The following is a 144179-nucleotide window of genomic DNA, read 5'->3' as shown; positions in this document are numbered from 1 at the left end:
AGAGGTGGGCTGGGGTGATTGCTGTGTTTTAATCCTAGATGATAAGAATCAGAGTCATACCTGCCCGTTCTTGCTCTGCGATTACAGAGACAGAGCAGTTCAAGTGGACACAAATTTTAGGAGATGTTGTTATAGTGACTACCTCAAGCACTTCTAAGATACACATTATGATAATAATGCCTGCCCTTAGTGTCACTTGTATTTACCCACACACAGTTTCTCATGCAGTAGGTGAATCCTGTTACCTCTGATCTGCCGATGGGAAAACCACAGTGACCCCAGCCCTGGCGAGCCCCAGGCAGCCCCAGCCAGGCAGGGCACACGCTGCCAGCAGCCTAGCACCGGTACCCTCCTTCCATCCTCCCCCAGCACCAGCTCGGGGACCGGACCGCTTTGGAGCAGGTAATTGCATAGGCCACAGTCAGTAGGTAGCTGGCACAGGAGCAAAGGGAACCTGAGCAAGGGTGACTTTTGTGGATAAAAAATACTTACTTAGAGTATAAAAGGGAGTATCATGGAGTATAAAAGGGAGTATAATAGAGTACTGCCTGTACACACAGGCAGTGAAACTCAGTAACTTGTTCAAGGTCATATAGGAAATCTGTAGGGGAACAGCGGGGAGAATCTGGTTCCTCCTAGTCCTTAGTTCATGCCCCAACAGCTGGATGCGGCTCTGTGACATATGGAAATATGCCTTTAGTCCCACTGCAAAATGCTTCAAATTACAAACTTCCTACTGTCCTCCCAGAGTGTTTTATTTGTGGAAACTTTAAAAAAACAGTCTCTATATAATAATCATGGAAAGTTGTTTTCTTCTAAAATTGTAAATAAAGCAGTATTTATATTATTGTTACAATCTCTCTGGTCCTCAGTGACAGGGTGACCCCCGTTGCTGTACGGAAATGGAGCAATTAATGAGTAATGGACCGTTTCCTGATATGCATATGCTGCAGCCCATCTTTTGTTCTCAGATCTTCAGGGACTATCTCTTATCACAGGTCTTTTCCCCTATGGAGAAACACTTGGAGGTTGCTTTAGGTAACACAGCAATGGGTAATTTTCAAAGCCAACTTAAATTAAAGAGTCTTTTCAGCAGTTTTGAGTATGCCATTAGTGGATGACTGCATAGCTAAATGATTTGACTCACCCTCAAAGAGTTTTAGGGTTAGAAATTCTTGGGTTTCAGACCTCTTGTCATGAAATGAAGCAATAGGCATCACCACCTCATTGTCATGAGCACCTTCAAGTCTCCTATGAAACTGCTGGGTTCTGTTCTATAACCTGCGGTCTTTGCAGGAAATATCACTTTGAGGGCTGAATTATGATTCGTTACCTATCAGAAAAGGCCAAATCCTAGGGGTTTTTTTTGGTTTTGGGGATGCTCACCTTTTATATACAAACAGATGGCACTGGAACAACAGGTCTCTGTGCATAAGGCAGGGTTTTGTAGATGTGCAGTTCTCCAGTGAGCATAAACCAAAGTAAAACCAGATTGAAAACTTTCATTACCCAGCAATGCAAGTCACAACAGCAGGGTTAAATCTGTTTCTATTTAGACAATATCTGGAACAGCGTTTTATTATACAGCCTGTAAAGCATTGCCTGTGCATGGGTGGAAAGTACATTGTCTCCTTAAATAAAGAACTGGGGCAGGATTGTTTGGCACTTTCTTTTTTCTTCTTCTTTTTTCTTTAACCATAAATACAAAGTAACCATTTCTCCATAACATTGAACTCTTTGTGGCCTTCCTAGAAACAATAAAAGTATCCAAAAATAAACATCTACTTAGAATAAATATTAACTCAGAGACCTTTAAAATATGAAGAAAATAGTCTCCGCAATATCATCTCTTCCCTGATAATGCAAAAGCCACCCCATGGGGTTTAAAACTGAGGGATTTCAAGGCTTCAGGGTGTCTTACGATGCTGGCTCTGAGCAGGCTGAATGCCAGGCTTTGTGAATGGCTCTGTCTTAAAAGACAGAGTCCTAATCGCTTTCAACTTTTCTAATTCTTCACATTCCTTCCTAGCAAAATAACTGCCTGCCTTATAATGGCAGAAACATTTGGAGACTAAAAGAAACAAACAAAAAATAATCAATTTTCAAGGTCCACTTGCAGACGGAGGAACTGTTTATGAAACATTTACTGTTCAGTTGCAGGAGAGAATCTCGCCTTAATGGCAAAAGGGGAAGCATGGAAATACTGGAGAGAGTTGGGGGGGGGGGGGTGGTGTAGGCATAGAAACTCTCCTGCTCTACAGTTCAGATGACTGATTTTTCCAGCAAGTAGATCCCACCCGTGCCTCACCCAAGGAAACGGGAATTTTCAGCTCTGTGGAGTGAGGAGTGGGTGCTGCCACCTCTCACACAAAGCAGAACATGTTTCCTGCCCTCAAAGGGGTCAGTTTAGCTTATAAAAACATCCCCAGCTTCAAACTGGCCAAACCCCGACCGCATGAGCAGAGCTCACCCGACTGTCCAAGTGCTTCTCCTGGGACAGTTTTGGTTTCTGAACCAAAAATCTCCTGCTGGGTTCTGACTCACCATATTTTACAGATTTCCCACTGACAGAGGACAAGAAACTGAAATTGCAAGCCAATCTTTCTACACAAGGCCCATTCTCAGCTTTCCCCCATGTTTTGCAGAAAACTTGGCATGGTTCTTGCAGCTGCGGCTTGTTCACATGGCCCCGCACCACTCCCGGCTCCGCGTGCCCTGTACTCCCCATCACAAAAGACTGACACAACGTGGAAACGCTTCCGATTAAAACCTCATGGATTCATCAGACTCCACTGACCATACTTCTGATCATAGCCAGTCATTTCTCTAAAATGATCTATCTCCTGCCTATGAGGTTAGAGGTTGGGTATTTTGTTAGCCTTATCACCTCTTGGATCTGGTTTTGATCTTTGTCTTCTATGGTAACATTCTAAGAATTGGAAAAAAAATTGAAAACCAGCTTTTATTGCCTTAATTTAAAAGTAAGACTTGCTTTTCAATTCCAGTTAAATAATTCATTTAAATCTTGCCAGAGATGTTGAAAAACTAATGTTTGATGAGATGCAACCTTTCTAAAAATATCCAGTCCTTCCTGTTATGTTTATAGTTTTTCCCTTACAGCATAACATTAAAATTACCAGCTCTCATGTGGTATAATTTGGTTACATCCCCTAAAGACACATGAAAGTAGTCCCAAAGGAACTATTTACTACATATAGAATAGAAGGTGCTGAGTACATCACTCGGGAACATTTTTTTTTTGGTCATTAGTGGGTGGGAATATTGGTTTATTGCCTAAATCTCCCCAGACCTCCCTTCCATACACATCAAGATGGAGCCAGGTGGGGTGGCCCAGCTCACATGCCACTCTTACACGGAGGTTTCATGTCTCTGGGTCTTAGGGTCCATCACCTTTGCACACATGGAGGAAATGAGTCGTGACAGCCAAATATAGTTGTCCCCAGACTAGTGATGCGGTGAGAGGACTTGCACAAATGTAGTAAGTACATCCATGACTGAGCAAAGACCACAGCTCAGCTTTTCTGTCTCCGACAGCCGCATCGAAACCACAATGTTCCTCTTACTATTCCCAACCCAATGAACAAAAACTTTCAAAAGCCTTCAGCAGTGGCCTAACTCTGCTGCCCTTGGGGCTAATGCCAAAACTAGTGATGTTTGCTTGAGGGCTCTGGAAAACCTGATCTGCTGCTTGAGAGCTGCTGAAGACCTGCTTTGTGCATTTTCCCTGTCCATATTCAGCTCCTTACCGTCCCTTTGTCCCTGGCTTAGGAAGAGCTGGGCTGCACTGTTGCTGTATGCTTGTGTTACCCCACTTGGTTGTGGGCAACAATTTCTGATGCACAACAACAGGAAGAGTCCAGGATAAACACATTAAGCATCTTAAATTTGCAAGTAAGTGCACAAGCTATTAGGCCCTGATATAGTACAACAGATAAGTTCAGTGCTTAACTTTAAACATACAAATAATACCACTGAATTCACTTTAACAAAATTATGTTGCATGCTTAACATTAAGCTTATGCTTAAGTGCCTGACTGATTAATTCCCTCCCTGTGTACTTTAACTCAAGTTTGTTTGGAGTCACTTGATGCCATCTTACACAGATAAGCAAGAGCACAGCTTCTCTAAAACAATACACTGGAACCAGTTTTCACACACTGGGAAGCTAAGAGGTAAGTGTCTGAGCAATTGTTTTCCCATTAAATATGACCCTCAATTTCTATCACTACACTTATGGACAGTTTATCACCTGAGAAGCTGAACCTGCAGTTCTCAAGATATCACTGTTTCTGGATGTCACCTCAGTGCTGGCAGGGTATGGGCCGCTTTACTAGCCCTTAATGGAGAGGCATATACAGTAAGTATATTTCTGACAATTTGTGTACGCTCTTGCTACAGTTGTTAAACCAAATAGTCAGAGCTAAAAGAGTCATTTTGTCTAGCTGGGTATTACACATTACACTTTCATGGTCTTCACATTTTAATGGTAAGTTTTGTCAGCTTCGTAAATTGGTCCATCATGGGTAGGCAGAAGATGTGTAGAAAGCAGAAGCTCTTTTGTATTGTCTTCAGGCTTTTGCTTTGAAATAGCTCTGCTACATCTGTATAGATTTGAAACGGGACGCGGTAGGGGAGAAGTGTGAGCAGATTGTTCTTTACAGATTCACTCTCCAATAAGGAGTCAAGGAATTAATTTTCAGTGCAATCACGTGGGTTTCAGTGGGTTGCACTGCCTTGATAGGGACAAGTTATTCCTAGTGATTCTTTCATTATTTAATCTACATCACTTTCCTAGTAATTTTGCTTTAAGGTCACTTCACATTTGTGACTGTAACAAGAACTGGTTTCTAACTAGTACCACGCTTTTCAAACCACTACCACTATGGAATTTGCACAAGTACCAGCAAGGACCAATTTTGGACTTGCATTACCCATACAAGGGAGTAAGAATCTTACCTACAGCCAGATATGAGCCCCCAGCTCCTGGCCTGGTGAACAAATGACCCACGGTCAGGGGTAAGTCCCAGCTCTGTCACCCGGCTTGCTGCTATAGATGAACTGATACAGATGAGCCGCAGATCCCTTCCCCTTGCTGAAGAGAAGAAATTGCAACCTGGACGGCGATTCTCCTCTTGTCGCGTGGAACCCCTTACCCAGAGCTCGGTATAAAGGCTCAACCTAATCCTCGTAGCTGTTTGTGAAGAGTCAGTTATAAAACCCAATAATTAGCTGAAGAAGCTAATTGCTGATATTCCATTAAATAAAAAGAAAACAAAATGCTTTAATGATCTGTGTTGCACACTGCTCTAAATGTATATTCAAAAAAAGCACGTATCTTATTGAACACATCCAATATTGGGCCTTCCAGATTCAGTATAAATAATTAGACCTGTCTCTCTTTAGACAAATTATTGGTAGGGAAAGCCTTAAAAATATTTTCTTGTGAAATACAGTGCTATTTTTTTAAATAAAGGGCTCTGGCAGTTCTGTGAGGCAGTTAGCTTAGCACCATTAATACAGAATACAGTCTATCAGCATTTAGTGAACTCTCCATGACCCTGGTGGAAAGTAACTCCTTTAGCTTATATTTATGAAAAATACTATTAAAAAATGCTGTTGAAATGTAAGCATCATTTATAGTCAGTGTTAAACCGGAGTGATATTGCCAGTTCCATCAAGCATTTCACCAAAGATGGCGACCACTCATCTTCTTTTCTCAGGGATGTAGAGGAACTCTGGGAGCTGGAAACGGGAGCTTCCCAAAACATCTCAGTTGTCTCCTGCTATGTGCACTCACGGGTTTCTCTTGTATTCGCTATGTATTTTGCCTTTCAGCAGAAATCTCTCAAAAATTGGCCTATACAGTAAGTTTTTAAAATCACCTGTTTTGCAACAGAGCAATGAATGTGTGCTATGCACATGAGTACGTCCTGATGTGCCAAGACATGGCCTTTGAAGGTCACAGCTCCTCCCTTGGAGAAGGGCATCTTGGTCAGGAAGGATCTGGGAGAGGAAGTCCAGGGCTGTGGCTGCTCTTCCTGCCTTGCGGAGGAGGAAATTTTAACACTTCTCTGCCAACAAAAGACAGTAAATGACTTCTTTTGGTCATTCAGACACACAGATCTTTGGCTTGCTGAACTAATATTGGTAGTACTATCCACAGGATTATGCCTGCATGTAGTGGTTGTCCACCAAGCAATTTGAGGTGACTTTTTGCCATGATGTGTAGCTATCTAGGTCCAGATCCATAGCACTACAAGCGCTCAACTAAGATGCCTGCGTTAGGATGTTTGTTACCTTGGGCTCCTTTTAGAGCCAATGGATGGAGAGGCACCCACAGAGGACAAATGCACTTCCCTGTGGTATCTCTGGGAGTGCCTGTCTCTCCCGACTGAATATATAAGGGAGCTTATGTGCCTAATTTAGGCTCCTGATTTAGACATTTCATTTAATCCAGGCCTTAGTCCAAGCTTTGGCAGTTGTGAACTGAACTCAAGAAGCTCTCGCGAGCTCCTTATTTGTGTAACATTCAGGAAACACATCTGGCGACAGGGGCTGAGCCCTCAGCCCACAGCATCAGTGCTTTTGTGGATTAAGCACACAAGGATTGCCTGTCTGAACCCTCTATGTCAGAAAAAGGGGTTTTCCACATTTGGAAGAGGGCCATCACTGGAAGCTGAACCTGGCCAGACCAGTTAGCAACATTTTCATGATAAACAAAGCAGTGCATTGCTTGGGCCACTAGCTGATTATAATAGCTATGAAATTACCCAATTTAGTTCACCACGTCAATAAAATTTATACGAAAATACCACCAGAATCTTGGCTAGCGTATGGATAACTGTACGAAAGTTACCCAAGCCAATGTGACAACCATTTAAAAGGACTAACCTCTGTCATACGGTTTTCATTTTATGTGCATGCTATACAAACACAACCACCACAAATATGCATTACAGGCTGCCTGGGACTCACTACTGAGGTGAATTAGCACTGTAGTCTGACCTGTTGAAAAGCTTAACCTTTAACCTGCCAGGCAATGGCGGTTGCAATTTGCAAGCCATTCTTGTGTTGAGTGGCTGAAAACATACTTATTTACTTGTGTAAAGCCATAAATGAAATGGGTTGGGTGAGCTCAGCTTACTTTCCAGTTCACAGACCATGTCGCAAAACACTACCACATGTTCAGCAAGTAATTCAGCGTGAGGGCTGAACGCTCCTGCACTGTGACCCAAATTCACTCTTCAGAGAAAGAAGAGTTTCTTCTAATCTGCAGTGAAAAGGAGAGAATTCAAAGTTACTTCCTTTTTAAGTAACTTCCCACGAAGCTTCCAAGAAAAAGAAATTCAAAGAAATTGTTTGAAAAGAAGTCATTTACCCTCATGAAAAATCTGCATAAGCTTATAGCTTGGGAAACTGAAATCCTCTGCGTAACCGCACTGATGTACTTATCATTAGAAGTATATGTTTCCTCTCGCTGCCCACTGGTGAGTCTCAGCTCTGTAGGGCGAAGCATTCATTCACTCACTTTTCCACCTCATCTGCAAAGGCTGCCAGTGGTGTTATTTAGGATTAACTGTAGAGATGGAGTTGGGAGGCGGACAGAAATGTCATTTCCTACTCACAGGTTTTGCAAGATTTATCACTTATCAGTTTTTTGAAAGATGCATCGTTTCAGGATGTGAAGCTCTCCTATGCTAGACCTGCTCTTGTCTATCAAATGAAGCCAAATCAGTAGATAACCCAGGTTTAGCAAACTGGATGTTTTGTAATGGAGATAGCTGGATAATAACTATTTCTAGATCAAAGTCAGTGACTAGGCGTTGCTCTTGGCTTGTTGGCTTTTCTGTCTGACTGTATAACCACAGGTAGGCTTGAGTTGCAAAATTCAGATCAGGATGCAAACTCCATAATTTGGGAAGTGTTTAGTTGCAGAGACCTGGTATGGTTCACAGAGAAGTGAGACAGGAATCAGGATGCTCAGAACCAGGTCTGCGTATGAATTATGGCCAGTCTTACCACATGTTGCAGTCCTGGTCCATCTTCAATCCCACTGCACAAACAGTTGCATCCCAGAGGAGTTTTCTGATCAGCCTAAAGTCACATTTTGGGGTTTTTTTTCCCCCTTTCCCTGTACTTACACCTACATGTTTGCACAGACAAAAACCATACCTATCACACAATTCTTTCATTAAAGCAGATACTTCTGATTTTTGTTTCCTGTTTTGGTCTTGTTTGATTATTCCCTTTCCTTTCAGGTCCTACAACAATAAAAGGAAAAAAAAAGCCTTACAATATATATTTACTATGCTTCAGTAAAGACATAGACAAAAAGGTTTATTTCTCCCTTACTTCAGAAGCTTTACATTATCCAGAAAAAGCTCAAAAGCTCTAGATGAGCCAGGAAGGGTTAGGGAGGGATGTGAGGGAACAGCACACTATATATATTGCTGCTCTTCACTGCGTTCATATACATACCATAGGCAGCTGCAGGCCCACAAGTTTTAAGTTAAAATGGGACACAAACCCTGGGATGTATCAAAGAATATGAAAAGATGACACAGCAAGCATCAGGCATAGAAGAGCATGGAGCAGAACATGGATGTACGGGCTTGATGTACTACAGCTGTAGGCACATTGGAGCGTCCACAGCCCATGCTGGTACTGAGAGTCTGCTTTCATTTATTTTCTGAAATTGGCATAAAATAATAATAGTAGTAACAGTAATAATAATAATGATAATAAAAATAGCACCATCATTCCGGGCTGTGTGACAACCTACTTTCTAAATATTGGTGAGAAGCGCAAGATTTGTTTTTAGAAGAAATTTTAATGAAAAACCTTAAGTCTAAAATTGCAGTTTGCAGAAAAACTAATCTTGGATGGGATCCATGTCACATTCTTCCACCACATTTAAAAGTTGGTTTCCATGGTGAATATCAGCATTTGAAACGATATTACTGTTAATGGTAGGGTCATATTTGTTGATTATGAAGAAAGAAGCAGATTTCCTTTAAAGAGAGGAACCAGTATTCCCCACTGGTTGAGAGCTTGTTATGATAGCTCTGCAGTCAGAGCCTGGCAATAATTACACCTTGGGTTTTGTGGTCATTTTGGATTGGTGTGAACATGATAAATGACACATTTTAATTTGAACTATTGCTCAGCAGGCCTGTTCAGGTAGGCAATAATTCACTCGAGCAGGCAATAAACCTGAACAGGTAAGAGCCCACACTTTGAAGTATGCCAGCAAACTCTTTAGCAACAAAATAAATATGTACATGAACTTCCGCCATAAATTGTCTTTGGTGAGGCAGACCTAGTAAGAGTTTCAGAGCTGGCTTTTCAGGTACTCATGAGGAGCAGAATGAGTCAGTGGGCAGATCCTACTACTGCATTAATTCTTTGAAGCTGGACTAACGAACTGGTCCAACATCCACCGAAGTTAGTAGGAGTCTTCTGTTCAATGAAGGCAGAGTGACTCAGCTGGTAGGGCAGTTTGGTCCTTTTACTAACGTAAGTAAATTGCCTTCCCACGAAACCACAGACTTATAAATGAGCCTATTCCTATGAAGTCGAGCAAACTGTAAAAATGCAGCATCAATGTGCAGAGCAGCTTTGCTACAGCTCAGAAGAGATACAGGAGGGTCCAAATGGCTCTGATTCTCAATGCTCAGAAAACCTGCTGGCAAAACCATGTTTGCACAGCACTTCTCTTCACAGCATTCCTTTACCTGCTTTTGGACAAGGTTGTTTGTCAGACATTACATTACTTTTATATTACAAATACAACATTTTCAACCTTTGGGCAAATGCATGCATTGTTTTAGTTACTTATGCCACTATGTTTTGTGCAAATTAATCCAGACTTGCCGGTAACACGTTTCCATCACTGTGGGATGCTGTTGTAAAGGAAAGCAGAGGTGCCTTGGTTTCCTTTTCTTTTGGCTGCCAGTTGGTCTTATTTTTATAGGTCAGGACCTATAGTGTTATCACTGATTACCCTAATGCATGCTAATTTGTGATAGGAGGGGAAAAATACTTCAGAGAGTAACATGACTCAAGCCAACTTGTTTGAGGTTGGTGTGTGTGAAACTTTTTTGCCTTCTGCTTTATAATAAACAAGGGAAAGAATTCAAAGTCAGAAGAAAAAACAGCAACAGATTGAATGGAAAGAGACAGTTTATCATCAGCTGGAGATGGCTGTGAGTCCGGATTGTTCTGCTGCCCAACCATGCTTTCACACCAGAGACCCACAGCAGAGGTATTTTGAGAGATACTTCAGTCTGTGAGACTGTGCCTAGTGCAGGATGATCCCCCACCTGTCTGCAGAAATGTCTCCATCAAATCATGCTGGAGGACAGGGCAGCGTGTGCCACCATCCTCTGGCTGCTGGGAGGAATCTTCTTGCGGCGATTCACCATGCAGGGCAGAATGTTGTTTGCCTCCTCATTGACAATCAGTTACCTTTAGAAACACACAGAAAAGGAATTTCTGTGCTGGGCTTTGAATCCAGATTTACATTCTTTCCTTGCTTGAAGTTGCCTAGCTCTGTCATTCTGGTTTGATCCATCCCAGGAACAAGATCCAGCAGCTTCCTTCAGATGTGAATGTGGACCTGAAAGCCTTCCTTCTCCCTTCCCACACCATCTGGGAGCTGGGATTTTCCATCTTTTGTTAAAACAGTTACTTACAAAAGGAAGAAAGGGTTGAGGGCAGTTCACCACGTTTATTTCACTTGGTATGTGTTTGCCTTTGCTTTAACACAGGCTGTTTTCATGCCAAATGACAGTTCTATTTGTTCCCCCACCCCCTTTTTTTGTGTAGCTTATGTAGAACATCTGGTTTTAAAAGTGTCGCAATTTCTAAACATATTCTAATGCTCTTGGGATCAGAATATCAACAACTGTCTATTGCGGTAAACCGCATGTCTGGAAAACATTCTTGCAAACTGAGTTCTTAAATAAACATAAAGCATCTATAACACATAATGCAAAGCAACATTCACTCGTAAACTCAATATTTAGACCAGATGAGGTGCAAAATATGGTTTTTCTGGACTAAGCCATCACGATTTACAATAACATTGACGGGCTTTCCGTTGTATACAAGGAGAGGGCAGAGGTGTGGCATGCAGATTGGAGCCTTTCCTTAAGTGCTCATTCTGCATTTAAATCCCATCTTGTGAGATTTTCTTGCTTCGGTTGGAGAAGGGAGACCAGGAGTACGTCCTCTGAAAAATTTCTACTGTTATTAGAAAGTGGGAATCTAAAAAGCAACTGTAAAGGAGCGACAGATTAGAAATGCCTGTATCTGATAAGCCTGACCATCTTGTGTAATATCTGTATCTATGCTAATTATCTGCATACATGTGTCTGAAATCCAGAGGCAATTCAGAGATAGCTTAAAGATTAAATAAACTGAATAAGATGGTGAAAGGAAAATTGCAGTAAATTGCTCTGAGTGGGAAGCTTTTGTTATTTCCAATCATTATTATTATTTATAGGGTGTGGAAAGTGGAACCATAAGCAACTTTATAGAGATACACAGTCACACTTTAAAAAAAATGTTTCACTTTGAAAACCCCCTCCACACTGGTTTCAGAAGCATTTGCTCTACTCTTAATGAGGAATAGTACCAAAGCGAATAATCACTTCAAATCACTTTCTAGGAGTATTGGTGGCTGATGAAGTTGGTTGACTAGAAATGGAAACGCTGAAAACTCGTTAAACTATTGCTAAATACTATAAATGTATTTTGATTATTCTTCCAGATTGCTATTTCTTAAAAATATTACCTTCTTCCCCCTAAAAAGAGCACCAAATACTTTCTTCCAATTAATTCTTGGAGAATTTCCACTCTAAACTTAATGCAAAAATGTTTTATAAGGAGAAAAGATGAATATATATGCTTAGGCTGATGTAATTACATCTGAAGGTTACTGAGAAGTCTACTGAATCCACCTCCTGCGGCATCTCAGAGTTAAGGTTTATCAAGAGAAAATTGAAAAATTAAGTCAAGCCTTATCATTTCATTCCCTAATATTAAAAAGGGCTGGATCTTTTTTTTTTTGATGATTAACATCTGGAGTTATGTAAGGTAAGATAAGGGTATTAGAACATCTCACTTCCCTGTATAAAGAAGATCATCTGAACAGTATGGAAATGAGGGCCTCCACCCTAATACCCCATTATGCAACTGAGAAGAAGTTTTGGCCCAAAATCTGCACATACGAGGATGAAAATGCCTCCCTTGCACGTTCAGCACTGGAAATACGCACCACAGGCTGGACCTAAGTGATTACTGGGGGATGGATCCTGCTTGCTTTGAAGACCGAAGGCCTCTTTTGAGGTTGGTGAAATTTTAGGTCTCACAAGGATAAAAGCCTAGGTTCTATTTTTTTTTTTCACCTCTTCCATAATAAATTCGAAGTTTTGCATTGCTAGTACGGGTTACTGGGCTGATCTGGTGTAACTGAAACTGATTCTCCTTCGAAGCTCAAACAAATGGTTTCTAGAAAGCAGAGCCATTTTCAGTTTACTGGAAGCGAGTAAAATTTTAACAAATCAACCAGAGTGAAAAAGGCTGAGCGTTCAGCCGAACATATATCAAGCTTGAAACAAGTGTGCTCTAATGCAAAGCAGATTTGTGCCAGCCTGCAGGGACTTCTCAGTCACGGCACTCCGTTGGGATTTACCAGTCTGGCACGGTTTGGGACAACCAAGCAGCTCAGCCTCTTGCTTCTGCGAGTGACGCTGGAGGAGCTGCGCTGTTAGCAATGACAATTAGCTGGCTGGTGTCATCCGTACAAAACAACTGCTTTTTGCCAAGTCTAATCACTATACTATGCACCTCACCTTCTTGAATGAGAGGTCCTCATTCAAGCATGTAGTTTATTCAAAAACACATGCTGCATTCATTATAGCTGAATATTAACAAACACCTTGAATTCTTGGAGCATTATTGGTATCAGGTCTCTTGGCTGCTGCTAGGACAGAATGCCTTATGGGAAGCTTGATGCCCAGCCAGGGCTCAGATTACAAAGCATACACATCTTTCTTTCAGTATATTGAAGAATCCACTCAACCTTACATATCATCAAAGTACTTCCTAAACATATGTGTTCTTCCAAAATGTTTATGTTGGGATTGCAATGCCTCTGGAAAACTCCAGCTTTCCTCTTCCTGGAAAACAAGGATTACTCTACTGAAGGTTTTAAAAGGCATAATTGTTTCATCATAATTTTTTTCTCAGGGTTTTAGCAGTTTTGATAAAATCCTGTACAAAAACATAAAGAATAAGCTCACACAAGGACAGTTTAGAGCTCAGGTTGTATCGTGTCCTCCCGCTCACTATGACTAGCGTATTGCCACAAACTCATAACTTAGTCGCATTTTCCAGGAATCTGATCTATCCATATGTTTGTATGACCTTCATCGCTTGAATACTTGAAAACTTTTCAAATTGTTGTGTCTCGTCATATAACATTCCTGGGGAGCACAAAAAAGTTTTTCATATTTTTAAAGGCTGTCAAACTGTCGTAAGGGGTAAATAAAGTCACAGAGGAAGTCTGTGGTTGCATGACAGCAGAAGGTGGATCACCTGAATACCAGTTCAACGTCCTGCCTCTGAGATCGCCCTTGCTCTACACATAAAATAAAACAGCTTCTTACTGAGAGACTCTTATTATATTAACATATTTCTTAAAGCTGCATCCAATATAATACCGCATTTCTTCAAATATCCTGTTTCTTCAAAGTATTATGTCTTTGGCATCTTCTGTCAAGTAAGCTGGAAATAAATGTTTCTGTTGTTATTCCTAAGGTGTAATGTTTATTATTTATTCTAAAGGGTCACGGACATAGACATCTCACATGACCTGGGGCCAGGGTTCTCCCCAGTTTCTGTTACATCCTGTTGCAATTCTTTCCCCTGACCTCAAGGACTACCTTGTAGCCTCTGCAAAGATAGCCAACTGGCCCACCAGTGATCCCTCTGGGGTAGCTGTAACCCTCTGAAATAACGATGGAGAGCACTCAAACGAGACACCCTTCGTGTGTCCCTAGAGGAAGGGCACAGCACTTCTGAAGAGTTCAGATGTTCGCCTTCGCCATCATGTAAATTCTGCAGTGGAAAGTCTCTTATCCAATTTCCCGGTGTCACTTCAGAGTTTGCATTTAAAGGGAGCCATTTCACAAACTACAACATATAAAAGCTGGCTAGCATCAACCCAGCTCTGCTATTTAACTGAAATATGCCTTGAGATATAAGTGAGCAGGGGAGGTGCTTCTTTAAAGAAACCAACCCATGGATTTTGGATAGAATTAGGCACACATATCCTTCTGCTTTTATAAATATTGACAAAAGGAAACAGGAAGATAGGTCTGTCCATAAAGAGGAGGTCTATTAACCATAACGCTGCTCTATTCGAGTGATAGTTTTATCTTTGTATTAAAACAAAAAGGGTAAGCCTAGATATTACTTTTTTTATACTGATAGTTCCAAACCTCATAAAATATTAGTATCTGTATCAGCTATAAAAATTAACAGCTCCAGATCCTTCAGTATTGTGCTCTTCAATTTTATTTTATCACCAGTTATTCAGTTGTCTGTGTGTGTACGTGTGTGTGTGCACACATGCACACATGTCCCTTCCTTCCTAAACTGTTTGGCTGTTGATGAATAGGCTTATAATTGCTCAGCAAGGCTGTATGGTAGGGTTTGCAAGTGGCACTCCTAATTCCTTTACATCAGAGGTCACTCTTGTACAGTGAGATCCTGATAGGAGATAGTGATAACATGATGCAAAAAAAATACCAGAAGAAAACTCTGGTTTTGATGGGGTGGATTGTTCTCCAGTTAAATAACTTTCTAAGCGCAAAACTAAAACTAAAAAAATTCTGTCAGGTATCTCAGTCCAAAACTGCCCTTTTAAAATGTTTGGGAGCCAATGTAAACACTAAACTTAGTATGATGTTTGTATTCACTTACCCAATCTAACTTTTATTAACAATTAATCCATCAAATTTCAATGCCTATAAAATCCTCTGAGTCACAAGCCCCTCTGGAAGCCTCTATCTTGAAAACAAAAATTGCAATTACTGGCATTATTTTTTGATGCAGAATCAAATTTAAACTGTGTTTTACAAACTGAAGAATTATCTGCATTTCTACTGTCTAAAGGCATCAGATTCCCTTAAAGCTCATATACAGTGTAAATACATAGGAACTACAGGAGGCAGCCAGTACATATGGAACAGATAAAGGCCACATAGTTTATTGAACCTTGTGGCCTGCTGATGTAACAAAATAAGCTTTGCAATGAGCAGTCAGATCTTAACATCAGGTCGCTCCTTCGCTAGAGTGTAATAGATGATAGCTCTCAGAGGGCCAGATTTGGATCCCCATATTTATCAGGAGTCTTACTTCAGGCTCTGGCCTTCAGTACACTGAATGAGGGATTTAGAAACATTCATTCGTAATATTTTCTCTTCTCTGAGCAAAGTGTGGTGAGAGGCAGCTGCAAGGTTTCATGTTCCAGCAGTCGAGGGGAAAGAGATCCTGAGACCAGCTATATGAAATCTTTCCAGTACTGATGAGTCCTCCTTTTCCAAACAGGTAAACAGCTCTTTGTCGGGGTAAAAGCAATTTGGACTGAACTGTCTCATCATTGCAATAACCCCTTGCTGAAATTTTAAACCAACTAGAGGAGCCAAAGCAAGCAATGTGTGCCATTGCCTTTACCTGCTAGCAGCAAGGAGTCCATGACTCTTAAGAGATACACAATTTTCTGTTTCTCTTTCATTTTCTTTTCTTCCCCCCCCCCCCCCCCCCCCCCCCGCCCCCTTCAACTCAGCCTTCCCAGCATTGGAAGTCTAATCACTCTGGGATCATTAGTAATGAAATCGGCCTATGAGAGTCTGGTGTAAGGATAAGGGAGAAAGTTCTCGCACACGTTAAATCTGGTGCTAATGGAAATACTCCAAATGCTGATGTAGACCACAGTGCAGCAAGGCTTTGAGGGAAAGTCTAAAGGTATCTCAAGAAGCCAAAGAGCTGTTCCTGTGTGTTTGGGGACTGTCACCTCTGCAGGTGGAGAGAATTCAGCCTCCAAGGGTACAATCCCAACGCTTGTGCCCCAAGGAAACATTCTACGTTCTCTGTGTGTCTGTACAGAGATGCTCCTGATTATAAACTGTGGCTGTGGCAGTGAGTTTTGGCTCATAAGGACTGCTTGTTTGCTGGTAGCACATCTGTTAAAACACAGGGACCTTGTTACTTGAGGAGACATTTTTTGAATGGAGACTATGGAGCTGTGAGAAGAATGGGTGAGTATTTACTCTTCTGTGTTTCCATGTTTATTCCCATTTTTCTGTTGGGAATTAACTAATACCTTCAAACCACAGTTTCTAGGAAAATTTAGGCTGGAAGGAACCTCTGGAGAAATACTACTTCATTCCAGCATCTCAGAGGCCTATCCTGTATTCTCTCCCCACAAGCCACCTACGTCCCCCCAGACACTACAAAAGAGCAGGTTAACGTCGTTGCTATATAAATGCTTTTACAAATGTACCTTCAATAAACATCCATCTTCTCTTTAGTGAAGAACAGAGCATATTCCTAACCTGTTCCTGCTCTGGAAATGCACTTCTCGTTCACCAGACCACACTCAGATGTCCATACTGCCCACTGGAACAAAGTGACCAAACCACAGGACACATTAAACGTAAGTACATTTGAATCCATTCATAATATAGCAGATATCTACGAAGAGCACCTGTTTTCAGAAATCTGCAGGGAATGAGAAGTACATTTCAAGATTATGCACAAACTGAAAGCTCTGAAAAACTTGCAAATACTAAAATTGACGTAGATGGCTCTTGTGGGTAGATAACACTGCAAGAGAAAAGACAGCTGCTCACCGGCAGTCGCCTAAGGTAAGCAGGGTTGAATGAAAAGGATTCCCAGTCCCGGCTGCCAAAGAAATACAACGAGTCAAACGAGATCTAATGCAGCTCAGGAGTCAAGCAGGTCAGTCTCAAGCCCAGATGAGAAAGAAGGGGGTCGTGGTCACCAGTGGCACAAGCAGATAAAAAGATCCAACAGCAGCATAGAGACATGCCCCCACTGAGCGAACAGAGGAAGGTCAGGCAGCTCGCAGCTCTCCTGCAGCTCGCAGGAAACCTGTCTCAGTGCCCTAGACTGGCAAAGAAACCACTGAAACCCTGTTGAAAAGATTATTGCCTGGTGGTATTCTCCAAATTATCAAAAATGTTCTCTTATCCTGATAAACTGAGAAGAAAATTTGATCTTTTGCCTACAAAGACAAAAGAGGAGGAAACATTCCCTACACAATAATGTGTTGATTCACAAATAATAGGAACTTGAGCTCATTTTCCACCTCCTTAACATTTTCTGCATTGTGTGGGTAGCAGTCAAGAGCCAAGTCTTTCTAAGGTCATTGTATCTATTTTGGTTTAGAAGATGAGACTTAAACACTTCTGGATCAACTGTTATTTTTATATGGGTTTTTTTTTCCCAATAACATATGACCTATGAAAATGTCTTCCTAGGAACTCTTGAAATACACACACAGACCGATCATAAAGCTTTCATAAGAGCTTGTGGTCTAACCACGGGGAGCATTGGTTCAGTCCTGATTACCTTTTATCTTCCAAAGGTTAATACATTTCATCCCATTTTGCTCATTATGTTGTGGACCTCTTAAAGGAAAGTCTAAAAGCAAAGGTCCTTTGTGATTCTTGCTCCTAGAATGTAATTTTCCATGGGCAGATCTCAGCATAATTCTTCACATGGGAGAAATGAAGATTTATCCTCAGGGAACAGATATCAGGTAAAAAAGACCTACAAGAGAATTCTCAACACTCAAAGACATATCATCATATGTTTGATTTTTAAAAAATCTGATCCTCCATAAAATAGTTCATACACTTTAAAACGAGGTTATATATTGGCCACAGAGCCCTGTGATGACACACTCCCTATTAAGCCTTTGTTCTACATCCTGTTCTCTATTTCCATGGCTCCCTCGGATCTGCATTTCAGTGATGCACTTTTGGGATCCTCAAGATGAAGCATACTACTGAAATGTTAAAACAGTTTCATAGTCTTTATTTAATATGTTTTTACCATTAAAGGACAGGAATTATATGAGAAGTTTGCAGCCCAACGCATAAGAAAACAATTATTTAGATAAAGGAGATCTGCATGGCTTATTTATTTCTTGTTCTTCAACCTATTACATGACATCATTTTAATATAAAAGTACTTTGTAATTATGATGCCTTTACTGATAATTCTTTGTTGTACACCACTGGATCTTCCTTATCTGAGCCCAGAGATCTTTTTAGAGAGTTTATACTCACACCTTAACAAAGACCCACAAAAAGTCTTTCAACTTTCCCAACCCCTTGCTTTGCTTTGGTGTGCTCAGGACAGCATTTTCTGTAGTTTCCACATTTTAAGCTTTAATCTTTGCCTAGAGGGCAGCAAAACAGCATCTCCTGAGGACTCCAATACCTAAATTCGCTTTCCTTATTCAGCGAAGGACCACAGCCTCTTCTTCAGTATTTCTAACGCTGTGCTGGAAGGTACAGCCAAAACGTAACCAATCTTGGCCAGCGTGGCTTGGCACGGGCATGGCGTGGTTAGCCCTGTCTGTCTCCCCAGTGACCTAACAAACCAAGCTGGGACCTGCCAGGAAAGAGCCTCCACTAGCCATCCCCGAAGGGTTTTGTCAAACCTGCTGCCAGCGACCCACCAGCTATGAGGTAGTGTCTCCGACTGCTGGGCTGGAGATTGCAGGACTAACTCAATTATTTAATGACGAGGGAGACGTTACTGCTGAGACTAGAACTTGCAGCTCTAGTTTCTGGGCCTAAATGGGGACTGTGAAGAAACGCTGGAAGCAAGACAAGCGCACAACTGTTCAGTTGCAAAACCTAAACCTCTGTAAGATTTTCTTCCAGTGAGGTATGCAGCTGAGACACTGCTTCATGGATCAAAAGTCACCTGGCTAGTGGAACGAGAACGCAGATAGGCAAGCAGCCTGGGTACTCTTTTCTTTTTAACTGAAAAAAATACATAAATTCAAAACCAAACACTCCAGAAATATCTCTCTGCATCTCTCGAAGCTCTGAGGAAAGACACGTGTCCAGTGGGACTTACCCCTCCATTACCCACCAAAGTATTTGAATTCCACAAGAAAATGCACTTGAAGCAAAAGTGAAGTATTTCCTAGATTAGAGCAGATAACACTGAAGTTAAAAATGTTGGAGTCAATGGGAACAGGAATGCCCCCAGCAAAGGAAAACATCTGAATAACTGAGCAGCAGGGCTAACAAATCTGGCTTCTCATGGCTTTGTGTGTCTTGACTGGCTCCTCTGATACCTCGTGAGGGCTCCTGCTGTAGTTTCATCCATTGGGGAACGCGTGACTGGAGTCTTTCTCCTCTACCTTGCTGTCTACTTTCATAAACCTGTATAGGCACATTTTCCCTGTGGCATCCCCTTTTTTTGTCTTCTGTTAAAAGTGACCGAAAGGATTAAAAGTTAGCCAGGGAAGATAAAGATGGACAGAAACAGGATATGATAATAGTCTCTCCCCTCTAGAAAATGAGAAAATGTGCCAGAAAAAAAGTAATTACAATTTAAGTTAGCTATTTGGAGACAAGGGCAGAACACATCCAGGAGTGTCATCCCCTCAGTATTTGGAATTACTTAATCTTGCTGGGAGACGGTAACAAAAATAATAATAATAAAGACTCACAGCTAGGGTCAGTCCCTAGCAGATATTTGAAAATGTTTTCAAGTGTCAGTGCAGAAGGGATAACCCCTGCTTGCAGCCAGAACAGAGTGACCACTTTCTATCTAGTACTGCCTCTGTCCTGTTTCTTGTGCACAGGTCTGGCTATGGTGAGCCACAAACCATCGCGATTTTCTTTGTGGATGCTTGAACCCCCTCAAAAAGCACAGAAAGCTATCGGAGACCTCAACCAAAATTTACCGGAATTTGAAATTTGCCTGAGCTGTTTTGTCTGAGTTCTCTGCTTACACCGATACTCAAAATTCACAGCACACTCATACCCACACTCACAGGTTGCTCTGAATAACAAACGCAACCTTCCCTTTTATCTCTGGCGAAAATGGAGAAGCAAAGCAAGATGGCTTGTAAAAAGCATTTTATATGCAAGACAGATTAGAACATTAGCGGTGTAATAAAGTAAATAAGATGGCAATTGACCTGAGACATGTGGGGTTTACCCCAATTTTTTGTTTATAGTTGAAGGTCATAAGCTATACAAACCTCTATTGATCAGAGTCCTCTTTGTTTAAACAGAACCTACTGTATTTATTTGTGCTGTTCCTCTAAAGTCAAACAAAAGGGGACAGTTTTAAGTAAATCTCTGCATGACACTGCTGCCATGTGGTTCATTCACTCAGTATACAGATGTTTTCAATCTGTACAGTTTGTCTTTCATATCCATATGAGATGAAGCAGGCTTGATTTAGGCTGGGAATGATGCCAAAGAGAGAAGATACATCATTAACCCTTAATAAACGACTTATGAAGCATCCCTAGTTTATTCATTAAAAGGACTCCATGAAGGATTACCATAACACCTTATGAGCGGTAAGAACCCTTTACTTGTCCGTAATATTACACGACAGGTATTTATAGGGAAAACAGAATGCTTGGTGTGGGAGATCCTCCCCTTTCATTCCCTTGCACACTAATACACACGCTAAAAATAAGCATCTACCCAAACTTAGCATTGAGATAACGAACATTGTCAAGAATTAGAAGGACAGAATTCAGTTGGGTTTCGCATTGCAACTGATGCGCTGCGAAATCAGGACCCTGTGTCCTGGGCATCACACAAGTCTTTACAGAATTGGTTCTTGCTTTACCACCTTAGTACATACTACATGCATATACTTAATACCTACTATAGGCATTTACTCAATACATACTACATATAAGAGACAAGATGGCGCCTCTTACTACAAGTCTATGGAACTGAGACAGCAGATGAAGAGACTTTCCCAAGATCACATGAGAAGGATATAGCAGAGCCAGGAACCGAACCAAGCTGCCCCAAAACACAGCCCAGGGAGCTCCTCACATGGCCAACCCTCCTATATTGTTTCCACTCTGCTTTCCTCAACACCCCTTTCTCCTAACAAACTATTACAGCTCTTGACAAACATTAGATGTGTGCTATGCACAGCATTGGGCTTGTACTGGATACAGGAATATTAGAAGCAGCTACTGGCTTGGAAGCAATTGGGGAAAAAAAGGACACAACTTTTTCTTCAGGCAGTTTACAGGGCTTTGCATGCTGAGTCTATTCTTACTGTATTATTCGGCAAACAGTCTGTTGCATCACTACAAAGAAGAAACTGCTGATCTAATGCAACTAATAGACAATTTCATTCAATCAGTTTCTTCCTTTATTAAAACACGCAAAACACAGTAGTGAGTTTAAACCCGCTGTGCCAATAGTAACATCTCTTGATTTTAGCAGGGAGCAGTGTGGCTTGGCAAATTAAAAAAAAACCCAACAGAACTGATTTGTTTTTTCCTTCTACTCCAGCTCAGTTAGAAAGCAGAAATTCACCACACCGCTTAGCTTAAAAAATTCAGAATTGAAGGCCACTACTCAGAAGCGTGGGCTGAAAAGACTGCTCCCTGCTATAAAGCCTTGTCCCTACAGATTTTATAGCCAAGTCCTATGCAGTTAGCAGGAGAAAAAGCCTGTGAAGTTGGAAGATATTCTGTCCCATTTCAGGTTGTGTTTGAAGAAGGGGCTATACATAGTCACATGTATGTTCAATTATTCATTTTCCAGGAGGTGTTTGAGTCAGGGAGAGCAGGCTCAGCACATACCATAAAAATACTTCTGCTCCTTATTCTCAAGATCTGCACTATAGGTCAAACAAGCTACACTCAGTCATGGGACATTAAGTCCCTGGATCTTGAACTCCAGCTGACTGCCTCACCCAAGCTTTTGGGCTAAACGAGCATCTCCCCAGCCTAGATGCTAAACGAAGAAGTCAGCGGGTCAGGCATCTCTTAACCCCACTGCCAAGAGAGCTCCTCTCAGGACAGCTTTTGCACAGCCCAAATCCTCCCTAGACACTGCGCAAGCGAGGAATCAGTCGACGGCAGTTTTTTTCCACCTCCTTCCCTACCATAAAAACCGAACTCCCCCCAGTGCTAATCCCAGTGCTAGAGACACAGCCCTTTTCTAGCTGACTGGGGGGAATTACTCAGCTCGGCGCAGCTGGCCCAGCCCAGCTCCCCTCACAGCGCCGGCAGCCAGTGCACGCAGCTGGGAGCCCTCAGCTCGGCCCGCTTTAACCCCCTCCCTCGCGGCAGCAGCCCACTGCCGTCGGAGGCGAGCCCCATCAGGGGGGCACGGAGAGGGAATTGGGGTGCCCGGATTGGGAAAGCACCTGCTTGGCTGCCGTCGGGCTGGTTAAACACCCCTTTGTTTAATTGCAGGTGCTAAGCATGGGGTGCGGGTGCGTGGTGCTTCTCCTAGGGCAGAGCTCGAGGTTGCCTAGCCCAGCCGTGTCCCCAGCTCTGCTCATGCTCATGGCCTCTCTGCGGCATGAGGAGTTTTGAATTTGCAGCTGGGTGGGAGCTGGGACCCCCTGCAAAGCCAAAAGCCCAAAGATCAAGATGTTCACAAGACACTGACGGATGAGAACTGGAAATACCCAAAACTGAAGGTGGATGGTTGAAAACAGGTCTCTGAGGATGGGCTCTGACCACTGGGCTGTGATATAAACCAGGACAGTCATCATCTCCATGTCATGGTCTTGAAAGTCTTGGACTCCGCTCCATTCCTTGGAGGAACAGTTTTGGGTGCCCCTGCCAGGGAGCGACCAGCATCTGCACATGAAGTGTTTTCCGCGTGAAAATGTCAGACAAAATGGGGGAATCACAAATGAAGTCAAGTGAAATACAGTGATTTGCTCCAATTCATAAACAAAGTCAAGAGCAAAACCAGCCCAGAGCCCATGTCCGCTGAGTCCCAGTCTTATTCACCAGCTTACACCGTCCCAGCTATGCAGCCTACAACCATATGGAATAGACCTTTTTGGAGATACAAACTCCTCTTAAAAAAAATAAGAAAAGCAGACTGTTTTATCCATGGTACTTTAACAGAAAGCTTCTTCAGTAAGACTATTTGAAAGTCAATTACTCATTTAAATATGGGGCAAGAATGGGGGGCTTAGGGGGAGAGAGCGAGCCACGGTTACTGGCCCCTTTTTAGGTTTTAAACCAAACCAGAGACAACAGTCAAACTTGGGACAATCCTGGGTAAACCACAAAAGATGGCAGCACTTCTCATCATCCTAAAACAACAACATTTTTCCAAGTTTTTTCAATCAAAAATGCTAGCAAGGCCACCCTGGAATTTGCTACCATTTTTCCTTACCCAAAGCTATTTTTCAACACAAGTATTGAGTTTACATATTAATATACCACTAAAAACAGGATGAAGAGATTGGAATGTTGGAGTTACTGATTTGTTTGGGATTTTCTAAGAAAAAATAAAATAATTCTGTTCCACCAGGCTTTTTTTCTTTCTTTTCCTTTTTCCCATTAAGTGACTGTTTCAAATTAATAGAAAGAGGATGCAGCATTTCTTGGGTTTTATTTTATGGATTTTCCCAGCATATGGAATCTTTTTAAACATGAGAAGCTGTGGGTAATATGTTATTATATGCATATTTTAAGTTAACTATTCTTTATATCTTTCTCAAAAGAAAAGATTTACTATGTTTATGTCTGAGAAATATGTTTATTTGGAAGATTTACTCCAACTCTACTTATTTCCTTTACAGGGATGTCAACTGGAAAACTATACTAGCATTTTTTATAATTAAAATTAGGGTGGAGCAGAAAGCAATCATTGCTTGTTGCTTTTCTAGATCATGGAAGCTTTCTGTAAATCAGACTTGACAGGTTCAAAACGTTATTTTCTGAGCTTTGTTCCTTTGCCAATAAGGCCATTTTTAGGGTGGTGACAGAAATCCTGACCTGTAATGCCAGTGAGCCCATTGGCACATCTGAGAGATCACAGGAACCCACATTTCTAAAAGTGGCTACTAAACTGAAATACAGCTATTTGGGGAGGAGGAGAAGGGGGAAAGGAACAAGGGGAAGATTTCTAAACACCAAACTGGAAGAAGGTGATGGCCATCGAAAGCTCCAGGTCTCCCAGGAGCTGCTAAGCACTGCTGGAGAGCAAGAGTCGTGGGTGAGCTGAAAAAAGTGAAAGCAGCCAAAATCAGCAGCCACAGGAAGAAAATATGAAGAAAATGTGTACGTGACCCTGCTCACCTCTCCTTAAAATAGATGTCATAACAGGAGGTATTAGTGGGCTGCCATGAGCATTAACAAACGTTTCTAAAAGCTTCATTAGTGATACTTTGCCTATATACGTTGCCAGCCATAGGTGGTACCCACAAACCTGTGGAAACATGCACTGAATCTAGCACCTCGGCTGATACCAGGCCCAGCTGAAATCTAAGTACACGGTTTACTTTTCTTGTTCCCCACTAACGTGAAGTACTAGGATAAGAAATGTGTTACCTCCCAAAATGGATTTCTCCAAATACAGCTAAAAAAATTACATTCAACTGACAGAAACTAAAAAGAAAACTAGTTTTATGTAACACTTGCCTGCTGTAGAGAAAATTTCATTTTTGGCTCAGGAAAGACATTTTAATTACAGGGGGAAAATTATATGAAGTTGTTACTAAGCGATAACTGGGGAGGCAGGTTTTTGGATTCAAATTTGCGTGACTTCGGGATTTTGTCTGGGTATGTGTTTAGTGTTTCTATGTGTCAGAACTGGCAAGTCATGCTGAACGTAACATTTATCTCCTCTCTGTGCTGTAATTCAGCATTGATCTGAAATTTCACAGGAAGGTGACACCAAGCTAACAAGGAAGGCTATGATACCTGCTCACACAGACTGCCCCTTCCCAAACTGCCCTACCCTTGGGGCAAAGACATAATTCAATTCTGAATTATTGTAGGAAACAGAGCAGTCATGTTCCCTAGGTAAAGAAGCGAACCATGGACAAAGAGTAACCACAGCCTGGAAACACTGGAAAAAAAGGGGGGAAGTTATATGAGCTCCTGGGATCAATGCAGGGTGGCAGGACCAGGAAAGCTGATGTCTATGGGGGGTGACAGGCAGAGGTGGAGCCTCCAGCATGGAGGGCTCGAAATTCAGCAACTTCTGAGCATCCAGCTGGCCTGTGGGAGCCATGTGACAAGCTGGCTGACTCCGAGTTAAACCTAGACTTGCTCCTCCAGACTTTGTTCTGGACCACTGGTCTAAGTGATAAACGCAAGTGGGTCTAACCAGCAGCCTTGGCATCACTCTCCAGTTCTGCACAGGCTCTCACACCACCTCCATTTCACAATGCCACCAACGACACCCCCCTACAGATGTCCTCAGGAGCCGGGCTCCATGGATGAGGGCTTCCACATTTTGCTGTTTCAAAGGCAAACTGAGCTCAGCAGTGGAGCAGGGGGTATCACCAAATCAGACTGCAACATCGGGCCAAGGCAACACGGACGTACCCATCCTCTGTTTGACGTGTCTGGCTTGGCCACGCAAGGAAAGGAGAGAGGAGCATGGCCCGCCTGTGTCTCTTTTTCCTGAGCAGGGTGTGCGAGGAAGCGGAAAGCACTGTGGAAGAGGCAGACCAACCCTATCAGATGGGGCTGGGACTGTCCAGATCGCCATGAGTCAAGAGCCTGTAGGAAGATCATAGACAACAGTTTCTTTTTGTGCCTCATTTTGTATCCACTTGAAGAGCCTTTGTTGTTCAACAGTTTGTACATCCATTTATTTTTTTCCCCGCAGCTGTCAAACCACATTGATTTTCAGTCATTTTAACCTGGGCAGGATCAGCAAACCTACTCCCCCAGGTGAAAAGCCAGGACTGCAAGGAAACGACTTGAGTTGGCTGAATTATCCGATTCATCTAAGACACAAAGAATTTGTTTGCTTTGCTCATGAGAGCCGAGGGAGGGATGGCACAGAAGGCTAAATCCTCACCATCCCCCTGGTACGTACTTCACGCTTTGCTATCGATGCAGGCAGAAATGTTTCCAGGGCTTGCAATGCAGCTGGCAGTATCTTTTCAGAAAAGGACCTCTACGGAACAAGCTCGTGTCTCAATTACATCTCAGCCCTAGGGAAGATGGTTTCTTCAGTTCCCCTTCAAGGTCAGTTGTGGGGTAACATATGTTATTCGTCTCTCAGTCCTGCTAACAGAAAATCTGACTGAGCGACATGTGGAAACTGGGAAATGAAAATAAACAAAATGAATAAACACATTTAAAGGGCTTGGGGGGAGACAGAATCCCGACCCATGTGCAACATCCTTACCAATGGGACAATGCTAAACAAAATTTGGGATTTGCATCTTGATGGGCACGGTAAATTTGAACTCTACATGACTCCAGTGCATCTGCTAAGCAAATAAAGCCACTCTTATTACAGATGTACAGCACAGAGTCAGTGTAAGATCTGGGAACCAGCAAGCTCATTGCATTTGTGAATAGCATGTTTGGAGGTTTTTTGTTCTTTTGCTTGGACATTTCTTTTAATAATTAGAACGGAGCAAGGTCTTGCAGAAATTAGTATGTTTAAATGGTGTTTCAGCCCTTCTTTAACGCGCTGTAGCAGGATGAACTTGTAAAGCCTCTGTGCTCCCAGCTCTGCCTCTCCTCGCCCTCCAACCACACGTTTCCAGCTGCCCTCGCCCAAAGCTGGCCAGGCATAGCTGTAAAGCCCACCCCAAGCCCCTGAGGAGGGGGGACGCAGCCCTGACAGCCCAAGGGGAGCCCTTCCGCCTGCTTGATGATTCCTCTCCAGGATAGCGTGGGCACGAGTTTCAGTGCAGTCTCAGTTATTCCTACCAGGGATCTGCACTTAGTCAGCACAGCCTGGGGACACGTCAGCAAAGCCCAGATGGTTGTCTCGGGTACCCAATACCTTAAAAGATGTTGTTCTTGTTATCTGTGTTGTGTGCTAATATCAGGGTGGTTGTAGGCAAAACAGTTTTATGTTCTAGACATTCAGGGCTGCTCTTTCCTGCATGTAGCCGCTGAAATCAGACCCCATGGTAGCATTGTAGCCCTACTCCAGTGGCTCTCAACTGTACAGTCATGTTTGCCATTCCAGCCATGGTAAAGAGTTCCCTCACTGGCTCACCAATGCTTCAGCACACCCGCTTCTTTCCTAAGATTTGGCTAAAGATCAGAGCAGCTTGGTTATAATAGCATTTGGCAGTAAAAGTCTACCAAGCAACCTGGCCTGAACAGCTGAAAGGAGAGCAGTGAAGCAAAGTATGAGAGATGATTAAAAGAGACTCAAGACTCCAGAAGGAAATTTCTGGGCATCCCTTACAACCACCACATCTTTGGATTTCTATTTTTGCCTCATTCCTCTGTGTAACGCTTTTGTTTTCACTCTTCCTTCCCTTTTTTTCTTACCATTAGCAAGGGAGAGGGATGAATCGTGAAGTCAGGTTATGAGCATCTGCCTGAGCCTGTGTGTGTGCATGCAGGCACATGGGCATGGGAGAGCAACCAGCAGCATTGCCAAAGAGAAGAGCTGGAGCCAGGCTCGTGAAAAGAAGTAAATCTGAGGATAGTGAGTTACAGGGAAGTGAGTGAGAAAAGTAGAAAAATTATCACAACAGTTTCTTTCAGCCAGCTGGCATAGCTGCTCCGCTAGTGAAAACCTAGAGGCTTTCAGTGCAGTGTATTTTGTAAGTGAGGTATTACAACTAAATTCAATTACAAAACATCACACAAAAAGGCGTTTTAACATTTTCTATGGGAGCACTGATGCTGGAACTGAAGTGATTTTGAGCTGGAAGCAAAACCCAAAGCCTTCGCTTTTGTTATTCACGTAACAGCTTGAGACAGGCTTCCCAGGAGGTGGAGGATACTAGCGTCAAATCTAGGACAAGGAACTCCTCTTCAGGAACTCCCGAGGATCAATCAACTGATACAGGCTTCTTGATGGACAAGATTTTGTTTGCAAAGATCCCATGGTTACGGATGTGCTCCCTGAAAAGCAGGTTTTGCAGTGCATCTTGCATCATAGCGGCCGAGTCCTGGACATACATCAAAGCCTTCACCTTATGAGTCGCAGTAGACATCAAAATGTGCTGCCTGCTCTGATCTGCGCAGCACCAGCTCTGCCTTCGCAGGGCAGGATACCACACCTCACACCACCCCGGTGATGTTAGTGGCATCTCAGGGAATAGCCCTTGCTCTGAGTAACAGCCTGCTCAGTGATTAGTCCAAGGTGGAAAGCAAACTAGGCAAGTTTTCTACCAAATTATTTCTGTTCTTTGTAGGACTGGTCTGCTGCAGCATATTCACATGGAGTTCATTAGCACATCCCTCCTGTTAATCCTCGCTGGGTTTAACACAACCATATACATTGATTTTTCCTGGCCTCTAGGACAGCTGTGTCAAGTCAGAAGCATGTGCTTTGGGACAGGCTGAACCCAGGAGCTTGGTCCTTGAGAGACTAGAGAAATCAGGGCTCTGAAGGTTCACTTGGAAGTTCAGGCGGAGTGAATTTATATTATGATTCAAAGGAAAAATTCTGCCTCTTGAGACCCTCCACCCATGCCCACCTCCTACTTTAAATACCAGGATCCACCACTGCTATCCCAAGGAGACTGTCAGACACATCCAATGCTCTGACCCAAACCATGAAACAATAGAGAGCAGGCTCCAAATTTAAAGACACCCTCTCATACACACACACCAAAAAGATGTCTTTAGATTTCACTGGACAGGACATCCATTCCACCATCCCACGAACCCCCAAGAACTGTGAGGTGGTTCAGCAAGCTTGCTGCTGACAGTCTCAGCAGTTGAAGGAGAAAAAGATTCTCCTCCTTCTGCCAGCTGCGAAACTGAGCCCCGTCCAAACAGCCTTGGCTCCAAGGCAGCCACCTAATGATTCCCAGGCTTAGCTGAACATCTTTATCCCTCTAAATACCATACAATTTGGGATAGATTCAGTGGCTTTTCTGGACTACCACCACAAATAAACACAAGACACTCCCTGAAGATAAAGGTGGGGGCCATCTGCTGTACACTCCGAGGAGTCCAAACCATCAGAGCAATCGCAAACACATGAACATCACTTCTTTAAAATGCTGGCATTGCAGCACCAGTCACGTGGTTCAACCGCACGAGCACTGCCAAAACACTTCATGATATCATGTCGGGAGCCACCCCGCATACGCCTGTCCTCACCCTGGATCGGCAACGCTGCTCAAACGCATAGCAAAGCCCTGCTGCCACGGAGAAACGCGTGGTGGCAATGGAGGCTACAGCCCCAGCGGGGCAGGGTAGCCTCAGAGGAGGGATATGGGAGAGGGAAAGAGATGGGGAAAGAGATGGCAATCGAACCTGGTAGAGGTTTAGGGACATGAGCAATACGAAGCAAACTTACCTCACCTTTCAGAGCTTGATCAGACTTGCACTGAGAGCAACGCAATTTATTTCTCCAACTCTTTAGGTGTTAAGTATCCAGTTGCATGCAACACTGAGTGACAGCCAAGAGCGGATGTAAAACCGTAGATGTAGAAGTGTGGATATGTGGAGCTCTTACGCTTTCTGGAAAACTTTATTAATATCACAATCTAGAACCTCAGCTGTGCCCTAGTAATTCCCACCAGCTGGGAATTTCATTCTATACTTAGAGATAAATCTCCAAGCCCATGTGCCCTGTACTGCCAGGTGCTGTCATTGACAATGGTGGAAAATTTGTCCACTTTTTATTGTCTGTATTATATCATTTATTATCCAAAACATCAGTTCAGCCATGAAATTTTCACTAGAGCTTATTTTGTAATAAATCATTTGTGTAATAAGTCACTCTTCCCAATTTGCAAATTTTCCCTACATGCCTCTCCTTTTTTGTGAATACATTCATTATTCAGAATGATCAGTTGTGTAATGTCGGGTATAATTCTTTGCCCCACCTATCTTATGGGATAGTTGGAGTAAAAATAATTTTGATGTCAAATTAAGGCACAGGTTATGTTTCTGCTCCATAATTGTATTTTCAAACTCAAGGTCTTAAAGTTGGGCATCTCAGTCTGTATTTAAGCATAAAATAAAAAAAATTTGTTTGTAAAAAGTGTTATCTATCTGCTTTTCTGTCACTTTCAGGAAAGACAAAGCATTTAGGAGAAAGATTTCTAAGAATAATATTTTAAAATTTCCATGGATTTCAGCATCTCTTCAAATAACAGATGATTATTGTTATTACTACTATTGTGAGGTTTTGGTAATCTCATCATATCCATGTCAAGTTATTTCTCATTGCCAGAATTTGCATCTTCAATCTAGGCAAAAAATCATTAAATTAATAATCAGGCGCTCAGCCTGCTAGATTCTGGTGCCTCTCCCCCTTGCAGCCCAGCTTGGCACTCTGTACGTGTGCTGGCAGATAATCCAGGTTTTAAAAGCTGACTCCCTCTTTATCATTACATGACGTTGGCCTGCAAAGTTCAAGGTAAGGCCATTGTGTCTTGAGTCTATTTTTGTTGCACAAAACACTGGATAGAACTTAATTATTTTTTCCATCTGCCAACCATTTTGACTAATTGAACCCTTTGGAGCCAGGAGTCAAGGTTTCCCAATGTAAACCAGACCCTGGAACTCGGCATTAGCAGAAATGTTGAAAAATCATGAAGGAATTTTTGGTTCTGAGGTTTGGTTCTGTTTTCCAGAGTCTGACCAGGATTCAGAAGAAACCCAAACCCTCTCCTACATATACATTTTTTTGGGTTCCTTTAGTGTCTCAAATTTTCCAAGCACTAAAACTTTCCATTACCAAAAAAGAAAAAAAAAATTTAAAATTGAAGGATATAACTTCAAGCCACAGAAGTATGGAAATTCCCAGCAAAGGCTCAGACTTCCATTATTTTGGCAAAAGCAGAGCATGCTTGGGCAGCATTAAGAACGAAGCATAACTTAATATTGGAGGGTTTCCTGATAAGTGCTCTGTACTGAAGATCGGGTTGTTGACAATTCTGCAGTACATTTTAATGTTATTTTCACCAATATTTTTTCCCCTTAAGACGGTAACTGGTGTAGCCAATAAATTCCGTATCATTTGTTTGATAACCCATAAATAAGTTTCCAACTGCAATAATATTCCATCTCTGATTTTAGCTCAGAATGTGAAAACCTTGGGATCAGTGACTCTTCCAGCAGTGGGAGGATCACCAAGGACTGACAGGCAAGAGGTATTATTTTCCAGCAGTGACTTGTGATACACCTCTGATGAGATCGGGGAACCGCACTTCAGATTCTCCTGCTTGGTAGTAAAGCCTGAATGGATGGCTTGTGCCTCTTAGCTTCAGCTTTCGGTACAATATATCTGCCTTGATTTAGTTCTCTTTAGAATCTGGTATAATTAAGGTGGCATTTCCATGCTGATGACTACTGCTTCATTCATCGCAGCCTCTTCTGCTATTGATGTTTCTTTCCCAGTAGTTCCTCAACTTGCCACCAGCATTAATGATATGCCACTAGAGATGCTTCATCCTTTGTTTTTCATGTCTTTGCTGCCTGGCCATTAGGAAGCAGAAGATTCAATGGCTTCTACCACCACGCTCGTTCCCTTTGACAGAAAACTCATTTTACAGCACGGCTGTGATATTTTGGAAACGCTTCACAGAAATCAGGGATCTGTCTGAAATTCTACACTGGAGGCAAATGAAAATTTTTAATAGATCTGGGTCTTAGTTCCGCTAATTTCAATGGTTCGTTTCACTGTTCTGGCAGTCAGGATCCATTAGTGGAACAGAAGGAGAAGCATGTATAATGCATGTACAGCAACCGCATTCTAATCTGAAATTTCTTTTTTCTTTTAAGTTCTTATTTTTTAAAATAAATATATAATGAGTTACTGACAGTACTTAATATCTTATACTAGACACTGTAATACCCCAAATAAATACTTAATTTCTGCTTTCCTGCAACTTCACTAGGATTACATCATGTCAGATTACTCTAAGTCTGCTTTAACCCAGTTTGAAAACACTAGTTATTCAAAGATCTTTACAATTCTTAATTTCATTCCTTGAAATACCTTTTCTTTTGCTTCCTTTATACAGTTTTTCAAGCCTGTGAAGGCCAGAGAGTTGTTGAAGTCAGAACAAGCCTGCAAGGGAGGAAGTTGGGAAAGCATAAATGCTGTTCAGCTGACAACAGAGCTCCCTCCCTTCCTCTCCCACTAGCCAGCAGCACCTCGTTCTGCTAGGTAGGGATATAGCTAATTTCTGCACCTAATTCAACCTTCGGACTGTTTGATGTCGTAGCAAACATACCAGTAGTTTTTGTGATGTATAAAAGTATCTACGGAGAATGACACAGCCACCATGAATTCAGTTCACATAGGGTCCTTACCACCCACGAGATAGCATGTGTTTTTGATCTATTGACCTGCTCGTAGATCAGAACCACTGACTAAGTCGGGAGGTGTGCACTACCTTTAACCACCCAGTGAAGTCATTAATATGCGCTCCCTACTATGAATTAAATTAGTTTAGATTCTACTGACGATGCAAATAAACTCATGAAGCATAGCTCTATAGGGCTGCAAACTAACCCATTTGAAAAGACTTTCACTGCTTTTGTTTATCATTCTGTATGATAAACAGCTACCTCCTCAAATTATCAGGAAAAGAAATTTTAACCATTCAGCAAATAACAAAAATTGTTTTAATGAAAAATAAAAAGTCACAAAGCTCAGCATGTTTTGCTGAGAACCATTAATGAGGGAAGATGGTGAGGCCTGTGAATTTACCTTCCCTTTCGTTAACACTCTTTTCCATCTGCAATCCATATACTTGAATAGAACATAGATTCCTTATAAAAAATTAGAAAAAAAACCCCTAGATTTTGGTGCTCATTGTCTTTCAAATGCTGCCTAATCTTGTGCTGAAGTCTTCTGAAAAGCTGAAGCAACTGAGCTCCTCATCCCACTATGTTTCTTTGAAAATCTGGACCATAATGATGACATTAATTATTGTTGCCTTTGACTTTCCTTCCTTCGTAAATATCAGCTTAAAAACCAACTGTTAAAATAGCCTTCCTGTGGTAGGAAGCACCTTATCTTGTACTTTCGTGTCCCTGTAACATCTGCATATGGTGCTCTGAACTTTGCTGCTGCCCTCAATTAAAAGCAAAACAAAAAAAACCCCTTGATAACACTTCATTGGACAAGCACCTAAACAATATCCTGCTTATTGCAGGAAACCAACACCGTGTGTTCCTTTAGTGTAGAAAATAGGATGCAGAGTCTTGGGACACAATAAAGCCCACAAAGTGCCCTTCCCTTACCTCTGCCTTCTGATCCCCATCCCTGTGCTCCACGGGCTTTCCAAAGCTCACAGCACTTGTTTCCTGCTCAGTTATCTAAATGGGAGATACTGCTATCTCCTCAATTTCCAAAAATTTCTGGCAATCCTGTCATGTCTATTTTGAAATGCGTATTTGGAAATACTCTTTCATCCTTTTTCACTCTTAAGATGTATTTTAATGACTTAGTTACAAGGATCTTTAGTGTCTTCTATACAAAAGCTTTAAAATTGACTATTTAACTTGGTTACATCTGTCAATGAGATTTTAGATGATTTGGGAATTGCCTCCTCTTGGCTACGTGTTTCAGGTCCCTACAGCAGACCTGTCCAAATCGCTTTGAATTCAGCCAACAAAGTTAACTGAATAAACACGTTTATATGACCCTGTCCCAGTACCAAAACCCAAACCATTCAGAGAATGGGACTTACGTGAGCTAGTATCCAAACTACAGCTAGTCTAAAAATACACATGTGAGAGAAAAACATAAGAAAATAGTGATTCCTTTGGGCTTGAATTTAGCCAAAATTACATCATTTGTGTATGCAGAGTCCATTTTGTCTGAAGCAGCAGTGCACATACCAACTGCGGGCTCCCTCTTATCCCTCCCACATCAATCTGAGAAGACGTGAGCTCCATTAGACTCCTGCTGCCTGCAGATGGGACACTCTAAACCCCAAACTGCCAGACGATATAAAATGAAGACCAGACCGATACCAGGACAAACAAGGCAAGATACCACCATAAAGTCTCTAGAAACAAGACAACAAGCAGGGAGAAACCTCTTTCACTTGCATTCTTATGTTGAAATGTAGCCAGTTGGCTGTTCATAGCATTTTATGCGGGCAAAAATGCAATAAAAAGAGAGCACGAGCACAGGCAGGGTGGGTACTGCAGATTTAGGAACCACAGAACAAGTCACAGGATCTCCACTGGCCTCAGACACGCAGCAGTGGGTGTTTTCCCAGAGAAATGTCTGCTGCAGAAGAGACTAAGGAGTTAGATGGTGGGATGAACGTTTTTCATCTGAAAATGGGTGTTGGCTCCTGTCAAAAGCTGTCTCAATCTCTCCCCAAGAAAGCTATTGCCAATACTTCTATGCGACTTGGAATGATCATCTGACTCTTTTCCAGAGAAAACTGTTACCCTGTCTCCACCCCTTTATGTGATAGTGGAGGCTTAGCAACCGCATGTAGACCTCAGTGACAGATGTGAGGTGAAGAGCTCTGTTCAGTATCTAGACAGGGAAAATATAAAGGTCTTTTGTCAAGGCACTGCAAACACAGGGCATTAAATGCCATAAATGCACTATTTATTAAAAAAAAAAAAAAAGAATACAGACAGCATCTCTGAGATATTTAGATTTTAAATCCTTGTAAATAACGAATGGTCCATTTTAACATGATTTACAAAAAACTTAAATATCTGAAAACTTGTGGGGTCAATCACTTCTTGAAATCATGGGTTCAGATGTCCAGTATTCCACGGGAAAATGATCAGACCCTAGTGAAGGGCAATCAGGAATCCCATTCAGAAAGGATTATCAAGAACAGAGTCATTTCTGTCTGAATTTCAGACTTCTTGACACTGACCTTGGGAAAAATCCTGGCAAGTGTTTTTACAATTACTATATTCACTAGAATCTTCAAAAGGATTTTTTTCAAATTCCTCAATTCTTTGCAAATAGATGACATTTAGCTGCATATCACTGAAGTTCATAATCCTCTTAAAAACATGTGGTCTTGATTTGGCACAATTTGTTTCCATATGATGCTACTCTCTGACTCTGTATCAGATAATTGCATAATTTATTTGCCTTGCATATTGAACTGCGGTCTGAATGCTGCTCTCCCAGCCCAATTACTCCAGACTAATGAACAGTGAGCCAAAATACAGTGCCTGAAAACCAAAATCAAGGAGAACAATAATCAATGGGCACTTCTATATATTTTTTCAAAAACATACAATGGTCAGTGCAGAACGGAAATTTTATTTGCTTATAAAAGTGTCGCGTTTGTAGCTCCCCATTTGGAGTTAACTTTAGAAAGCGTTTCATCCAAGTACTGAGTGGTACCTTCATCACTTAGTATATCTTTCATTTTACACCCACAATTAATATTACTCACAAATGAAAAGCCTTGGTTGCCTGTCTGCATCATTTGTCCACTTGATTGATAGCTGATGCAACTATTTTGGAGTGCAAAAGAGTGTCTGCATATTTGGAGGCTACTTTAGCTGTCTAATTAGGTTTTAAACTCTGTGTGACGCAGAAATCATGTTCCACCATGCTCCAACCCTGAATTCTTTCATCATATATGGTGATCAGGTTTTGGACCACCTAAATAAGTGGGAAGTTACCAGTTTTATGTCCTGCTAGAAAGGAATACTCAAAATAAGTTTTATGAAATGAGAAGGAAACTGGATGGTGAGCTCACTGACACATTAAATGTATACGTGCCTTAATATCAAAATTAGGACAGATACCAAAAAGTGTCAACATTTCGGAGTTACCATGTTAAGACTTCTTTTTAAAACATCCAAGAGAACTGCATCTATCAGGTGAAATGAAGTGGATTCCTTCAGATAATTCTATAGGCACTCCTATCTCCACCTGGAAAAATGCTTCTTGACTCCTTCCTCCAGAAGCAGCAAGGTATATTGAGGTTCAAGATATGGAGAAAATATATCTCAACATACACATGCGTTCACCTCAGAAATCAACTGGACTTAAACACATGCTTTAAATTACAGATGAGCCTCTGCACTTTCCTGAATAAGGAGGGGTTTAGGCAGGTATTTACACCCTTTCTGAATGGGGGCAAGAGGAAATTCAGAAGGGCTTGGTACCACTTATACTCCACTTGTATAAGCTGGAATTAGGCAGCACAGCATTACTGGAAAGCCTCCCTGCTCAGAGGAGCGAACGTGCTTCTGGACAGGCTTTCGCGATGGTTTGTGCAAGGAACGCTCGGTCCACGTAAACAGGAAACCGGGTTTGCTTTGTCACGAGGCAAAATTCTCCTGTGCCAGTGATTCATTTCATGACCAAACAATATTTCTTTTATGCAAAAGCTGAAATAGCCTAGCGGTATCAGTTGCCGTGGATTGACTTGAAAATCAGGAAACTTCTTTCCACTAGATTATTATCATCAGGAGGTAGACTGATAAATGATGGTTAAGTCAGTAAGTATATTCTTCCCACAGAAGATCATCTTGGGGGAGAGACGCAGGAAAGGAAAGTAAGTATACTATAGTAGTATAACCTAGGATAATTTCTGCCTTTACTCTGGGGAGGTTTCCCACAATACTTTATCCCGAGGGCTTACTTTTCCTTATTTATAGTATATGTCTACAGTAGAAATTCAAAGGAGTAAAACCTTTACAGTAGATTTGGGGGCTTCTAAAATGCCAATCATGATCATAAAAATCAAGAGCATCTTAGTTTTTAAATAACACCAGTGTTTTCTGCAAAATTATGATTGGTTACATTTTGATTTTCTAGGTTTGTTGCAAATGGAAGTGAATCGGACAACATTCGCCATCATAATTGCTTTCTGCGTGAAGAGGTCTTTTTCAGGCTGGGCTGGCTGCTGCTGCTTTAATCAGAAGGTTGTCTATTTGTATGTTAATAGTTTCATCCTGGTTTATTAGGCTTGTTGATGAAAAAGCAAAAATCAGATGCTTTACTATTTTCAAGCTTCACTATTAATCTGTGATTTTTTTTGGTGCCAACACAGAACCATTTCAGCATCCTCTGCCTTAAATCCTCTTAATGAAAGCATGAAGAATGACAAAATACTTCCTTTCATAAAGCAGAAGGCTGTGCCAATTCACTTTCAACATGCTCATTCAGTGGAACTGAGGTAAATATGTTGCTCCACAGGTGCTTCTCCTTGCAATAACATACTCCCTAGTAATCCATTAAATTCATCTCATGCTCTGTTTAGTGCCTGCTCTGTGGACTGCCTAGCTGGTTAAGGTCATTGTGATAATAGCACCAGGTTAAACAGCATGGGTATGTTGAACTCTGACATTCATCCACTGTGGCCACAGCATAGATAAGAAACGATGGGCAGCATTAGATGTGTAATATCTACTCAGACTGACATGATCTTTTCGCCTCTGCAGCTCCTTACAAGCAAAAAACCTTGGGATTAAGCAAACATCTTCAGACTTGAATCTCAGGACTCCTTAAAATAATTTAGTACCTTTAGAAATAACAGATCAGCAACTGGAAGCTTGTCTGTTTTCTTGCACGTATTGAACTAGCCCAAATGACTGAGCAGGAGGAGGCCGAGTGTCCCGCGGGGCCGGGCAGAGGGTGGGTCGGTGGGTACCTGGGCTCGTGCGATCCAAAACAGCACCGCTGCTCTCCTCGTGCTGCCCCTGCCTGGGGAGGAACTTGAAAGCCATCGCTGCTTTGTTCATAGCATAGTATCTTCCCATCGCAGGGTTTAAAAACAAACTCCGTATAACTCCTGGATGATAACCTCTTTCATTATGGAGTTCCTGTTAAAGGCAGACAAATAATTGCCAGTTAGTAAGTCGCTATAAAATTCAGCCCAAATTCAGCCCCAGCAATCCTTTCCAAAAGCCTGATGGGTTTTATTTTATTATTTCCTTTGCAGGGTGTTGGGAAGTGTAATCACTGGTAACTAATCAAACTTCTTTCAAATACCCACAAATATATAAAGAGAATGAAATGATTAATTATTGGGCTAAGCCATTTCAAATGAGACCTCATCTAAATGAGCAGATTTATTTCCAGAGCAAGCTGGGTGTAAATTTAGCTGGTTTTCAAAGCTCTGAATCTAAAGCATGCCTGGATTTGAGGATGGAGTGGGTTATGGGTGGCTGTATCACCTCTCCCAGACATCCAGCAAAGCACAGCAATAAAAAACAGACTGCAATTTTACAAAATATTTTTTTAAATGAAGTGTTACTGGGGTTAATAAGTGCTACCATTGGGTACTGTTAATTATAGGCAGGAGTAGGTTGGGGCATTAAACGGAGAGGATTTTTTACTTTTCAGTATTTAAATGAACATTCTTTTCCCCCACATAACTGTTTCATTCAAGGAGAAGAATTAAAAATGTTTTGTCAAATTTCCTTCCCTGTCTTTATTTTGTTCCCGTGGTTTCTGATCAGCTCCTCACCTGCCTGCTTTGTTCCTTTCATTTCTTCCAACATTGCTACCTATTTTAGTTCAGGGTGGAGCTTTAAGGAGTAAAGAAAACTGAAACATCTTTGGTTTCCCTCTTGCTATCCTCAAAAATCCCTGGAATTTGCAAAAATCTTGCCACAGGCACTTTAACTCAGCACCATTATCCCAGTCTACTGCAGTCATGATAATCACAGATAATCTCTAGCAGTCTCTTTTCTTAGTAATGTCACAGGCTTATCTCTAGATATTTATTTAAAAAGCAATATCGTAGGAATAAAATAATTTTATCCATCCAAACCTAAGCTCACAGAACCACAATACCTGTCTCCAGAGATATGCAGCATTGCCCATATTAAGAAATACCTAATTAGAAATGAGCTAGCATTAATGCATATGCTGAATATTCTTGTTCTCAGGCACAAAATTAATTTGTGCAATTCAGTTTTATGCAGAATGATGTACATGTTTCTTAAATACCGAATATATTTGACAAAACAAGTATCAGTTCCACCAAAGCCCTACTTGAAGAAATAACCCAAAACTTAGCTGGTAAAAGAGGCCTCAGTGCACAACATGGGTTGCACACATCGTGTACATGCGGGTATTGCATCTGCGCTTTGCAAGCGCTCCTGGATTGAAACTGTCAGCACCAGAATCTTTGCAGAAATCTGCTTTTAAAGGCAAACAAACACTTATGGAAAGCATCTCCCTGATTTGTGAATATCTAATCACAACTAATTAGAGTTGTCCCCACAGTGGAAAAACTCTGTAAGGAGGCTGAGGTGTGCTGATGCGTGTCCAGCCCTGCAAACACCGACCTAAGAAAGTTCTTCATGCAGCATTCGCGCTTTGCAGTTTTATTTTTTGTGGCACGCATTTAACAGCCCAGTATTTTATACTCGTCCCCAAGGTAATTGACAAAACACACTTCTAATGTTATTTAACAATTTTAATGACAGCGGCTGAAAGATACATTAAAAAAAAAAACATTCTAAGCCAAATATTTTTTGTCAAATGACACAGTTCCCAAATTTGCTGTTCCATGGTGCTCTATTTCTGTAAAAACTCTCATTCAGGCTGTAGGTCACAAAAGAAGAATGAAGCCTTGGAAAGAGATACAATGACTACTTAATATTGTGTGGGATTATATGCAGTGGCCTGTGGCAATTCCTTATGTCTCTCTGGGTAGTGATGCTTTTCCAGCATCATTTTTTTTTTGTCATCGCACAATTCCATTGTGAAATATTCTTTTCATGAAGGAGGAAGAAAGAGCTGGTTACACCCTGCAGTGTTTTGGGGAAGACTAAGAAGCGTGGTTTGCAGGGAGTATGTGTGAAATATGACATTTCATTATGTGTAATTATATTTTAACCGGTAATGTCCATGTTGAAATGAGTTTCTTATTTTTGGAATGCATGGGGAGTGGTTGGGGAGGGGAGTCATGTTTTTTCCCTGTTAATAAACTCAAGTCATTCTTATGCTAAAGTAATTTCTCAACAAAACAAATTTCTCTCCATCTGGGTAATGGCACACCCAAATGTGATTACATTACAAGGGATTTTAAATTAAGTTTCAAGGTAGGAGCATTATTAATCCAATGTGTTTGTCTTTATTATCATTGGATCTAAAACAATAGAAGACTTGAACTCACTTTTAAATGGCAGTTCTGTGCTTGCTTCTTATAGCAACGTGGGTTTGATCTGAAATCCTCAGAAATCTATGTGTTTTGGGTCAGGCCCCAAAACTCTCTCAAAAGGTGGAGCAGGAATGGCTATATCCATCCCAGAAAGACAGGGGAGTTACAGAAGAGGTTCACTTGGTTTGGATTCTTTCTGAACTTAAATGAGTAATATCAGATGCTGCTCCAAGAGGTTTTTTAAGTCACAGTGCTGACAGGGCTATGAAGAAGTGGGACGTACAGAACTGGCACAGTCAGAAACACACATTTTCCAGACTTATAGCAAATCGAGTCATCATCTTGAAAAATCAGAGTCCGTATTTTTAACAAACTGCTAAATGTTGCCCACCCTGATATTTCAAAAAGAAGTGTTTACGTGCACATGCAAAGGAATTGGATGCCCAAATGACTTGTGTTCATCTGCCTTCTTGTGTTCACAGGCATTCAGATTACATTTTGGATGCAAAACCAATTTTGTTTAAGCCCATAGCCAACAAAATGCAGTAAATAAATACAGAATGTATGAACCGCTCTTGAGTACTGTTTTTCAATCCATCACATATGAAACTTCAACTATCTCTGCTTATAAAATGAATGTGATCAGAATTTGTCATCACAGCATTATTTGTCCATTTTTACCTGTGGAACCTGACAGCTATCAGCTGATTACATTTGATCCGGCAACGGAACATGGATTGCACCAACTCTTCATCGCAACAGCAAAAAAAAAAAAACAACCCACCACCGAGTAGCATGCTAAGTAACATTATTACAAAATGTTACTGTATGATTTTCTACAAAGCCGTAACTTTACAAAATGTGCTGACTTCTCACATTTCAGCCCTTGGAGAACTAGCAGGTCTGAGGTTCAGTGCATTCCAACCCCTGCTGGTTTTGGGTGTTGGACTTCAGAAAGCACCAAGGCAGTGGGTGGAAGTAAGCGGGCAGCCCAGCACCAGGAGGGCACAATGCCCTCCGACAGAGCCAGCCCAGGAGAGCTGCGAGGGCTTACATCTTCCTGAGAGCCAACCCCGGGGCAGAGGCAATGTCAGGCACACTGGTGGGTGAGGGTTTGGTAGGAAATCAGAGCGGTGTCTTTTATGTTATTCTTCATGGGGGCTTTCCCTTTGCCACACAGATTGGGGGACTGGGCTGTTCAACGCAACATTTCTGGGATTAGTTTCGGTTACGTTGGAAATATGCTACCCTAGTGCAACTGTGTGCATGTAAACACACACTTGTGACAGTGGATGCCCACACAAATGCATGGTTTTTCAGCTAACACCTGTGTCCCATTTAACAATATACTCTTTCTGAGAGCCCTGCTGCAACGCAGAAGCGGGCATTGCGTTTCAGCGTGGGTATCCATTGCCACGCAGAAACAACTTAATCTTCACAGCATATTCCCTCAGTAACTGCCTGTGCATGAGATTTCCAAATGCTCAGACATAATTCTCTCACTGGAGAGTACAGGCTGATTATGACAAACTCCGTCAATTTTATTAGCCACACAGATGTTACAGATATATGTGAAAATCAACCATAATTCTTCCCGTGATGTGCATAGTGGCACTGCTGCAGACTGTGCTTTTCCCCTCCACAACCCCAGAGCTTACAGGCTTCCTGCCATTCAGCCTCCATGTGGCCCCCAAGCTAAGATGATCTTAAAAAGAGAAATATTAAAAGGATTAAAAATGACACTACTGAGCCAGTGGGTGACTGCAACCACGGAGTCCCGACTGCTGCTGAAAACCGAAGCAAAATGCAGGGATGAGATTGCTGCCCTGCGATCTTGCTGTGCGCGGATTTCTCCTCCGAGGTGTACCCAGCTAACCTGCCGGCAGGCTTGCGCGTATCATAGCAGTCGTCTCTCAGCAAACATCTCTGATGCTGAATACCATGCGGCCAAGCCTGGCTGCATCTCTGAAGCTGACAGAGGGCACAGCTGAGCTGCACGACCGCTGAGGTCCTCCCATACTCCTTCTTTACACTTGCCATGGGGTCACGATGCTCACTATTGTCTGTCCATGCAAGGCTGGATGCAAAATGCGCTCTTGAAGAGCTATGAGAAATATTTGCGTCAAGATCATTCAGCCAAAGCCTTCACTGGCTCCCAGCACTGGGTCTCAAAGGCTCAGCATGCAGAAGGAAAGCAATGGGTACAATTTCAAGAGAAAGATGAAGCCTACAGGGGGTTGTTGGTTTAAGTCCCTATTGCAATGTGCCTCTAGGAAGCCAGGGAAAGAAGCTGAAATGCAGGTTTATTGTGGAGAGGCAGGTCCAGGAGTGAGGAGACCCATAAAGACTCAGCCCTTAAACCCGCTGCACCTCAGTCTTCCCATCTGTAAGAAGCTCTCAGGTTTAATAACCTATAGAGTGCAATGGGCCATGCGTGCGGGGTGAAAGTAATTAGTAACTGCGAAGTACAGAGAAACTGTTGGCGAAAAGAATCACATAAATGCAAAGTTATTACGGGCACCCAGTTACCATAGTGATTGGTGTCTCAGAAATGCTAATAATAGTAAAATAAATAATACAGGCCAGGCAGGAAGAGCCCCTAGAGATGAATGTGAGCTGCTCCCCTCCTGAGGGACTGCGTGTACTGCTTTCTCAGCGCTCCTCGCCCCGTGCTGGCTCTGGCTCAGCTCCCTCCCGGGGTAACACACTGTGCTGCTGCAAGCGCGCTAGGTCAGCCAAGTGAAAGCGGAACTTTTAAGTGCTTTATTATTTTCAGGAGTCGTCAGAGAAAACGAAACCCCCACAACTGCAAATAATTGAATACGTCAATAATATTTTGACTTGTTCATGCCTTGCAAGGTTTACTATAGCCCTGTTAAGTACTTTATTGCGATCCCTCCAGCGATGTTAATTAAGTTCGCCATAGGCTCACAAGTCCTTTTTTTCCCCTCTCTTTCTTCCCCACTTTTTTTTTTTTTAAAACAAGCAAGCAGTTTTCCCAAGTATAATGCCTAGCAATGGGAGCTGTAATACAGTGGAAGGCACCCAGACAACAGCAGATTAGAAGGAATAAAGATGAGGCAGCCTTCAGTATGATGGTCAACATTTCTCCACAAATAGGTTTTCCAGCAATATTAGCTGAGGGATTGTGAAAGTCCAAAGAAAGCGTTAAAGAGCCATGCCAAATACATAAAGAGCATCAATCCTCAGCCTTGGGCCACTGTCACGTTAAAATTTGTTTTACCCATGTACAAAGGGATGTTCAGAGCCAAACATCTTAAGTAGGTGTTTCACTGCTTTCCCATGCAATTTTATATTTATGTCACACTTTCCGTTTATAATGTTTTTATCAATAGGGGAATCAAATGAGGACAAGCTTAGTAAAGAGAACAGAGTGAACAGTAGGCCAGGAGAAAGATATACACCTACTCTCTCCTCTCTATATGTCTCCAGTCATCAAAGACAGCACCATAATGTTTATCCCGCTCCCTCTCTCCCAACAAATCCTCTGCATCACCTGCAGACCAGTCTCCTTCCACGCTCCAGTCACACTCTCAGTGCATATCCCATGCTCTGCTGTCTCAGTAACCAAGATCAATGGGCCTCGGGCCTCTCATTAGAGCTGGGAAGCGCGTAGGAGTCAGCAGGACCCAGCGGAGATTTAAATAGCGGTGGGGTGGATTCTGCTTTCTATTATGCCTGTGCAAATCCAACCACGACTTTGTACAGGAGCATTTAGGCTAGTACTTTCCCCATCAGCCAGAGCGGCTGTTGTGATTTCAAGTGTCTTGCACTGAGTTGTCTACCTTGAATAAATCAGAAAAGAAAATGCCACTTTGCAGTAAACAGTAATGCAAAATCTGACAGGATGTGTTGTCCAGCCCGTCTTAGCCAAGTAAACTTACTGTTTTACAAAGTTTTTGTAATACAACCAATCCTCTGTTTTTGACTGAGAGGATTCATTGCTCTTACTGTACTTATTTCCACGAAGTTGGAAGTGTATTTTTTATGCTTTTTAAACTAGGAGAGTAGGAGTGTTGGTTAGTGCCAATGAGAATTAGAATAAAATTCTGTAGCAAGTTTTGGCCAAGAACACAGCCTTTTTGTTCAGGTTTTGCTCACTGAAGGCCGCTCACTGTTCACATCTCTTCCTTCATTTCACACTCCAGCCATATATGCAGCTGATAAGTTAGGCTAATATATTACCTTAAAATACCCAGAAACACTAACTCCACTGCTGAGAACTGTACCCATGGAACCACCACTGATACTAGGCAACCTTGAGCCCACCCCTGCTCTTCCTGATGTCTTTGCCTGCAGTCTGCGCAAGGATGCTCAGAGGGAACAACTTCTCTATCTGGCTGGACTACAAGGACACACTCATTCTGGGTCACTGTGCGCCAAACCAGCGAAGGGAAGAAAAATAATTTGGTGCCTTTCCTTCCACTCAAACAATACTCTGGCACAATCTGCCCTTGTGCAGTGTCCTTCCTGGCCCCCGGGCAAATCAGTCAAACCACCTCAATTAATCTCTTCCCAGTTTAACACTAGCTAGATACACTATCTGATGGACAAAGATGCTGAAGAAGGATTGTTTTAGTTCTTGGAACAGTCCAACCTAATGGAAAGTATCAGTGAACCCTCTATCTACCAACTTAATCCTGAGTCAACATAAATGTTTCAACAGGACTCCTGGCCACTTGTGTGATGAAGCAACATAAAGAAGAGAGATGAGTCAAGTATGACACTCACATGGCAGGACTGGGAGACAGGACAGAAAGTGGAGGTGGTTGGTTGGGGAGATGAGGCATTCAATTTTTGCCATGACTCATGCATACAAATCAATCAGCGATAAGATGCAGAGACATCATGAGAAAAGATGGGGGAGAAAAAAAATGAAAAGGTTTCCACCCTTTCTAAGCATGGAAGTGGTAGAAGCAGAAGCGAGTAAAAAGCCTGACGGTACATAAGGAATAGGAGGGGAAAGGCAAAGACTACGTAATACCTCCAGTTTCTACAAGTGTTGAGCTTGCAGTTAAATTAGTTTCTCAGATACTCCGGCAACAGAGATGGCTGTTTTGAGATGTAAATCAATCAGTAGATTGTAGGAAAGCCAGCATAAGAAAGATGATGTTGCAGACAGAAAGCTTGCAAATTAGTATAACAAGCAAAGCACTGAATAAGCAGGAAGGAATTGAGCTTTATTTGAGCAACAGTTTGCTCATACCTAGATGAGTTTTGAAGATGTTGACACGTGATCAGTGATAGCCATCTCCCAACCTCTGAAGGCTTCTCTGTACATATGATTGTACAAACCAGCAGATCTACTGCTTGTCTGCGTGGCCTTGTTCTGAGGAACGGGGGACTGCCAGCACCAGAGGAATGGACTGAAAAACATGATGTTGGAGGATGAAATGGAGTAGCGGGAAAAAGTCCGCTACTGACCAAAAGAGACTCAAATTTGGGCAATCATCCGAAATATTTTTAGGTATCAATGGCTTCCTCCCTTAGACTGCCCACACAACAACCCCAGCTCATGACGGTATTAGATAAACCATTTTTCCCTATACATTCGACTGAAGAAGAAAGAGTCAGGAGGTTGAGCGTTTCTTCTGAGACAAACACCCAGGACCTTTTCGAGAAGACCAGATGCATTTTGTGCTCTGCTCCTCCACCTCTCCAACATGTATGCCATGTAAACCAAGCAATGATGTTGCTTCTGCCTCCCACAGTAATCCTCCATACACAGGATTTGGGATTTTTCCAGTAGAATCAAACAGTTTGGCCTATTGCCATATCCAATTATGTCACACAGAATTATCCCCTTTCTGTCCCTTCTATTTGTGGCCTGGTTGTTTTAGGAATATAAAACCTATCCTATGATTACATAACATTACAGCAGTATTTTCCTACAGGAGCAAGTGAGGAATAGAGAAACAGGCTGTAATTTTCATTAGCAGCTACATCTGCTCTTGCTATGTAAACGGTTTCTCCTTCCCAGGCCATTGCATCCTGTTGCAAGCAAAACATAATCCTATCCTTGAGACTACAAAATCAGGTTCCATGGGAATCTGTGTGATGTCAGAAATCTGCTCTTCTTACTCCATAGTAGGATTTCAAAGGCACAGCTCCTTATGGGCGCAAGTCACATAAGAACAAATCCTGGTTTGAACACTGCTCATGCAGACTCTAGGAAGACACAAAGACGTTTACTTAAAACACTAGTCCACCTACTTGCACTGTATCTCTGAAGAGATTGTTACTCGTTCCCTTAATGACTAGTTAACTGATAAACATACAGATGTTAACTAACAAATTTGAAAAGGCTGATGTAAAGTCATCCAAAACTTCCTTAACAATCTCAGAGTGCAATTTCTCTAGTTATCTGTTTATGGTCCATAGATTTTGTCCGTTTCAAGAATTGCTTTAAGTTCCATAGTATGGTGAACTAAGTTCCAGTGTGCCGTGCCTGCTGCACTTCCAGCACTGTGAAAGAACTGTATTATTAACTAATGTGAAATAATACTTGGAAACAAAATTGCCACCAAAGCTATTGTTTTCGTTTAGGAAAAACATAATTAAACAGCCCACACTGAGAAGCTAGTAGGATTCTTACCAATGAATGGAAGTCCTGGTTATGTATATATACTATTTCAAATTCACAAAAACAGGATGGATGGTACCAAGAAAGATGATGATTCCTTCCTTCTGCTAAAGAGAATGTTGTTTCATGCTCATTTCTATTATTTTAAGACTGCCTGTTGAACAGGTATACTTTACTGTTTAACATGACACAGCAAAATTTCCAGTGACAAGTTATTTATGCAGTTCAGCGCAGGTTTTTTTGTCCAGCAATGTTAGCAATACAAAGTGTTTTAAAGAGGTGATTTGGTAGCACTTGTTCCCTTCCCATCCATAGGAGAAAACTGTAATCATTATTTGTAATAGTTCACAGTAAGGTGGACCCTGGTTTCATTTAAAGTAATGCTATTCCCATCTAGAAGTGCTGGGATTTAAGCATGTGACTCCCATTAACATTAATGGGAGTTATATGTTTAAAACCTCTGCGCATTGTGATGGGAATATGTTGCATGGAATTCAATTAATCTGAAGAACATTGCATACATTTGGGAACATTCATGTTGTACAATTTCACCGGCATATGGATTTGTCCTCAATAAAGCTTGCTAGTATCTGGTAACAAAGACATTAACAATCTACTGTACATTTAAATAAAGGAGGACTAGACTATATGTTTTCCCAGCTCAGTGTAGGCAGCTACAAAGAAGCTTTTGAGCGTAAACAAATAAAGAATTGAGAAAATAAGGAAGAAGATGGTATTTTAAGAATGTGAATATTTGGAGAATGCTGGGGAATGAACACAGAGGAGGCTGTTCGTTTATAGGTTAGATGCATTTTCAACAGGAACCGAGCAAGTACAAAAAAAGAAAAGAAAAAATATGGAGGGAGGATAAAAAGAATATTCAGACTCTGGCTGTTTCCCACACGCCGAAGATAATAATGTGAATGGAAATGATTTTGTTTTAGGGGTCAGAGCAGAGGTTGATATTGCAACCTTTCCAGATCCTGAAAAACATCATTTGATTAAAATAACTGGCCCCATTGTTCTTGTGAGCCTAAGGAGGCTATTTTACATGATGAAGACAACAGCAAAGCAGCGAACAGTAAGTTTTAGTGCTTGAGAGACAAAGCACTAGAGACACACTGCTGCTAGGAAAGTGTAACAGAACATTAAAGCACATGATAAGTAAGCAGGAATCAGCAAAAAGTTAATAGGAAACCACAATGACAATATGTTCGTGCAGTTCAGTACAATATTTCTCTCCTTTTTTTTCTCCCCTCTTCTAACAGGATGAGGAATTTAACAGGACACAGGAAAGCAATATCTTAGTAAAGAAAGGAACAACCAGAGATAAGGAAATAATGGTTCTTGCCACTAAACAGGCTATTCAATTTTAAGAACATTTGTTCATAAAAGTTTGACAAGACCTCACTTGCCCAGACCTTGATGATCCTCAGACCTTCTTCAGAAAGGTTTCCTTTCTCTAAATGAAGAAATATGTGACCAGAATTGCCAGAAATGAATCATTATTTTTGAAGCCTCAATTTGAAACATGTTTTAAGGCCTGGTACTCACAGAAGGATGTTAGATCTTTCGGAGGAAGCAAGAACCTTGAAACTATCTCAAATCAGAGATCTGCCTGAGAACGTGCATGGGCCAGCTACGTGCAATGGGTCCAACCCCACCTCCCTGTGTAGCACCCTGTACAGCTGTATATTTGTTATGTCAGCTTCTACAGATGAGTTCAGAGTGTTTCATTCCTATAAAGGCTGCGAAGTTTTGTGTTTCCCTTTGCAATCCATTACATAACCAACACACAGACCAAGAATGAGGAGGTTAAAATACCCAAGGCTCCGCAGCTCTGTGTTTGGGAGAATCAGAGAAAATAGTTGCATTACAGGGAGTGGCTGAACTGACAGACTGAAAAATTGCCTGAAAGCTTCTAAATACAAAAAAAAAAAAAAGAAATCAGCAAGCTGAAGAATTACATTAGAGCACTTTTTAAAAACCCTCTTGCTGAACTAGAAGGGGGTATTTGTATTATTTTCTGGCAATCTAAAGCTCCCACTGCTAAGTCTGATAGTTGAGGAAGTCCCAGAACTTGCACACATACCAACGTGCACGGGCCTACTTGGATGCAAGGTTTAATATGGCCTGTTGTGATCAGAAAAGGAGAAAAATACTTTCTCAAGCTTCTTTTGATAGTGAGATATGGTACTGAGAAGGAGGTATTACTAAGAAGAGGACAAACTGCAGGTGACAAAAGTTCAAGAAAAGTTCAGATTGTTTCATGTCCCTGAAACTGAGACAACATGAATGTTTTCCTCCTCCTTCTAAGAAGCAAGCTGGCATTGTGCAACTGTTTTGTCTTCCCAGCCATTTTGCACTAAGGCACAGATAGAGGAGGCACCATCACAACACTTCCCAGAGATGTACGACATCAGTCTACCTTCTGCTAGCTGTCTAAAAGGGCATAATTTAATGATCTGGGAGACAGCTATCACTTTGTATATCAGGGAAGTGTCTAGAAGTCATCTTCCAAAATATCTTCGTGGCCCAGAACAACAGAACAAGTGCTCCATGCCCGAGGAACAAGGCAGGGCTGTCGGGCAGTGGAGGACAGTGATCCCAGCTGAGCTCCAGGGCACCGTGTCTCCTCCACCACCACTGACTCTCCCCATTCAACACCCCAGCAGCAGCAGAGCTTTGCCATTGCTCATGGGATGTAGCCCCAGCCTTGGAAAAGCCCTTCAGCTGCTCAGAGATGGCCCAGGAGGAGCCTGAGCATCATTTCACGCAGAGAAAGCACACTAACACAGGAAACATGCAGCCAGAAGTTGTGTGACAATGTGCACAGCGTTTCGCTGTCACGTGCAGAGCATTCATGAACCAAAGCCCTTTCCTCCACAATAAGTAACAGCTTGTCTGAGATGTAGTCGTCTTTATTTCAGATTGCTGCCACCTCTACGCATCTTTTTTTGGTTGTCCCTTAATCATGCAGCTTTTTTCGCCTAGCAGAGCCATGACCACAAAGTGTTAAAGCCAACAAAGACCATTTGCAATTCATCTTTTCACTTGGTATTAAATACTCATTTTGTAGAAAACAAATACATCTTTCTTAACAAAAAAAGAAAAAAGACAGAAAGAACAGGACCTACACTGTTTTTACAGACCATAATTTAAACCTGATCTTGAAAAGTAATGTTAAAATGATAAACATGTTGTTTGTGATGTGTTAATGTTTAATGATGATGTTATTGAACACAGAGATTAGATCCCTATCAGATGTGGTTTTGAAGAAGATACCTGGACTATGGAAAGATTTTCAAAGTCATTTTTCTTGCTAAGAAATAGCCAGCTCCTGGTATATGTCTCCTTCTAAGTATCTTAAAAACACATCAAGTTTTTCACCCTCCAGTTCAGATTTCAGAACTGCTGTTTATCTATTTTAAAGATCTCTGCAATGAAAAAAGAACTATAATTAATGAGGGGTTTAGGCCTTACTGTATACACACGCGAGTTTATCTATCTATCCATAGACATAGACACATTTTAACTTTAAGATGTGGTTTAAACTTAAAGGACTGATTGCAAAATATTGGCAAGGACCATTTTATTTAACAAAATATCCAGTGGTTTGCCTAACATCTAATTCCGCAATGACCTCACTGACGTTATCATTTTCCAAAAGGCTAACGGAGAGAGGTTTTTTAGGGTAAAAAAGAAGAGCTAAGCCTCAGACTATGGATGATCCAATGCTTGTGCAAAAGAAAGTCACTCCAGGCAACGCATAACCTTACCTGACCTATGAATAGATACTACCTCTCCTCCCCAGTTTCCACTTATCAAATCCAAATTTCCCCCAAGCACATACGATGACCGTTCCTATTCCATGGTACCCAAAACAACATGTCAAGGTTCTCGTTAGGGCTGGGCGCCAGCCTGCAGCACCATGCACTGATTACCTGATCCGGTCCCCTCCTGCCCTGGCTGACCCAGCAGAAAACACTGCTCTTGCAGAAGAACAGCACAAACATGCAAATACACTATGGGGAAGATGTACGTGTTAAGAGGGACTACAAAAACGCAGCAACTTTAGAAGCAAAACTTTTAAAATTTAATCAAAACCCGAACAAACAGTCCCACATTTACCTTTGGAATTCATTGAATAGCAAAAGAGAAGACAATAATATATGAATAGTGCTAACACCCCATTTATTAGGGTTCTAAGCTGTGTACACTCTCTGTACATTTTACATGTCTATCTATACATGTGCCTAAAGGACTTTAAGAAGAAATCAGACAACAATTTCAGTATGTATTTTCTTTTGAAGAGGAAGATCAAATTCCTGTGTTAAGTCTATATGCCAGTCCCTGGCACAACAGGTCTGCAAGCAGAATTGTACATGTGTTTAAAACTAAGCACATTTTATATATAGGCCTAGTTGTGACCAGAATAGTTAATATCTTACAAGACCAAAGAATATATGGTGGAGACTCAGACGGACTTTACCCCATGGAGAGGTTAATTAATAATATTCTAATTCAAGTTTCTACCTCCTTCAAGGTATTTGATATTGAAGAAACATACTAATGGTCTGGTGCAGAACAGAAAGACTTGTATCATTCTTCCAAAATATGCTATTGCCTATTCAAGCCAAGAGAGAACAAAAAAATCCCTACTTTTTTAAGGATGATAACTTTCTAATAAATCCAATGCAGAATGCTACAGACAGCACTTCAGAGCACACTGACATAGGACTATCTACAGAATTATGGACAACCCTAGGACCCTGCCAGGTTGAATCTTAATACCAGAAATAGAATAAATTGATTCAAGAAGTCATCTTGAACACCACTGTTCAGCCTGAGTGCAGTTCAGTCTCTAATGATTAAATGTTACTTCTTTGTAAGCTTCATTCTGGCCAAAACTATCTTACATTAATATTTTCACAAACTACGTCCCAAAATAAACACTTTATATATGATACAAATACCAAAGTCACTTCAGTTCACTTATTGTGGTCATGACCACTTTGGCAAGATTTTGGGGAGGGAGGAGAAATTCAATAAATCAGATATTTTCATGATTTAGTGTTTGCAAAGGTCAGAAACCAGCACACAATATCTCCCTACTCTGGATTACACATCAGTTAATAGAAAGAGCAAAATTTTCCAAGAATCCAGCCAAAACCTGGCATCTGACAGAGGAACTTCATCAGTGTGTCCTATACTTTGGGCTCCTCCCTCCCACCATTATGTCCTGAAGAAATACAGTGCAATAATGGACACAAGGACTAGTTCTTAAATTAAGAAACCAACAGCAAGGGAAGGACAAATGGCAAGAAACTTTTTGTCCTTTAATTGCATTGTGCTTTCATTAGCTAACGTTGTAGCATTTGCACTACAAGAAGATGAACTAAGGAAATTTGGTGACAGAGGGGGAAGTTGAGCTTTGTGCTTCAGATGAGACCAGGGCATCTGCAAAATCAAAGTATCCCTGGGATTTTTGTTTTAGCCAGTACTTAAGAAAGGCTGGGGCATCTGCAAATTCACAGCCAATTTTCAAAGACAGAAAGCACATCTCCAGAGCAGTGGTGATGTGCATTGAATGTGATTTTCTTCTAAGACAGTAAGGCTACTCAGTTTCATATTTACCTGGACTGCTTGCTCCTCTTTGCACCAGTTTATTTTATTCTGATCTATTCTGACACAGTTGGCTTTTGACAGATGTACACAATGTTGATCACATGAGGAATACTTGTGATGTGTTGGGAAAAAAAAGGCCAAAATGTTGGATTCTGTTCTGTGATTTGCTGTCTCATTTCCTTAGTCTGGGGGTACCCAGCACGTCCTCATCCAAACATCATTGCACTTCCCTTTCATTGATTTATCAACAGCGTTTGACCTGAATAGAACAGAGTACAGCTCATACAGCAAAACACCCGAGACAGAGCTATGCGTCTCCCCGTGACGAGAAAGCTCCCATTCCTCAACGTTTTCACTGGCGATGCTCTGGGGATGCCGCATAGGCTGATGCAGTTAGGCAAAACCACTTTCTGCCCAGATGAAAAAATGCCGACTTCTGCATTCCAAAGCCAATAGCAACTTTGCAGCACTTAGTAAGGCAACCCGACATGTGTAATTGATATGAAAAGAGCAAGTCAACAGCCAGGAACTGGCAGGGGTGCCCCAACACATGCCCCTCCTGCATATATCATAGCATTAAAACCATCAAACACTCCTGGTAGAAAAGCAAACAAACAAGACCAGCATAAGACCAAGATATATAAAATGCCCAAAGAAACATTAAATCATCTGAAGATATTCCCATTAAACAGAATTATTGTTCCCATTAAGAATCAAAGCTATTTAGAATCGTTGGCTATTCAGCCAGTTCCCTGGGAGACTTCCCGATTAAGCAGATTTTTCCATGTGGGTTTCTTGTGATTAAAGGCCTTATCTTGCAAATCCTTGCTCATATCTATCGTCCTAACTCAAGTGAGCAGTCCTAACGGATGAAGAGTGCTGGCTTACTCATCTCATCTACATTTACCTAATTCTGCTGATTTCAGTTTGATTTGCATGACAAGAGGAGATCAAGCCAAGGGACCTACTCTCAGAGAACAGAGTTTGCAAGAGAAGAATTACAGTTATGCCTACAGTCAGACACAAACGGGCGCACATTAAGAACTGCCCAGACTCCAAATCACCAGAGCTTCAGTCAGCTCTAGTCTGGAAGGCACATAGCCATGTTAGCATACGACTGTGAAGATGCTGATAAATCCACCTGAGAGGTAAAACTTTTCACTGCAGACACATTCACACCCTAATGTGTCTAAATGGCTTCCTGGCCAAAACTGGCTCATGCCCCAGTGGCTTGGAGCTAGCCTGTGACTGCACCAGACTGTGTAGGCACGTTCTATAAGGTAAGTACATCCTATATTGACAGCATTTAGTTGATCCTTCATAATAAAATGTGTATTCTACTGGTCTCTAATTGACTGGCCTGCTGACTGTCTGAAATTGCCTGGAGACAAAGAAATGAAATGGGACAAATTAAGAGTAATTACATTAATAAAACGTAATGCAGTTTTGTCTGCCATCTAGACATACTGTTAGCATCAGGCAGAGGAGCAAGCAAGAATCTCAAATTCCACAACTCAAACCAGAAATTAAGGACTTGCTCTTTTTTAAACCAAACTTGTATTTGCCATGATTTCTGTAATTTATAACCCTAGAAATTAACCTTGACATCCATAAATTCCCATGTTCCAAGTTTCCTAACATATTCTTTCCGTAGATCTTCTGCCCCACCCTTTCTGTGGTGCAAACAGGATTTCTGAAGACACTGTGCTGATACCAGCAGTTTGATAAAGGACCGTGACTTCTTTCTGCTTTCTCTGAGGAATACACGTATCAATGCTTGCCCGGGTATGTTTGCATGCATGTGTGTGTTTAACACGGTTGCACTGCCCCTTCCACTTGGTCCTAATGAAAAAAACTGATTATCATAAAGCAATCCTGAAAAATGGTTAAGAGTAAAGATACCAAGCCCATATGAGCCCACAAAATGGTTCACTCCCCGGTCCCTGTTTCAGGCACCCAAGTACAGCATGAGTGAGTATGAAATGTTAACCTTTTATGGTTAGCTATGTGATGAAGTGGATCTTGTCTTGCTTCATTTTTGTTTGACAGTGCTATAAACATATGAAATTAAAGTAGTGCCCCAGCCAAACCTTCTCTGATGGATTTCTGTTGGAATTTTTGTGGGGAGCAGCAGAGGGAGGGAGACTGGGGCACAGACTGCAGAGTTGAAATGCACAAGTCTGAAACCCGGATGGTTGAAACTAAGAAGTGATTTGATCTGTAGGAGTTGCACGTGGTACTTAAGGCAGCGACCTCCAGGAGAGCATCAGGCAGTGACATAGAGGGCAGGAATGACTTGATCAGGCGTCTCCACCAGCTCACCTGCAAATACAAGTCAGGACCCTCAATTCACCTAAAAGTACAGTCTAACACACCTTCACCGTATTTCAACTCAGAGCAGTCCATCTGAGACAAAGTAGGGGAACATTAAAAGCTGGTACGTGACAGCATCTGCTCAGCATGTCCATGTGTGTCAAGCTCTGCAGACTCGCTACCTCGCTGTGGTTAGACACCTTGTTTTGAGATCCAAGCAGATTACCACTAAAAGCTTTTCCTTCCGTTCATTACTTCCTACTTTAGTGTTACTTATATCGATTTTCTTATTCTAACTCCTCAAATCTAAAAGCAGAACACTGAACTCACAGGACTGCTTTCTGACTCTTTTCATAAACAGGGCTAACACTACTACAGATCAATCACTGTGAAAGTTATTTTTCCTTGCTTCTGTTTTGACTGAAAGCCAAAGAATTGGGACTTTCAGAGGTTTGGTTAGGAGGCATATTATGTGATTTCAGTGTAATATGTCAATAGCGCAGATATGGCACCATGGGAGAGGGAAGGGACAAAAAGACCACATCTCTCTGCACTGTTGAAGCTAATAAGAAAAAGAAGTCAGATGAAGCATGTGGAGTTACACTGCTGCAATACTGGGGCAAATAAGAAGAAAATCAGGCACAATAGAAAGGAAACAGAAAATTACAGCTCTAATAACAACAGAAATGCATGTAATATGCAGCATAGATAATATATGTATGCCTGGTAGATCTTATTAAAAACTACAAATATTTTCTTCTTCTCCCTTCTGCTATTGCTCAAAAAATAGAATAGCTCTACCTCCCTTTGTCAATAAATCACATTAAGGTCACTCTGAGGAGCAGCAGAATATAAATGTCTTGTATGCAAAATCAAACTATGTTTGGGGTATAAATGTGATACAAATGCCATCCAAAATATGCTTGAAAGAGAGAAATGAAGTACTAGCGCATTAGATTTCGCAATTTATTTACAGAGTGGAAGTCATTGAAATCTACTTCTCCCTAAACTATCTGTTCCCCAGCTTTAAACATTCAATAACTTCTCAGCCAGGGAATGTGCTTTTTTTTCCCCTTCCCTCTATTTTCTCTGTGGTTTGCCTTATCATGTGCTAAATATGTTATTGCAACACATTAGTTACTTTGGTCCACAGCTTTGAAACCTTCACACAAGGCTCCAGGAATCTCACAGATAAATCACTGATCAGAATAAACTGATTGTCTATTCTGGATTCTCTTTTGTAGGATTAAAAAAAAAGCGCAAAAGATAAGTTCAGAAAACAAACCCAAGTCTGTTACTTCTCAAAAGGCCATGGGTTTTCACCCTCAGTCTATGCATTTTGGATTTTTTTCCAAGTCTTCTGTATGAACGGTAAAAGCTGCATTTCTCTTAAGTTGTGGAACAATCGCCCCACAATCAGAATATACGTTTAAGATTACAAACTTGGGTTTCATTTGAAGTTTAGATGGACTGCGTATATCTTCCCTCAAACCAATATGCTTGGTTGCTTGGTATCCCAAGTTGCTTTTGTGACCTACTGAAGCAAGACATCTGCACTACTCTGCACTTTTGTTTTCAACAGACTCATATTTAGCCTGGTACAGTTGATGTATAGGAGAGAACATCTTGGAACAGATAAGCCATGAATAATTCCAGATTTTCAACTACCACAAGCACCTTCTTTCGACATCCTCATTCTGAACACCATCCTTTTTTTTTTAAAATTAGTCAATGGATGCCAGATTGGGGTTATGGACTTAATTAATTTTATGTCTGTGACATGCTCACTGTATAATTATACCATGCTGTGCACTATTAGATAATTATTTTTGGTCCTCAAAAGAGGAATTCAATTTGTTTAAAATTATTTTAGCTCCTTCAGAAAGAAAGATATTATTTCCCTTCGAAAAGCCATCAAACTAAGTGATAAAGCAACCCCATTCTGGTAATAAAAGACTATGGCACTGAAGTGGTTACAAACCATTTTGTTCAACCAGACTATTTACAAGTAGCAACAGGGTATCTGTTTCCTGTCATCTCCATCATATATCTTGAGGCAGAGAGATTGGAGCCCAATTACAGCCTGATATCTAATCAATACACACCTTATTCCTAGAGCAGGAAGTAAAGGAGGAGGCCCTTGGGAGCCAGAGTTCAAATTACTCCGCTGTCGATTCCAGATAGCAGCTAATGATAGGATATATTTCTGGAAAGGGGGGTGGGTGGGAAGGGCAGCACAGTTTAATGGGATTGTTAATACAAGGAACACATACGTATATTAATTTAGACATCTGCTTCTGAATTCCAAAAGCCCTACGCGAATCAGAAGAAAAGTGACCCAATTTGCTATTCACTCCTATAGCTTTTGGGGCTTAACTTTGTTAAAATAAAGCATTCAAGTGATAAACCTAGTCCAAAACCTTTAAATGAGATTTGTAAACTACATTTGGTCAGATTCCCACCCCCCCTGCCTTTTTAGAGTTGCTTTTTCATGAAGAAGGACTTACGTTCATATGGATACGGACTTTATATAGCTCCAGGGACTTCCAACCAAGCCAGTGAGCATTTCTCTTTCCCAGCTGACCAGTTAAATTTCCTCTGTTGTGTGCATGGACCCACTAGGCCAAATCCTGCACTTAACTGAAGGCAGCTGACCGTTGACTTTTGGTCAGTTACTAGCTGTTTGGGAAGATCTTAAACAGATAAATCTTGGGACTATTTGTCCCCAAGTGTCTACTTCTAATTTTGTCAATTAGCCAGAAAAATAACCTCTCCTACTTACTAATTCCTTTGTATTCCTAGCAATGGTTCAAAAAGCTGCCTTTTGCATAGCGGTCTTTATGAAAATGTTTTTTTTTTTTTCTGTCTTCCAAGAATTACCCTAACTCAGAAATGTAAAATATGAAAAGCAAATAGCCTGAATAATCAAAGAAAGTCACATGCAACACTCAGTACTCCAAGAAAGAGAATGAAGCATAGGGGCATAATAAATCTTGTTAGTATTTAGCTTTCAAAACGGTCTGGAAGGCTGCCTGGTGACATGGATTCCTTCTAGGTTTAATACAGGTTTGATTAGCCAGGAAATCATTATCTTTTTCTAGGGAGCCAGACCACAGACCTACAAAATTCACAGTAAACAAAAGCAGGCAACAAAAATCTTATCCATGGTTTTCTGGTTGGAAGCACTGCAGTAGGCTCTAAGACTCCTAGCTTCAGTAGCCAGCACCCCGAGCAAGGCTGCATGTGCAAGGCAGGTAAATCCTCACAAGGACCAGATCGACAAAGACCTTCAGGTTCCTAACTTAACCTTCTGCATACCTAAATCTGGTCTTGGATCGTGATACTCTTCAATTCCTCATCTGACGTATTTGGGTAAGTAATCCTTCCTCCCTCCTGTCTTAACTATTTGTCCATCTTAACTACTTATAATATAAATTCTTCCAGCCAGCGATCACTGCAATATATTTGTATAATACTTAGCACAATTTCAGCTTGGGATTTCTTAGTCTGACTCAATAGTGCTATTGCTAATACAGAGTTTCACATAAATGGGGCCCCAAGATTGAATGATACCTCTAAGTGCTGCTGTACTACAAATAAATAATTATATGATATACATAAATCTTGCATTTTTAATGCTGAAGTCCCATGAGACAGAAAAAAGACTTTAAACGAGACAAGAACTTTCTAATTATACTGCATGTTGATGATCTTGGAATAGGTACAAAAACCATTAAAGACTTTTACTTTTTTTTTCCTGCCTCTTAAATAGGAAAAATCTTTTCATCAAACATAGATTGAAGCCAGTGATAATGTAACTCTGGCTTACTAAATAATAACAGTGCAGGGCTTTCTAAATAGCCTACTTCAAATAATGACTTATATTATCCTAAATTCAAAAGCAAACAACTGGGGAGAAGGAAATCGCTAAACGAAGAGCAATATTAAATTCCAGAGGGTGAATGTGTGCTGCTAAAGGTGTGGTCTTAATGGAATTTGACCTATATCCATAATTTTGCTGTCACTCAGTGCCAGCTCTCACAGCACAAAGACGGCAGATGAGCAGGGCGTGAACAAAGCAGGGAGCTGCCTGGAGCAGCAGGACTCCTGGAGGGAGCACAGGTATGATCCCGTTGCCTATTTCGCTACCACGAGCCCTGGACGCCTGGGCTAGCTGGCTGTGACTGCCATTGAGGAAAAGGCTAAGGTGTGCTGGGTGGTGGCTACCGCTCAGCATGCATTGGCATCTCCCAGCAGGAGCAATCAGTTCCTCCAACATCTTTGCAGCAGCAGCCCTATGGGCTCAGTCAATCATTCCAAGCCCCTTCACGTCTCTAGGTGTTCAGGGCATAGAAACAAAGAGGTGGTGGCTACCTACTAGGTCCATAGCCCTTGCGAGAAAAAACGAGATTAGGTTAGTGAGCTGCCTTTATCCCAGCTGAACTGTTGGATGAACTTCCAAAAATATCCTTGAATTGGCATTCTGCATACAGCTGTGTTTATGAAAGGCAGTATCATGTATGTAAATAAATTCAGATGCTGCTTGAGTTATTTTAAAACAATCAGTAGAACACTAATCATTTTATAGGCCCAATCTTATCCCAAGAAAGTGACAACTTGGTGTGTATATACATGCACTAGAAGTTAAAGTTACTGTTACTTGCATCTCCATACAGACATTAAACAAGATGTAGACTTGTCTTATAGCGCCATGAAAAGCTACTTTCATTTTCTGTGTACTTTGCTTGCTGATGTAAGCTTTAAATACAGTAACCTAAAAAATCACTTAGCCAGAGCTCTAGGGGCCTCATCCTAGGTGGAGCTCATCATTGGTAGGAATTAGATGCACCTTGGCAGCATGTGAAACCCCTTGCGTGAGGACCAGCTCCTCCAGTGCAATCTACCAAGGGGGAGAAGACGAGCACCAGCAGGGCCCCGGCCCCTCGCCAGCACCCCAGTGATCTCGGGGAGCCCAGGGCATGTTCACAGGATGCCCGAGCCCTGCTCTCCTGGGCAGGGTGGGTCCTTTGAACCCAGGCTAGAGCTAGCCTGCTGCTGGACCTCGGCCAGGAAGCACGTGTATCACAGAGCTCCCTGTGTTTAAATCCATTAATTATCTCGCAGTGTAAACAGTTTTAGAGTACTGTGGTTGCCTGCTCATAGGGAGATAATGCAGTTTAACCACTGTCTGTTCTAACTTCGTCGCTGAACAGACACAAGGAAGGCTGCAGAAATACCTGAGCGAGATGGGGAGATGACAAACACATTCCCTGGATTTGGCTATCAGCCTGCAGCAGCTTGAGATGATACTTCACCTCAACTGGACTAAGTTAAACCGTGGATATCACCTGGGCTGAGTCAATGGCGATGCTCCCTCTGCCTTCAAGGGAGCAAGGACATCACCTCTTAAGAGAGCCTAAACTTTGCACTTGCTTTCCTAACATACACCGCAAAAATAAAACTGTTAGCTTATTCCTAGCAGTCCCACAGTAATCCCATGGTATGCAGCAATCCTCTGCTTAACATTTGAAAAATCAAAAGCCCTGAACAGACAGTATATCTGGGTAGTCAAAATATATAAAAGAACACCCGGCTACTTCTTTATGCCACAAAATACCATACCAGAGTTCTATAATTCAGGTGGCTGTTTTATTAAAACATTGTATGTTGTTCCCATTTATTCTTTTATGATTGGAGAACAATCTGGGACTGAGAGGGTATAATCTGTCATGGTCTGTTATGTACTATGTTATCATCTTTTTGCCAGTGTTAGCCTCCAGAGATGACATGTCTGGAAATATGAATACTTCCATTAATGTTAGCTCTGGTTACATTTACATTTTCCTTTTTGAGCAGAGTCCTGCACAGCAAGGTGAACTGGTTATATGATGAACTGGTTACACTGTGAGAGCTAGGGAGAATACGGCCACGTAACAAGGTACATCAGCAGTAGATGGAAAAAGAGCTTAAACTTGCATGGTGAAAAAACTCATGTGCACCTTGAATTTCATGTGTCAGCAAAGCACCACCTCTTCAGACACAAAACAAAATCTGGCGGATAACCAGTGTCACTGCCATTAACCTCATCCTGATCGCCAGGGTCCAAAGTAGGAACTTAAAATAAGGGTTTTTATAGCACAAAAGTTACCCTGTAGAAGACTACAAAACCGCAGGATTACAAAACATCGATGGTTATTGCAAACTTCTCTCACAAATGTTAATGAATTGTTTTCTTTTTTTTTGCTCCAATCCTGTTGTTTCAAATGAAAACACATCGCTGCTTTGTTGCTGAGCACTTTCTCCCACAGTGCCCTGCATAAAGACTTGCTTGTGCACCCTCTGGAATGTGCTTATTCCAAGATGTTTAATTGTCATTTCTTCCACCTTACATCAGAAGCCTGTCACATGCATTAATTAGGTCCATAAAAATATGCTTGAAAACCCTACCATTTAAATATGAAAGAGAGAGAAAGAGAGAGAAATGAGCACTGTAATTTCCAAGAATGACTAATGTCTTGCTGAAGTTAATTCTCTGGATTGATGGCCTAATTGCCAACGTGGCTGAGGTAAGGCATACGGTAAGATCTCAGGCTGCTTGGCAGTGAACACCGCCTTACTAACACATAAATGACAATTTTTTAATTGACATTTCCAACTATGAATTTGATTTAAATGAAAGGCTTACTAGTGGAACAAACAACAAGCTGCCATTTATTGAATACATACACAGAGAGGAAGGGGAAACCAGGTCCAGCCATGGAGACCTGGCTATTAGAGACCGAGAGCCATTCTGTGTGATTACAGGGGCAAAGCAGCCCACCAACTAGATCAGAAGCTCATGTGCTGCAGTATCCTGTCTCCAGCAGCATCAGCTCCTCAGAGTAACACGTAAGCAACCTGTACGGTGGGTTCATTTTAACTCCCTAAAGTAGCCATCAATTTAAATAAGACCCTTTCCTAGCCAGAAACCCCAGGCTGGATTGCCCTCTCACAACAATATAAATGAGGAGTAACTTCATTTATACCAGTGGCATTGCGGCAAGGATTTATTCACTGTGAGAGTGGGGAGGCATGGCAGGGAAGATGCACTGAGCTTAAAACAGCCCAACTCAGGCAACAAATGTTTTAAAACAGCTTTGCTCCTGCAATAGCATTCACATGTCTATGTACATGAACGGTAGTTTCTCTTTCTTGCTCCAGTAAGGAGAGCTGGTGGCCAGGGCTTCCTAAGGGTCCTTATCCCCTTCCCACCTCACACCCCTCTGACAGCCAGCATGATTTTCTGTTCCTACTCAGACATGTTCCTTCCGTACAGCTGAAGATGAGTAACGCAGAGAGGTCTGGTAATTATTTCCATGTTGCTGCCGCTCTGCTGCAAACAGAAGGTTTGTGCAGAAGGGGGACATTGAGAGACCATCACTCCAGTGCTGCTGCCCTCCGTCAAGAGCTAGCTGTGAAACAGCACTCGCCAAGCTGCAACACTACAAACGTTCAGGGGCACGCGCTCGCTGCTGGAGTCCCGATGAATTCGGGGAAGAAGCTCCCAAGGAAAGGAAGAAAATTGTATCACAGTCTGTAATATTTGGGGTATTAAGATGCATTAAAATGTATTAGGATATTAAGACACATTCACAGCACAAGAAACAGTCATTTGCAGACCAAGAAGTAAACTGTGAGCACTGTCTCTTTGACATCACTGGCCTAACAGTGTAACTTGTAGAACTGAATAAAAAAATCAAATAAAATTTAACTTTAAAACATTTTCTTGTGTTGACATAGTCTTTCAGACTTGAGGGAATTCAACTGCTTGACTTATATAGCCCTGAAAAATGAGACTTATTATTCAATTATCAACTTAATTCTTCTAGTATTCATGGCTTTTACTTTTGCTGAGAGAAAATTCTGCTGTTTGTTTAGAATGACCAGAGATATATGCAAAACGTGCCTGGGAAAAATATACAGACAATGAATTGCTTTCTGAAAAACTAAACCAGGTTTATATTAGTACATCAACTGTATTTGTTTTCACATAATTCTGATATCCAGAGTTCAAACAAATGCATGTCTTTATAAAATACATGCAGAAGTATATTCAAACTATCTCAAATAAAACATCTTCCACTAGCTCTTCTAATGATCTGTATCTTTTAGATTTATAGCAACACTTATCTGAGGAGGTCACAGTACTCTGTAACACAAAAATTGAAACTCGCAACATCCCAGATGAATAGTAAGCATGATTATAATCTCTTTTACAATTCTAAATATGGTTTTACAGTAGTCAGACACCGAGAGGTTAAATACTTAGCTCAAAATAAACCCCTGCAACCTAGCTCTATCTTCTCTCCCTATTCGTGGCTTTTTTCCCCCGCCTCTGCTGATCAGAGAGAAGAGCTCAGGGGCTTTAGTGACAACAGATAAGGACGCACACTGGCTCCCTTCCTGCCCCTTTCCCCAAAATATTCACCCCGAAGCAGAGGCAGCAGAAGGGGTGGTATGGGCATCCCTTGGCCACCCCAGCTCGCGGGGCCGTAGGGCTTGTGCTCACTGACTGCCTGGCCGGCGCGTGCCACGCTCCTGCCACCTCTGCACAGGAACTAACCTGAGGGAGTAAGTCAAGTGCATGCAGTAAATACCACCACCAAAAATGCTCTTCCCTTTTCTAAAATGCGAGTTTGTTTTGCTAAAGATAAGAGAAGGTCTGAGGTGGTTTTAGGGCTTAAAGGAACTCGCTTCAGGCTGGCTTTCTAATTAGAGCAGACCTGAAATATTTCATCGCTACTATGGTATAGGTAATTCTTTAATTCTCACCAAGTTATCATCCTCCAGCATAGTCTACAGACGGCTGAGCCTGACATCAGCACATACTTTGGGTTTTTGTTTCAATAAACTATATATTTTAATATTCGGATCAGTCAAAGTGAGTTCTCTCAGGCAATTAACGTATAATTAGACTAAGGTAATAATATCTTTAGTAGCATTCAAAGGTAATTGCTACAGTGAAGTGCACACACACTAACCTATATTGAACCGGAGGTGGGCCAAAACCCAGAAGCGAGCATCCAGAACCCTCACGCTCTGAAAAACTCAAGGTATGGATCTGAACCTTGCTGATGACCTCTCCCTCCTTGCGGCCACGTTCTACCCAAGTAGGTGAGGTTCCAGCAGCCATCCCACAGAAAATGGCTGTTTACACAAGAGGTTTGGTAGGTCCAAAACCCAGAACTGAAGTCCCACTTCTGAAACTTCCCTCTTCCCCCCAAATAATTTCTAAAATCCAGACCAGATTTCTGTGTCTTGGGCTCTGCTCAGATGATGTCTGCTTTCCCTGCTGTGCTTTATTTTTGATTCACTGCTGTGTGTTAAACCTCAATCGACCTATTTGACAATAGCACATTTTATGATGCCAGTTCTACTGATGAGAAATCTGAGATACGATGAGACTAAGTGAGATGTCCAAGGCTGTATGTGACGTTTACAACAGAGCTAGGAGTAGACTGAGTCACAGGCTCCTTGTTTCTCTCCCTAGCAGCAGGACTGTATTTTCTCTTTATTTTGTCTTCTCTCATGCTTAAAATAATTGTGGCTTATTGAGAGATTTAGCAAGGAGCACAGGTCAATTTACCTGTTTAACTAGAGACCGCAGTGTTTCTAGAAGATGCATACCTTGGAGCTACATGCCACATGATACCTAAAGATGCTGGATGGCTTGCCTAATACTTAATTGGAGTACGTAGTTGTGTCCCAAATAACTGTAACATTTTTTTTTCAGAAAAAAGCTGGAGGAAGAGGGCAACATAAGTAGGCTGGAAGAAGCAAAGAAGATCTTACAAAGATTTTAGATATACATATAGCCCTTCAACATCATCAGAACTTGTAGCAATGTCACAAAAAGTTTCTTCATATCCAGCCCAAAAGCTACTATCCTTTGAAAAAGGAGGACCTCTCTGTTATCACCCCCATTTAGATGATGATGATGTTTAGGGTCCATACCTGAAAAAATCCATCAGTGTCAAACAGGACATCACTCCTGATAAGACGTGTGTCTCACAAGCAGCATCTGACTCCAGTACTCCAGGGTCCACGCTCGCTGACTGGCAGTCTCTGGGTGCATGCTCAGGGCTTATTTTGCCCAATAATGACTGACCACCTTGAGGTGACCACCCCATGCACTCCAAGAAGGTTGGACCAAGACTGAAGTAAAGCCCCAAAGATGCGGAGAACTTGCTCAAACATCCAGTGCCCCTACAGTGACCAGCAGATACGCTGAAGCTGGTATTAAAGAGGAGCAAGACATATGTGTTTTGCTATAAAGCAGTTGCAAAATAGATACTAACTCTTTCCATAGTGGTGCATAATAGCCTGACTGTATTGTACTTTGGCCAGTAAGGCCCTCTTGATTTAACTAGGAACTAGACATTAGAGAGGAGCAATAATACCTAGTAAAGAAATATTATCAACTTGATTTCATTTTCAGATGGTTATTTCCTATTCTGGTATCAGGTTTTATTCTGCTTGTGGAGTATATATTATACATATTTTTAATAAAATCATTGCAAAATTACCCACAGGCAGAGAGAGAATAAATTAACAGGCTATTTAATTGAGTTCTTTTCAAGATTCTTAGCATCAGCTGCAACTGAGTGAAATAAGGAGGAATGTAAAATTTGCCACTTTACAAGCCACCAGGCCATTTATTCTCCCAGCCTTCTCAATGCAGTAGTTAATTCTTAACCATTTTAAATGAAAAAACAAACATCGATGCATCAGCTTGGTTACAGAACCACTATACCCAAAACAAATGCCAGTTTCAAGAAAAGGAAGTATTATTCCTCCTTTACTGCTTCAGAAGTCATAAACCTGAAATCTAAAGGGTATCCAAATCCTTCTTGATCTCAGTGGACATCAGGGACCTAAAAACTGAGGATCCAGGCCTTTGTTCTTACTCTTTCATTTGTATGCATAATGGGGGGAAAAAGTAATTAATTTACTTGACCCTTCCAAACTCCAGAAGAAATGCAAGCACCTTTCTTTCAATTGTACTTTTAGAGAATCATTTTGAAAGATCCCTTTCCCAGCTTCAGTGAGACTGTCAGGCATTTTAGAAGAACACAAAATCTTTCCCAGTTTGATTTTTACTTTAACATCAGTTAATTTCTATTTGTTCTTCCTCCCCAATTTCACTAATGCCCTTTTTGTATACGTGCATTTGTCCATTACAATCTACAGAACAATCATCCTAATTGATCTAGTGTTAACCTCTAACAGCTTAAGATCCAGACTGTTTTTATCTATTGCTCAGTCCCAGTTGCAGCATTAATTCCCTATAGTGCTTACATCTCTGTCACCATTGCCACCCGGCCCTTTTAAAAGAAGCACCTCTTTAAATAAATGCCACTGTAAACCATCCTTACAAGAGGAGTGGAGGCTGTCGAAAAGCCCCCACTGTAACAGTTTGGTTTTGCCTTGTGTTGTATATAATGATAAATTTCATACAGGTGTCACATTTTTTAGCGGGAGGTGAGGATTGATGGGGAGCACTAGAATGATCCATCATCCGAGGCAGGTGGCACAGTATTGGAATTTCAGAAATCTGTTCCCAATCACATCCACTGCTGGATGACTCAGTAACGACCCTATTTGCGATGCGTTACTGAAAATCAATGTGCCACATTCAAGGTCAATGTACTGTTAGAAAACTCCTTAAGCACTGATGGATGGATTGTGTTCATTCAGAATAAATGTGAGAAGAAAGTGACAGCTGAGCATCCCAATAGTTGTGCCAACTTTAAGAGAACAGCTTCCTCCTGGAGAGAGAAACGCGATTCCCTCGAGAATTACATCATTCCTTATTTCCTTTGTTCTTTCTCTTTTGAGCATTTAGGTAATTGTTTAATGTATCTATCTTCATGCAATTAGGAGACTTCAAAGTTTGAAGACAAATACTGATGAACAACAATCTTTATGGACTTCCCTGTATGAATAATATTAATCATTATGAAAGACTATCAAAGTTTATAAGGATTAAGTAGACAAGAAGGGAAAACATTTGAAGAAACTTGAACCCACACACAGGTATAGAAAAAAGCCTCTCTGCAAAGAGCTCTAAAGATAAAATCCCAAGTCAAAACATGGTCTTGATTTTTCTGTTATTATAGTAGTGAACAAGATACTTAGTGTCTTTACATATCTTTACATATTTTTCAACTCTCTAAGTGGTTTTGCATAACTTTAAATGTTTTAAATTAGCTGGGAACTTGCCTTGCATGGTAAAAGAGATTTCAGCTTATAAAAGATCCATGCTTATAAATAAAGCTACCTCACTTTTTCTTTCAGCAATGGGATGGGATATCTTATTCAACTAGTTTGCTAAATATGAATTAATGACACTTCAGAGACTCCTTCCAGAGGAATTCAGAAATTACACTCCTTTTCTTTCCTGAGAAATAATGAAATTGTCTTTTAGTTGATGGGGGAAAAAAAAGTAATCATCAGCTTCCAAAAGGAAAACAGGATTGATAGCTCAAACAAACAGGAAGGGAGAAAAGTGTAATTTACCATGTGGTTCACCAGCAGCTAAATCTGTTCACTTGACACAATAAATGATGTCAGGCTTCCTCACCCACTGTGTCAACAAAATGGGTGTTGTCAAAAACATTAAGACATCTTATTGACAAACTCTCAAGTCATTATAGTCTTTGAAGTGGTTTTGTCTTCTGCCTAAAATTATTGCACCGACAGCATCGATTCATCTGATACATTGATACTGCAGCAACAAGCTCCGGGGAGGATTCTGAACACAGCCAAAGCAATCATCCAGACAAAGTTATTTTTTACTATTTTGGTAAGATTCTGAGAGGTGGTGGGTTATCAGGGATGAGCAGTTCATTTCCAAACATTCCAAACATATTCAACCACCATGCTTCCGCAAGAAAACAATTTTTTTGCTATCATAAAATAACTATACAGAGCACTGTTAAAAAGAGGTTGTTTTGCATCAGGAGCTATCAACTAGGGGTTAATTGCAAATACATCATCTTAAACAGGTTGCTGCACATTATTTCAGCTGGAAAATATTGCTTATTCAAATACTTTAGGGAGTACAAAGCTTCCAAAGCTCCCTTCCTTACTCAAATAGTTGTACTGAACTCTGTTAGACCAATGCTACGAGGAAAATCCGAATGATTTTGCCAAAATAGTTATGTTTGTCAAAGAGGATTTGGTCAAAAATACATGAAATAACTTAATCATTGCAAGTTAAGAAGTCGGAAGGAATTAAGACTCATCTGAGAGGTCAAAGAGTGAGTGCGTACAGCAGAGTTTCTTTCCCAGTCTAAACTGCTGTGGCAAAGTAAGGGTTAGGTCAGGCAGGGCTGTCTGCACTGCTGCTGCCCATGAGTAACTCTTCTGTGGACAAACAGGAGACATCAGAAGTGTGATTTACAAGTGCTTCTGACCCTTAAGTTTAATACATCATAGGCTTAATCCTCCCTTTATGCCAACGTGAATCAGCAGTAACTCCACAGAAGCCAACGGTATAACAACAGCATAAAACCAAAAGGAAAATCAATTTTGTATGGGACTGAGTGTCTATTCACCCCAAGAAAAAAAGGCCCATTTCTTTTTTTCCCCTCTTCTCTTTGTCGTTCTGCTGTACAGAGGAGTCTCCAGCCAGCACAGAACCAATACAGCAAACTCCAGCACTCCTTTTCCCCTCTTGTCTTTCAGGAAGAGGGGAGGTGTGGTAGGTACAGCCAGAGGATGCTGCGTCCCTGCCTCCTCACTGACCATTGCTTACGCTGTTCTCCTCGTTGGGTTTGGCAGATCCTAGACCCACAGAGACCAGCATCAGGGACTAATAACCAGGTCGCTTGATCCCACCACAACCTCGCACACAGGCTACAATCGTGTGCCATTGAGCATTTGGCTCACTCTCCTTAACGTAAAGTACAGAGCTGAAGTTAGAAGCAGGCTGAGAGTGCCAGTTCTGTCCACTGTGGATTTGTGATTAAGTTTTACCATTAAAATACAGTATATAAAAAACTAATTCAAGCCAAAATTATAGACTCGGATAATATATGGAATTACGGTGCCAACAATCCATAATAAAAATACACAGCACAAATAAGTGAAAGAATCTGATGTCAAAAATATGGATAATGAAAGTAAATTGTACAAACGTAATTAATAAAGGCTTGGAATGGAAATTTCCAGTGTGTACTGGCTGAGCCTAGATCCACTGAATATCCACAGACTCTTCTAAATTTAAGCTGGGATAGTAATGACCAGCGTCTAATGTTTTGTTTAAATTGTATCTTTTATATCAGAAGGCATCTAGAAGTCTCCACTAAATTGTTTTAATTAAACTAGCTGTTATGGAACTATTATTAGTTCCAACTTTACCACATTCAGATGAGAAATAAAGATGCACGTAAAAAACAGACTTTGACATGAAGAAATCCATTCCTGCACAAGTATTCACAGCTGCTATCTTGTGCTGCCCCAACTCTGTAGATAACAGCTACTGTTTTGCTGGACTTGTCATGTAGCCTGGAAGTCTGACAGGGGTTTTTTGTGATCCATTTGCAGTCTGTGCACAGCCTTTTCAAAGCATTTGTTTTGCTTTGCTCAAAACCCTGAGCTTGGGTGGCCTTCGTGAAGGATTTTCAGATTCTGCTACCAAGATGATGAAGAAAAGACTTCTTTTGCATGAAGTACTTTTGTTTAAAAAATACCACTGCAAATAGGGAGAGAACGGGATAAGACAATGCTTACCTTCTTCACAGCCTCTGACCTTCTGGCTTAGTGTTGCACTTCATAGGGGAGATTCCCACAAAAAACAGTAGGAATTGGCATTTCCATCCAACTTCCCATGAAGACACAGATGAACTAAGTGGAATATATGCATATTGTACTGTGATATTTACATATTACAGTGCAGAAGCAAATGTGTGGATGTATTATTTACACAAGTCAAGAAGGTGAAACCCTACACCTAGAGCCCCAATTTTTGCTCCCTCTAGTTTTGGTTTATCTGTTTAATGAAAGGAATGCCTTCCTACTATTTTTCATACGATGGAAGGCCATGAGACACCGAGATTGAAGAAAGAGAGTATTTGCTCATTAGGCTGGGTAGTGGGATTCCTAGCCTAATTTGGGGGTTGTAAAGTTTTTTGTGATCACTGAATGAAAAGTTGCTACCAGTTAAATCTCACAGCCTACTCACATTGGGTAGTTCGTGCAGATTTACACAATTTCAATACTAAGGAAGCTGTCTTGCAGACATATCTCTTGGTTTCTGATCAACTTTTTAATAGATTGCAATGACACAAAATTTTATTGAAACACATTTTCCATCTGTAATCACAATGCAAGTAATTAGTAAAGTCTCCTCAAGAATATGGTGGAACCACATGGCTAATTAATTCATTTATACCACTCGCGCGAGGCCACAGCCCAGTGGAAACCAGCTTCTGGAACATCTTTCCCAGCCCTGTTGCAGACCTTGAGTTTGGAACTTTTGCCAGTATCTTGGCGACGTTGGCAGCTGCTGCACAGCTCTGTTGTGCTTTTGGAGCTCCCTACAACCTGGGCTACGACATGAAGGAGCCAGTGCCACTGCCTGCACAGGAATGAGAAATGAGAGCTACTGGGAGTGATGTGAGCCTCCAAAACCTTCCTCCAATAAGTCTATGCCCACAACAGATGACTTGCAAACAGGCATGCAGGGAGAAACAAATAAATTCCTTGCAATTTTCATAATAAACAAAACCAGAGTGAATCACTCCAGAATAACAACTGCAGTAATTTGACCTCTCTTACTCTTTCAAAGAAAGCAAAACTATTTTGTACAAATTAAAGATCATTTCTGCTGGGAAATGAGAAGCAATATTCTAACTAATGCAAAATATTAAGCAATAGGTTTAAAAAATGTCACCCCATCCCTACGCAGGAAAGGTACACCAACCTTTTAGTTCTGAATTAGAAGTATTTCCAGGCACCTTTGTAAAGTTGTTTAAATGCATTCCTACATTAGCCTCACTATATTTTTAAGTCAGTTATCAGGTATTTAGCAGAATAAATAGCACTTTGAAGTCTTGGTTGTAGTTTGGCTCCATGCTTCCAGTCCGAAGCAGCACACATATAACTCCAGGTGCAAACGAGTGATCTTTTCCAGATCCAGCTGCAGAAGCTGGAAGACTGCTCATCAGGCAGAGGTTACCATCCTGCAGCCCAGCCAGCATGGGGAATCACGTAAGTCTTCACCGGTTGCTTCAATGCAAAGTCAGATATTTGACTGTCTTTGCAAAGTCAGTCAAAATTTGACTGACTTTGCACTGATATGGACAGGGCAACATCCATACAGAGCTTTCCTTTTCCTCTAGCAGACTTCGCAGTCTAGCCTAATTTCATCCCCTGTGTTTCCAGAAGGAAAATATTCTATGTTTTCTTTCTTATCTACACAGATTACCATGTCAGTATAGCTGTGTGGATCATCATATTATCACACATACTTCGTGTTCTTCCCGCTCATCTTCTTCCTACTTACTTAGCAACTATTAATGCAATTAGAAATATTATGTTCCTTCCAGGCAAGTCCTACAGAAAATTCTTTGCACTCTTCGTACGAATGATGCCAATGGAAAATGTTCCAGTGATGTCAGTCAGTGTATTATCAGGCTCTCTACAGCATGGCTTTTTGGGTAGTTTATGTCAGTACGCTAAATCAAATAATAATTAAAGTAAGTTACTCAAAAGTGGTTTGGATGTGCTTCCAGATGGAAGTCTTAACAGAAGGGATTCAAAAGGAGTAAGAGATACATATGTTTTGATAATCTGAAGTGAGCCAGCTTACCCAAAAAGCCACTTAATTACACCAAAACTGAAACATCTGGTTTAGATTATCTGTTAAAAAATAGTATGGTGAAAAGTAAACCACTTGGAGAGGAAGCATTAACATTATTCCTGACTTACAGACTGTCACGACAGAAAACTAATACCTTTTTTTTTATTATTTTTGTTTCTTCATATGATATACAAAGAGGAAACTCAGCAAAGTAAGGAGTCCACTTGCCTTCACACTGAATTAGGAAAAAGGAGGAGCTCACCCTGCTCTGTTCCGAGCAAGCTGTAGGATGACAGTCGCAGAGGGACTGCAATGCTGGGGGATGCCGGAGGTACCAGGCTAATCTTTGTCCCTGTGGATCCTTTGGAATCCATGTGGCTTTCTGATGTCCTGCCATGTTCAGGGTATTTTCACAAGGAAAAAGTACCAAAAAACCCCCGGCAACATTCTCCACTTCGACTTGACTTAAGAACATTCCTAACATTTCTGTTGTCTGCTATTATTTATTTCCATTTCTTTTTTCCCAGTTGCAGCCAAGGAAAGACAAACCATGCAAAAGTGATGCCAACTCTTTCCCTGCACATACAGTAGGTTGTCCCCAACCTGGAGATATCCAAATCTCTCCTGGTACAGTAGCCTGATATTTCTTAACAGTATCTGTAGCTGAGAAGTCACATTATAGCACTTTAGAACATTTAGAGCCTAAGGAAAACCTTTTATGTGAGCATTTTAAAGCTCAAAGCTCTAATCTAGGACTTGGTATATTTATCCAAGTCCTTAATTATTAATGTTAACTCTATTGATTTGATACCCGAAACTCTAACAACAAAACCTGTGCAAACTAATTATGCCTGGCTTCCGAATTTACAGGGCTTCTTTGCTCCTCTTCTAAGTCTTCTTTTTCTTAATCAATAAGGTCTGTTTCATAAAACAGTACAGAGATGCCAGAACTGAGAAATAAAAGGCATATTAATTATCATATAAACTGTGCAACATCTATGCATGTTGCTGAAGCATTTATTCACCTGAGGGATCCCAGCGATATCCAAGTTCGTCTTAGCTTATTATCCTAATGCAAGCAGCACAATCAATCCTAACAGTAATTTAATTAATTCAGAAATAGAAATATTTTAAAAAAAAAATCTTTGGTGTCTCCACGCAAGGCTTTGTAACACCACTTTCTTGAGGCAGCGCAGCTTTGCCAGTTTTCTGCAGAAAGAGTAAATTCACAAAACCTCTAATCCCCACAGGTTCCTCCGTTCCTCCCGGCAGCGCTTCTGCAGTACCAGCACCAGTGCTGTGCTCTGTTAGTTTGCAGAGTTTAGAGGAGCCCAGATCCCCCTTGTCTGCATTCAAAAACACTGAATCAGTTCCCCAATACAGCTAATTTAGGGCCAGATTCTGATGCCTTGCGTCACTCTGAGTAGTATCCTTAAGACAGGCAAGATTACTTCTGGGGTAGTGTTCATGCAGAGGCCAGGCAAGATCACCATAAATAATCAAAAATAAGTTTTTAAACTACATCACCAAATCTGTAGTGCACAGTTTTGAAAGTAGGCAATGTAGAAAGTTTGCAATGCTCATTCCTGCTCAGTTAATTATTTTTTGTTAATTTCATGCAGGTATGTAACGAGGGGGACAAATATTTAATTGTCAACAATATATTTGGTGCTCTACAGAAGTCCTGGCTTCACAATTTTGCTAATACTCTGTAAAGAGCACATCCTTACATCTCTTCCTAAGATATATTACTGTCATAAACTTATTCCTGAGACAGAGGTGTTGCCATATGGAAGACTGAATAACTATGATACTATATGATCTTAACATTTTTTATCAAGGTCACTATAAGGCATGACTTAAAACTTAATGATGCTGGTGACTCTTTGATCACAAACACACATAAAATATTTTATTGAGAAGCAAAATTTTGAGACAATATCACCCCACTGAAAAACTATTTTGATTTATTTGACTCATTGCAAATTTTGCTCCTTTTTAGGAGAGAAATTATTTTTCTTATGGAAGAGAATATACAACATTTTTTTTGTTTTTATGAACCTATTTCACCTTTTTCAGGTGATCACCTTAAGGCGAGTTGTTGTCTTATGCTTTTATTAAGTAAGGGTCAATCTTTCCTCTCTTCGGATTGCACCATAGACATTTTCGGTGTGATTTCTGAAACTGTTGTGTGCAGACTTTTGCCAACCTAACCCCTGTCCTGAATAATTATTCTCAAGGTAATAAGTGAAGTACATTGTTTCTGTTCTCAGCAGCCTGAACCTGTGTCACTGCTGTCCTGGGGGGCATTTTCACCATTTTGCCTAGGTGCAAGTGACTTAGAAATAACAGCGGAGAATGAGACTGTTCCTGTCTTTCACTGCGATGACCATTACAGTTCAGGAGGTGCCACAGAGAGGGACCTGCGATACTACAGTTGTCACCTCTTCTCACCAGAGCAAAGATGGGAAATAGATCAGATTCTTTGTTCCCCTTTTGACCACAACCGATTTTTTATTTTTTCTTCCAAATAGCAAATGTCCAAATATAATATGTCCACATCTATTTTACAGAATGGTGATTGCATACCGTATTTTAGTTGTGAAAAGCAGCTCAGAGAGATTATTAGTACCTGACTACAGGTTTAGAATTGGTCCCCAAACCTTCTCAGAGTTGTACTCCAGAAACTTGTATCTCTAATACGAAACTGATAAGTGAAATGAGAAATTAGGTCCTAACATATTTTTAGTCTCCACATTTGAACATCTATTTCACTTTTATTATTGTCATAATCACTGTGTATACAGACATAAAAATTATTTTCTTCAAATCATCTGGTCTACCCAGTTCTTAAACAAATATACTATATTCATCTCAAATCCTCTTGCTTTCTAAATGTCATTTCAGGTAGAAAAAAATATTTTTAAAATGTGAATCAAAACAAAAAGAGCACAAGTCCTGCAGAAGATGCACAGCACAAATCTTTTTTTTTTTTAAGCTAAACCAAAAGTGGACTAGCTTAAATTCTTGAGTTCAGTGAGAGCACTCCAGGATTACATCAAAACCAATGGTGACCAGAATTTGGTCCAAACATCTCCATTATGACCAAGCTCCATTAGTTCCATTGAACAGCAACTTACATCACAGAGGGAGGTAATTTACAATTTTTATAACCATCATAATTTGTAGTACACAACTAACCACATGGCCATTCTTTCAAAACATCAAGATAAATCACAAGAAAATCAAAGGTGTGTTTAACGTTTGATGACAAATGGCCACTAACAAACACTTACTGCAATAAATTGTTATTAAAAACAGAGATTATGGGAAAATGCTTAACAAAGGTGATTAGTACCACTTATTTTAAAATTCTTTTCCATTGCTTCTCTGAAGTGCAGGGACCACCAAGTTTCATTTAATCCTTTCTAATTCTGAGCAAGATAATTATGGCAAATAATGGTGAATGAATCACATGCCTGTACAGGAGTATCACAGCCATTGTGGCATTTAGATGAATGCTGTGTCAGAGGATTAATGTGGTATAATACCGCATTTGCTTTTGCAGCCTGTTATTTTAATCTTGTGAGCTGCCTTTCATCAAGGTGGGGAAATACATTAAGGTTACACTCTGGTTACATCCGGAGAGGATGCTGTGTGACATCCAAGTCCTTCAGTCCTATAGGGGACTCTTGGCAGCTTCTAAAAGTCTTGTTTTGTGCATTAATGGAAGGAGAGAGAGAATTTGCCTGTGCTAGAGAAAAGTTGGCAGGTGAAGGAACAGCACAAGAGATGCCATTGTGCCAACAAGTTACTTAGTTCTGAGTATTAGGCAATGTGCACCTAAGAATTCATGGGGTCCTAAAACTGCAGAGACAGCAAATCACTGACTTGTCACTCACTGCAGATAGGGAAGCAGAGATCTGGCAACGGCACAGAACTAGGTGGACCGTGGTAGCCAAGTAGTCTACAGAAGAGAGTGGAACATGATCTAGCCTACAGAGGAGCAAAAAACGCTTTTAACATTTTCTTCTTGCCTTGATATAGTTTCTCCACTATCTGGGCTGAGGTCTTTAGCATTGTACTGACTAATGTATCCCTGTGAGAGGCCACTCATGAACTTTGTCATGGACCAGTCTGATCCTAATCAGTAGAGACTTCTCTCTTGCTGAACAACAGGAGCATTTTGAAGTGCTAGAATTGTACATTTAGTTGTTGTGCCTATCAAATGCCCACCTATGCATGTGTGCTCCACACTCACAACCTTTGCAGAAAGAAAAGCAGTATGGGGGTGTGAAAATTGTTCAGAAGCAAATACTACTTCCCCAAGCCACTGCCCAAAACATAGAAGGAATTCAGAACACACTGCAGATCAGAAAAATTCCATTAAATTCTACCCATTATATTTTCTAAAACAAGATGGAGGCGTGCCAAAATACCTAAAACAAAGCAGTTTTTTCACGCAATTTCCATCCCACTGAGAAGTAATAAGTCCTGGAGATCTTATAAAGAAACCTGTTCTTGAACAATTTACTGCCCAGATTTATAGGTCCAAGAAATGAGGATGGTTCAGATTAACTTCGTATAAGCATCTACTCTCAAGAGTTCTTCTCCAAATCAAACCTGAGCCAGAATTTTTTTTCCCCAGTTAGCTGCCCTTTTACACTGGCTGAGTCGTGTGAAGGGGATGGAAGATGGCCACAACTGCATGTTTGAGAATTCTCCCAATTATGGAGAAGTCTCCAACTGCTTTGAATCACTGGAATCTCTTCTTACACTTCGATTGCAGAGGAAGGACTTCAAGCACACCAGAGAGCTCTGCTAAACCACTTCATGGCTGGCACCCAGCACTTGACCTACTCTAATTGCTGTTGGGGTCAGGTCTATGGAGCTTGCAAATCCAAGAGCGTTATTCAGTTGTGAATATGCAAAAGTGGCTGAGGGTTTTGTTTTGGGTTTTTTGTTTGGTGCGGGTTTTTTTTTTTTGCTTGGCCGAGGAAAAAAATATTCACTCAATCTGAACAAAAGATTTTGGATTATATTTCATGTAAAAATTGCAGAAAAAGTCCTTTCAGCTGAGAATGCTGAAATTAAATATTGACTTTTTAAGCTTTTAAATTTTGATTGGACACAAGTAATTCAGAGAAGTCAACATGAATTAATTGGTGCAATGCTGGGCTGCCAAACTGGCATCATTTTTATTATTACTACTTCTAAAAATGGATTTGGCCACTCACAGCAGGGACCAGCTTTTCTTATAGGAGATAAACTCATCCTCAAACTTCTATTAATCATCAGTTGTCCACTTTTCTGTGTTGTCCATTGCCCCAGATAAAGCAGAGTAAACTTGGCAGGATCAGCAATGAGAATCCAAACCTTGTACAGTTCACCTCAGCAGGTCAAGTAAAGTTTTCTACATCTGGTTTAAGATCTTCTGAAGACCTTTGCATTACTTTGTATGTGGGAACCGATAAAAAATTCAGCCCAAATAGAGAACTTTGAAACGTGGAGTCCTCTGAACATCTGGCACCAGAGAGGCTGTGTGCTCCAAAAAGGCAATGAAAGACTGGGAGCCACACGCCTTGACTTTATCTTAACTACCTTGATTAGAGATGAACTAACCAGACATTTCATATGACCCTAAACCTTACCACAATCCATAAAATACTCTGGAAATACAGCAGTTAGGAAGAGCTAGTAAAGCATATGTTCACTCTATTTGAGGAGAAAAGTCAAATAGTGTAGCATTAAAAAGGAGGCAATTTAGGTATTGAAAACAAAAGTATACAGAGAAAGACTAAAAGCAGAGAAGTACAGCTTCTAATCTATACATACGGGTGGATGGTATGATAAAATTCAAGGTGACAGAAATTAGTTGAAAATATTTTGAGCCCCCAGACTCTCTGAATCATTTGGGGCTATTTCCAGGCCATTTTTTCCCGGAGGGTAAAACACCGAGTTCTGAACAACAGTTGAAGCAAATGGAAGTCACATCAGGCAAGCTGAAGTCATGCAATTTAATCATGCGCGTCCCCTACCTTATTATATTCATTTATGATTACACCATACTTAGAGAAAAACATGTGTTCACTGGCAGGCTGCAGAGAAAGCAAAGGCTGGTGATATCTTAAGTCAAGACATTGTATAAATAGAGATTTGAATACCAATTTCCACAGGGAGAGAGAATAGTGGTGAGATTTCATTTTCCATTATTACTACACGCTGGTAATGTGCTTGATAGTGTAAATATCTTTAATTGACATGAATGGATTTTTTCTTTTAATCTATGGGTCTTCTCTCTTACTCTGCAGTACATCAAAAGACACTTTGCTGATGTCAGTATTCTATCACTGTATAACTGGGGTGGAAGGAGAATTACAGCTACTATTTTAAGCAGGAGTGGTTCTGGTTCAGTATATATTCTCATTTGAAGCACAGCTGAAAAGAGGAAGATGGTCTATGAGGCTGGACTGAGAGTACAAGATAGCAACTCTACTCCCCATTCTGCCACAGACCTTTGGCACTATAATTTGGGCAAACCATTTAGCATTATTGTATCTCAGCATCCCAGGAAGCTGGCTTAATGTTTTCCTAACACTAAGGATTTTTGTAAAGGGGAAAAAAATAAAGTTAGAAACTCTAAAAGCAAGCAGGAAAATTGTTTTTCTAGTAAATACCAATGCAGTTTTACAGGCAAATTCAGAAGAGTGAGATAATTTTAATGCTACTTTCAGGTTTTTTTATTGTATTAAAAAGTGTTGCGAGTAAATGCAGAATAAAGACACCCACTGGTTTAAAAAAAAAAAAAAAATAAAAGGAAGACTTTAGATTTGTTTTTAAGCGACTCAGTTGCCATGGATCCATATTCTGGCAATAACGCATCTACTCTACTTTATTGTACATTTGAAAGCTATAGAAGCATATCAAGGTAAAAAATTACTTCAGATTCTAAATTAAAACCTCGGTAAAATAACAAGACATTGAACTAGCTTAGGGAAAAAAAAGAGGGGAGGCGGGTTTAATTCAGCCTCTGAAAAAGATAGTAGTGAAAAGCCTGACTTTGTTTATGCCAAAGGCATTTTGCCATCTACCTCCACAGAGCCAGGACAACTGTGTTGTGTTTCGTAGGGCCCCAATCCTGCAAACTGTGCGATGGAGAAGGGAATTTCTAAAGTCAGTGGGATTCCCCACAGCTCTCAGGATCAGAAATTTGTGGGAAACTATGTATAGAACTTGTCTGAATTTTGGCCCAAGAGTTTTCTCATTTCCTTTGACAGTCTCCATAAAAATCCTCTTGTGCAACTTCACTATCTTTTCATCTTGCGATGCCAAAATATAAGAGTCTGAACATCTGTTTGAAAAATAGAATATGCCAATATTTAAATTAGCAATGGTTTCTTTTCCCTCCAAGACTATCAACTAATTATTTGAAATAGATTTACCCAAATATTGCACTTAGTTCCATATTACACATGCATAAATGAGAACAGAATTTGGCCCAATATGTTTAAGCTAAGCACATTTTTGCAGCTATGAAAAGTAATCTGATTTCCATGGAATAGTTCATACATGGCAGTTTGCCTTCCTGGGCCTCAGTTCATGTCAAGCCTTTTCACTCTGTTCATTTTATGAAGATTTAATTGAATCCTACTTAAATAGCATCAACTAGCACTTATTCATAAAGCCATCAAGCCTTTCATCACAAATTCATAGTTTTGTAATTCTTAGAAAAATGAAATAAATCATATATATTCAGTCATACTATCACTGGAAACACTTGAAACAAACTCTTATGTCCACAGTCCTCTACCACGATTTTGAAACCTCATTTTGAAGTCCCCTTAGAAAATAATCATATTTTGACCAAAGGTGATTTTATCTTTCACTGGTTTTCTGCAGGAAATGTGATGGTGATGGTGAAGTTACTGCTGCACAGACAAAAAAGGTTTGTCTTAGAATGAGCTGATAGAAAGAAATATAAAATAATGAGAGGTAGGAAGGGCAAACCCAGCAGGAATGTTGCCTCGGTACCAGATGCGGACAGCACTGGCAAGCTCTCCTTAAGCCACCCTTGTCAAGAACTCAGCCACCAGCAAGTATGGAAGGTACAAAACCCATACAGGCCCTAAAATGGATTAAGCCAATTTCTACAGAGGCTTTGTAGGACTATCAGAAACTCCTGAAGAAGGTAAAATCTGACCCCCAACATGTGTGATCTATCAATGAACAAAGACATTTGGGTAGCAAAAAAAACCCCTCCAAAAACCAAAGAACAAAAAGGCCATCTAAGAAAAAGATGCCCAAAAGCAGAGGGAAGAAGTCTTTTCTTACTAGCCCTTCTCCAGCAGCCCAGCCATCCTGCTGGGAGAGAGGCAGCACTCCTCTCCCCGCCTGCAGCCAGCACCACCACCATCTGCACCACCACCTCATTTACCTCCATTGTTTTATCCCCCAGTTTATTACTTCTAGCACCTCCGCATCAACACTGCTGAAATTGTATTTTCGGAAAGAAAATCTGAGTACTTTGCCATTGGGTAAATTCTTCAATTTACTGCCCCTTACAACCCCTTTGACCCAGGTTGTTATTTGCCAGTACAAATTGGGTCTTACATTATTGGTTCTTGTTCTTTACAGTCGCAGAGCTGATACCATGCTGTTCATAACAACCTTTCCAAAATAACTCAGACATGCCTCAGGTAATTAAGGAATTATACCCCCCCAGCCAAACAATACCATATTTCTTATTTCCATCATATAAATGATCCCACAAGGGACCAGGAAGCCTTTTTGTCTCATAAAAATAGCTTACACAGGTGCATACTTAAAGCATGATTTCTTGTTATTATTTGGCATGGTAAAGACATGGTGGATTTAACTTCTTAGCCGTGATGAAAACTGTGTGGATTGTGGCAATGCCCACCAATACAGATCTGATAGTGCAGGCAGAGCAGGAAAATTGACTTTATTCATCCAGGATAGGATGGAGATGATTTGCATTGCCTATGAGCTTCAGACTAATTGATTCTGGATTATACTTCTAAATAGAGATGTAGGAAGAGTCCTTTCAGTTTGAAAGGAAAATCATGATACAGATGAGGAGGTAGCCCATTCCACATCTACCTCACTGTCCTGTCAAAATGCAATGGGAAATGAAAATTGTTTCCCCTTTTGTTTCCTTATTCATTCTGACATAAAAGCAGTGCAAATATAAACCACCAGAAATTATCATAGCAATAGAGAGGAAGGGAAAGGTAAAAATGGGAAACTGAAAACTTCAATCCATGACTCAAAAGAGAAAAAAAAGGGTTCACAGACGACTCTTGTATCTGATGTTCCCACCTTAAGGCTGACTCTAGCCACTGTGGACTCACAGACATTTGTACAGTCAGCCCTGCACTTTCTCTGCCCGTGTCACTCAGTGGTTGCACTAACCCTCTCTTTCCAGTCCCCTCACCTTCTCCTTGCTTCATATTCAATCTGTGCTTAACCTTCTCAGCCTGTTCTCTGTGACCTACACTCACCCTTCTCCTGTTTCATGCCTGCCTTTTTCTTTGTTTTTTCCTCCGTGCAGTTTATTTCTCCCTCATTAAATCCATCAGAACACAATCATAACACGGTTAAGCTGACTTTTGCTGACCCGACACTGTCCTCTCCAGGTCATGTCTCCACAAGCCCAGTGAAGGACAGTGCAGAGATGTGAGTTCAGATCTGCAAACAGCAGGACTGAACTCATGTGGTCCTAAGTGTGGAGCAACAAACATTCTGTCTCAGATTTGGGTTTGGTCTCACAACAGCAATGCTGCCCTGCTCTGCTCCATGTCCATAATTGATCTGCGATTTATTACCATCTATAACATTTTCAGATACCTGTTTTTAGGTGTTTGGGCTAATTTCCTCCATTTACAACAGCATGGACAGATTTTAGCAAAAGAATAAAATAGAAGTTGAAGAAATCTGGAGGATGGATTCCACCGCTAACACACTGTTGAGGGTCCGCACACACACAGCACCCACAGTGACACCCATCTGCCCCACCAGCAAACGGTGTTTGCTCAGTAGCAGTCAGAGCGCCGATGGCTTCTCTGCTGACCCTTGGGTTCTGTGTGTACTTGGAAGGCTTTACTATTATTTTAACCTCCTGGGCAATCCTCCCTTTTGTTCTCCACTTTTACTTCCCTTATCTTATTTTTACACCCTCTTATCTGCAGTTTTTCACATCTTTTTATTTAAAGAGGTTTTCTTTGCTACTATTACTATTCTCTAGAAGTTTAATACAGAACTTCTGAGCCTGTGTTAATTAGGTTACTCATCTGTTACTACCTGTCTGCTCATAAAGGCAGTAATATTTCAGGGAAAATGAACGCTCAGGTCTTATTCTCTCCTATTAGTCAAACCCCACTTTCAAGGTATTGAGCAGACTCCTTCCAGCATTCAAATGTAGAGGCCTTGGGCTCCTCCCTATGAGCTTGTTCCCCCAAATATTCAGTCTTAACACATGGAAAGTATCTTGATTGATCTAACCCCAGAGAATACATATATGAAACTGTTTGAAATTAAAACACAGTTCAGCTGAAGGACTTTCCTGCCTCCTCACAAAGGGTTGGATTCTCTTTGCCTGATACATTTGCAGAACCTGTCAATATGCACATTTTACGACAAGCGCATTCACTCACTGAAAGGTCCCCTCAGCTTGCTCTCAGAGCCAGGTGTTTCCTGACAATACCTATTGTCCTGCCTGGCTGGCGGCTCTGCGCTCCGTGACACCTACTGCAGGGCTCTCGCTTGCTTCTTTTGTCAGAACATAATCTGCTTCCACGCACACTTTTCTCACACTGAGAAAGTATCTCCCATCTGGCCAGAATCAGCCTTCCTTTCCTTTCTCACCAACCCTGCCAGATATCAACGGGCTCATCCTCCCGCAACCAGAGCCTACGGCTGTGTTCTCCAAGCAGAGCAGGACTGTCGCCAACTCAACATCATGAGCAGCAGCACGCTGTGAGACAAACAGGGACATTATTCCAAGTTTCAGCTTCCTCTTCCCTTTCATGGTACAGTATCTGCTTAGTTCATCAAGGCAGAGAGCAACGTGCAGTCCAAAAATGTGTGCCAACATCCTTCCAGTGCACATTAAACCCAAGTCTCTCAGCTATCTGCACTAAATTAACTCCCATGCACTGCACAGAGCATTAACCACTTTAATGCACCGGGGCGGACAGGGTAGGGCATGCTCTGCTCTGTGGAGCTGATCTGCAGCTGGAGAAGTCCTCCACACATCCTGCCCCTCCACAGGCACCGACACGCCTGCACTCGCCTCTACAGCAGCGTGGTCTTTGCCCGGCACTTTGGGAGACAGCGCTGTGTGGGCCAGGGCTAACCCCCGCTGGGTGAGCGGGCTGCCAGGGCTAGCGGAGAAGCCATGCAGAGCCTCAAGGAATCTCAGTGGCATTTACTGCGGTGGCTGAAGGTGGGATGCCTCCGCGGGCGCCAGCAGCCAGTGCTCACCCCTCTCCTCTCCCTGTGCGGGACTAGGCGTAGGCTGTCGGCTGCACTGAGCCTAGCTGTCCAAACACCTATATGTCAATATAAAAAAGCCTCTCAGACTGCTGTAATTCACATCAGGGATCAGGAACTCCCTGTAATGAACATCGTTGCTGAACAACCCATGGGCGTCAAGCACTTGATCTGGCACATGGGGGAACGTCAGCCCTGTGTTTTTTCACATAAAACAAAACGGGGTCTTAAGTCACCCATAATCGCATCCCATGTTGTAAAACCGCCAGAAGAAAACTAAAATTAAATGCTAGACTTTGGTTTTATCTTTGTCAATGAGGTACCTTTCTCAACTCCCTTTTTTTAGTTTTTCTTTGGGGAAGATGGGGCTGCTTTGTTTTGTTCTGATTTGTTTTTTTGTTCCTGCCAATTGTATGAAATGGAACGTATTTGGGAGGAATGAATTAAATTTTACAAAAGCTCTTCTAATAATATATATTTAAAAAAATAAGCAAAGAATAACAAGTATTTGCCCAGTAGATGAACTGTAAATGTTATCAGGCAAAGTAAACATTCCAACTGTAATTGTTATTGTAGATGGATGAATTCATAAATATGGAAACACTAAAAAATGGTGTAATACAGAAACAAACTGCAATGGACTGAGAAAAGAATGCAGCATGCAGCAGGCTGGGCAAAGGCAGTTCAGAAAGGTTAAATAGCTAACAAGAGCACTGAAGAACAGAGCTTTCTAACGTGGCACCAGCTCCATGGAAGCTGATGCAAACATTCATCACCTATTCACCCCTCGGGATTTTGTTGACACTGCATATGAACCCAAAGGAAAGTATTCCTATCCCCTTTGTCCAACACTGAACAACGTGCCCTCCTCAGTAGTGTAGGTTGCATCAGAGAAGCACTTTTGAAGTCCTTCTCCCAACTGTCCTCACCTACCATGCTTTGGCTCACGGCATGGGTGGTCTTGGAGCATACAACCCCCTTTGGAAACCAGAGAACATACTCCAAGGATGCACCTGAAGTGCCAAAATCACTAATGAGTTCTTGGTCTCAGACTAGTGGCAATCCAAACCAAAATCCTCACTAATGAGCCCTGCAGACACTGGGTACTCAGCACTGAGTGGTTTGCTCCCAGTGCCCCCAGCGCCCTTGCTGACACGGACATACCCTCCTGTAAGTACCCCAGGCTGGAGGCTGCTCTACCGAGGCTTTTACACAGGCTTCTCCAGAGGACAACTCACCTAAACAGGGATGCTGTTCACTCTGTACTGCCCTCGGTAGGAGTTTTTCACTCTCATTCTCTTTCAGTGCCAGCTGTTAGGCGGCATAAATATGCGTGATAAAATCATGTTGACTGACTTAAGGGGTTTCACATTACTGGTGTTTTTCTTAAAGCTCTGCCTTAGGGGAGAGCCCACACTCCTGACACATGCCAGACCAGAATCAAAGATGTCCTGGATTGTTTGACAGATACGACTGCATGTAAGGGGTGAAAGTACCAGCTGTCACCCTCTGACACTCTCCAAAGTCACTTTGGGCAAATTCAGGAGAAGCAATGCAACCAAATTCCTACCCAGCCCACAGGGCTACCACAAAAAATGAATTATTCTCTGTGCACTGCATTCACAACACAAATCCCCACACCATCGTCCCTTGGCCAGAGCACAGCCAGCAGCGAAGAGGCAGGCCAGGCAGCCTGGCTGTGTCCTAGCACACCTCTCCTGTCCCCACTTCTGCAGCAGGTAGCGTCATGCCAGTAAAACTGGCAAGGGCATCAAGACCACCAAACGATGTATTTTCCCCAATCCCAGCCCCATTCACACTCGATCGTGGACCTAGATGTTCTGTTTTCCTTCCACTGCTGTTTTGGCATGTACGCATATAAATGGCTTGCTAGTCCTGCAAAATCAGACCGGTTCTTTCCTTTCCAAACGCTCCAGATCCCTAGTGGGGTGGTCAACGACAGCAATGCACTTCTCTCATAATTTTCGGCTCGTCAAGTTGCTCAGCTGAAATCAAGCTGTAATTTAAGGGAAGGAGTAGTATCTCGAGTCTGACACTTTAAGAAAGCTGCCCTTCATTTTGTCAGAATACCATCGATACTTGCACTCCTGGTTTCCTCTATACAATGCATTGCAAGCACAAATATTAGCCTTTAGCTGATCTGATCTTCAATCATAAAAAGCTGTCTCAGAGCTAATGCCTGCACCCACGGTTCATTAGCAGGCAGAAAAAAAAAAAGCTTCTGAGAAATAGGAAGGCTGGCCCTCTGCTCATCTGAAAATTTATCTCTGAATATTCAGTGCAACCTCAGTCATTAGTTTCCAAAGTCACATACGGAGCAGATAGATGTCAAATCAATATCAAGACAGATAACTTCTTATCAGTAGGAACGGATACTGAGAAACAGCCTCTGTGTGATGGTATCATTTCATTAGGTTAGTTATCAACAACCAGTGCCATATATGACAATCTCATATAGCCCTGACAAAAGCCTGAGAGATAATAGTATGCTTTATAGCTTAATTCTCTGTACCAGTTAATTATATGGCACATTAAATCTACCTCAAAACAAACAAATATTGTAATCATAGCTAGGAAAAATTTACATCATTCTCATCAACCAAAGTTTGACTGGGGGAGCTGGGTACATTTGGACATCTAAATCAATATGTAGGTCCTGAAAAATGGATATTTAGGTGACTTCCAATCTTTACATTTAAAAACTGTTGTGTTGAACAGACAGCATTAAATCAAATTATTCCTTCTTTTTAGGAAAGACATCTTTCCATTTTTTACTGTTTAAACAATCACTTCTATATTCATCTGCTTTGCATACCTACTACATATAATTTCCTTGAAATGTTGAGGAATCCATATTTTAGATGCATTTTTACCGCTCTTGCATCATACAGAGTATGCGATAAGATGCAACTGAATTAATTTCATCACTGTGATGGATTATTAGTATGCAAATCTAATGGATCCCCTAGTGTTCCTTTGCTATCATATTACTCCTGCTTAGAAAGGATTGCAAAACTTTCATTATGTTGGCCAATCAGTCAAACATTGAGTCAGCTAGTTCATCTTTTTCTGTCTCTCCCAGCGGCTCCATTTATATCAACTAGCTGTTGGACCAGCAGCTAAAATACCCACCCTCTTCCAGCAGCAAAGACCTCTCAAATCAGATTCATGAAAACTCTTCTGGCCTACCTCTGCTGCACAGTTTGCAGTATGGGCCGTATCACAATACGCTCTCTGTTCTGTGCTTCCCTTCTCCCAGAGTAAATAAACCGAACTAATTAGGTTAAGGGATAACCATGAGTAATGTCACAGCTGCAGCAAATGGCTCTCAGAGAGGAACTATGGAATAACTCAAGCATTTGAAGGAGTACAGAAGCAAGTGCTCTACAATAACCCACCATATATCAAAATAATAGAGAGAGACAGAATTTGGCAACAGCGAGGACATGGCAGTATTGACACACATAGAGATGTCCAACATAAATATTTCGAGATCTTTTATCAACAGTTTCTAAACATAACAGGAATGTGCATGAACTGCAGCAGCTCAGTTCCAAACAGCACCGTGTTAGTGATGACCAGATTTTAGATTTAGATTGTGAGTGGGGTGCAGAAGAAAGGAGAGAGGGAAAATGGTTTGCAGCTTAGCAGGTCACTTTCAAACTAGCAGCATTGGTGCCAAATGGAGCTTTCTAATTACTTTTATTTTCCTGCTGAAATTGCAAGAGAAGCACAAAAAGCTGCACAGTGCTGGGGTGATTCACATGTTTCTGGAAGCTACAGCCCAGGCAATCCCTCCCTGGCACTGTGGCTGTTGTCTGTTGAGGGAATTAGGGTTTAGTAGCTCCAGGCTGATCTCATGAAAAGGAGTGACAGATATTCAGCCTACAGAATTGCAGCGGGGAAAACATAAACCTTTTGCTTTTCAAACTGTATACTTTAGAAGTAGCAAAAAGAAATTGTTTTTCATCTTTAAGCTCCATAAAAGTTGTTGATTCATAAATACTGTGATATCCATACCATTTCTCTATGCGACAGCATTTGGAAAGATCTCCTAAATTAAAAGAACTAACTGTTTTAAGCTAATTTTTTTCCTCTTTCTGAAAATACACCCTTGAATGTGTGAAAACAGTCTGAGCCAGCACGAAGTTATTTACTCTCCAGACCACCTATCTAGTGCCACACTGAAAAATCTGATTTAATGATTCTGCACACGTCTCTCCTACTGGGCATCTCCAAACTTTTGTCCGGCTTTCTACGAGACACACTGACAGAGTCCTGACTGGGTAAAAAATGTTTCTATTTTCTATTGCTTTTATGCTTGCCATCAAATTTCTGGGAGTAGTTCCTTGTATCCTACTGAGCAGAAAGGTGGGAGCCACCCCTTTCAGTTCAGCCTGGTCAAGGTATACCTAAACCCTCAAAAAGGCAAGGCAGAACCCCCGTCTGTGTTTCACCCTCTGACCAGCCATCTATTCTACACCCACCACCGGAATGAGTCAAAGGATTCTTGCAGCGGCTATCAAATTGCCACCAAATACAGCCTGCAAAATGAATTAACACTGGCTTCCCTAACCCATTGCGTACAGCAACAGCAGGGGAGCGACTGCTTCAGGAGCTGCTGAGTTGTCCCAGTAGCTGGGACAGAGCTAACATAACGCAGTGAATACCTAACTTTAAGCTGACGTTTTCGCTCAATTAAAAAAAAAAAAGAACAGGAAAGGAAGTATGTGAAGTCTTGCAAATCCTTGTATTAGTCAGCATTATGGAGAAAAGACCTGGACATCCACACTCAGAGCCCGGCAGAGGTTTAGAGGTGACGCTTTTCATGCTCTTCTACGTTGGACGCAGAGGAGCAGTCAGCTATTAGCCCAAGGCTGGGAACAACACTACACGAGGTGATCCCCAAGCATGTGTTTGCTGAAAGAATTTTGGGAGAAGCTGTCCCCACTCTTGAATTCTGGGAAATTCCAGGATCATCCTTCCTCCTCCTCCCTCCTCTGCATTACACACACACTACTTAGGCTGAGAAATCCCCTCTGGAAGAACATCCGAGGTGTGATGTTAAGTACAAGTGTTACTGTTCAATACATCACCCAACACAAGAGGGGAAGTCTGTAGAAGAAATAGATTTTATTTGCAAGTTAATTCCCATTTTTCAAATATTATTTGCACCATACTATTAGCACGATTTTTGGTTGCATTAAATATTTGTTTGCTGCAAGTTGCACTGTTTACCCTTTTTGAAGCTGACAAGGAAATTCTCATGCTTTTCAAAATTTTACATACTCTGCCTTGGGGTTTTGCTCTACGTAGGGCCTCCAGAAAATTATTATTCTGGCTTGTACTTCCAAAGAGGGTTAAGGATCTGTGAAAAGACTATTGCCTCAGCATCTTTTTATCCATACATTCATCCCTAGCAGAGTGCAAGGTATTATAGTTTAATTCCATTAGGAGACCCACCAGCAAGATACTGGAAATGTCCCAGGGGCTGGGTGTTTAAAGGTGAATCAGAAAGCTCGCTGGCACTGAGCTGGAGATGAAGGTCAGTTAGGCATCGTGAGATTCGGTGACTGTACAGGTTGGGTTTCTCGATAGCTATTTTTAAGGACGTGGACACTTCCTTGTCACTGGGGTGATTATGAAAATCCTACCCCTCACTCCAAACTCTCTAGTTTGTTCCATATGTTTTACACATTCGCTTATTGATTTCACTGACTGGTTTTGGCATTATGATCTGTTCCTCCAAGCTGCTAAGCAGGACTTTGACCTTTTACTCGCTTATCTAAGCTAACGACACAGCTCCATTTGTGCTCATCAGGCCTTTAAATTCCAACACATTTTCAAGAAATGTCATGAGGAAAAATATTCATGGCTTTAATTTTAAAAATAAACATAACATCACACAGATGAAGCTCAACAGGATGGTTTTCACTGTAAAACTGATATTGCACTAGTTTAACCGGGCTGTAGAAAACTTATGTTTTTAGACAAGAACTCTGTGAATTGTGCAAGTTGAGAGATGCTTCATTTGCATCAAAAACAATAAGTTGGCAAGAAAGCTCGCTAACTGTGCCAGATCTAAAGGTGTTACCATGACGGTAAGAAGAATTGGTTTAAGAAACCATTTATTTGATGAAATTGGAGGATCCTCAACTTCATAAATCAATTCCCAAATTGCAGGAAAAAATATTACCTTTTAAATGCCCCTAATTGTTATTCATTATTCTAGGCCCTCTAAACCTCACCAGAGTGGTTTATTGATGATGTAGTCTTCAAAGAACATTATTCAGGCAATGGAAAGGAAAAAAAAAAAAAAAAAAAAGAAGAGAGTACTGCACCAGAATAATGAATTACGGTGGACAACATCAAGAAGTTTTAGTTTGTTTGCTTTAGGCTAATTTAACAAATAGGAGGATTTTTTTTTCTTACTCTTTCTTGAAGTCAGTTTAAAAAGAAACAAATTTATTTAAACAGGAAAAAGAAGGCAGTGAGATTCATACGGAATTACCGTGTTTAAATTTTTAGGTTAACTCTTGTAATACCTAATCCTTTGACACAAGACAGGGTTCATTTGCTAGAAGACTCCTGACTGCAGGTTTTGTGTTCTTGGGGTATTTGTCTGAGGGTTTAACAGCTGAGGTGACATCCCAGTTCCACAGATGTCACAGACAGCTTTGGCACTGGCCACAACAAACCCAGGTTTTCACATGGTGACTTTAAATTGCAGGTTTTTTTGACTGCAGAATTTCTACTAAGTCAGGGGAAGTTCAATGTGCACATTAGACCTGATTTAGTGAAGGACTTCAGTGTGCCTAATGTTAAGAATGCAAATAGTCCCATTCATTCCACTAGGACTAATTCACTGGGTAAAATATTGGCTCCTATAAAAGTATAACTCCCACTTAGGGTGTTTCTTTAGAGCAGATTCCTTCACAGGACAAAAGCAGATGGAGATGCCAGGCAGACATTGCTGAGAAACTGGGATCAGGCAAAAATCATCATATGAAAGAAGGAATAAAATCACGTTTGGGGGAAGTTAAAAAGAACAGTCTGCAGAAAAGTCTGAGAGAGGCATCTGGCAATAGAGAAAAGGTACTAGGAAAGAGTGAGAAAAACATGGCCCTGCATGGGACTTGAGCAAGCCTACTTGAAGTAGTGTATTTATCTGTCCTGGGGCAGTGGGTAGACACTCACTGTGGTAGCAACTGTACTTAAAAAGGCCTTGACAATTTTAAATCTAAATAGATGAGACAACAAAAACTGAGAAAAAAGACCTACGACCTTCCCTATGTTACAAACTGAGGGGAGGACACAGACACCTCCAGCTCTGGGCCAGCAAACGGGCTCAAGCGCCGGATCTCGCTTATCTCCATCGTGCTGGCCTTGTGCTGAGGTTTGGGTGGGTGCCAGCTGGCCCTGGGCCCCACCACGGCTGCCAACAGCCAGGGAGGAGAGGAGGAGGAAGGCTGGACATGGCTGCCCTGCCCAGGCCAGAGGGGAGATCATCAGGCAGGCGGCAGAGCCCGTGCCACAGGGCTGCGGCTCCGTCTCTGACTTGTTACGCTGAGCAGCATTACGGGCACGGCTAGGTGGGAATCATCTGCCCAGGGGACAGAGCAAGTATAGAGCCCAGCCAGGCACCGTGCCTAAACCTCTCAAATCCCATCCTCAGGCTTTGTACAAAACTGTCTATTCTCTTGGGGGGGGGGGGGGGGGGGGGGGGGGGGGGGAAACAAGCACAAAAAGGTGGTTGTTTTCTTTTGCACGCAGGCCATGGGAGGAAACGTGTTCCTGAACAGACACTACAAGCTGCTGAACTCCCGACCGTTTCAAGTGTGTAACGTTGAAAATCAAAGTTATTGGTGTATTTGTAAATGCCACTTGCATAGTTTCATTTCTACCACAGTTAGCTTCTCATGGTGAGCTCCCTTTTGGGGGCAAAATCCAAAATAGCAGTACTGCCAGGGTAAGGGAGCATATCTGTATCTCACCTGCTTGAAATGCATTAACAGATAAGGGTTAGTTATAGGTCACCAATAATGAGAACAATTCCCATCCCATGTCTGAAATTAAATAAAAATAAAGCTCAAACTTTTGAAAGCTGTTTTCAGTGCAGTGAAACTGCAGGATGCCGTTTTTAAGAACACGTACAACTAGTCTCTCAGTCCTGCTTCGCTTACTGCTGTAGACGCAGCCTTATTGACTTCAAGCAAAGATGGGTCCCATTTAGCAGAAGTGGTAACCATGAAGAGTTTTCATTCTCAGTGCAGCTAATATTGCATTTCTAATGAAGCCAGGAAGATGCCACCGGCACACGTTGATCCATAAGAAGAGTTCAGAGATGGGAGACTTACTGGAGAAATGGAAAATATTTAAACAAAACATAGGTCTCCAACAGCAGGACAGCATGCAACCAAATGGACAAAACTTCCTCAGCCATCGGGGTGGGGAAAAGCACATATAGCACATGGAGAAGAGGGAAAACATACATCCCAGGGACAGGCTGAGGTGGCGTTCTCAGAAGCGGGAAGTTTACATGCAATTTAAAAGGATTCCTGAGTGATTCAGAGGTGAGACCTAGGAAAACAAAATAAACCAAATATTTAGCAGAGGATGTTATCTGTAATTAAAACAATGAAAAGACAAAAGGAAGGTAGTTCCTTGCTCTTTTCCTGCTTACGGATCAAATGTTCATGAATCCTTCCTTGGCCTTCCTGAAAAAGCTAGCAAAGCAATAGATTGGGATTATTCTGGGTGGAGTTTATCATTAATTAGTATATCAAGTAGGCTCTAACTACAGGTTTGGTCATCTTTAAATTACAGGGATGCTTTTGTTCCTTATATTGGAAAAAAGGCAGAGATAAACACATAACTAAGAATCACCTGTATCTCAGAGTGGTCTCAGTAAAAAAACTGGCTTTCTGCACACAGACACGCAGGTTACAATCCAAGAAATTATAGCCATACAAAGGAGAAAAATTATCACTCCAGAGACGGAAGCGATTTTTAGTGCAACTCATTCAGTGACTAATACAGTATTGGGGTACAAAGATGCACCCAAACCCAAGATACAACCACTTCAAGAGATGAGAGCCAAGACCAGGATTCCTCAATCTGAAATCGCTCCCAACTTCTGATCCAGTTCTGCCCTCAGTGGCAATGCATTTTAAACACCGACTGCTTACATTTTAATGTCCTAACTGAAAACTCAGATGGTAGTTTCAGAAGATCGCTTATAGTATCAGACCTGAACTTATTTAGGACATGCAAGGGGGGGGGGGGGAAAAGAGACAGAGATAGAAATAGCAAAAGAAACTTCAACATTGCTCAGTCTTTTAGAAAAAAGAAAAAAGACAATAGCCTGCTTTCTTTCACTTGCATTACAGAATTTACCCTGGGACTGGGACAGATTTCAGAAGCCTTAGTACACAACAAGAGAAGGTGAGGGGGGCACTGCTCCATTAATTTTCTCGTTTGCCCCTTTGTTCCCTCTGCAGCAATCTAAACAGAACTAATTCTGATGTTCCAGTGTGAGTTGTCTGCCTCTAAGTGAGAACAAAACAAAAGCAGCATTAAACTGAACTATGTGGTCATCCACACACCATACTGGTTTGGATGACTCTCTGTCTATGTGGCTTTTTGTATTAGAGCTTGTATCAATGGCCTCCTTGTTGTCTGTTGAGCCCCCATGGGGTTACATGAGTACTATCTCAATTCAATAGCTTTTCTCTCAACCATTGTCTTTTAATATAGGTTTATAGTCCTCAAGGATATATGCTGCATTACAATTAGTCTTAATGTCCAGCAGTTACTGAGGCTTATTTGCAACACAGAGTTTATTGCCCTTTGTAAGGCTGACAAAGAGATACTTGTTGAGAGCTGTATACAAAAGGCAAATACAATGTATGAATTTCTCAGTAATACAAAAGACAAAAATAATAGCTGGTCAGTAAACAGCTCTGTAAGAGAGCAAGTAGCATCTCTTCTTCCACCTCCTCTGGCCCCTGCTCCTGGCTTTCTCAAATCAATGCACCTCACCTAATTTTAAAGCGATATGTTGCAGAGACAGGAAAAAGTGACTCTGCATTATGTGTTCAGCTCTGCTTTCCTCTATACTGTTGCTGAAAAGAAATGAAGTGGCAGGAATTACGTTTTACACTCTATGCTGGAGGCCTCTGTCATTTCTCAAGTTCAAAAACACATTGGAAGTCCTCTCACTGGGGCTCAATGTGGTTCGACTTGCAAAGAAAAGGAACAGTGGCTCCAATGCGACAAAATGAAGCTACTTGTGTAACGAAGGCTTTCCCTGGCTCAGCACAGTCTCAGGCTATGCTGCTCCATGAACAATTCCACTTTTGCACATACACCACCCAGCACATGCGGTCCTGGGGGACACGTGGGCACAGATGGACACAATCCAGCCTCCGTTAGCAAAATTACTCCAGGATCTCCGAGCACAGCAGCATCACTGACCCATACCCTGGCAAACTACCTCTGCCCATCAGCCAACCCTCAATGGCCAGCGAGCAGTTTCAGCAAGACATTTCTCACAGCAGCTGATACAGAGCCGGAGCTATGCTTGGCCCCGGTGCCAGCAGGACACGGGCAGACAAGTGCCCTGGGTGAGCTGTAGATGTGCAGCAAGGTGAGGCAAAGCTCTCCTGTCCATGCATCCCTCTGCACAGGACAGGGGCTGGAAAGGCAGCAAAGCCCATCCTCACAAATCCTTTCCCATCCTGAAATGCATGGGTAAGCAGGAATGGAGGGCCTGACCCTTTATTACTTTACAAAATATAAATTCAGTCTGAAAATTGCCATCTGGACCATAAGGCTAAGGAGCAAAGTGGGATCTGACTGAGCAGAAGCAGAGAGGCAGGCAGTAGAGTCTGCACACTGTTTACCCCAGGAAAATGGTAGCTTCTTCATTTAAAATGTTTGGACAAGATACCATGGTGTAACAGAAGAAGAGCTGGGACAGGACCCAAGAAAGAACAAACACTCCATCTGCCTCCTCTCACCCCACCCCACCTCCCCCACTTCTCCAGAGGTTTCGAGTTTGGGGAAGTTCACACCCTAACAATGCAAATCTACACAGTCTGGGTTACATGGACAGATGTGGGAAACAAAACCCAAACACCTCTGAAGCATGAGGAAGCTCTTCTATTTCAGACGCAAAAGGCACGGTTCAGACCAGACTTGCAATTGTCAAAAAGAATTTGCACCGAGGGGCTCTCAGCAAAGCGAACCCAAACCATGCTCCATTGCTCTCTGTCGTCTGGTTAATTGCTCCTCAATCTTGACAGAAAACTAGATACATTGGCAAAAAGTGGTCATCTTTACACTAATAGTGAAAAAAGAACATAAACTCACTGCTGGGAGAGAAAGCAAAGTGTCATCTGCGGGTGGTCATTAATCAGGGGGATCCTCTCCAGCCAGAGGATTTTAACATTAGAAAGTTGCAGACTCTAAACACAAGGATCCTTTACATGTCTGCATGTGTGTCCAACTACAAAATATCCCTGTCACTTACGAAGTCAAAAGATACATAAACAAAAATAACGATGCTTATATTTATTTCCCTCTCTCAGGTTCCTCAGCACTTTGGAGAATCCCTTGGACAGGAATCTGAGCTCATTAGCTGATAAGGATTTTTTTCTGCTGTCTCATGGCTTCTTTTCAGAAATAGTTTTTCAGCCCAAATTGCCAACTTTCCCTGGCCTACTCTAGGTCCTGCCATTAGGTTGGGTTTTTCTCTTAAGAAATCATCTTTTCCTTCCTCAGAGCTATGTCTGTGTTTCTTGTTCCTCCATGACTTTTTTCAACAAATGTTTCATCCCCTTGCTTCTGTCCAAGAAACTACCATCTTATCTCCCTCTCCTGAAGTTATGGGAGAAAATCTGTTCTCCTGACTCGTCGTTCAGAACCCAGGCATTAAGATGAGTGACTCTCCACAGTCATTATACCAGAGTATGTGACAGACTTTGTGAGAAAATGATGGATTCACTATCTGCAGCAATCCAAGATGCTACCACTTTTCATAACGGCAACTTCATAACCTCAACCAGAATTTATAAATTGTACTTTAGACCCCCATATCAAGACAGGCTCCAAAAGTCCTCAAGGAATTGTCAACATCTCTAAGGCCTTAAATCCATCTCATTCACCAGGTAGCTGTGTGCGTATTAATACGCAAAACCTATGTCAGCTTTGTAGAATCAAAGAAGAGTAACGAATGTTTTTGGACTCCACATGAATGTTTGCCAATATACCTTTGAACATGAGTTTAATATCACAGCTAATTTTGTTCCAAGGCAGACGTATATGCTTAGTGACTCTTCATACTGAAATAAAATATTTCCCTGGTGAAAACATTTATTTTTTCAATGAATTCAAACAGATAAATAACAGGGACACATCAGTTCAGGATATAACCTCTCTCTTGTGTGTTCCATAGAACACAACTTTTTATTTGATCCTAACCTTTGAGGGCTGAAAACATTCTCTTAGCACTTAAATAGCAACATCATCTATTAGCTTTTCAGCCCAGAAAAGCTTTCACAGGGAATTGTAAATCACTGTTCCCTACAAGCCATGTGCTATAGGAACTTTAGTCTGAGAACTCCTGATGAATTGCATGCTTCTTAGATATTCACTGCGTAGATCTAGATCAGACGCAGAAATTCACATTTTTTTTCCACGTGCCAACCTTCTATATTTTAAATTCATCATGAGGGAAAGAGAATAGCAATAGGACATTAGGAATAAGTCTTTTCCTGAACATGCCAGTTTATAGACATAAGTTTCCGTTCTATACTTTCTCTGGCAGATATTAGCAGTGTAAACACTTGCATTTAAGCACCCTTCTAGTCAAAGATTTTGTCTTTACTTTAAAAGTTGCATGTGTGCTTTAATAATAAAGCTGCATATGTAAATAAGGATATGTAAATAATAAAGATTTTATTTCAGACAACCAAAGATGCTACTGAAGTTTAATTGGACATAATAAATATTCATCAGGACATTTAAATCAAGGGGAAAAGAGGTGCAAAATAGACATAAGGATTTAGTAATAAACATGTACATATTTCAACAAAGTACCTATGGGTCGACTTTAATCCAGTACATTAAAAGCACTATAGGTAACAATGCCCTGCTTCACCCTGCACGGACGGAGCTCAGCCTCCAGCCATGCCGCTCTTCCCAGCCCAGGCTACATGCAAGGTGCAGCATCTACAGCCATCTAGCAGAGATGAAATCCTCAACAGCCACGTAGAGAGCCGGTAAATTAATTTTGCAGGACTTTTTGCAGTCTGCCGGACTCCATCCCTGCACACTCCCTTTGGGGAAGGGCGAAACACAATTTGCCTCCCCCATGGCTACTTACGCCTACAACAAGGAGATGTGATAAGGGTCAGGCTGTCCCCTGGGAGATGAAATAATCTGTTACAAGTACATTACTCATTACAGCAAATCAAAGAAGATACAGATGCAAAGAGCTTCAAAAAGCATTACAGAGTCAGTTCTCGTAACTGACCGCAGTTCAAAACTTTTTGCTCCACTTCCCTTTTCCTCTCTTTATATATGTACATCAACCTCCACAGCATTTTTATGCTCTGCGTATCACTGGCACTGTTCTTTTGGACATGGTCCTTCGCAGACAGACTACTTAAAAAGGCATTTCTTGCAATGCACCACAACACTGTTAACACAGTAACAAGCAGAAGTGAAGAAGAATAAAACAGATATTTGGAGGGGGAATAGACTCAAATTAAAATTCAGTCACAGGAAAATTAAGCTAAGTTTAGGAAGCACACAAGGTCAGGATATTACAGAACACATTTTTTCCTTCTGCTGTTCACACAAACACTCCTATATGTCACCATAAATTTCCTACAAACAAAATCTTCCTTTTACAGGAGTTTAAGGCAGAATGATAATACTCCCATCATTTTATCCCTGCACAAGCCCATTCCTCAGATAGTGTAAAGCTCTGTAGCATGACTTGCTTCAGTGAAGTGAGACTAATTTATCCCCGCTCCCCCAAAACCCTTTCTTTTTTGCAGTGAAGTTTGGTTTCACTCTGCTATTTCTATCTTCCAAAGCAGAGTAAAAGTTTCTGCCACCCAAACCATGAGATTATCTGTTGTACAAGAACGATCATTTTGGTGACAATCACAACACAGGTTTCGGGAGTAGGAAATACATCCCACAGGCTGAATAGGAGACTATTGCCTGACTTATTCCTGATGCTGCTCGCTGCCGTGCACAATAAATGTGAGGCTGGCCCTGTTCTCCAGCTGTTTCTTCATTTTCTCCAGCAGTGTTAGGTTCCTGCTCGCTCTGCTCCCAACTCCTTTTAAATTACCTCCCTGGATTAAGTCCTGAGCTACTTAAATTAATATCCTCCCTAATAATCCCCAAAGCTACACCACTAGTGAGCTACATGTTTCTCATATGTTAACTTTTAATATTCCAACCCAATGCAAACCATGCCACTGAGCTGAGTGTCATCCATTTACCCAGGGTCTAAATTTAGGTCTTGTTTTGTGGTGTCATCACAGTGTCTCTGCGGTTTATGGTTGTTTTGTTCTGGAAATCCATGTGTACCTGCTTATAAAAGCTGCACAGACAGAGCTTACTGGCTGGGTGGATACACAGCCGAAAAACTGAGTTTTCCTGGAATTCTTGGCTTTTAAGAAAATTGTTATATGGTGTTTGCGTTGGTGGGGAAGGAGGGTTGTTTAATCTTGAAACACAAGAAAGATGAAACAGTCACTCAATTATGCAGACGTTTTTTACATTTATCAAGTACCATGGTTTAGGATTCCTGGATGAGTCTTAGGCTAAAAAAATGGATAGAACTGCAGCGTTGCTTTTAGAGCATAACGAACTTCAGACGACAGGGAACAGCCCAAGATAGGGCTGGTTTACGATTGCTGACTTCCTACTACACACGCTAGTAAGACAGAGTGGATTTCATTTCTGAATCATAAATACCCTTCGGAGGGGGGAGGAGGGGTAGGTACTCTCCACTCGCACAGACCTGGCACCTTCCTCCTGAGGAAGCACTGTCCCTGAACAGCTAATGCAGATGATGCTCATGACAACTCCCAGAAATTTTGTGCCTGGAAATGAGAAAATCAATCTGAAAATATCATCTGTTGCTCTATTCTTGGTCTGTTGCATACCAGTTATTAAAAATAGAAATTGTATAGTGCTCTTGGAAGATGCCAAATTCACAGCCACCAAGAACATGAATAGGGCCCTTTATTTCCAGTGGTAGAAAGGCAAGCATTTGCTAAAGGAGATTTTAAGAGCTCTAATCCTTTTACAGATGGCAAGTAATTCTGCTACAGTCTACATAGAGTTTGTCCACTTTCCCTAGAGGAGCAAGAAAGAGCTTCACTGCGGTGGTCCCCATGGAGCTGACGTGCATGGCTCTGCATTCACTGCTCTTCATCCACACAGACAGACAGCTTTGCAAGCAGGAGTCAAACTTTTCTGAGAGCAAATATAACCCTGCTTTATCTCTTGTCCTTCTAACATTGTCTGGATGAGACATTGGTGTTTTGCTTTGTTGCTCCCTAAGGAGAGGGTAAAAGTATAAAAGGGAAAGAAAAAAACTCAGAAACAGATAAACATCTAAAGTTTCCAACAAAACACATGGTTTAACTTAAGGAAAATTTAGACAGCAATCTCTTAGAAAAATATGTATTTAAGTTTTTTCTCTATATGGAGCGCAGGAAAAAACCTCAAAGACGAGAGGGAGATATCAAATGGGAAAGTTGAAAGATATTGAAATGATCATGGTTCACTTCAGCTCTGCACAGTGCTTCTGACACCAGCTTCGAAGAGCAAAGTCCTAGCCCTGCAAACTCAATTTAAGAAAAAACTCCCTACTCAGTGATCCCTAAGTATCCAAACAATAATAAACACATTGAAGAATCTTGTTGGAAAGAGCCAAAAGGAAGATGTTTTCAAGAACTGGCTTGCTTTCACATCCCTTCAGTTTTTGGTCTAGCAACGGAGGGCTGAATGACCCTGCCTGCCTCTCTCAAATGTTACAACAAAAGCCAGACAAGCAAATGCTCTTCTTTCCCTTCCCACAGCTCACTAAGTCTAACCTCTGGCTAGCATTTAATAACCACTCTGCCTTTCCTGTTGGTGCATGTTACCTAAAAGCCTAAAGCTGGACAGACTGAGGGGTGGAGCACTGCATGATCTAGCCCTGCTTTTCTTAAGTTATCCTGATACTAATTTCTTGTCTTTTCCTTTCTTGTTCATGGAAACAGGGATCAAGGGATGTTCTTCCTGCAATGGACTTCCCTGATAGTTTACTGGTTCAGAAACGAGTCCCAGCTCCATCTACCAGCAGTTTTATATGCTCTACTCTGAACTGCTTAAAATTTCTAACATAGTTTGATCCAAAACTCAGTAAAGCTGGTAGAAACAACCTTCAGAGCACTTTGTATTTCATCTGATTAAAATTAATTTCCTGGCATCTTTGCTTTGACTTATCAGCCTTGTAAAATGTCACAAATATACCTATATACATTTTCAGAAAGAAGTTTTAAGAAACTATCCACATCCTCCCTAGAGACATACAAAACAGCACTTATATCCAAATAGGAATTTACAGTGTACTCTGAATGAAGTTTTCCAGCATAAGACTTGAGCTCCAGAGATCCCTGCAAAGGCTTAAAAACCTAATGAGTGAGTTTTTGAAATATACAGAGGAGCAAATATTTTGTAGAGCAGTACAGCGGACATGCTACAAGTTTCCTCTTTAGTCCAGCACTGCACAATCAAGACATCAAAAAAGGGTGAGAAACTTCAGCAGATCATGCTTAACAATCGATAGATAAATGAAAGATTCACCACAAGAGATTCACTGCAGCCACCTCCATGAAACAACCATCATCTACTGCTACATCCTTCACCTACCAGCACAGTTGGTTCCTATCGACCTTGGGCAGATGGAGAAACAGAAAGACACAGCTTATCTTAACATTGACACACAGGTCAACACAAACCCCAAAATAGCACCCAGATATCCAAACTGGTGCCTTAAACAGGGTAAAAGTCCTTTTCCCTAAAGTTATCGTTAACAGATAGGTAGCATAAATAAAAGAAGTAGTTCCAATTGGCAGAAGCAACTTTGATCCAAAAAAAGTTGTTGCACAGAAGGATTGTTGCTGTGCCAGTGTCATCTGTCTGTTCTGACTATGTCCTCTGCATCACTTTTGTTTGTTTCCCTTGAAATTCCCAAGTACTTTCTTGAAATTTGGACAAAGCAAACAGAATGTGACAATGCAAGAAATAAACAAACTCCTGACATGGCAGGGAAAAAATCTGCATCAGGAAGGTCAGAGTCAAAACCTTGGTAATCCGGATCTGCCCAGTTACATCATCATAAGAACCAGACACTTGCCTCTTGCACCATTCACCATCATTACTTTTTACGGTCCCCTTTTCCTCTGCTTGCACTTTAATTTAGGATTGGTTGCACTCTATTGAGGATTCGACTGAAGTCTCTGCAAAACGCTGAACCTTGCAAATCCCAAGCGTTATTAGCTGTGAGGTGGTGATATTTAACCAGATTAATATATTCAAGCCATGGCAAAGTCAAGCCTCAGGTAAAAACGATGCCTTTCTGGGTGGGCTGATTTTAGCAGATCAAAACAAAAACATGTTTGTCAAAATAAAATACCGATTCCGAAACCACAGCGACCTGCCTGCGCTATTGTGTTCTTGCCATGTGTCCTACGGTACAGCACGGCTATAAACTTGTCAGTGGTTCCTTTTCCCTCATTTGAAAGCGACCTCATCAAGTGTGAATCATGAAACCGCATAAACTGCAACAATGCTGTCCTTCTACTGACTTCTCGGAACATAAACAATAATAACGTAAATACGACTTACCAAAGACTTAAGTAAAGCACTTAAAGGAAATCTATATTTTTATATAAACCACGGATGTTTAGTGATGTGGTATGATATTTCTGCTTAGCTCTGAATAGCTGGAAATTATCTCACTACTGACAAGCAGTATATTCCTTGGATGCTGAGAATTAAAGCCAAAATGGTATCTTTTATTTATTTATTACATGTTTTTGTGGGTTTATATCAAGCAGTGCAGGCATGAACATTATAAACTGGTAAATGATTCAGTTTTGATCAGTTTACAAATGACAAAGTGCTAGCAAGCCTCTGTAAAATGTGAAGAAAAGTTCATTTCAAACGGCTTGATGCTGGAAAAAGAATAATCAGGAAGAGATCTTATTTGCAGTTTATTGACCTCTCTTGAGTGTTCATTTGGCTGTTGTTGGATACTAACCTTAGCTGATACTGAATATCCTCAGATGGAACCGACTACCAAGTCACGCAATCCTCATATTTCCATCAGCTGATTGGTAACCACAAATATTTGTAGTTTGTGTTATCTGAGCAATAATGAAAATCCAGCATGGAAAAACTCAGACATGAAAATCAATGTTGAAACCACCTTAAAACACTTAAGATGATAAAAGACAGAGTCAAGCCTGGAACACTGTCCTTAAAGCACCCCATTTTTACTAGCTCAATGCAAGACCTTCCAAGAGCAGCTTCTCTGACTTAGCACAGAACAGCACACGGCAAGATCTGCTCACACAGCACCACCACCGCTTCTTCATCTCATACCAGCCAAAGCAGTCCCTCGCTATATTAGAGCCACCCTCCACCTGGGCTTCTTCCCATCTAACTCCCATGCTCTCAGCCACCCCCAAGCAAGCTCATCCCCGTCTCTGCCGACCCCAGAGCAAGCGTCCTAAATCCCAGTGCTTAAACTGAGCAACGTGAATACTGCTTTTACCATCAAAACTTTCAGTGAGTATCAGACTGAGACCTCAGTATCTGAACCCTCTGCACTGAATAACGAGGTTACCTGAAAGGGGAGCTTGGAGCCTTGCAAAATATGTTAGAGAAGGTTTTAAACACAATTTTTGTCCTAACTGATAAAAAGGAGTGAACTGCATCACTGTTAAATGGGTGACTATCTCTGTGTCACTGGATGCTGCAGCCACTGACACACAGATGCCAGCTACACACCTAACTTTTGAAGCAAAGTCTTAGGAAAAAGCGTCATATACTCTTTTTAAAGCGCTGGGTAAGTTTTGAGGAAAGAAAACAAGAAAATCCAGAGTCTAGCCAGAGAGCTTGCTAGGACCAACGGAATCGCTAGCTGTTTTTATCAAAAACTACAATCAAGAAGAAAACAGCCAATTAGGATGCTCGCTGCCAATTACTGAGGTAAGGGAAATTAAAAATAAACCAGTTTGGAAAACCTACCATACCTTCCCACCCAACACTCGCTTCCAAAAATTTGCAAGAGCAAAAATGGACCTTACTAGGATCAGGAATAGCAATGAAAATGACAGCCAGTATATGACTAATAATACATCTGCCATATCAGACACGGTGAACAAGACTGAACTGTGCCAACCTGAGGATCTAAGGTGCCTTCACACAGGTACTATCACTGTTGATTGCAATGGTTCACGCCGATATTCCAAAGAAAACTTCCATCTATTGTCTCCATCCTGCTTAATTCAATTGCTTAACAGTTTCAGGATCTATGGGTTTAATCTAAGGAGAATCTAACTTCAAGATTCCACAGGGCTGATAAATGAAGTTGTAAGGAAATCTAAGGAAAACTGTAAACCTGTCAACAGGTCAAAATTCTGAAAAAAAAGATCTCTGATATGGAAAAAGCATTTGCTGTGTTTGCTGCATCAATTCCACATCATCTGAGTTAGCATGTGGGAGTCCCCAGCACAGTGAGGCCGTGACTCCTGCCAGCACTTTTAGGCGCTGCATTATCTACCTTAAAAGGCAAACATGGGCAGAAAACCCCAGCAGCTTATTTGCACGGGAGCTGTCTGCCATGACCTTGGGTGAGCCACATGCTATTTTAACTCTGTCAAATGAGACAATGATGCTTCTACCCTTTGACAAGCGCTTTGAGATCTGTAAACAAAGGACTCTAGATATTGAAATCCTGGGTATGCTCAGCTCGGCATGTTCCCTGAGCTTTTGGCAAGAAAGGTGCAAAAACATATGGATAAATAAATGCGATGCGAGGCAGTCAATATTTTGACTATTCCCTGATCATTTGTTATTCTACCTGGGTAATTGAGCGTAAGCTAGGGTTTTCTTTCTGCTCTCATTGTTTTTCCTTCTTTATTTTTCACACCTACAGTATATTAGAGCCACTTAATACAGACTAAAAGTTGGTATCTCGGTCCACAGAATGACAGTGACAGTACATTTTACTCCACTGTTTTCTCAGGTCTGCTTCTATTTTTGTGTTTGTTTATTTGAGCCACTAAATTATCTAATTAGTGGCATATATGGTTGAAACATGAGCTGCTGTGAATATTTACTGCACACTTGTTCAGGCATTTATCTAAATAGGTGGCATGCCAGGCCTATGTAATAAGGAATAATGATTCTTTAGAAGAGTTACAGGAAATTATGGAAGACAAAAAAAAAAAAAGAAAAGAAAAGTTTTGCATAGTGGGTTGTAGCTTCCAACAACATATATCAATTCTTCCAGAGATAGAGCAATTGCATAGTAATGACAAAAATTTTATTGTAACAAGTAAATCAATACTTGCCCTACTGCAGTCTCAGATGTTACTTTTATGGATCTTCCTGTGTCTATTATATAAAACTGCTCCTGATAGAGTGCATTAAATGACAACTGCTGGGGGGTGAAGAATACAGTACCACATCTTTGCGCACTGTGCTCTACCTGCTATTAATCACTATCTCATTGCATGGAGATCCATTTATATCACTGCAACAACAGTGCTGAGTGGCTTACAGTGATGGACTACGCTGCACAGGGAATGTTTGTTTTTGCAGCAGAGCTGTCACCGCATGCCCAGCAAAATGAAAATTCAAGATATCCCCAATTAGAAGTGATTTTAAGGGGGGGGGGGGGGGGAAGGCGAGTAAAAACACACTGTGGGGCAAAGATAAAGAAAACTCCAGTGTCCTATAGTCTCAGTCCTCATATAAACACACTAGAACAAATTTTCTCAGGGCCCCATACAATGCAGACAGTTTCCCCCCACACCACGAGTACTACACCAGTCCCTTTTTGTACCCAGCTCTTCAATGTAACAGCAAAGCAATTTTTCATGGTACATTAAGTGATTGTAGCAGTATCTTTCTGGATATCTGGTAGCTCAAATAGAAGTCAGACACTAGACAAAAAATTCTGTTATGTATAAGACCGTACCATAGTCATCCAGTCTAGCAATCTTTGACTGGCACTCCTCTTCTCTGTTTTCTAAGTACTGGAAAAAAAAAAAAAACAAAACAAAAAACCCCAAACCAACATTAACAACCAAATGCATAGTTCTGGCAATTAAGGAAGAAACAGGAAGCCCATCAGAGAGGCTTTATCCATCCTCTTGGACTAGTATCTAGTAAAAGGAGGATACCTATCCCTTACATCTATTCCTTTATTTTAGTCTTTCACCCTGCAGCAAACATGCCAGCAGGGACCAGTGCCAATGAGTAACAGGAATTGCCTTTGAAGTCAAGGGAATACCATGCGTGGGCAGAGAGTAACACCACTGTGACTATTTGAAGAATTACAGCTGTCAAACATGTTACCTTGTTTTACCTCACTTGTTAGCAAACATCTAACAAGTTTCCCAACAGAAAGGATATGGTCATCTCTTTTTAAAAAATACTTAAGTCAACAAATATTCATAACAGGAGAATAATTTCTGAATAGTACTGTCTTCAAGAGGTACTTGCAAGAGCTAACTGCATCATCTCTTCGCTTTATCCCTCTCCTTCCCTTCTTTTCCCTCTTCCTCATCTTTTACCCATTAGGCACAGTGTTACATCAGACCTTTCAGGGAGGCATGTCATCATCTTTTTTATCCTCACTACAATTTAGGCATTATAATGGGAAACTATAGTGATACTACACAGCATACTCTTTTTAGGACTGCTTCTCAGAAATCCAAGTAAAAAACCAGCATTAATGAGAGTCTTCCTTGCCCACACACACCCCCCAAACATTGCGAGTGACTTTTTATCTACAGGTCTCAAACACTACCAACAGGAGAGACGTGAAGAAACAGGCAGCTTATGGAATTCTCTCCTTATTTCCCTAGTTTCTTCACTCTAAGGTGAAATTATCTTTTTGTTATTAGGTTTTTGAGGGGTTTTTTTTTTGGTACGATAATGTACTTTTCTATGTGTTAGATCCAAACAGTTGCTGAGCACTTTAAAAGGAATGCTGTTGAGCATCTTCCTTGTCCTTTCCAACCCAATACTCTCCTGCCCGGTTCCCATTTCTCAGCCTACAGGTGTCACCTGGACATGTCCTCATTCTACACAGCCAGTTTCTCTCTGGTCTATTATCCACACCCTGTGGGAAAACACCCAAAGCAACACTTTTGCACTGTACTTCAGCACTTCATATGGATACAGATTTTCCTCCTGGACCAGGATTAATTTATTCACCAGTATGCTAATTTCATTTGCCTATGGCTATTAGTGAATAACCTGAAACCAGAATTTGGCATGGTTGTTAGGAGTGCTTGCAATGATAAATGACCAAGTGGGTATATCTACATGAATTCTTTTTCTTCTGCATTTTAATTCATTAACCAAATGAGGTCTTAAAACCATTTACCTATTTCCTACCCTTCTGATAGATTAGTATGCATTTCATAGTCATCCATCTGATAAAGGCAAAAAAAAGCAAGACTGTCTTCCATGATGCTACAGGCAGGATTCTCTCCACCCTTCTCATTACTCAGCTAAACCCAATTTTGTTCCTTTCGTTATTTTCTGTTCGTACAGTCATTTGCAAGTGAATAACTTCACTCTCTGAAGAGGCTGGATCAGATGCAGAGTAATTGCGTCAGGCTAGAACAAATGGAGCTGCACATCTTCTCATACTTGCTACCTCCCCAGTTAGCTTGGCAGAGAGGTTATTTTCTCACCACCCTTTTGGAGCACACGCCTACAGAGCAGTTGAACTACTCTGCTCACCTTAAGGGATGGGTCTGTGAACGCTTTCCACCAGCACATGCCGCCTTTGGAAGAGACACCCCTTCACTCTGGGCCCAGGTTTCCTCGCTTCACCCCCACGGGCATTAGCATTTGATGGCTGCAGGGTGAGCAATGGCAGAGAAGGAATTCAGCTGCAGGCTAATCTTTTACTATTACTGCTGGGCTGACCAGATCAATGAATGCTAGTGCTGGCCTGGGAGAGGTGACAGGAGCATGCAGCCAGGCACATAAGGAGAGCAGCAGGAGGGAAGGAAAGCCATCCCACTGGGCAGCTGTGCTGTCTAAAAATGCTGGTGGAGCAGCAGTCAGCTGGGCAAAGAAGGGCTTGTCTAGCAGTCCTCCGTGAGCAGGGTGAAGCTCACCTGTTCCTGGCTTATTTATAACTTTACCTCTAAGACACAGTTGTCTTTTCAGCCATTTGTTTGGGGGCGTTGTTTTTTCTGTTTGATTCCACGTTTTCCTCACAGGCATTTGGCTTGCTCTAATAAGGCTTTTTAAAAGTTTTTGCCTTACCTACAAAAAGCACATTACCTTAAAGTGAAGGGAGCAGCAAAAGTAAATAAGCAGGGAAGCCCATAAGGCAAGGCTCATAGCTCCAGGGAGAGCTGCAGCCTATCCTCATATGGTTTTGGGACACAAGTTCCAGCCAGATTTTGTGACAAATTCCCTGCCTCCTCCACTTTCAGCTCCAACAGCTCTTCCGTCCAGCAGGCTTCATTGGTTTCATTAATTTATCAGTGCCCATCATTTGGAAATCTAGTACTTTATTTAGAGAGACTTCCCTTTACTTATTTTTCCTTTTGAATTCAAGTAAATCACATTTCTGATCATTCAGTCGAAACTTTTTTGAACAAATACTTCCTTCAGAACATCCTCACTATTTATTGACACCAAGACTGAAAAAGTGTCACTTCTTATTGGCTCAGTAAATATTTGGTCATTCCTTCCAGAAATAGCACTTGTTTTTCAGCTCACATGCAGGAAGTCCCCCAGTACTACAAAAATATATTCACCTTTTCCATTTGGGATGGTGCTGGTGGTGAGAGGAACCGTACAGTATTCCACATCCCGAAGTCACACATTGCTTACTGCTCTATTTGGTGACTGTCTGAGCTTTCTGGTCCCTGCCTGCCTGAACTCCTGAATCTTACCTATAGCTCTGGCCTTTATCTGGCTTTTAAGGGATCGCACTTTTGAAAAGGTGAATTTAAAAACCATCAGTTGCTCTCCTGCTGAAGGGTGTGGATGGAGATTGTGCTATTCCATCTGGTCCCAGTCGATTTTATGCTATTAAAAAGAGACAGCTTTTTTACTCAGTAATTCTAAGTATTTTTAGTTTGCATTTGTTGCTATTCTACAGCTGGGATCACAATGTTTTGAAGTAAATCAGATGAGAATTATACTGTGCAGAAAGTAGCAGTAGATATTCAGTGCACCTATATTAGGTTAATGTATTCTTTTTATGGATTTATTTTTCTTAGTTCAAGACATGCAGAAAAGAATAGTGAAAATAATAAAATCCTTCAAACAAGTGATTTACTCTATATCAGGGATGTGTTTACCTGCCCTACTTAGACGGGGAAAAAACAAGTTAGGTAAATGTTTCTAGATATGAATATTTTCATCCTTTATTTCCATAAAGATTAGCTGCATATGGCCCCTTGAGTAAACAATGTGTATTGGCTCATAAGCTCTATTGGGAAAAAAGCAGCATTAAAGATGGATCTCTGCTCTCAGTTCCACTGCAATCACACTACAACCAAGAGACTAAAAGAAACAAAAATGTTTATTGATTACTTTCCCCATAACTTTGTACAAAGAATATTGAAGACCAGCAGAGTGTACTAATGACTTAACTTCTTTCATTTAGTTATGAGGACAGAAGCAAAAAGTAACAGGGAAGCTATTTCTTTAAAGAGAATTTGGATTAGGAAGAACTACATAACCTTCATTTCTTTCAAATTAGGAATTGTTTCAAGCGGAATACACAGATATCCTTCAAAACAAAGACTGAAATACAATCCTGTTGACTCTCTGCAGGGTGATAACACAAGGCAATATTGTGTCTCCATGGCTAACAGACTGTCTTTTAAGAGGGCTGTTAAGAGAGATACCTCCAAAGTAGCAACCCTTCCAGCATAAGGATTTACTTTCCACCACCTCTTGCAGCTCTCCTCCTCTGTTTCTCCCTGTTGGTTCATGGAAGTTACTCCATCCTTTCATTGAACAATTTTCATACAGATACAATAGATGGATGGGAGGTGGACTAATGGCAAAACTGAAGTTATAGTTCAAGGTAACCATGCATTGCAGACAAGTCTTATGGTGTGGCTGGAAACCTTCCCAGGCCATCCAGTGCCTGAGTGTGTCTCTGCTCTTTTCAGCTTCAGCTGGTCTATACTCAGCACAAATGAATTTTTGATTTAAAAAACAACTCAAGTAAAATCATAGATGGTCACCTCATTCTGCTGCACAGACATTCAAACACAAAACCATGTCCCAAGTGCATATTTGCACTGCCTAATTTTAAGTGTTTAAGCGTCTGGTTAGAGCTCATGTTCTCTACCTAGACAGCAGAGGCACCTCTGGCATAGAAAAAGTCAACCATAATGTACACGTCTATATTAGATGCCTAAAACTAACCTCCTTGAAATGTCAATCTTTCAGAAATATGCTCTGATATTTTAACCTTTACTTTAATGTCATTATATTAGCAACACAAGGATTTTTCTGATTGCACAGCAATCAGTGGTACTTCAGTCTGTCAACTAGATACAATCCAAGTAACACTATTTCTTGATTCACAGATTTCTTTGCTGACAGTCTTTAACCAAGCAGCCAGTGGACACAAAATGGCATAACATTTGCTTATATTTTTGCAGTCTGTCAGCATTGTTCAGATAAGGTTGCTCCTGGCCCTACAGTCCACTGCAAACTAGTCCATTAATGAACTAAAAGCACAGTGCAAAACCAGCAACCCGATCATCAGCCTTCCCCGGTGGAAACGCACTGAGGGCTTCGGCACCTGCCACAGTCGCTCCCTCGCTGCAGCTCTTTACCAAGAATCAGTAAGAACCTCATTTCATAAATGGTTTGGTCTCTATTGAGACCATCTTTAAAGTTCCCAAACCCCCACACCAATGCTCTGCACTATGAACATCTATTCTTTCTTCGACATCTTGGGTTTAGGTTAGAAAAGAAACATACTTTACAATTGCATTCTGTTCAAGTTCACAGAACTTGAACATTTATCAGTTGCTCCAGTGTTTAAGGCATTATTCATGTCAACAGCGTTTTGCTTGCTTTTCATCCTTTCCCCAGAGGAACAGTAAAACAGATTTATCTTTACTTTCTGATCTTTATTCTCCATTGTCACTTTATATGGAAAAGTTTCTGCTTTGTTTCCCCTATTTCCAGATATGGCTTTTTTTTCCTTGAAATCCAACTTACCTGGGTGCTGTTTTGTCTTCTGTTAATCATTGCTTTGCTCTAAGCTTCACTAAATTGGCTTTGCCACCATCTATCTTATTCTGGTTTGCATTACAAAGTGTCTCCATGCTTTTAATTTAAAGCCAGCCTTCAGCAAGAGAACTAGTCATGGGTATGGTGATCCTGAAACACCAGCATATGCCTAAAAACTGCGCCTATTTCAATCATTGTTGACCACCAGTGGCTTTCCTAATGATGGCTTTTTGTTAATTTGGTTCTGTTATTCTCACCCTCAATTCCAGGATTAGATAGGACTGCAGATATGGCTGCCTCAGGATATTTAGTCAGTCTGGGAAATTTGAGAAGGATAAAGAGCATGTTTGGTCATCTAGAGGCTATACAGAGAGAAAACAGAGAAGAGCAAGGGTAAGGGACACCTGGGGTATGACTAATTCCATCTTTAAGAAAAACAATTACAGCCATTTTAAATGACAACTTATTTGTATAAATGTGTTTGATCAATAAATAGTGGAGTATTCACCAAGCTTTCCTAATAGCTGATGCAGCCTTTATATATATATGCCTTGCCCTGTTGCCAAACAGGTTCGTCCTCTACTTACTCGAAAAGCACAGTCCACAGAATTTTACTGTAGACTAGAGCTATGCTGCTCCCCTAACCCTATCAGAGAGTAAGGAGTATTACTTTTATTAGCAGCAAGTTAAATTAATGTGGATACTTGAGTACTGTAAGCAGAGACGTTATTACAGGGAGGTGGAGTTGACACATGAGCAAGTATAATCCTAACTCTTAGAAGAATCAGAGTAAAAATGGGCTTTTCCTGTTATCCATAGCCATTCCTGATGGCTCTTAAGAATAAGCTAAAAAGTATCATCTGTCTTTATTTTATTAGGAATTGGTCATCACTGTCCCATCTGCTCCATTGCTCAATTCCAGAACATCTGAATGTAATATTAAATTAACCTAGTGTGGGATACTTATTCCTATTTAAACAGCAGTATATTTCAGTTTTGGCTTGATCCAATGTAAGTTTTATGGGAACAAGTATACTACTGAATACAGTTTAAGTTTCCTATAAATTTTCTATAAATTGAATGTGTGAATATTCTCTACAGCAAGTTACTCTCCTGATATTAAGAACCCCATGGCAAAGTTGACTAAACATCTGCTTAGTAGCACAGCATGGACGCCTCTCCCACTTGGGTCAGAGCCAAAACTGACCTTTTTGCCTTGATGCACAATTATTTTTCAAGCAACAACTGGAAGAGGCTCATCATAGTATGCAGAGGCCAGAACCCCACTGCTCAAAACCACGGTAGCTGTGAGTCAACCACTATCACCATGTCAATGAAATGTTGCCATGTGGCTGGGAAATAAAACAAATTAAACATGGATTTCACCATCTGAAGTTCATCTGACAACTGTACAAGGTCAGCAGCTCAAGTGAAGTTGTACTGAGCAGCCATTTCATTAAATATTACAGCAGAAAACACGAGAATCAAACTTCAGGCACCAACATTTTGGTCTTTGGTTTAAGACGTACAAGTTCACCATGATTCAACAGCCATTATCAATCAAACTTACCAGAAGCAGCTGTTACAGCTAAAAGATTCTTCAGGTCAGAGAAATGGGTCACTTTCAGTTACAGAGATCACTTGACTTTATTTTCATCTGGATTCATCTCAAATATTCAAAGATTTTTTTTTAATTATATAGGAATATAACAAACATCTTTTGACCCAAATGACTCTGTTTTAGTACAGGCATAAATAAAAACTTAATGGAAAACTTTCAGCAAGGTTTAGTCCTCAAATTTAACTATGCTAATCTAATCAGAAGATGTGCCAATGTCTGGGAAGGATTCTATCATCTGCTGTGTCACATTTTGCTCAAGGATGTGCATCTTCGCATTCTTATTTACTTCACTAGGAACCGACTGGCCTATTAATCTGAGATAGAATACAAACCTTGCATATGATTTTCTCCCTATCCAGGCAGTCTCCTTTCAAGCATTGTTGAAATAAGCAGGTCATGTGTGCATTTATATAAGATCAGATATAATTAACAAGACAAATTATTTGTGTTTAGAAGAAAGGATTTGCTAAATAAATATGGAAGAGTCACTGTTTTACATCTAAGTGCAAATACATTGGAAAGAGTTTACAATGTCCTTAAAGGACAATGCCTCAGAGAAGTTCGAATTCTGTTACCCATCACAAGATGGCATAAAAGGCCAGACAGATTTAAAAGAAGCCCTAGGATCTAATTACTATGATTTTATATGCACAGCTTATTGCAAAAGAGCAAAACACAGTTACCACCTCCTTCCCCTTCACTCAAAAATTCATCCTAACTAGTGTTAAGAAAGATAAAGGAAAAGCAGAAAAAGTATTTAAAAAGAAATGTTAATACTTATGGTCTTGGATTCATAACAGAGTGAGACCATACATTTATGGTGACTTGCCAGGAATTGCAAAATTGCACAGAACAGTAAATAGCTTTGCAGAATCTGAAACAGTAAAACCATTTTCCTGTGCTTCCTAGACCCTGGTTTCAGCCAACGCTATGCCACACACAAGCTTTCCTGCCGTTCACATGCTGTCAACAAAATAAATGGACAGTGATCGGATAGTGCCTTTTACACAGCTGGACTATGCCAGGACAGCACTGACCGTAACATTTCATAACAGACAACTGAGAAAAAAAGTAGAGGGAAGAAATGGAAAATCATGTGCAACTGAACAAAATCTGGGTGGTTATACTTGACAAACTCTGTAAAAACCAGATAAACAAAAACTGCAGAAGGGACACAGACAATTTTGGAGAAAGAAAAAGGACAGCCCAATGTAAGCAGTATGCATCTGAGGCATCTCAAGAGGGATTAGTCCATGGTTGGCTCTGAAGACTCAGGCTGGACTACCTGACCCTTGGTGGTTTCACTCCTCAGATTTATCTTTTCAATTTGCACTGTGTAAAGCACTTCTGAAAACATATGTTAAATGGAGACGTTCTTGAACACATCCCATGTAATAAATGTTTTATGTTGCATAATAAATAACCAGATTCAATTAAGCTCAGCATAGGAGCCATATTTTGTGAGTATTGTTGGGAATTTTAACATCTAACACACTTTTAGAGTAAAACATTTTGTTAGAAGCTTTACAACAGAATGTGAAGTTAGATAGCCTGAAGTCTCCTTTCAGCCACAGGAAAAAGAATCTGGATCTAATTATTGTAGTAATCCTGAGAATGGGATTTTGACCTCTCATTGGTGCAATCCAGGAATCACTCTTTCGAATCTTTATCTTTACAGCTGTAGAAATTAGACGACGATTGGTTTGTATTAGATTTTGGTACAGTGTAATGTAGGTGGTTAAATCCTAGCTGCAGTGGTCCATTTGTTATTTTATATTAAAGTCTTTCACACTGCCAACATCTTGGAACAAAGTTGGGCGACCAAGCAATTGAACTTCTGCCTTCTCAGAAGGAAACAAAACTACAAAGATCCAAGTGAAAAAGGATCCTTGAAATTCAGCACAGAATAGAAAATTTTTCTTCTCAATTTGGGCAGGCTTTCTTAAAACGCTACCTTTCTACTCCACTGTCATAGTGGTATGTATAGCATATCCTTATTCCATCTGTTTTCAAGGTTTGAAATTTCGATAGTCTCAAGCTAGTGGTGTGGGGGGTTTTGTTTGTGGTTTTTGTTGTTGGTTTTTGTTACTAGAAGCAAAAGTTGGGTGACAAAAGAAAGGAAGTTAAATGAACTTTCTTCTGTTTGGAGTAATATTTGAATAAGTATCCTACTAATTTGATCTGTGAAAAGACAAGTAGGCGTTTATTACAAGGAGCGTGTTAATTTGACACAAAGATGGGGAACATTTTCAGATAACTTAGCTGTCCTGGTGGATTGAGATTTAATTCACTGAGCATGTAGTCATTAAAAACATGACTAGATCAAGCTCCTACTTACTGATTTATTAAGGCACTCTTGTAAGATACACAGTCACTAACAAAAACCACCCCAACAAGGATGGGGTAACCATCCACGGTCAGAAGGATCATTATGAATATTGAATTAGGATGACTAAAGCCTAAAAACACAGGAACACAACTTTTTTAAAGATATCCAAGCTTGAGTTAAAGACTGCAATAACAGAGACTCCATCATATGCCTATCTTGTTCCAGAAAAAGTCTGTTTGAACAAAAGTGCTTTATATCATAATTCATTTGCCTACTTTCCCCATTGGATTCTGCTTTGCTATGCCCTGCTGGAAGCAACATCTGGAGTTAGTAACAGTGCAGAGATGAACCTTGCCTATAAAAACAGGCATTAAAAAGACTATCCTTGGAGATAGCACACATTTCCTACCCTGAATCTCCTGTGACAACTAGTTATTATATTTCCTATACCAGCTGTGGTATTTCAGTTGTTGATACTGTGGTAACCATTGCTGAATGACAACTTTTTAGTGGCAGATACTCAAGCTGTACAAAATACTCTGCCTGCAAAATGGGCTATGACTTGGTTTTCAGTCTTCCATCTCCCTAACATATTCTCAATCTACACATTAACTAGAAATATTTTTCTAATTCTTTACCATTTTAATAAAACAGTCCAAAATTTTAAAAGGGAAAAAAGATTCAAAGTTTTTGGATCCTTTGAATTTTCGATTCAAGTCAGTGGGGTTTCTCCAGGTTTGCTGGAGGAGACTGTGGTCCTGCAAGATGCATCTCTTGTGGTTCACCCAAGATGCTATTTGGGAAAATTGGGAATTTTGCAAATGCTATACTATTATTTTAAAATAATTTGGTAGTTTGGTTTCTTATGATGCCTGCACGATGAGTCTGGAAACTACAGCAATCAATTGTGGCCAAGTTTTGGATGATAGTAGAGATTTCAGTACTGGAAACTTGTCCAAGATATCCTATAGGCAGGGATTGAGAATGACACTTGTATTTCTACTCTGATACTCTATCACTGCTATTGCCATTTAATTCTTTCATTCTCCCACCACCACACTTACCTGGCTTGTTATATTTTATATCTGTATCATAAGATTCCCAGAGCTGGAACAACTTTCTTTGCAACTGCTCCATATAGCACACTCATGGGGAGATGTAAATATTTGGCCAGAGTTATAGGTAGACAATACCAAAAAAGAGTCCTTTACACAAAAATGAAAAACAGCCTTTAAAAATCTTTTAAAAATGGGAGTTGTAGCCCAGGTTCTCAAAGCAACAAAAATTATACTTGAGGAAACAAAACAAACTCTTGTCTATACTGTCAACACCTCAAGGTTTTTCCTGCTTCAAAGCAGGATTGTTTCAGCCCCTCCAGCCAGTAGTTTCTCAGACTGTTCCTCAGTAACAAATCCCTTCCTCAGCTATACGGCCACCAGCCAAAGGCAGCTCTTGAGCACAGGAGAGGCTTCAGACCCAAAAACCCTCCAAGAAAAATGAATGGGTTTAGAACCAGTGAACTGAGATTTTAACCAATTTAAACTCAGTACAGCATCTTTACCAACATACCATGCTTCCATTCCAGTGCTCTTCACCCAGAATTGTTTGTTTTGATATGTTTAATTTGCTTTACAAATAAAATCACTTAGTGGTGTATGATAGGTATAGTGTGCTCTAGAGTTTACTCTGTTTATGTAGACTACTGTGTATAACAGAATATTAAAGGGCCTGGGCACCTGGTAGCACTCCCATTTGATTTAGAGAAATGAAGAGCAGCATCAAACAAGGAAAATACCAGGTTACATTATGTTTCATGTTGCCACATATCTTATACATTTCATAAAACCCTGTAATAACAGGGAAAAAAACAGGAATAGAAAAACATTACCAGCATTTATGATAACCTGTACCTTGAGTATTAACAGACCTGCTGAGTTTTTTTTAGTCTTATTCTCCCATGTAAATATAGTCTGAAGCAAATAACAGACAACTGATGTTGCATTACAGAAAATCCCACATCAGCTACATTATAATATTTTAAAATAATGTTACAACCTCTCAACCATCATACGCTATCAGCATTGCACTAGATTAGTTTTCTGAATTTTTTTCATCTTTGAAAATCTGGACAGAAGATTAGTTTAGGTCATACCATCAACACAATGCGTTTGGTGACTTCTCAGGCTAAATTAAGGACATATATCTTTATCACAGGAGCCCAATTTTACCTTTGTTACAGAAGCTGAGTGCTTTGCACTTCCACATGTATTTAAATTTAGCTTCGGTTGCATTTTTACAGCACTAGCTTGTGTAGTAGTGATAACATGGTTTTAGTTATGTGTTATGCATGTATATGGGGGCTTGTATACAGGATAAAAATTTACAAGCCAGATTGTATCACAGTAAAGCTATAGTTATCCCAGGCTAACATCCTGTAAGTTCACAATTATTTCAGCATATGAATATTTCTGCTGGATATGCTGCATACAAAGTGACATGGTCAGTGGCGAATCTCTGATAGTAATTTCACATACCTCAAAATATTTCTCCAGCAGAACTCCCTGGTTGTCATGCTGGCTGACAGCAATCCTAGTGAGGGGCAATTCTGACCTCTCAAAACAGAAACACTAAAAAAAGAAAAAAGAAAAAAGGGCTGAGTACCTAGTCCAGTTTCCACACTGAATGAAGGTGACTTTCAGTTTGAAGAGGAAAAGGAGCCTCACGTAAGATTTAAAGACCGTTTGGTAGGGATCAGTTTCACAGCAAAAAGAATTGCTACATGAACATCCATTAATTACAGTTGAAGGTATTGCACAGGATGCACACTCATCAGAAACACATTAGCATGAGATCTGGAGTAGGACAAAATCCCCTTCCCGGTTCTGGAATTGGAAGGACTGACAGCTAAACTAAAATAAAAAACTAGCTGAGGTGTACATGAAAGCCATTTAAATAAGCTAGTACCAATTCAAGCAATTAGAGAGACTTCACCTCATTGTGCTTGTACTTATATATACACACTCTATATATCTGTAATTCTCTTAGTTCTTTCAGAAAAATCCCACATGCAATGGTTTACGATAACATAAACTGTACTGATTTACTTCACAAGTCTATGCAGCATACTGACAGGTTTCAAAGCCAAAGGCTGAAGCCCAGCCCCAGACATTATTTAAAACAAAGCCACAAGATCTCCAAGCCTCAAACTGGCATGTTTCACCAGAAAGGTGATGATTTAAATCCACTAAATTTCACACAGAGTAAAGGAACTGCTGAAACTTGGTCTTTAACCAATGCTTGGAGCAGACATCAAATTGCAGGGTCTGAGATGAGAAAGGTTCATCCAGAGGACACTGCAACAGGTCTGAGCCCAATAGGTATAAACAACCAAAGCGAGCTGTACAGCTGCCTCATTATTATACTCAGATGGCCAGAAACATATTTTATGTCTTGATGATGCTGTGTACAAGGGGTGGGAAAACCAGTTCTCTATTATTATGTGGAGATTTTAAAGATTAACACATCTTTAAAAAGTTTGAAAGAAAAAATAAAGAAAAATCAAATTAAGATCCTGCTGATAGTGAGTTTACATTAATTTTTATGTTTCACTTGAATCAGAATCAGCAAGATTTATTTTTGTAACAGTTGGAGCCTTTAAGACATTTTACATCTCGCTTGCTCAGTGATATCACACGAGAGCCACGTGCAATGAACTCATTGTGCGTAGGCATCTGAAGGACCGGAGAAGATGCTTCTGCAATCTCACATGGTTGGAGTGCTGCGCTCTGTGAATCCAGCGGTTGCACCTACTGGCAAAAGCACTACAGAGTCAGGAAGTAAAGAGATGCCACTCTCCACCTTTCGCTTTCTTGCAAAGTATTTAAAAAACCAAGCAAGCCTCCCAGGGAAAAGCAGGTTCAAACCACATATCTTGGAGCTTGAACCTGTGTCCTGAAGGCTCCAACAGCCCTGCAATCTTAGGAACTTGTTCTTGCGTCAGTGGGGTATTTCCCATCGATTTGCATGGGGGGACACTAAGGACCTAGAAACAACCACATCTCAGTCCAAGACCCACTGCTACTGAAGCCACTCCTTGGATTAAAGGTCTTTGCATCAGACCTCAGGAATGGGTAATAGCATTCAAACATAAGGAAATAATATTAACTGAAAAGTAGGTTAAATAACAATATTTCTAGATTGCATTTAAGATTTCAAACAAGTGTTAAGATATTTGTTTTACTAATGATCCAGACATATAAACTACACATTAGATAAGTCATAATATGGCCATAATTTAAAACATAATTATTGAAAAAAATTGGTCATCACTGGTAGTTAATATCCACTCAAATAAGGTTTAGGCCTAAAACAACATTCTTAATGGCTAATTTTAAATAGATTTTTTTGAAAATAGATCTTAAATTATGGGAGATGCTATGTATTTATAAAATGAAGTGGCCGCAGGATTTCACAATTTTCTTAAAATATGTTTTGTAGCAGTCAATCACAGATCTTCATTTGCTGTAAGGAAAGGTTATCACAGCTTTGTGAAACAGTCTTTGCCTACAAGTTACTAACATAAATTTCCATATAACTGCATAAAATGTGACCTGCCCCAAGGAATTTGCCTGCAAAGAGGACAATCAAGATCAGTCCCACTTCCTTGGAAACTAGCTGGAGTTTTACTGTTCATTTTGATGAGACATAACAAGGCCCACACTCAAAGCAATATACTTATTTCCCAAAACCTAGTTTTCACTAAATCCAAGAACAAAACACACATATCCCTGACAGTAAATTCTGATTCATAATCAGTCAAGAGTAACAGTGTCAGATTTCACTAGATTATCTATAAATTTCATCATGATTCCATACTTGAGGTCAACTTTCACAAATTATGATTAAGCCTCAAAATCTAGTTAACTCCAAGAAATTGGTTTTACTACCACATACAGGTTATTTCTTAATATATATTTTAAGGTTTCATTTCTATTCATATCACTGCTTGCCTCTGCATTAGAGCTTCTGCTGTCTTCTTGTTGTTGAGGCAATAGGAGCCTCAAGATTTCTTTTTTTTCAAATAGGAAAACATGACATATAAAAATAGCTTAGTGAGGTCCTAGTTATTTTCAGAAAGTATCCAAAAAGAGTGATTAGAAGCTTAGTGTGGTCTACCAGATTACCTAAGTATTTTTATGTTTAAATAATGCTGGTGGATTACCCTACATTAACAACATAATACAAATTAATGAGGCACTCTAAACAACAGTCAATGCAATACTCCTCTTTTGCTTAATTGCATATAATCTTAGTTTAGCTCAATATAATACTAGCTGCAAACAATTAAATACAATGGTAAAGCAGTTCATCAAACTTAAGGAAGATCCATGCCAAGTATTCAGACCTCTTTCCCCTGAGGTTAGAAGTTTAAGATCAGAATAATACTGAATCATATCCCTACTTGTAGCCCCATTATCTTTTCCTTCTTTAGTTCTTAGACAAGAATTGATGAAGAAGCCTAACCTCTAGATTTTTATCAAGCAGTAAAAACAGATCCATCACTTGGTATAAATCCACATTGTTTCCCTGAAGTCAATGGAGTTGTATTAATTTACTTTAGCCAAGGTCTGGGCCATTGCTTTTATCTATTCAAAGCTACAAGTACCAGATAACAATCACTCTTTTTTTTTTTTTTCTTCCAGATCAGAATCAGCACATCAAATGCCTGTTTGATCTTGAAGAGATTTTACATGTTTTATTGGCATAATAATTTGATACTATTGAAAACACTGGTTGAATATAAGCTTTCATGGTTTTCCATTCTAATTCACCTGTGCTACAGAAGTGCATAGTACATGCTTATAGATCTATAAATAATTAAAATCTAAGATGCTGTTGGGAAAATTGTCTCAGCTGATCATTAGCCATATCTCACCTGTCTAGACACATCTGCATAGCATTTATTCCCATCTTTAAAAGGGGCTATAGATTATATGAACCACAGGTGCCAAACGAGGATGGAATAGAAGCTTCTTTCTTAAGTCAGGCACATAAGTCCTAGCAAGAGCCACTAGCCTCCAACATTTAAGTGCTTTCACAAACTTCTCACAACCTCTTGTCTCATCCCATCTAGAACACATTTCATTTCCACTTGACACAGATACCCATCTTTCTCATCTACAAACAACATTGATTTCCACAACCATCTTAGGAGTTAAAGATTAGGAAGTTTGAAGGAAGGCTTTAGGAAGGTAGGCAAAGGTTAGCAAACACCAAGAGACTGTCAAATAAGTCCACCAACCTTTGTTTTTCAAGGATCCTTCTCCAGAGAAACCATTTTACTCAAGCAGACCTAATGTTGTGAAAATACTGCCTTTAGCAGTGGGTACAGAGCAAACAAAAGAGTAGCCTGAAAATGAATATACAAAGTACACCCAAAAATCCCTCCTCTGTCAGAGAGAATAACTAATTTTACTGGTTATTTAAGAAATTTAAAAACATGCTTACAATTCCCAAAAGCAGGTCATCTAAGGCAACAGCTCAGGGTCTTAATGACCAAGCAAAATAGTTCTTGATACCATCTTCCTCCACTGCAGAACTCACTCCCATCACAGCTAAAAGAGCCTCACACAACCGATTACACGGTTTATACCCTCTCTCGCAGAAACTAACTCACTGCAGCTGAAGCCAGCGCCACCCTCCCACAACCGGGCTCCGAGCAACAGTTTTGGTGATCACTGACACCTGTGGTAGACGTTTAGTTCAAGGAGAACGTTAACCTTCCTTGTGCCAGTGATTTAGCCCCGGTCTATACACATCTCATCACAGCCTTAAACACACACAACTGTTCCAATGAAAGCAGCCTGTTCCTCATTAGCAATTTCACAGAGTCCGAAAATAATGATGTGACAACAAACTCAACAAAATTTGCTCTAGGGTACAACAAGAAATAGACAAGATTTCCATATTTTTGGAGGACAATTTACTGTACTTGAAAGAGATAAATTCTTTCTGTTTACATTAACCGCCTCACTATTTGGTCCAATTATTCCTACTACTTCAGCAATCATGTTATGCTTGTTCAAGAAGAAAGAAATAACAACAGCTTATCTTGTTGAGAGCAAAGAACAAACAGTAAAAAATCAGTGGATGCACTTAAGCACTACAGTTGTTGCTATTGTGCTAAAGAGATGATTCATGTTCTCATAGCAACTAGGGTGAAAGAAAAATGCTCTTCTGAAAAGGATTCTGTTGTAGTGGTTAAAGAACTCTTGAATAATCAAGCCAAATGGAGAGGGGAAAAAACACTTCCCTATAAAATTATGTGCACTAAACTCAAGGACATGTTGATCTTTATATTATATCGATCTTCATACGTATCTCAGTTAATAATCTGTCACTGTATTAAGTGAAGACAAAAAAGGACAGCATCAAATATCAGAAAGCGCTTAAAATAAGGTGAATCTTCCAGCCAACAGCTGTGGTAACTGAACATCTATCGAGGCTTGCTACAGGAGGAATCTGTATTATACATTCAAACCCAAATGCTCTTCAGTCAAAATCATTCATACAAACGATTACTACCAGCTCTTTACAAACTGCCCCATACATTTTGCATTCACATGGCTAACTGGCCACAAACAGCAAGCACCAAATCTTTTCTGGCATTGCTGTCATGCCATGCTTATGTGTCACTTCACTCTCACTGGATGCACATCACAGTCACAGCACATTGCGGGGAACTGGCAGGAGTAACAGAGAAGTTCAAGTGGACCATGGTCACGTTAAGCTGACTTCATGGTTTCAGTGCACTGTGGTCTTGTCCTCACCCATTGAGGTTTACACTGTTATCATAGTCAAAATAGATCACAGTTTGCTAGCACATCACTGTCATGTTTTATTCATGCTGAATATACTTTTTTTTTCCCCCTATCCATTCACGGCAAAATGGCTTTCACAAAGCACTCGGTAAGTTGCTGCAGGCATGGAGGGCAAGCTTGTCCTTGACCTGTGTTTTAACACTCTCCTTTGTGGCAAGCTTTAGTTTCAAATAATGGCCAGGTTGTGGAATTAGGAATCAATATTCAGGAGCACTGGCAAGAGAGAGGGGGTTTGATTTCCTGATATGTGTCAGCATGACAGCAAGTTAGACCTAGACCAGGTAGCATCAGTTACCAGCACTACCTTCTGGAGCTGCTTCTAGAATGAGCTTCCTGAGAAGGGATAAATGCATTTGCAACCAGCTTCACTTCCCCGGCTTTACTCTCCTTTCCTTTCTCACCATATTCCTCTCCCTCATCATCCTCCTGTCCTCCATGCACTTCGTTTCCCTTCTGCATTTAAAGGAGCCTCGGTTGTCACTGATCCCCTGTGCCGGACCTGTGTGCGACTGGCACCAGACAGGAATCCCTGCTTCTGGCAGGACCAGCTCAGCCTAGCAGGCTGGAGGCTGTTTGGATGACAAAAAGCCACAGTGGCCAGAGGAAAATTTATTAAGTCTCTTGAACCGAGAGCTGGGCAAAGAATTACTGTAAAAATTAGTAGAATCCAACCCAAATGAGGGGATCCCAAAAATATGCCTTTTAATCTTACCAAGGTATGTTCCACATTATCCCTGCGAGGGAGTATTCAGCTGGTGGCCAACAGCTGGCTGCAAGATGGGCTGCAGCCTACGATGTTTATTTCCTCTGCAAATTTGTGTTGCAATTCTGTAGCCACAGAGAGTTCTGGAAGCGACCTTTAATTAATAGTTTCATCCCTGTAACACTCAGAGTATCCGCCCTGTTAGTAACTAGTATTTTGAAACTAAAGCCATATTGGTAAATTCTCTTAAAAGTTTTCTCAGCAAGTTTTGACAGCTTTAATACAGGAAAGTGGGGTAGTAGCAAGATATCTATCAGGAGATGATTACACCGTTTCCTTAAGCTTATCCAAAGCTTTTTAGGAACTTTTTGGAATGCCCTATGGTTTCACCATCCTCTCTCTACATCAGTTGGGATTTTGGCAGAGAAGCACAGCTGGGTATCAAAGAGCACCAGAAGATGCTGGATTGACTCAGGCACTACTCCCACTGGAATAAAGCTGCTGTGACTGCCGCAAAGTCCCGCTGGCAAAACACAACTGCAAGCTCAGCACCAAGCCCTAGAGCTTCTGGTGGGTGTGCTACAGCGATCTCCTCTGGATGTAATCATTTCTGTGGCTGTTCACTAATCATTTTTAAGACAATGACTTGAGCATGTGCCTTATCCAGAGTTTTCAAGGTACCCAGAGATATATCTAAACTGACATGCAAATTAAAGCACTGCCTAGTTAGGTAAATAGGTTTGAATTTCATTAAGGCTATTATATTTTTTCAAATATCTGCAAAATATGTAAATATCTAAGAAAGAAATGTTCCTCTGCTCTATTTTAGAGTCATGTTGAAATAACTACAATAACTTTCTGTGGACCAGGTAATCACACCCCTAAAACTGCCCCAAAATGAGATTAATCTTTGCCCTACATCCAGCAGCTTAGTCTCTCTTTTAGCTTCTTTGTGCTAGTTAACAGCCCCACCAGGCAGTAAACTTTACTTTAAAATTGCATCGAGGATGTATTTGTTGCAGTGCAGCCAGTGCAGAGGTGGGGAGCACTCCTGACATGAACTTTTCTCCACTCCTACAAGGTCTGGGAGCTTGTACCCATTTGGAGCGCTCAAAGCACTTTTCCCCATACACAAGCATTTCAGGAATAGGCCAAAACATCTTCTAGCTAATTTTGGTTTCCAGAAAAGTTAAGCTGCATGCATATGGCTCTATTATGATTAAATGATGCAGATCTAAGTACTCTGAGTTTACAAAAAGAAAATGGTTATGAAGTGACTGTTTTCACTAGCTCTCTATGTGCTTAGAACATAATTAACTGGAGGACAGGCTTGCCCTGGCACAAGTCAAAAACGATTTAAACAGAGATCTTTCAAATTAAATGTCTGAGAGCCTGCTTGCGGGTTTTATGGATTTCGGGAGGGCAGATTCACATGGCAGAGTATGCCGGGAAGCATGGGAACAGCACAAGAAATGCCCGTTTCTTGCAGTACCTCTCTTGCTTGTTCATTCCTGAAGAATTACAGCAGATGATTCATGAGGCCGAGGGTGTTCTTCAGTGCAATCTACAGTCAGTGTCGGTGTCAATTCTTGATACAGTAAAGAGAAACTTTAATACACCATAGTTTGGTCCAAAGGGAAAAATAATCTCCCGTAAAAGCAAGCTGGCTTGCTGGACTCTTTCAGCATGCTTGTTCCTCTCAGATGTCAGATAGGTGGCCCCACGTAGATCATTGCTCTATTTCCAGCACACTTCAGCTCCAATAGCTTTGCTGCCCCAAATCACCGTGCCGTGGTGACTACGCATTTGCAACCCCACCAACACCTTCCTGTGACGGCTTGGCTTGATCTTGAAGGGTACTTTACCCTGCGAGAGAGTTCGCTCTGGGAAACTAGAGGCATTTGGATGTTGTATGAAATGGAGCCCAGCATGGAATGGAGCTCCATCTTTTTCCTTTATCGCAGCAAGATGATGGAGCTTAACTCACTTGGACCCATTTTTTTCCACTGCCAACAGTGCAGTGTTTTTTAAACCAGCAACAATTTTCTTGCATGTGCTGCACTGTAGTTTAAAGCGGGCTTCTAAGGAACTTTTGTCAGTGTCAGCATCAGTATATTACAGTGCCTGCCACCATCCATGCCAAGCTAAGCCAAGGGAGACATTCTTCCTGGAGACTCCCGTGTTCAGGGGATTTCTCATGTCTGGTTGAATTTACTGAGGACCAGCATAAATTATCCTGGATGGCTTATAGGGGCAGAAAATCCTCTTGAAAGCTGTGGCCCTTTTTGCCTGGAAGATGAATTCTTAAATGCTCATTTTGGACACAAATCAGATCTACTACTATGGTGGCACCACTAGGAAAGCAAAAGTTGAAGCTTGATAGCAAACATGCCCTGTACTTTTTCATATTACTTTCTTTCTTTCTTTGAGTGTGCTAGGTTATTAATGTTGTGGTAGGGATATGATCCAAGTCAAGGTGAATAAGGGTTACTGCTGCTGAAACAAGTGGTTCCCAGGCCTCCAACATGTTCACACCACTACCTTTGTACACAGTAAAAAAAAAAAAAAATTAAAAAATCCACAATTAGATCTCAGCCACATCAGTCCTCTGATATATCACACTACCCAGCCACATGAACACTAGTGTCTGCCCCAAGGGGGAACGAGAAATGTGCTGCTGGGGGCAGGGATGGTTTTGTTCCTCAAAAGTTGCAGATGGTGGTGTAAAAAAATAAAGCTTTGGCTTATACACAGCAGACCTTCCTGGTAGACCCTACTGGAAGAAGATATCAAGCCTTCCAAAGGCTAACGTCTCCAGGAATTCACCTCTGTCCTCCCTTTCCTCCAGAACAATGTTGAATTCATTGCCGAAATGCCTTTGGCAGAAAGGAGTTACATTTCTGCTTGGCTGCCCCAGATCAGATCTTGAGTGGCATGGATTACATGGAGTCCAATCAGGAAACGTAGTGATCTTCTGCTTTAGCCAGATATATCCAGACCTGGAGGTCTGCTACAGCTGTGTCGACAATTCAGCAAGTGGCAGTGCCAGAAATTAAATACAATATTGCTCTTTTTGGCTGCCAAAGTAGCTCTAAGGAACCATTTACACTGAGTACTGCAGAGTCCAAAATGTGGGAGGTATTGCCCAGAATGCAAGTGAAAATGTGACTTTAGAACTACATGTTGGCAATGAGCCCTCCTGCTGCAAACAAAAAGGGCCAAGACCATTCCTAGTATGAACCGAGGAGGGTTGACTCCCCACTGGTGTTAGCGAAATCTGAAACAAAACAAATCACCACAACTGTGATCCAGAAACTGTATGTCTATAATCAGATCTGCTGTCCTTCTCAGAGCTGTGGGCTGACTAAAATTTACATTAAGTGGGCTTTTGGAAAGCCATCCATCTCTTATAAATGGAGTACCACCGTATATCAGGTGCTGTAGCTATACCCCGGGTTTGAGCCACAATGTGAAAAATGGTGAGCCAGTTCCTCATCTTTGTTTTATCACAAGTTCCTCTTAGCCCAACACATAACCACCTGGAGTGAAGGAAAGATTCCCACCAATTGTGATTTAGTTTTCAGTCAGATCCCTTACGGGTCCGTTCATTTTCTACTCATTTTCCCTTTCACATGGTTTTCACTTGGATCACTTCAGTCTTTAAGGATGGTTTGCATACTGTAAGAAATATATTTCTTACAAAAGCAGACTGCTCCTTTCTCCAAGCACTGCTCTTCCTTTGGACATCAGATTTGCGCTGTTTCTCACAGCTATTTCTATTCCTCTGCAAGTTGCCCTTTAAGACAAGTATTATTCCAAAACGCATTGCTCTCAAGTCCAGTAGGATTATCTGGTGGGTACAATACTCCTCACCACAGCATCTCAACCCACTTTTATGAAATATGAAAATATCCAGAAGCCTCACTCAGGGGAAATACATCGTTACACTTTCTATTGCTGAGAAAACAGTACTGCCTTGCTCTTCCACACATTCAAAAAAAGTAAGAGGGTAGAACAGAAAACCAATTTTATCTTCTATTTCTTAAAGGATAAAATAGTTTCTACCAGATATACTTGCAGAACTGGAGAAGGCGTATTTCTCAGGAAAAAGTTATCTGGCACATTTACTGCTGGGCATCCAGAACAGAGTTACCTTGATAAAAACGCTCCGTTGTATTGCCGTTTACTAAACAAGCAAAAAGTTCATTCTGTTCACCCTTGTGTCCCATTCATAAGTGAGCTGCTTAAACAACTCTCCATTCCAAGCTGTCTCCCTGCCTAATAAGTTCTTTTATTGACAGCTTGCCAGCAACAGCCCTAAAGTCAGCCTGAGAACATAAATACAGCCTCTTGAGCTTGCTTCAGTGTGTTAGAGGACTGCTTTCAGTACTGTCGACAAAGCTTTAATGGTGTGAACTCAGAGCTCGAGTACTACTGAGCACTCCAGCGATCAACACCCACAGAACATTTCAGAGAGTTTCATTCCAAAAGTATTTTAGGAACCCTTGAAATCAGAGGCTTTCTCTCTGCTCTGCAAAAGCTCATTCTGGAAAACAATTTAGACCATTTTTAGTTGCAGAAACGTTGAGATAACCCCTCTTGCGGTGTCATTCTCCTGTTCCCTTCGTTTCCACAATGTCACGCTTTCAAGCCGCCTGTCTTTGCTGTCCAGAGGGTCTTGCCTTTCCAAAACACCTCTGAACCGCCATTAACATACATTAAAAGCAACATTTCTGGTTCCAGCTCCATCCTGAGCAGCTCGAGAGATGGAACATGTCTCACCACCCTCGCTGCCTGCTGGGTGTCATTATCCTTTGATTAAACCTAGAGGAGGCTCAAGGCTGCTCCAGCTTGCACAGTGAAACACAAACCATGCTGGCTCGGGGCAGCTCTTGGAAAGCTTGTCTTCGACCTCTCTGTGCTTGTGAACGCGGCTCATTAAAACCCCTGGGTCACAGCTAGGAGTTCAGAACTTCTTTACCTCATATTTTTCCACCATATAGAGCAATAAACCGTTTTGGAAAATTAGTGCCTTGTGTCCCATTCTTGCTTTAAAGTGTCTGTCGTCTTCTTTTCCACTAGCTTCAAGCAAATGTGCTGCAGCACACAGTCATCACAGAGCCCCCGTGCATTCCCTGTCCCGGCTCACACAAACTTTGGGCTTTAGGGCTGGCCTACATACAAAAGTTGCACTGGTTTAAGCTTTTAAATTGATCTAAAGCAGTGCAAAAGCCTGCGTGGAGGAAAGGCTACTGGTTTGCAACCATCTTATACAAAAATTAGACAACTACTGGTTGATGCAGCTATTATGGTAACTTCCTGATTTAAACTAATTTGATGTAAGCTGGTTATAAACCAATTTAAGTGTGTCCAATCAGAGACATACACTGGTTTAGCTAAATGGATTTTGCAGCTGAACTGATGCTACTATTGTGCGTGGACAAGCCCCGAGGCTTGCGCAGCCTGTTTCTCCATTGCTTCTGTCTGCTTTCATTTACACCAAGACTGTAAGCGTTACCACCTCCTGGCAGTACAGCTGAATGCCCACGCAGAACAAGTGGAATGTTAGTACAAACCCAGAATTTTTTCATTTTTCTGTTCCCGAAGAAGAAAAACATTAGTATTTTATCACACAGCGTATAACTCTTACTGACTAGCCTCCTACAGACAGCAGTCAAGCTTAAGAACCATTATAGGAAAGAAAACACATAGTCTCATATTTCAGTGGCAAAGGATCGTCATCTCCAACCACACAGCCCAGCATATATCTGGATTAATTCTAAGGAAACGGAGGTGTCACCCTCGTGTGAAGCCAGTGAAAATGAGCAGAATTAGGTGCAGTGTCTGCAAGTGTCCCTGGAGAGCGGGAGAGCGATTCCCTGGCCCCTTGGCAGCACACAGGCACCATAAGAAAAGGGAGAGCAGAGAAGCTGGTGTACAAAAGTACCTTGCAACGACTTTCACTTGCTCTCCATCTCATACTGAAAGTTATGGCTTTGTGCAAATTAATACAGGGTGTCCCTGTGTGGTGCTGCTCTGATGTCAGCTATTCACTCAAGCTTTAGTAACACTGTCCTGGAGTCCCGCTGGAGCATGATGCTCCTCCCAGCTCATCAGTCTTCTTCATGATCTTACTTTTCAGGACTGTGGCATCTCCCCAGGCCATATTTCCTTCTGACCCATGCAGCATGGCTCATCAGTTCTGAATTAATCATCCCCCCCTCTAAAAACCTGCTTCTATTAATACAAACAGATTTGTTCTGGGAGTAAAGACCCAGATGATACCACTCCACCTTTTCTGTCCATTGAATTACCAACAATTCAATCCAATACATGAAATTCAGACAAGTTTGAAGTGACCACAATGACCTTAAAAATATTTCACTTTCTGGAAAAATGTGGGGAAAACCCAATATTTTTATCTTCATTGAACACTGTTCTGAATTGGATTCTTAAAGTTTTGCCATAAAAAAAACAAAGCCATTTTTATCAGAACAGTCTAGGAATTTCCTCATCGAAGTTCTATATGGTTGAAAAGGCATTTCTCATCCAAAACCAAACATTTTGCAAAAATATTTCAACCAGCTTAAACAGTAATGCAATTTTATAGTGCACAGATATAAGTCCAACATAATGATATATTAGTATGTTGAGCTATCACTGGTCTGTGATACTACGATTTCTTAAAAGCTTGTAGCATTTTAATAAGAAGTGAGGCCCAATTCAAAGTAAAGAGAAAACCCTTAAGCTCAGAGTAGACATATATAAACTGACAGGCTGACTATATTATCTAAACTGCTGTTTTATAGCTGTATTATGCACTCAGTCTAAAAAAAAATGTAACATGAAAAAATGTATAAAGATAAGGCACCAGTGAGGGGTGGAGTTGTGTTTTTTTCATTAGATACATTCTTTGATTCCCCTGCCTAAAATGCTGCAGTCAGCAGTAGCTTAATTCTAAGTTATAATTAGGGTTATGCATTAAACCAGGACTCTTGAGCATGTCTAACCTAAAGAAGTTCAATGCCTAAATGAAAAACAGACCTGTGGCTGGCTGACTTGGCATCAACCAGGATACCAATATATAGTAACAGAATAAATTTAAAATGAAAATTAAATGTGGTCATTATAGCTGAAATTGATGTCATATTTGCCAACTGTTTATGAAAGGAAAATTTAAAGATAAGCATGATTTTGGAGGAGGCAGTGTGCCCTGATACACAGCAGCTTGCTGTGACTTGGGGTGCATTTTAGAATAATTTAAGACTAATTTTACAGTCTACAAAAATGATGTCAACATTTTTTTTAAGATTAGTTTTCCCCAAACTGCACATGGTACTTAAACGCACAACTGTATGGTACATTTTAGCTAACAAAAGACTATTTTTAACTTTCAGAGATTTGGTTGCTTAACAGCACTGGTTATTAACACCAGCAAGTCAAAGAGCGAAACAAAAATCAGGTCTCCAAGAGACTTAAAAGCCTTAAAAAATTAAGTGAAGATACCTTGATTAGTAGGATATTACTGTGCTTTCTATTTATTGTATTTTGTATTTCTGGCACAAAAGGTGGAAAGCCTTGTATCTTTAAGGATGGTTTCCTTCAAAAACTGAACAAGACAGTGAACCATGGAAAGTAACTTTTCCAATTTTCTGCATTTCAGCAAATATTTCAACTGGTGTGAAACATTATTTTTGGATGCTTCTAAACCCTTTTAAGGTATGATGTCGTTTAGCAACAGTATGCATTTTACAAGTGTGCAGCTTCATCTCATGCAAATCAAGTATTAAAGTACGTAATTGCCATGCTAATAAAACCAGAATCACAGAAGGGCAAAACTGGATGTAAGCAGTGGTTGAGCATAACGTGCATGTGCCTTGCAACTTGGGGATAAACATTTACACACCAACTGCCTCTCTGGATATTGGGAAGAATTGCCACAGCCTCGATTTTCTCTGTCCACGGCAAAAGAACAGGCTGTAAACGAGGCATTCAGCAGGAGACTGCTAGCGCTGAGAGCAGCAATGAGAAGGGAGCCCCTCCACTGACCTCGATGTTACAACTCCTATCACATTGAGCACGTTCCTCCACGTGTTGAAAGGTCTGGAAAGAAGTGTGAGCTTCTATGCTTCTGTGCAAATTAGGCACAAAACAACAACGGAAACACTATTTAGAAAAGGCGGAGGCTTCTGTTTTGTTTTTTGTCTTTTCTTTATGATTATATTTGCTCAGTGAAGAAACAAGGTGCTGAGCTCTCCGGCAGTGGCTCAGCCATTTGTATACAGTTCATTCAAATATATAACTTAGTGTTTAAGCATGTGCTTAATTTTAAGCAAAAGAAGTCCCTTTGAAGTCATACCATAACAAGACATGCACCTAATTTTAAAACACATATTTAAGTGCTTTACTGGATTGGAGCCAGAATGCCTCGCTTGCAGTATCCAGCCTTCAATATGTAGGTTTAGATTTTAATTTACAGACCTGATCTTAAGGAATAAGATTGTGCAAAAGTGAAAAAACTTGCTTTGTTATCACATCCATTACCCTTCTGAGTCCTTCGGGAGCACATACCCTGCAACAGGCCCTGTGGACATGCCTTTATACACGGCTGTTGCAACCACACTAAAAAGTTGGCCAAACTTCAAAGAACAAAAACTTGATTTTATGTGTGTATATATATGCATGTATATATATATACACACACGTGTGTGTGTACATATGCATGTCATGCATGCATGTGTGCGTGCATATGTATCAGCTTAAGAGGCAATGAATTAGAGTTAAACATTTGTTTTTGTAAAGCGTATTGATTACATCAGTGATGTTTCCTAAATAATTAAACGTTTGCTTTGATCTTTGATTGTAGGCTTGGGTTTATGACAGTTAATGTAAGTATCTTTAAATGATTCCATCCTACACTTACCTATTATACAGCCTCGCACAGGGTCATTGGCGTTCATCTGACAAGAAAATGAGTGAATTCAGGAAGCAGAACTAGCACAAAACTATTCAACCAAGGAGAGGGGGCGGGATTCAGTTCCCTGCCAGTTTAAATCTCTGAATTGAATCACTGTGAGGTCAAACCATCATCAGTGCTGACACCAGGGAAGCTACCTGAGCAGGCAGATGGGGAGCAAGGGAAGGGTGCCAGACCTCCCGCAGTCCTCACTGCCGCTGGAAGTGTCAAACTGCACCCTGGCACAGCCGCAGCGGCAGGACCCAGCCTTCCCTCTGCAGCAAAATCTTCCTGCTAATCTTCTCTCTTGAAACAAATATTTAAGCAAAAGAATACTAAACAGGATTGTCATGTAAAATAACTTCTTTCCTTAACACGGTCTTTTTTTCAGATACAATTGCTAGTTAAGGAGATAGAAGAGGTTAATCATCCACCAAACTGACTGCAAGCAGCCTAACAAATAAGCAGAGATCAGCCCAGAGGCCCTCAGCGCATGTAAATCAGCATCGTTTCATCAAGCTTGGAGCTTACACCATCATGCACTCACTCAGGATCTAAAACCTAAATCTGTAAATGAAAATGATGCTAATTACAGTTCACCACCGAGCAACACTGCCTTAATTTTAAGGAAATGAAGGAAACGGGCTTGCTACATGACAGTCGATATCATATTGCCATACAACTAACTTAAAGTTGTATAAGTTAGATTATAACTTTTGAAGAAGCAATTATGATTTTATTGCACCCACTCTGCTGATGATTAATGCAGAGAGCCTAGGGGAAAATGCATCCTATCATTTGCTAACATGCACTATAATTATGCATACCTCTCCAGGTACTGTAATTTAGGACTTAAAAAGCAACATTCTGAACGAGGACTGCTGCACTTGTAAAACATTACAGATGTGTTATCATATAAATGAGGTAGCTTTGACATGATAGTGTTCTAATAAATCCTCAGCTAAGATTTGGAGACAAGATATGTCAAAAGCAAAATCCAAACTGTCTCTTAATCTTCTACATAAACTGTTTATTTTTTCTGAGCCCTACAATAATACATGTGTCAAGAAGGCTTTGATGGTTTCTAGATTAAAGTACAGTTGGGTTGGATTTTTTTTTCCCCTTTACGGGTCATCTTGAGAATGCTCATTTTAGTTAAATTAACTCAGCTATTTGCAGGTTTTAAATGTGAAGCAAAATAAAACTGTTTTCACCAAATTGGGAGCTTGTGAGATGAACTTCATAAATAACAAACTTATTTCACTCCATTTCAGTGAAAGTTTTTAAATAGCTAACGCTGAATGATCTTCTGTCAGCTGGAGAGCTTAATTTCAAACCATTTGCAACAAATCCAGAAGAAAAAAAAGCAAAAACCACCCCACTTTGTATTCAGTGAGATGAATTTATGACACCCCCCCCGACTTATGTTCATTCTGTTTATTTTTTATTTATATCACATATAGTACTGACTTGACTATAGTATCACACAAGTACTGACTTGATGTTTCAGCCAAGACTGGGTCCCCATTCTGCTTCACAAGATACTGGAAAAGGAGCTTCCATCCCCCTGCACAGCTTAGTTTGCAGTCTAACCTGTCAAAACAGAGAAGTTTGGGAAGGGGAGTAGTAGAAAAGCAACAATATGGCAGGCCCATTCGCAGGTTAGAAGCTGGGAATAAAACCTGTATTTCTCAGTGCAATCTGTATTCAATCATGATGCTTCTCAGTGTTCCTGATGCTGCCCAGTTATATGTCCCTCATCACTAGCAAAAATGTTGCTTTCCTTTTTAAAATACACTGTACAGAATAGATCACACACATACATGTGCTCACAAAACTGTTCTGGGCTGCTCCTGGAATAAAATAGCATGGTCCTTTCGGGCTTTTAGTGGAGCATTTCTGAAAGGTGCCTTGGTGAGTATTAGGGAAGGAAGAAAAAAACCCCAAATAAACAGGAAGGGCAGGCTTTCACACAATAATGCGTGAACAGCAGTTGCATGTTATACCAGCATCTGCTCTAATTATGCTATGTGAGTGGTTCAACTGCATTTTGTGGTTGACTGTGCTGAAAGCCTCCCATAAGTTGAGCTGGTAGAATTCAAGATTTATTGCTATTCAAAATCAACAGCTAAAATCAACATATATCTGTAGTTATTCATTCCAACTTGCATTGTCAGCCGTAATTTTTCATCAATTTCATACTTTTTGCCAAAACAACATAAATTTAAAAGCTTTTTAACAATGTGACCACAGGAAAAAAATCCGAGAGTTATTTTATTTGACATACTACAAACACCCTAGTTCCCAAAAGCAGATTATTTTCAGGTGTATCACACTGAAATTATTTTTAAAACTTTGAAAGAAACGTTCATATTTTTTGTTCCATGAATATTACCTAACTTCTCATTTCCAGTTCTGATTTTTGAGCCAGCAAACAAAAATTCTTCATTGTATTCTCCTACTTGCCTGGAAAACCAAGCTAAAGCAGGGAAGTTTTTATTATTTTTCTTTCAGTTTTCTGCAAACATTTTGTTAATTTGCCTAATCTTGCCTGATGTGAAAACAATCAGATAAAGACCCTTTCTGTGACTGTTAGAATCACTGCTCTTGCAATTGCTCTGGTTGCCGGTAACGTCTTTGTAGAAGTAAAGCACATCCAGCTGTCTGAGGTGCTTGTAAAAAATGGACTCGTCTTCTGTCCTCAACTTTTCAAAGTAAGCTGAGTATACACTCAATATTCACATATATTTCAGACCCAGATAGTTCTCATAACACCTGGCAGTAAGTTCTGAAAATGACTGCTGCTCATTTTTCCAGAAATGCAGCAATTTCTTTGCTTTGTGATCTCCTCCTTCTCAGGCAGAAATTAAAGCCAGCCTCAGTTTTCTCACAGTCACATTAAAAAACTGCATTAACATTTTGTAGGACTCTTTTAAATATCCTGTCTTGCAGAAGCTGATACACTGTTTTGCATTGATAGAATAGACCTGTCTTACAAAGAAACTTCTCAGGAGATTTTTATAATCCTGATCATTTCAATATTTCTCTCCAACACTGTAAAGACATAACTGATTACTTCCTACTTGATGTCACTTGGAAGATACTGGTCTTCAGTTTCCTTCAATCAGAAAAAGAAGCATTTGTAAACATTTTGTTAACAATAATGCTGCTCACTGCTTGTGTGAGGGGAAAGACTGACCCCCGACCTTCATGACTGTTTTGCACTGTTTCAGAAAAAGAAGAAAAAAACTAAGCTGTCATGTATTTTTTCAAATATTTGTAAAGGTGTCAAAGCCCCTTCATTGCTATGGAGAGGTCTTCTGGCTCTTCTGAAGCAAACCTTGCCAGTGCTCTCCTCACCACCATGTCCATGTTGCTCTGGGTCCGGTCAGGCAAACTGCCATGCTGGGTGAACACAAGTCCTTCGCAGCAACACCCCTCTCAACACAAAAATCAAAGACGAGGTGATTTTGCCCTGCAGAAAGTGATAGCAGAGAAACAAATGATACTTTTGCTCGGGTCAGCACAGTCTCTAGAGGTTAGTGCAAATCAACTGATATGTGAATGAGACAAGAAACAGGAATATGCAACAGGCAAGAGCATGCTTGAACTGGATCTCCAGCAGCCGGCTGCATGCACACCACTGAATCAGTTGATTGAAAGAGTTTCCTCAGCACAAGTTGAATCCTTTCGGAACGCTATTTATCAAAAAGCCCCAAACTGAGAGATTCAGCTGTAGCAATAGTTGACCTTAGATACCCTCTACATTTACACCTTTATTGCAGGAAGCCCCTCCAATTCCAGACCGTCATCAACAGAGAAAACTAGATGGCCAAATAATTCATAAGCTAGCTCTTTTTCAATTATTATTTGGAACAAATATGCAAATTACAGACTTGCAAGTAGAAGTAAATGTTCTTATACTGCAGAGCATGCACTAAAATATGTGCACGCGCCATCACAAGATTTGCTTCTTTACAAATATGGCTGAACTTGTTTCCATAATGGTTTGTGTTTGTTCTTTTCCCTCTTCACATTTAGTTGATGTAAATTGTAGGTTTCATGTGCTCTGAAATGATGTTCACTTGATCAGCATTTCAGCAGTATTTTATCTGTATATAAAGATCCAGCATCCTCACCCCTAACACTCTTCTTCACATTTTTTACCTCAGATTCTTTATGCTTTGTGCAACACTCTTCCAGCGACTTCCTTCTCTGACTCATCCCCACGAACTAGCGCAGCAATTTTGTGTGCCACTCAAGCAGGTTCTGCACATGTCTGGTGTTGCATCACTCCCTGTTGGATGATTTAACAGCACAGCATTGCAAGGTAACCAAGATCATCACGACAACGTTTTGAAAGAAAAGGACAAGTACGCAACCTTGCTGGCACTTATCATTTTTATCATTTTTTCAAGCTAAAGATATGTATCTACCAATGTTTATGAATTTTAATAGAGCTCTACTCTGGCTACACTAAATAAAGGAAATACTGTCCTTGCTTTGTGAGTTAAAGAATAAACTAATTCTTGTATGCTGTAATGGTTTCCAGGGATTGCTGGCCGTCTGGGTAGACTTAAATTGGCCTGAATGACCTGCTGAGGATCAGTGAAGTGCAAAGTTGACCTGGCCACAATTGTGTTGAGTGCTTCTTGGCTATAATTCAATACAAGACTGTATCTCCTCTTAGTGCATGGGTCATATCCTCAAGACTGCTCCCATGATTGATACAGACATCTGTCAGCATATACTGCCTAAATGCCTGACAGGAAAAGTCAATTCTCACAATCATGAAATCACACAGAAGTCACAAAGTGAGCAAAATGTATTTCTTATGCAAGGTGAGATTTCACGCCTCTGTTAACCCTTCAGAACCACCTGCAGGAATTTTTCCAGGTGAGGCCATGAGTTTGATAAGAGGAGTAAAGACGACAATTTTACACTGCCATTAATGACAAAGCAGCTCTGTATCTATCTTGCTTGAAATTGGCCTTTGGAAGTCTCCGATAAAAAGAAGAATGGAAAATTGGGAAATATTGATTAATGGTACCACAGGATGAGTGGGATTTTAGTTCTGTCTTCTTCTCCCCCTGTTACAAAGTTATTAGTCAATTCAAACACCACATTCACATTAGATCTACATGTAAGGTGCTGGGCAATCAGAAACAGCTTAGGCTTCACATGGAGATGCTCAAAAATGTGTCACTGGTGACTTGCTTTATTTCCTCTGTACTTCCGATCCAAAAGTTTCAATTTAAATGTCTCCTTCCACAGGGGAAAACAGAAGAGGCAAAACTGCAGGATGACAAGACAATCTTTCCACTTAGTTGGCAATAAACAATAATATACACTTTTATATGCATTTAGCCAAGATGGGGTTCACTGATTGCTTTGGTATAGATGGTAAAGGGAGGGTGGGAATTTTGAGCCATGGACTTCCCTTTGTTGAAGGGAAGCAAATCTTGTGCCAATACTGTGTTGGATGGTACTCACAGGAAGCACCATGTGTGATTATTTGGACATGAAGTGACAGGTTAAACACGCATCTTTCCCCATGAGGTAAAAAAGAAAAGCTACATAGTCTTGTAAATACCAGTACCAAGACTGCTCTACACAACACTAAGTATGAAATACCCCACTCAGGTTCACCCAGCCACAGGTCTGCTTCACAAATAGATTTGTAGTCAGAGATGCCACAAGATGCTGTGTGAACATGTTTAGTAGGGCAATACTCATTAAACCCCCAGAGAAACAACCCCAGCACTCATTGCAGTGAATGTGCATTAAGGCATTTTCATTCTTTTGTTTTTGTCAGAGGAGAAAATCTGAGCAGGCAGCATAAGTAAAGGCATGTGGGAGCACAGAGTACACATGCTGCTGTGCATTATAGATACCAAAGTAAAAGAAGGTCAACCAACAATTTGAGTTGCCAACACACTTACACATCTTTGGGCAGAGGTGTATTAAAAGAACAAAAGCATTATGATATTTTGCAACTTTATCTTTAAAAAGAAACCAAATCAAACTAAAGAAATATCCTACCAGATAATCAAAAGGTTACTTGACAATAACTTCACTTCTCACTCTGGCACACTAGTCATTCCCAGTCCTCCAGGAATCCACTGTATTGCTCTTTGGAGAGTTCTCAGAGTCCCAGCACACCAATGGAAGGTGGTTAAGTTACACAAAAATCTCTGCAGTGTTGCTTAGGAGCCAATCTTTGGAGTCTATAATGAAAATCAACATCTGTGCATTCCAGAGACTTTGAACTTCAGGTGTTTCACACTTCCTGCTACTCAATTTATGGAAAATGCAAATGAAAGTAAAGCAGATAAATGTTCTTTAACAACAGGAGGGTTTTGTCGTGTTTGAAATCGCATTGTTCTGAAGGAGTGGATTAATTTAGCCACTACCCAGGATACCAAAGGTTATGCTTATAGTGGAGACAAAATAGAACCTGTGCATATTTTGATAAGGTTACATCATCAGGATAGTAACAATAAAACCAGCCTGCCATTTCTGTGCAGACCAATTTTCAAGCAGGAGGTGTCTTGTGCTCCCCCTTAATAATGAATCAGGCTGACTGACATTTGAAATGGCAATAATTTCCCCAGGAGATGCAGCTGCAATCTTAGTATTTTCTGTTCTTGCTCTCAATCTGATTTCTCTTATCCACAGTATGAGGCAGCTGAGTATAATGCAGGAAACATTATCAGCAACAATGCTACAATTAATGCTGAAAGAAAATGAATATTTGTCTACAGAAGAATAGATTTTAGAATACCTAGGGGAACTACTGTACTCTGAAAATGAAGCCATTTTGTGTGTTTATTGAAATGCACTCATATTTCTGTGGTTATACTCTGACTAGTTAACCATATCAAGGTAATAAGTGCATAGGCAGTTTTTACTGTCCTGTATTAAAGCTGTTTACTGAATGTTAAGCAGTCTAGGTCTATTCAGAAAACAGTCTATTTTGGCTGTAATCCATCGATATGTTTCCACACCTCACTTCTTCCATTATTAAATCCAAGAACTAGAAAGGTCATGGCAATTTCTCTCTGATTCAGAGCTGCAACTGCAGAGGACATCTCAACATGGAAATGAGTCCTACAGCAGCAATACAGGACCAAATCATGGAAACAGAGTTTTGTGCTCTGTTATTGGTGGATCTGGAGGTGGACAGATACGGTGGTTTCCCATCTTTTCTATCTCGGAGTGCCTTTTCTTCCAGCATTTAAATGCCAGAAAGTCAAACAAGTGTCCCATTCAGCTCCCTGGTGAGATGGGATAAAGAAACCGAAGCTATCAGAACATCCAAGCCTGCAACCAAGGCCCAAACTGAAAGGTGCTATTAATAGAGAGAAATAAGCAACTAGACTTCAAACAGCTCTGGACACAATAAGGCTTTAGAATAAGCTAATGCCCCCTTGACCATCTGCATATCATCAATCAGGTCATCCAAGAAAAAGATCTATAAATAACCTATCTGACCAACTCTGAAAAGGCTTTTGATACAATCCTTCATAAGTGCAAATGGTAGCATTCAGACCACCTTATTTGTGAGCACAAGAGTCATTTGTCCCTATAAAGCAGCTAGTTGGTCAAAAATCTTTCATGCTCACATTTGATTGCATCCACAGAACGGTACAAACAACAAATTACAGTGAGCCAGCTGCAATCCCTCACTGAGACCTATGAGCACCAACAGAAGAGCAGAAGTCTTACCCCAGAAGGTCCATGCTTCTGGCTGGACTGAGGTAACTTGCCCCACATAGCTCAAATACAGTAGAGTCACACAGTTTCCTGTCCATCCCCTTAAGCTGCTATATCAGGACATATCATTTAAATGATCCCAGACAAAATGAAGGCCCAGCTGCTCTAAAGAGCAGCCTCTCAACTTCTGGAGCACGGCTCTGAAGCACAGTGACAATCCAAAATAATGACAACGCTGTGTGTGGTTTTAGTGAGTTCCTGTAATGATTCCTGTCATCCAAAGTAAAAGTTCAACCTAGAATCCTGAAATCCAGCATCTCCTTTGCCTAATGTGAACACTGAGGTTCACCTCATCCCTTCTTCCCCAGGCCCCACCGGACCAAGTCTCTCTGTGGTTATACTCCCCGAGCCTACACACTTTACTTATTGATATGCTGGAGTTGTGGGTCCAGCACTGACAAAACTGCCCAGGACCCTACAGTACAAGAACATAAGCAAAATCCTCTTTGACATTCCTAAGGAGGTCTTTAATAATGCAGCCCTCAGGTTAAACAAATATCTTTGATCAACAGGGTATAGTTATTTATTATTCATTTACTTCTATGCAAGACATACAAGTCATCCACTGAACCAGGCACTGACACATTCGTTTTTAACTCATCTGGAGATAAGCCTTTATTTATTGGAAATGATCATAATCCCATTGGCTTCAATAGTGTTTCATGAGCTGAAGTCATCAGCTAATCCATATCATAGTTACTAACTGACGATCCTTCTCAAGCAATTAAAGCTGTGTCCCTCAGACAACATATCATTTGTTACAAAGAATTCAGAGTCTACAGGGGAGATCAGTGACTTCCCAAAGTGTTGCGTGAAGATACTGAAAATCTGAGAATATTTTCTTCATAAATACTTATTTTGACTTAAAAATGTTTTTAGCAAAGCCTAAACACATTCATTCTTTCTAGAATATTTATTTGTTTTCTGCCATAACCACCATTTTGATTTTCAGTTGATTTCAATGGATTTATTCTGGTCCACCAGTGTACTCCACCTATGGATCTGCACCATGAAGCCAATTGCATTTTAGTGGATGGGCTGATACAGTTTTCCTTCTTATTTGCTGTAGGTTCCTCTTTTACGTTCATGAGCTAAAATAATAATGAAACTCTACTTAATGCCTGTATTGTTTTCCAAAGACTACTTTTCACTGAAGTAAGTGTGGGGACAGATTTTTTTAATGAAATAATATTGTTTAGTACCAAAAAATATTTAATCATAATTACATTAAGAAACATACATAAAAGCTAAGTAATAAAATAAAATGAGTTGGAGAACACAAAGGAAAAAAAAAAGACAGAAAGGATTAAGTAGAGTCATATAAGGAATAGATTCTATTTAATGAAAATTTCCACAGTGTTCAACATTTTTATTATGGTTAATAGCACTGTGCTTCATTTTTGTCTGCAGTAATTGTGTATCCTTAATGAATGGGCACTCTTATTTCCCCATTGAGCACTGACAGAAATTAATAAACCTAATTCTGTAGGTTTAAGTTTAATTCTAGTGAAATATATAAAGCAGTTACATTTTCACTTAGCTACTAACTGGAATAGAAATGGGTTTAAGCTTTTCAGCAGCTTAATAGGGAACAAATTGGGTTTTCTTTTATTTCTTTTTTTTTTCTCCTTCACTACTTGGGTCTATTTTTGTTGCTGCGTGCAAGAAAGGACATGTCACGGCTGGTGAGGCTGAACCGAGCCTATAGTGAGAGTTGTTAATTTCTTTTTTTTTTTAAGTACAATTACTAGACTTAGCCCTTTGTGCCAGCCTTGTTGTTAATGATTGGTAAAGACCATCTCCTTGGTTTACACTTTGATAGAGATCGCAAGCGATAGGAGACTTCAGACTGCCATCTAGAAAACTCAGCTATCATAGCACTCTGGAGACAAGCTTTCAGGTTCATTCCTTGCCTGGTTATGCAAGGTAGTAAACACAGAAATAATCTGAAGCTGAGCAAGAACTGGGTGATATTGGATTTAATTATAAATGCCATCTTTCCTGAAAAAGGAAGTGGGTGACCTGATGCCTTCCACCAAATTTCCAAAAAAATAGAGGAGTCCCATCTCGAATGTTATGTGTTGGGTGCACATATACGCATCACATGAACAAAATCCATACATCTTCCCACCACAGTACCACAGCCATGAACCGAGCACGTAACAGATGATACTTTCATACTGGTTATGAGATAGACTGCTTCGGCCCCATAATGTAAAACCTTTGCTAATCTCCCCAGTAAGCGCTTTCTAGCAGAGGGCTGGGTGTAACAGGTCAAAACTAAAACTGAAGTGAGTTTGCAGGCAGGTAAATAACTCAAAACCACAAACTGGAACTGAAGGCAGAATTTGATCGCGAAACTCTGAGGTACAGCGTTCTGCTGCCGCTGAGACCTAGGCAGTGAAACTAATGTGGGTCTTGTTTCTTTTTGGATTAGCAGTTTTTAAGAGAAACTCCAGGTGCTGAAGGGAGCCATTTTAAGAGCCACTGCTGAGTGCCTGAAGGACTTGGCATGTTCACTTTTGAAAGAACCAATATTGTGACCACAGGTGGGCAATAGTGAGACAATCACTTTCTAAAATACATCATTTTAAAAACAAGAATAGAAACATCAGTCTGGCATCATGACAAAAGTGCTCTTTGGGGAATAATTATATGGATTCTTCCTATCCTACAGTTTCATTTCAGAGTGGGCCAAATCCCCAGCTGGTTTAGATCAGCAGCTGATTTACTCCAGCTAAAGACCTGGCCTGGTATTTCATTTCTATTATTACCTTATCTTTTACAATCCCCACTGTCCTAATTTATCATCTGTGTTAAAAATCGCAGGAGCACAGCAAGGGGTAACTATGAACAAAGGAGCAAAGACAGGGAAAACCTAAGATTAGAGCAGAGCCACATCATGAGCTCTTCTATACCCCCATCTGTCCATTTTGCTAGATCATGGGACTGAAATATAGTTGAATCATATGTAAAGACGTGGAGACAGAGGAGGCGGTGAGAAGACAGTCAGAGGCAGAAATCAGACATGAGGAGGGTTTTGAAGTCGTTACAAGGAGGAGACGTGGGAGGGCAACAGGATCGAAGACGAAGTTGGTGGTGGAGGAGGTTGGACTGTGCAGAAGCAGCAGCAGAAAGGACGTAAGCTGCTGCGGGGGGTCAGCAGTTCGGGGGACGCTGAGTGCAAAGGCACAGGGAGGGGAGGCTCAAACAGCTTCAGGCTTCGCTGTTCGGCAACAAGAGCTGGCGTGCGGCGTGGGCAGGGTTAGTCTGGGAGCTGGGCAGATCCCCTGTTCCTGCTTTCACTGTGGGTTTGACAAGCTGTACCTACCCAACTGGGAAGCCAACACAACACCACGTAACCCTGGGTGAGCAAAGAAAAGTACTGCAAAGGAAGTTAAAGAATAACTTATAGGGCTTCCTCCTTCCCTTTAGACTATAGCACACGGAGCTGGAATAGACTCCGAATTCAGGAGGAGTTGTTCCAGAGAGAAATGAAGTAATATGCTATTGTGTGTCTTCCCAAAAGTAGCCTTTTCCCATGCACCCCGTCCCCAGGAAAGGGCAGCTGCAGCTGCGAAGCCTTCCCTGAGCTGGCTCTGCCAGTTTCTATCTGTTCTGTAAGCCTCCAAGGTTTTTAAGTTAAATATTTTGTGAGAGATTAGTGTTGAAAAGAAACAAACACTTACTAAGCAGCAACAGGTAACACCCTTCAAGGCAATGCAGACCGATTTCTTAAAGCCATATGCCTTGTGCCTCATTTGCCTCACACAAATTACCTCTCAGTAGCACCGCCTACATCTCACAGTATATCGGCTGTGCTCCTTCTAGAGATGAGAGAAATAAGGCAGGCATCTCTTCAGGGCAATTCAGGATCTCCCTCCGCACAGCCACTTAGGGCTACCTGGCACCACCGCTGGGTGAAGTAAGCTGGTTGAACACTGACTAGTCTAGACCCTGGGCCTGTGGAGGATAATCATGGTAAGATCTAAACCTCTGCGAATGGCCATCAGCATTGTAGCCGAGCGTTGAAGGGAAAATGTCAGGCCTTTAGCCACAGACTCCGCTCAAAGGATATGCTGCTCAGTCTGTAGGAAAGTGTCCTAATAATGAAAGAGGCGAGTAACAAGAAGAATTGGTAACAGCAACTTTCTCATGAAAACCACATAGAAGGAAATTTACTGTTCCCAAACAGCACCTGCCTAGCGCCTGCTGTCTAGAGAAAAACATTTTAGGTTTTAGGCATAACTTTTTTCAGATGTTTTCACACCATGGTGATTTAATTATTTTTCCCTGATCAGCTAAATATCTGTTTGGTTAATGACAAATAGCTAACAGCTTCACTATAATAATCCATATATGAAAGTTGAGGTTACATCTTTCACTTAGTCAGAGAAATGCATCTTCCCGCCCCAGTTCCCATCGCTGCTCCCATTAGTAGCAGACTAATAAAGATGCCCTGCAGCACCAGCCACCCTGTTAAGTAACAGGGTTGAATTTCCACCCATTTTTTCTAATGGAAGACTAGCAGGCACATACCTCTGCTGTTTACCTACTTTACAGGTGTCCCACAAGACATACAAATGTTTAATTTGGAGAGCATATGCACCTAAGTTATTATTATAAACTGTAGTTTCATACTTACTCAAATTTCATTTTTTACTTAAGTGTATCATCTTTTATGCCTGCCTTCAAAAAACAGAAACCTAACATGCCATGTTCTATTTAGAGTGATGAAGGAACAGCACAGGTGCAATGGAGACTGGATCTACCAGCTGAAATTCAAGTTTGTGTACTGTGATTGATTTGCCGTCACTGACAGGACCTAACAAAGAAAACACTGGCTCCTGTTCCAGAGTTGCACCTACTAAAGATCTATGCAATTATGCGAAACGAATATCTCTTCATTTCTTTGGACAAAACTGCTGTTTCCCCAAGGCTGTATTTCAGTCCATGTCCTACACATTTCCCAGGCAATGGAATATTGTCATGCAAATCTGACAGGCATACTCCTTGGTGTGCCACATATAAAATCTGCCCCTACATGCTGAAGATCAAATTCCACCACCTCATATACAATTTCAGCCCTTCTGATTACACCAACACCCAACAGCCCCAGGAGATACAGCTCTCCTGCAGCCATAAGGCTCT

At 40.9% G+C, this 144179-nt stretch overlaps 1 long non-coding RNA gene across 1 annotated transcript; it reads right to left on the bottom strand.

Moving 5' to 3' along the window:
• Nucleotides 1-34835: 34835 nt before the first annotated feature.
• On the bottom strand, nt 34836-120280 carry LOC127021103 (uncharacterized). Its single transcript, XR_007767160.1, has 3 exons — nt 120221-120280; nt 116248-116340; nt 34836-37999 (listed from the first exon to the last, which is right to left on the bottom strand). It is a non-coding gene; the product is annotated as an uncharacterized LOC127021103 (long non-coding RNA).
• Between the last annotated feature and the right edge of the window lie 23899 nt (nt 120281-144179).

The sequence above is a fragment of the Gymnogyps californianus genome, chromosome 12 (genome assembly GCF_018139145.2).
Source record: "Gymnogyps californianus isolate 813 chromosome 12, ASM1813914v2, whole genome shotgun sequence".
NCBI classification, from domain to species: domain Eukaryota; kingdom Metazoa; phylum Chordata; class Aves; order Accipitriformes; family Cathartidae; genus Gymnogyps; species Gymnogyps californianus.
The sequence above is the reverse complement of the archived record's forward strand: the minus strand, read 5'-3'. Positions and strand labels throughout refer to the sequence as shown.